Source organism: Microtus oregoni, unplaced genomic scaffold (assembly GCF_018167655.1).
Source record: "Microtus oregoni isolate MIOR12 unplaced genomic scaffold, Mior012 000006F_ref0000085, whole genome shotgun sequence".
NCBI lineage: Eukaryota > Metazoa > Chordata > Mammalia > Rodentia > Cricetidae > Microtus > Microtus oregoni.
Window position 1 is genome coordinate 355,967 of NW_024543065.1, and position 139,034 is coordinate 495,000.

The following is a 139,034-nucleotide window of genomic DNA, read 5'->3' on the forward strand; positions in this document are numbered from 1 at the left end:
CTCACCGGAGAATCCCAAGCATATCAGAAAATTGTGAAGACCAGAGCTGAGCACAGACGAGGACCTCTACTGACTGGAGCAGGATCCCAGTCACTTCTGTAAGTGCTTCCAGAATCGCACATGTGATAAAGTCAATAGTGGCTGAATTCTCCCCAAGAGTTCTGTGCCTATGGTTAAGAAGCTATGTAGTACGTGGAATATAAAATTTCGACAGCTAGCTTCAGCAAAGTTTATATGAGTTTCTATCTTATTAGTCATAAAGACAGAATTTCTATTTTAAAGATAGAAGGATGTTATGTATAAAAGGCATGTGTTTCCTCAATATATAGAAAACGTTGGAAGGTCTAGAAAATACAGCAACCACTTGGGAGCAATATTTTTTTTCTTAACAGGAATAACCATGTCCTCTCAAGTAGAAGTTACTCTCATAAATCAGACTCCATAAAGACAGGATTATTGGAATGCAGTCTCTCTGCCTGCCAGATCTACAGGCCTTTAAAATATCTCAGCACTCAGACCCTGTGCAGAAACTCTAACCCTCTGGTAACTCAAGCCACACCCTGGGCTATGCCTTCCTCACCACCGCTCTGCTCTATGTGCCTCACCTTGCCACATGGCAACCACAACTAATTAGAACGGGGCCAGCCAGCTGGCCCCATCAGTCCCTGGCTGGCCCTGACCCACGAGGTGCCTTGGCACAAAAAGTTGTCAGTTATGGGCAAACTGGGCCTCTTGGGCATCCATTGGGCATCTGTTTTGGTTTGGCTTTAATTAACAAATGATAATAGTGCACATTTATAGGGTACACTATGCTATTTGAATGCATGTGCTGTGTAATTATTAAATCAAGATGATTAGTACTTCAACCACTGCTCATTTCTTTGTGGTAAGGACATTGAAAACATCTTCTCTTCTCATTATTTCCAAGTACTTAATATGTTACAGTTAATTGCAGTCACCCACCTTATAGCTGAAAGGCTAGAAATGACCTTTACCATCTAATGGCCACATCGTACCTGTTGGCCAGTCCTTTCCTCTGGCATTTGAGCTCAGATGTAGAGACTCACACTGTAGGAGACAGCTGTCCACAAGGACTAAGACCCAGTTACTCAAGATAAAGTAGAAGCTGAGTTAGAGAAAAGATAAGAGAAGGAAAAGCTGAACAAAGAGCAAGCCTGAATCTATGAACATGGCAGGGTGGTGTCAACATGGCAGCCCCCGTGAAGTGAAGGGTTACTTGCACACCCATGCTTGTGCTTGGGCCACATCTAGACCCACAGATCAAATCTCCAGGGTACTCAGGTGTTGGAAAGCTACAAAATGAGGGCTGGAGAGATGGCTCAGCCATTAAGAGCACTGACTGTTCTTCCAGAAGACCTGGGTTCAGTTTCCAGCACCCACATGACAGCTCACAACTGTCTGTTAGTCAAGTTCCAGGGAACCTGACACCCTCACATGAAGGCAAAACATCACTGCACCTAAAAGAAAAAAAAAAAAAAACTACAAAATGGCAAGATGGGGGGGGGGAAGCTACAAGAGTCATTCAGATACCCTCTGGCACGGAGTCCTCATCTCAAGCGGCTCCCTTATGGACTGCATAAGGTCTACTGTATCTCTCTCTCTCTCTCTCTCTCTCTCTCCCTCCCTCCCTCCCTCCCCTCTTTCTCTCTCTCTCTCTCTCTCTCTCTCTCTCCCTCCCTCCCTCTCTGGCAGTCCTGGAACTCACTCCAGAGACCAGGCTGGCCTTGAACTCGCTTATCTACCCACCTCTGCCTTCCAAGTAATCTACTGTATTCTGAAATGTCCCGAGTCTACCCTACAACTTAGTCCTTTTACATAGCCAAGTGGATTTCCATTCTCTTTAAATGAAAATGTCAAAAACTAAACAAAAACCAACCGACAAACAAGCCAGCAATTCAAAGGGGAGATATAAGAAAAATACGTTTTAAAGGAAATTTTGTTGAGGCTGCCAGAGATAAAGACTATAAGAGATGAGGGTTTCACACTGAGTCATCTTCCAGAAAAGCAGGTTTGTTTCTGGTTTCTCACCATCAAAGCCTCCTGAGGCGATGGCTTTCTTTGAAGAATTATTTATAACTTTTTTTTTTTAGGGAAAAGGAAACCCCGAGATTGTTTACCTATATATAAATTAAAGATGGCCCATTTCTCTTGACCTTTTCTAGACACAGAGGACAGTGATGAACTCAATAACCCAGGCCATACAGAGAAGCTGGCCTGTTCTGTGCCAGCGTATGCTTTTATGAGTTGTCTGTCAGCTCCAGGGCTTTCCCCACTGTTTTGTCTGGAGCCATGGGCATAGTCCAGACATCAGGGAGACCTGGATGTTAGCGGCTCAATAAAAGCCCTCAAATCAACTGTTTTTTGGTTTTTTAGCTTATTTTTAACTTATGACTCCATGATACCAAGGCATAACGGTTGGATTTCTATGACAGGAACAAAAGGAAATTTGCATATGCAAAAGTCATATGCATCCTTAGTCACTATTCGCATTCACCATGATGACGACGAGCTATAATTAGATTGCCATATAATTTCAATATGTGAGAAGATGCTGTTGTAGAACTTGAAAAAGTTACTGCATAGCGAGCAGTGCTATCAAGTTGTCCCTAGAAGTTCTTTACAATCCACTGTTCATACATAAACCTAGAGTTGGTATAGCTTAAGAATTTTTTTTTTAAATAATGTTCCAGGCTTCCCTTGCAGTGCAGATCTTGAGACTCTTTTTCCTCAGGTTACTAGATTCCTCTGCCTTTTTCTGGAATGACACCACCACATCTAAAATCCTTTGTGTTGGTTAAGTTGGCCAACTTAACACAAACTAGAGTCACCTGAGAAAGAGGGGACTGCCACTGAGGAATCATACCCACCAGACTGGCCAAGTGACCTGTAGGCTTATCTGTGGGGCAGTTTCTTGATTAGTGATTGATGTGGGAAGGCCTAGCCCCACGTGGGGTAGTGCCATCTCTGGGCAGGTGCTCCTGGGCTGTACAGCAAAGAAAGTCAAGCATATTACTAGGATAATTAACTGGAACCCAGTTTGTGGCCAAGAAAGAGAGATTTCACTGTAAATTTGGCAAAAAATAAATGCAATAAATAATTATGAATGATCCAACGAAGAGTCATACCTACAGTTGTTACAAAAGAAATGACCACCTGGAACCTAAAGGGAAATTCAGAAAACTGCATTGTGGGTATCAGTGTGGATAAGAATGCTGGTCAGCCAACTTATCACAGTAGCCATGAGGAGTCTGAGCTGCAGTCCTGTCCCAGCAGTGAACTGCTTTAGAATTTAACTTTTCTTAAACATGGGCTTAGAAGATGTTTCTCCTTTGCCTTTGGGTGTTTATATAATTCTTTGCTGGTCCAGATCCTTCACCATCATGAACTTAATCACCTAGACCAGGGTACCTGCTGTCACCATCACGACACAGAAACATCACATTCACCATGGGAAGCCTGTGTTCCAACTTTGTACCCTTCGGAGACAGAGCCGCCACGTGGGTCCCCGCCAGGCTCGCCTCCAGTTTCCAATCCTCCTAGCTCTTCTCCCAGGTGTTGAGCTTTGTAGGCATGGGCCACCATGCCTGGTTTCTGGTCAGTTCCTCTCTGGTTTCTGAGTTTCCAAGGAGACTGTCTCTTCTCAATCACCTCTCCCTTCCATGCTCTTCCTGGCCAGCCTCATGGCTTCCCTTACACAAGATCCTGCCTTGGTAACACACGCCCCTGCTATAGTCATCACTTTGTCCCATCTTTCTTGTCACTTCTCAATGTCCACCCTGCCTACTCTAGGATGTGCACTCTGGACACTGTGGCCTTCACTGACAGAACCCTGCTTAACGGTCTCCATCATCTTCAGCCGTGTGCTGTGGCTGCACCGTGCAATCACAGAGAGCTTCCTTGGTGTGGGATTCCCCTCTGTGTGCTGTGAATACCATTAATGAATAAAGAAACTGCTTTGGACCTATAGCAAGGCAGAACTTAGGTAGGCAGGAAAAACTAGGCTGTATACTGGGAGAAGGAGGACTGAGTCAAAGAGAAGCCATGGAGCCCCCGGAGACAGATGCTGGGAACTTTAGGTGGTAAGCCATTGTCACGTAGTGATTCATGGTGTAGGAGGTTCTCCTATCTGTGTTGCTTTCATTGGTTGAATAAAGAAACTGCCTTGGCCTTTTGATAGGGCAGAATTTAGATAGGTGGAGTAGGCCGAACTGAATGCTGGGAAGAAGGGCAGTGTGGCAGCTGCCATGGTTCTTCTGCCCAAGACAGACACTGGTTAGACTTATGCTGGTAAGCCACAGTCAAGTGGCAATACAATTAATGGAGATGGGTTAAACTAATATGTGAGAGTTAGCCAATAAGGGGCTAGAGATAATGGGCCAGGCAATATTTAAATGAATACAGTGGTTATTTCGGGGGTTAAACTAGCCGGGCAGGACGAAACAAAAGGACCCGCTGTCCTTATTACACATACACAGATTAATATGTAAGAGTTAGCCAATAAGAAGCTAGAGCTAATGGGCCAAGCTGTGATTTAATTAATACAGTTTTTGTGTGATTGTTTCAGGTCTAAGCTAGTTGGGAAACCTACAAACAGCCCTCCTCCAACACTTCCTATTGTTTGAATCTAACAGAAAGGTAAAGAGGTAGTTTTTTGCCTTTTCCCCTGACTCGGGGGCTAAGTTTGCATCCACATCAAAACCATAATTCTTATTTAGTTAACTTTGTGGGTTTTAAGATCTTTTTTTTTTTTCTAAATTAAGGTCATTTTTACTACAGTGACCTGGTTTTGATACAAAATCTCAATTGTAAGAGGTACACTCATACTTAATGACAAAACACAGCTATCACGAATTTAAAGGCAGTTACATGTTTTTATTACATAAACACAGCGTTCCTCATGGCAGCTGATCTTCAATTTGCCTCTTGCTTTGACAGAATGTCAAGTGCCTGTAGAAATTCTCCAAGAATAAATCAAGAAAAACAAAAACTCCTCTCACACCTCCAAAAATGTTTCATTGCCTGCATTTCCCAATCACATTCTTAAGAAAAATAATAGGTTTTGTTTACTTTACAGTGTAATGTTTCAAGGTATAAAAACAGGACTTTTCAATGAGTCCCCCTTGTTTACAAAGTCCTATAAAAATACATAAGGAAGCGTATGTTTGTCTTTTGACTTAATTATTCCAGTTTACCGGAGATACGAAGATACACAAACCACATTAATCTTGCAGCAGTACAATGTCAACATTGTCGTGAACACCCTGCAAAAGCAGTTCTCCTGTGTATGTAACAATCTTTCTTCGCTTTGCGGCTTTCAGAGTTCCCACCAATGCTTCAAAGAGGTTGGCACATCTGTCGTCTTGGAAGAGGACCCCAAATTTCACGCTTAACTTCCCATCAGCATCTAATTGCAGAAACACAACGTTAGTAAACGTGTCTTGCCTCCATGGATAGCAAACTTGGGGCATCTTCGGAAAACATCTACCCAGGGGTAGCCAAGATTAAAATAAAACACGAAGCCTCTATCTACACTCAAGTAGCAGAACAAACATGGTATGCTTTGTAGACAAAGACTGAAGGACAGAAAGAAGCATTTATGAAAGGTGAGTGTGGTCAGTCGTGGTGATGCACACCTTCAATCTCAGCACTCAAAAGGCAGAATCAGGCAGAGCTCTGTGAGTTCAAAGCCAGGTTGGTCTACATATCAAGTGTAAATCCAGCCAGGGCTACATAGTGAGACCCTGTCTCAAAGTTTATATAATATAAATGTGTGTGTGTGTGTGTGTGTGTGTGTGTGTGTGTTCGGAAGGCTGTAGATGAATTTTTCTCAGTTTTGATATTCGAAATTGTTAGTTGGGACTAGAAAGATGGCTCAGCAGTGAAGAACACTGGCTGTGTTCTTTTTGAAGACCCAGGGTTCAATCCCCAGCATCCACATAGCCACTCACAACTATTTGTCACTCCAGTTCCAGAGGATCTGATGCCCTCTCCTGACCTCTATGGACACCAGGCATGAATGTGGTGCATACACATACATGCTGGCAAAACACCCACAAAAATTTACACATTTGATTAAAAAATAAAACTTTTAAAAAATAAATCCTTTTGAAAAATAAAATTCTGGGGGCTGGAGAGATGGCTCAGTGGTTAAGAGCATTGCCTGCTCTTCCAAAGGTGCTGAGTTCAATTCCCAGCAACCACATGGTGGCTCACAACCATCTGTAATGAGATCTGGTGCCCTCTTCTGGCCTGCAGACGTACACGCAGACAAAATATTGTATACATAATAAATAAATAAATATTAAAAAAAAACCACTCACACTTTATGTGCTGTGTTTAAAATTTAAAAAGAAAAAAGAAAAAGAAAATTCTGTTAGCTGCCAGGTTAATAAAGACAAGAAATGGAAGGGAAAGAGCATGTTATAATCATACTCAGTGTCCAGGCTTGGAATGAAGGCCTTAAAACAGGGCATATCTGTCTATTATGACCACTGAATCTCAGTTCTTGTGGGGAGACCCAGACATTTTTTACAGGATTATCTCTCATGGATATCAGTTTATAAGATATTTATTAAAAACTAGATGAAAAGTAGGTCTGCTGTTTAAGAAGCTGTCAACTGTTGTTGGGTTGATGTAAGTAAAGGCACTGGCTAGTCTTGGACAGCCCTCAAGTGTTGGCCTTCTGTTACCACATCCAGCAAATGAAAGTGAAAATGTACTTGACAGGACTGTGCAGAGTTAATGGACTTGGTACCAGTAGAGCCATCTAAAAACTTGCCAGAATAGTAAACCCCAATTTACAATACATGTTTTAAAGGTACCAAATGCAGGAATTTGGGTATAATCCTAGAGTTCTCCTTCCTTCTTGTCCTTCAATTTGACAAATATTCAGGTGACTACACCTTCCTTGTGTCTTTGTAATTCTATCTGCTTATCTCCAATGGCCATGCATTGCTGAGTTGAAGCTCTAACTGTTGTGCACCCAGATAACTTCAAGCTGTAACTGGTTACTCCTCACCAGTCTCCCTCTCCCTGTTTTTGTCCCCAACATACCATTCACATTAATGGGAAATAAAACATATGGAAGACATTTTATAAGATGCAAATCTGATGGATACTATTCTACGTTAAGCTTCCAATGGTCCCCAGCATCTTCAAAATAAAGCGAAGAGCATGGCCTCTCTTTACCTCTCTGTGGCTGAGCATCCAACGCTTGACTGGTCTTCTATAACTTTATGTTTGGATTTAGTCATAATGAACTGTCTGTTCTTGCCCAGGAGACCTGGCTTTTGTAACTGTACCCAGCGCAGCATTCCAGACCCTCTTCTCTACCTAAATGCCTTTATTCAAGAACAGAGTCAACTGTAACCTTCCTTAAGACTTCCTTCACAATTCTCAATCCCTCTAGTTATCTCTTCTTACTAAACTGTGTGGCTATCAAAGCACACACCATCAACTTCAGTAACATTAGGCAGTGTTTACTGAGCACTTGCCATGTTCTTAGAACTGTTGAGTGAACTTTACAGTCATTAAAATGCAGTCGACCCTCATTTCGTGTAAGAAAAGACACCATTGGTTTCACGACGCACCATTATTTTATATCCAATTAAACTGCCAAGTTCAATAAAGCAAAGCAATATGAAGATACATTCTAAGCCAGATAGTGTTGGTGCACACCTTTAATCCCTGCACTCAGGAGGCAGAGTCAGAGGCAAGAAAATCTCTGTGAGTTCAAGGACAGTCTGGTCTACAGTATTAGTTCCAGAACAGTCAAGGCTGTATCCTGTCTCAAAAAGACAAACATAACAACAAAATGCATTCTATTTTAGAGACTTTAAAATGAAAAGCGTCTGGATTAATCAAACATTATTATTAGACAAATAAAGAAACCAAGATACAGAAATGTGATAAGATAGACAAGATCACCCAGCAAGTATAAGAACAAGTATAAGAACAAGTCTGACTGGAGTCCAGCTTCCAACATGCCCTTCTTTTAAAAAAACTTTTAGAAAAGGTCTCATTAATCCTGGGTGGCCATGACCTACCAAGAGCTGGGATTACAGGCAAGTATCATCACAGCTAACTAAGCCCACAACCTCTTCCCAGTACACTTCCAGTCTGTTCATCTTCCAGCTGCCTCAAGAAGACCTTAAGGACCGAAATAAAATCTCTTTTTCAATTCTATAGTCTCTATACTCAAGCCCAAAGTGGGTACTCAAGAATTCTTGTTGGATGAAAGAATTTAAATCTCCAAATAATCATAGTCTCCACTTCATCTTCTCTAACTGGATGAAAAATGAGACTTTAAAGATTCGGACTTTCAAAGAAACAGACAAAAATTTCCTTCATCAGTTTCTAGTAGGAGCACATACTTCATCTGTAGATTAATCAAAATCACTCCAGCCTCAAGTAAAATAACCATCACATGTCAGAAGATGGCATAGTTCCATATCTGCTTTCCAACTCCATCAGTCATCTTTTGCCAACAATGAAGTCAAGGTGTTCTAGTACGTCTGTGACATTTAAAGGATTTTCATGCATATGGATGTTATGCTAATGACCTTGTCTTGTAATTTGTAAAGCTGATCGTTTTGAAATGGAGCTTCAGATCGCCCGAGTAGAACACTGACACTCTTTAGGAGTGCAAAGGTTAGAGTTTTAAGGCCAGCTGAACCTGACCAGCAAACACCAGGTTGTCATGAATAGGAACAGTCTGCAAATTGTTGGGAATACACTCTTACCAATCCAAACTAATTCCAAGTAATGTGACCCTACTGGAGCTGGAGAGACCCAGGAGATGAGGGAGAAGAACACAAATAGGAGTGGCATTAGTGAAAATCAGACAACCCTCTCCAGACATGGGTACAGTGAGGGGTAAGAGAAGAGTAAAGTTAGGAAAAGATTTGGTTTGCCTGAGAACCCAAATATTAATAAATTACACTCTCCAGTGTCTTCTCAGTGTCCTGCACAAGCTTCAGTTCATTCCCATTCCTAGTTCAGCTCATATATCCCCTCCTCAACTCACCTGCCTATGCTTCTACACATCCAAGTACCACCTAGTCTAGGCTTAACCAAGTATGTGCCCCCAACTCTACAGTCATCGCTAATCTATGGCACTGGAACTATCTTGAACTGAATGCCAGCACTTCACAGTCTGGCAAGCCATTTTTTTTTCTGATACTTGCCTCATCAATTTTTAGGTATTTTCATCAATTAAGTAATAAGATGCTTGAAGAAAAAGAACATGCCTATGTCACATGTACTTAAACAGGGCTTGGCACATATGGGAGAGCAGTATCAGTCAGTGATAAGATGATTAAACGCATGTGGCTGTGACCTCAAACACACTTCCATACGTCTCTGTCTTGACATTTCAGTTATGATGTCCAAATAAAATGACTAGAGACGGCTCAAGGAGGAGGAAGCTGGGACTGGCTTCATGGTGGAGCACCTGCTTAGCATGTCTGAGCATGAATTCTATACCGGGTCTGCCAAAGGGGGCTAGGGAGAATATCGCCACCCCAAAATAATCCATGTTCTATTCCGTAGAACTTGGAGAACATTACCTTACAAAGCAAAAGGAATTTTACAAATGTGATTAAGTAGGGGCTCTAAAATGGGACATTATCCTGGATTATCTGGATCCATTAATATGGAATCCTGGGAGTTCTTAAGAATGGGAGAGTAAGGCAGGGTAGTGCAGGGTGAGGACACCCGGCTCCCCACACTGCTGCTGGTGCAGGGGGAGAGAGCCATGAGCCTAGGAATGCAGGTGCTACAGAAGAGTGAAAATAAGGACTACATACAGTCTCCGCAAAACCCTCCAGACATACAGTCTCCGCAAAACCCTCCAGACATACAGTCTCTGCAAAACCCTCCAGAAAGGATTGAAGTCAGCCAGCACCTGGATCTGAGCCTGTAAAGCGCCTGAACTATACAAAATAGGAAATGTGTCCTGGTGTTAAACATCTGGCTAAGTCTGTGATAACTGGCTATAGCAAGAAGAGAAAACAAATGCATGGGGCTGGCGAGATAGCTAAATGGATGAAGTCCTTGCCTGCGCAAGCCTGGGGACTTGAATTCAATTACCAGAACCAACAAGAAAAGGGGGGGCGTTGCACACTGAAGAGGTAAAGACAGAGAGGTTCTGGGGCTCCCTGGCCAGTCAGCTTAGTCTGTTTGGTGAGCCCCATGACCCAATGAGAGACCTTGTCTCAAAAAAAAAATAAAATAAAAATAAAAACAAAACTCAAGAGAAGTCCCAAAAAATAATGCCCGAGATTAATGTTTGGCTTCTACGTGCATATACACAGAGAAAAGGAAGACATCTAACACAAGAGACAGTAGGAAATAACAGCTTAGTGGAAGTTTTGAAAGTGTGTCTATCCTTCTAGATTAAAGGATTTGTAATTCATAAGCAAACAATTCTAAGAAGACTCAAGCTGTACTGACATAGCTTCTTTTGTTTGTTTGTTTGAGATAGGGTTTCATTGTGCTGGCCAGTGTGGCCTTCAATTTGTCATCCTCCTGCCTCCACCTCCCGAGTGCTGAAATGAAAAGAGTATACGTTTGTTTATGAGATACTCTGGAACATTAGTTTTCATTTACATAATAAGTTTATAACTTTGAATTCCATATGCTCATTGTTCTTACATTCAATATGCTCTCCAATCCTGTACATCTCAGATGTAGCAAATATCTCATGCTATAAATACAACCATTTTAATGCTACTTAGGAGAAAGACAACACACACCAATTTTACACATTATCCTCACAACACGCACAATAGCTGCTTGGCCAATGAAGTCAAAGACACCAAAAAAAAAAAATCAGTTGGTTTATTTTACTATTATGTTTGAAATTGTACAAATCCCAAGAATTTATAGAAAAATAAAGAAAATTGTGATGGCTATTCTTGGTTGTCAATTTGACTCCATCTAGAGCTAATTCAAATAAAACTTAAGCAGCTGGGTACACTTGTGAGAGGTTTTTATTCTTAATTAAATCATTTGACGTGGAAAGGCCCACTTCTAATCCAGATCTTTGGAGGATTTGGGAAGATTCACCTTTAATCTGGGCCACACCTTCCGCTGGCAGCCAATACCAATACCAATACCAATATACAAGGCATGGAAGAAGGAAGCTTGCTCTCTTTGCCTGCTTTCTCTCACTGGCAAATCTATTTCCTCACTGACAGCAGAGCCTTATTCTTCGGGATTCTGGCATCTACTGAAGACCAGCTGGGACTGAATAACTACTGGATTCTTGTACCTTCCATTAGTAGACAGCCATTTCTGGGCTACTGGACCACAACCTGTAAGGATTCTAGTAAATCCCCTTTCTATACATATATAGATTTGTTCTATAAGTTCTGTTGCCCTAGAGGGGCCTGACTAATACAATTTAGTGTAATTTCCCTCTAAATCTCTAGTCACTTGTAAATTTATAAAATAAGGCAGAAAACAAAAATTTTAACAGCCAAAAAAAAAAAAAAAAAACCACACAAAAAAAAAAAAACCCTAAAATGCCAGTCTTTAACGCAAACAAAAGAAGCTCAGGGAGTTTTCAATTCAAAAACCACCAAAACATCTCAGCTACTCTCTGCCTCAGAAACCCAACACCCCAACAGCCCCATGTCTCAAACACCCCTTGAAAGCTAAGAGCATCACCGTCTCGGGCTGTGAACCGAGTGTGCACTCTGCCCTAAGTCCTGGGCAGCTGCTCCAGAATGCCTGTGTAGGAGTGCACTCAGAAGAAACACCCTGCGTTAGAATACTTACTTTTAGACCCCAGACGTCGAATTTCCTCTACTAGGAGGTTCACCTCATGATCCACATTCATTGCGGACTGGAAGAGAAAAGAAGCCTTTATTACAGCCATTTCTCTATCCCATCAGGCACAGCAACCCAAGGGTCCTTCTCCTTCTCATGAAGCTTGTCACTTTTATTGACCACGCCCCCTTTCTACTTGTACGAAGTAATGCATTTGAACATAATGAAGTAATTTCCCTCGACCAATAGACCTTCCCTCTCTGTTGACCCACTCCTGGCTACTAGGGAGAAGATGGCCTCTCTCCTCACCACGGCATTACTCCTTGCACATCTTGTCACAGAGTTCTGCTAAGCACCCAAACTACAAAAGGTAACGGGATCCATGTTTAAGGCAGAGAAAGGCCTTCAACAAAGAGCAACATGGCAAGCATTCTCTCAGCGCTGGGTCCCTTTTTGGAGATGACGGGGTAGATCAAGTGGACAAATGGGAAAAGTAAATGGAAAATTATGGAGAAAAAGGAGAAAGCCCAAGGCACAGCTGGGGCAGGCGCTGAGCTAGGAGACAGAGGGGCCAAGATAAAATACATGTTCCCTGCTCTTCAGGAGCCTAGGGTCTAGCCGTAACCCAGACCCATGCAGGGCCGCCTGAATAGCCTCCGGTCAGTGCAGTGATAACTTCCAGTTCACACACAGGCACCTTGCACCTTTCTCTGGATTCTGCCCATGAAAGCCGACTGCACTGCACAGCTTATAGTGAAGCCCATTTGTTTCCCATCGTGAAGAGTCCAGATTAATAAGAGCTGAGCCCGATAAGTCATGTTAACTCCTCTGTGGCTTGCTGCATCTTCCACAGGCCTCTGATCCAGCCTCCTCCACTGTACGCTTGAGCGCTAAGCTGCAGCTGCAGGAATTTTTCTAGTCCTCAACTATCCCTGGCAATACCGCTGGCCTTCTCTGCACGCTCTCTTCTGCTCAGGTTACTGCCATTCCCCTCCTGAGGCTCATGAATCAGTCCCAGCTTGGATGGAACACCCCCCCAGAAAGCATTCCCTAATCTGAGGAGCGCTCCCCTACTGGGTGTTCCCACCACACTGTACGCCTCTTTTATTTCACTCGGAAGGAATTACTGGTTTGGGGGGGTTTCTAGCTAGAAGGAAAATGCTCTCCACAGGGATCTGACTTAAATAGTCCTTGTTAGCATGCCCAGCACAAACACTGCTTCATGAACTAACAAGAACAATCAAAGGCATGAGGGGAGAGAACACCACCAACGGAGACCAGCAAGTGACCGGGCAGGAGGGACATCCATTCAGTCTTTCCCAAGAGAGGTTCTCCAGGCTGAATAAGGAGCTGAAGGTGGAGCTGTTTCACTGTTTCCTTCCAGGTGATGACCCGACAGAAACAACTTCATCCGGATGGATTATTATGATTCCTGGTAGCTTCTAAAGTAAGAGCATCGCCTCCAACTGGATACCACCTGCTGAGATGATACTGATTGGGACACCAGATTTCCTATCGGCGGATAATTAAAAGTGCCACTACCATCTGCTGTTATTTGCATGAACATTGTAGTTCAAGGGGCCGACACTACAGGAAAATGCAAAATTGTCGATTAAATGCAACTTTCTAAAACTTGTTATTAATAATTATACTATCCAAGCCTGGTATGGTGGTGCATGCCTTTAAGCCCAGTGCGTAGGAGGCAGAGGCAGGTGGATCTCTGTGAGTTCGAGATCGTCTGGTCTACAGAGCAAGTTCCAGGACAGCCAGGGCAGAGAAACTCTGTCAAAAAAAAAAAAAATTGTACTGCTCTCTTAGGGTTTTTTGTGTTGGTGAAAGCATGGCACAGTTTAAAAAGGACATTAAAGAGCTAAAACATCCCCCAGAGGATGTAGAATAAACCTGTCTGTGTCAGCGGTGGCCAGCTGCTATTTGGGGGTGAGTGGGGTCCATACTGTTTCCTACTCTGGCACAAGCAGTCTGAGTTTTGTTTGGATACAACACTTCTGTATTTACTATAAAGTCATGTGTGTGGACAGAGCAGTCCCCTCTCCGGAAGTGAACCTGAGTCAGTAGGATTGGTCAGAAGCCTCAGGTTCCTCAACTGAGTCAATTCATGTAATTCTTCTAGTTTTAAGCTTTAAAACATTTATTTGGGGGAGGGGCGCATATATGTGGAGGTCCCAGGACAAATACTCTCATTCAGAACAGTCAAGTTCAACCCTAAGATTTTGCTAGACTATTAGTAAATAACTCCCTTTCCACTGGTTCCAGAGTAAATGGTTACCCTATGGGAAGATTTGACTGGGAAATCCAGCAGAAGGAAAATGATTCAGCCTGTTCCTGATCCTGGATATTTTGGTTATAGGAACCAATGACATTTTCCCTGTTTATAATGTGTAGTGTTTTGTATGAATTTCTATTACTTGCATGCTGAAGACTATTGATACAAAAAGCTAGCCTAATGAACTATTATTTAAAAAGCAACCAACCATATTTAAAAAGAATGACATCCTTGTAATGTACTTCTATACATAGTCTTGTTGGGTATTGCTCTATTGGTTAGGATGAACAGCTACAACAGGAAAGCAGATCTGAAGGCTGGAGGAATGGCTCAGTTAGTAAAATACTTGCTTTGCAAGCACGAGGTTCCTGCGTTTGAGCCCCAGAACCTCCATAAAAATGTTGGGTGTGGTATCTGGGGAGACAGATATGGGAGGGGGCACCCAGCTCCACAGCCAAACAGTCTAGCATAATGGTGGACTCCAGGCCACTGAGAGAACCTGTCTCAAAGGAGGTAGGTGGTGGAATCCTTGAGGATAACACCTGAGATTGTCCTCAGACTTCTGAGTGTCCATACTTACATCTGCACCTGAACACTCACGTCCAAGATACACCTGCATGCACACGTACGCAGGTGTGGGGGAGCGACACAAGACAAGATTTGGGAGCCGTATAAAAATTCTCTACCAAACTGTCCTGTTTCTGGAAGTAAGGATTTGTGAGAATGAAAAGAGAAAAAAAAAAGAGCCAACCAGGATTGAAGGGAGATTGAAACATCCCAGGTCAGAGACTTCGGAGTCTCTTGTCCGTGTATTTCTCTCTTCAACATCGTCTCTCTTTTTGGACACCAAGGAGATACTTCGGCTTTATATACCATTTAACAATGAGAAACAAAGAGGAAGGCCCTCTCTTATGTGCAGTATGATAACGCTTACATTAAAATGGGCACTTATCCAGTTTTCAGGAGGGAAGGCAAGGGGCATTTCTTTATAATTAACTACACACCAGACTCCTTCTCTGAGTTAATTTATATAATCCTTTTATTATTTTTTTAAAAAATCTTTTTTTGCATTTATTTATTTTGGGAGGGTGTGAATGTGGAGGTCAGACACAGCTAATGGGCTTCCCATGCGGGTCCCAGGGATCAAACTCTGGTCATAAGGCTCCGCAGCAAGTGCCCATAAGCACTGATCCATCCATTCAGCTACCCTAATTCATAAAATGCTAAGAACACGACAGAGCACTTAGTACTTACCCCGTTTTATTGAGAATGAAACAAACCTCACAATGGTTAGCGCCACAAAGCGCTGTTCCTAACACATCACTTTGTCACTTCTTCCCCTTCCTTCGCTATTATGCAAATGAACCTAATGTAATAGTGTATTCTTATGTAATATCATATACTGAGTACTTATTAAGGCGGATCATTTATAAAGCAAGAAAAGGCTCCCTGTCTGGACCCCTATGAATAGGAAAATAACGGGTTTACTACTGCTAGCATACACAACTTGGCATGTTTTAGTCACTTATTATGGGAGGGACAAAGAAGAAAGCATCCACATTATACAATCTTTGGAAGACCCATGGCAGTCTAAAAGCAGGACAGACCCCTTCGACTGCAGTGAGCGAGATCAAGAACAATGAGAGGTCAGAAGCAGAGCAAGCCTAAAAAAAAAGACCCTGTCTGTGAGAGGCTGGGCCAGAAGAATGGCAGTGGCAGATGTTAGCCGGGCTACTTAACTGTCACAGACTCTAATTGGGCTGTCTGAGTGGGGCTCACAAAGAGTAGGGCTGTGGCGAACGCGGCAAAGCGCCATCAATACAATTTGGAGAGGTATGTCTGAAGCGTCTTCTAGTTATGCATTAAAGCTCCAAAGACAATAGGTCAAGGAAATAAAGCCTACTGGAGTCGCCTCCCCTGGGAATCCGCAGCCAACTTTACAGGAGAGCTGGGCGCTCTTCCAGACCCAATTCCATCTCGAACAGCTGGCGCGGGTCAAAGGCTGACCCGGTACCTTTCTCCCTTTTCGTTGGATGGTGCACACTCCTTATTTGGTCATTCCCTCCTACAAGTTTGAGGGCTTGCCAAATATGGGTCCTCAAAACCTGGGGCCAGCGGGTACCACTCGCTCAACTGGTGGAACAGGGTCGCGGAGTCCCGGACCACAGGAAGGGCTTAGTCCGGAGGCCTTTGTCTCCTCAACTCACCCGTCCAGGGTCCCCCAGAGCACCCAAGGGCGCTGCCCGAGGTCCCCACGAGTCCCGCATCCCCTCACTTACTCGCCCTCCGCACTGCAGAGGACACTGTCCTGATGCCACTTTATTCCTCCGGGACCCCCTCCAGCCCTTTCCCACACAGCTCTTCAGAACCGCACCACAAACCGATGCCAAGTGCAAAACCCACACATTGCACCGCTGCAAACATCGGTTCGGGCTGCTCCTTTCCCGGTCAGCCCCGCCCGACAAAACGTCACGTGAGCCCAATGCGGAAGTGTGCCGGCCGAGTGGGGTGCCCACGAGTGGGGCACTGGGCGGGGGAAGTGTATACCCGGAGGGCCGGTCCAGCCACACCTCAGCACCCCAGCGTTCCCACCCTTAACCCGGTACTCGCCCCCACACACCCCGAGACCGTGGTCCAGCCTTTCCTCCCCGGACTCGCTCACCTCTCTGATTGCTTCCTTCTTCACCGAAGAGCAGCTGCCGCGTGGGTCTGGATTGGGTTCTCTGCTTCCGCACCCTGGGGAGGAACAGGCAGAAGAAGGAAGTGGCCCTGGCGAAAAGAAAGGCTGAGGTGGAAGAGGGAGGGGAGAAGGAGAGGCGTGGGGGGCCAAGTGAGACTAAGTGCTCTCAGGAAAGGGGCCGCCCACTCTCCCGAGACACGCCTAGGAGGAGGCACCCAGAGCAGACGCCAGAGCTGGAGGCAGGCTTCTAGGAATGCGGACCCAAAGTACCACCACCTCTCTCCATCCGACCCCGGCAGGACCCGCAGCCTAATGCATCTAATACTGGGCATTGATCTTCTGCCAGGATATCTTACCCAACAAGAGATAAAGCGCCCCACATGCTGAATACTGTCTCCTAGGAAAACCGTGACTCACATGGGTTCTTCTGTATGCCAAGAGCGTGAGGCTCAAGAAACGACAAAAAAAAAAAAAAAAAAAAAGACTCTGAACTGTCCGATTTGCAAACACTTGAATTCTTCAAGGCCAGTTTGTTCTGCTGAATTGGACAAACGTGGTTCTTGATCTTGGGACAGATCTCTCCATTGTTTTCCACATTCAAGTTCATAATTCAAATTATTCAAATCCTCTTTATTCCCATCATGTGTGTGTAATATACTCGTACTGCCCAGAGTTTTCAAAAAAAGAAAGTCAACCCAAATTGTTTTTTACAGTAGTTTCGATTGTAACTACGAAGAAAATTTCTCTTTCCAACCCCAATTAATAGTCCAAGTCACCAGTGTTTTAGTGGCCTAAGACTTTAATCCCAGAGGCAGGCTGATCTCCGCAAGTTCAAGGCCAGCCTGGTGAGCTCCGGAACAGCTATTTTGAGAGACTATATGGAGCTATGTAGAGCTATGTCTCATAAAGTCAAGTCTTTGCCACCCCACAAACCTGGTCTTGAAGAACAAGGATCTACCAGGTCTCATCAAACAGGAAGTCTGATCATTAGCACCAAAGTCTCCCTTTGAAATCTAATGCGGCGAATATGGATTATGAGCCATGTGGATTGAGGCTGAAAAAGGCCAGGTCCAGAGAGAGGCCCAGAACAGATTTTCATTAAGCAAAAAACGTGACCATGCAGGAACTAGGGAGGGAGGGAGAGAGAGAGAGAGAGAGAGAGAGAGAGAGAGAGAGAGAGAGAGAGCGCTCAGGAAGTGGGTGGAGTCGGGTGAAGGGATTGCGGAGGTGGGGGAGGTGGAAAGACAATCTGAGAGAAGCTGCTACTGCAGAGGGTCCCAAAGATCTTTCTGGGGATGTGGCAGTAGCCTAGTCCCCTGTTAAATGCTGTGTCCGTGCGCTCCCCAAGCTGTGGCCTAGTTGCCCTACAGGGTCGAGGTCTGTCAATGCAGTGTGAGCCTGAATGGGTTGTTGTTCTGTAACTGACCAGCAAACCGGCACATTCTTCTATTTCTCCCATCAGATGAAGATGAAGGTAACTCCAAGATCCCTTGAGGCCCAAATTTGTCCTCTGACAGAAGATGGAAATTTATAGCTCACGTCTTTCAAAGTATACCTAATGCAAAAAAATTATTGTTAAGGCAAAATACCATATTTATCAATTCCCCAAGCAAGTCTGCACTACAGGGCTGCCTACACTGTAGAATCGCTTCTGCTCTAATGAGGCAGTTTCCCCATACTCTGTGAACAAAGGAAAAGTAAAATAGATTATTTTATCTAAGTAAGTAAAAAAAAAAAACCGTTTCTTCAATACTTAATTTACTCTCAGTCGGGCATGGTAGTGTACACGGGAGCCCAACCCTAGGCAGTTGAAGTGAGGAGGATCAGGAATCCAAAATCAATCTCAAACTCAAAGCAAGGGAAGGCCAGTCTTCGCTATATAATATCAAACCTCTAATTAATTAATTAATTAATTAAATGATTTACTCTTTTAAAAATATATACTACTTGTCCGTATGTTCCAGGTTATCTACAGAAGGAATAGTAAATTTCATATTAACCTGCTGAACAAAGAATTTTAATTCAAAAAAGTAGCTTGTGTTTTTTGTTTGTTTTAGACACGTTCTCACCATGTAGCCCTGGCTGACCTGGCACTTGCCATGTAGACCAGGCTAGCCCTGAACTCATGCAGACCGACCTGCTTCTACCTGCAGAGTGCTGGGGCTGAAAAGGTGTGCCACCAACCCCAGCTTTAAAGAAAGTCTGATGAAAGAAATCATGAAAAAAATACTTTCTACATTCAAATCATCCACTTTCAGTTCTCATTCAGACTTTTGCTGTTTTCTTGTAGAAATGTTGTCATGTACAATGTAAACAAATGAACTTTAACCTGGAAAGACAAAGAATGAAGCTTTAGCAAATAATCCAGAAGCATTTATTAATTATCAGTGACAGCTGGCAACAGTGTGCCAATCGGAAAGTTACAAAGTGTATGATGTTGGCTTTTAAAAAAAGCAACTGTACAGTAATAATGTTCATATAAATACTAAGACAAGCTTATTCATTTATTTAATTGCAGAGTACAGATAAACACTATCCAATAGAAATAGAATTGTGATCTATATGTGTAGTATTTTTGTTTATATATACATATATATAAATTTATATTTTTCTATAGTCAAATTGAAAAATAAACATGTAAACTTAACTTCAATAATGGCCTTATTTAACTCAGTCTATTTAAACTACCATCCATTTGGCCTGCCATGGATGGATTCATAGATTTTTTTTTTTAGTGTATAAAGTAATAGGTTTAATTTTGTCATTTTCATACATTGTATTATTGTACTTAGTTCATAATTACCACTACTCTCTTCTACTTTACACTTCCCATGTAGTTCTTCTACTTAAATATACACACACTTACAGATTCCACACGTGGAAGAAAACTGCGACATTTGTCCTTCTGTCCCCCATTATCCGCTCTCATTCTTTTTCATCTGCCTTTGGACTGCTTCCTTTCCCAGCATAGCCCCCTTATATTTTCATGTTGTCCTGGCTAGCTTTTTGTCAACTTGACACAACCTAAAAAATCATCTGAGACGAGGGCACCTCAATTAAGAAAATAATATGGATTGTAGGCAAGCCTGCAGGGTATTTTTTAAATTAGTTATTGATGGGGCCAGACCCAGCCCATTGTGGGTGATGCCGTTCCTGGGTTGATGGTCCTGGGTTCTATTAGAAAGTAGGCTGAGCAAGCCATGAGGAGCAAGCCTAAGCAGCACCCCTCCATGGTCTCTGCATCAGTCCTGTCTCCAGTTTCCTGCCCTGCTTGAGTTCCTATCCTGACTCCCTGTGAAGGTGAACTGTGATGCGGAAGTGTAAGCAGAATAAACCCTTTCCTCCCCAACTTGCTTTTTGGTTATGGTGTTTCAGGGCAGCGGTAGAAATCCTAACTAAGGTGCAAGCCATGTGTGTCTTTTGTCTAGATTTTTGCGTATGAGAAGAGGTGTGCTCATTTTCTTTCTGAGCCTGCCTTATTTTGCTAAACATGCTGGTCTCACGCCCCAGCTATGTCTCTGCAGACAATGTGATTGTATTCTTCATTACAGCCCCATGAAACTCCCTTGTGTCTGCTCCATATTTCCTTTATCCATTCATCTGTTGAGGAGCATCTAAACTGATTCTAAAGCTTGGCCATTGTCAATGGGGCCCAGTGAATGTAAATGACCAAGTGTCTCTGTGGAATGGTGATCTCCATTCCTTTAGGTGGATGCTCAGGCGTGATACTTCTGCTTTTAGCTTTTTGAATAGCCACCACACTATACTTAGACAACAGCTGCACTAGTCAACATTCCCAGCAGCAGTGTATGAGCCACCCCCCACCTCCACCCCCACCTCACCCCATCCCCGCCCCGCCTTACCCTGCCCCAAGCCCTCTCCAGCTTTGTAGCCCTTGTTTCCTTCCAGATAACCCCTTGAATAGAGGGGGGGGGGGAGCTCCATGTAGTTTTGGTTTGCGTTTCCCTGCAGCTAAGGACTTTGAGCTTTTTTTTTTTTTCATATGTATTTTGGTTGTTTTTATTTGCTCTGAGAGCTTTTTGCTCAATTAATTTGCCCATTGATGACTGGATGTTTGGGGCTAGGGCTCTTTATTTTTATTTTTTTGAAGTTCTTTATATGTTTTTAGGTCTTTCTTGATGCCCTGTCAGAAATATCACTGGAAAGATTGTTCTCCTGTTTTGGGATAGGCACTTTACTCTGTCTGCTGTTTCCTTTGCTGGGTGGAAGTTTTCTACTCCCATGCCACCCCGCTTGTCAATTCTTGCTGTTGTTTCCTGAGCTATTATAGTCTGTCTCAAAACGCCCTTGCCTATGCTCATAACCTGAAAGGTTCCTGCCTGTTGTCTTCTGGCAGTTTAGAGTTTGAGGTTTTACAGTAAGATCTTTGATCTACTTTGAGTTGATTTTTTAATAACGTATTTTAACTTTATTTTGTGTGCATTGGTGTGAAGACATCAGATCCCTGGGAACTAGAGTTGCGGACAATTGTGAGCTGCCGTGTGGGCGCTGGGAATTGAACCTGGGTCCTCTCAAAGAGCAGCTAGTGTTCTTAACCACTGAGCTCTCCCCAGACCCTTGAGTTGATTTTAAGCAGAGTAAGAAGCACAGATCTAATTTTACCTTTCTGCATGTGGGAATGTCATTTTCCCGGCACCATTTGTTCAAGCGTCTGTCTTTTTGCCAGCACGTGGTTTTAATGCTGTTTTTACAGCACTGATTTTCTTATGGGTATCCTATTCCATTGGTCTCTTGCTGCTTTGTGTCATGCTGGGCTGTTTGATTGTCTTTTGCTTCACTACGATAAGATTCTCTAGTATAATTTGAAATCATGTACCCAGGCCACTGCTCTTTCTGCTTAGGAATTCTTTGGCTATTCGAGGTCTTTGTGCTTCCATATGCATTTTAGGACTGTTTTTTCTTTCAAGTTATAAGATGAATCTCGTTTTGGTAAAGATTGCATTGAATCTGCAAGTTGCTTCTGGTAATTAGCCACAGGGCTGTCTAGGTTTTTTGTTTGTTTGTTTGTTTGTTTGTTTTGTCAGCTTGACACAACTTAGAGTCATCTGGCAAGAGGGATTCTCTCTCACCAGGTGTGATGGTGCAAGACTAGATCGTAGGAACTGGAATCAGAAATAGTAGCTGTTCAAGGCCATCCTCAACTGCTCAGGAATTTGGAAATCCTCCTGAGTCACATGAGACTCTGTGTCAAACACACACACACACACACAGAGTAAAGAGACTTAGGGTGTATCTCAGTGGCATACACAAGGCCGTGGATTCAAACACCTCCACCCAAACCAAAACCAAACTATACGATACATCTTCATATCCAGCAGTAGGATTACTTTAATAAATAAATAACAGGTATTTGTGGGGCTATAGGGAAGTTGGACGCCTACACATTGCTGATAAGAATATAGAAAGGTACAGCTTTTGTGAAAATAAGCAGTTTAATAAATATACAATTTTGACATTACTATTCCTACATACTTGAGATATTACGAGTATATGCATATGTAAAACCCCGTACATATATAGTCATAACAGCATTACCCATAATAGCCAAAAGTTGGGAGCAATGCGGCCGTGACCACATACCCACAGCATGGTACAACTGATGAAGTAGACTGTTGTTCACATGTAAAAGAATGAGGTTCGTGCTACAGGGTGGGCGAATCTGAAAACATCATGCTCAGTGGGGCGGGGGGAGAAAAGCTAGGAACAAACGGATACACACGTGTAATTCTATTTGTATAAAACTGCAGAAAGGATAAGCCCTCGGGAAAAACAGGTAGGCTTGCTGTTGCTGGCAGATATGGAACTGAGGCGTGACCGACAGCGCCTGTGCACTGGGATCCTGTCTGTGATGATGAAAGATGTCCTGTAGATGGAGCTGAGAGACAAAGAGCAACCTCCACGCTTCAGGATTCCATCACTCTACCTTCCTGACTGCCTTGCCTTCGCTGGCCCTTTTCTGCTCTGAGGTCCTAAACAAAGGAAACTCATAGCTGCAGACATCAGACCCCCGAGCCCTCCCCAACCTGATGTATGTGTCCTGGTTAGTTTCTTGTTATTGTTTTTCAACTTGACACAAACTAGAGTCATCTGGGAAGAGGGAACCACAGTGGAGAAAATGCCTCCATCAGATTGGTCTTTGGGCAAGACTGGGGCCATCTTCCTGATTAATGATCGATGAAGAAAAGTCTAGCCCACTGTAGACTGTTTTACTCCTGGGAAGGTAGGTAGTCTCAGGTGATGTAAGAAATCAGGCTGCACAAGCCATGGGGAGCAAGCCAGTAAGCAATAGTCAGCCATGGCTTCTGCAGTTCATGCCTCCAGGCTCCTTCCTGGAATTCTGGTTCTGATTTCCCATCATAATGGACTGGAAGGGTGAGACCAAGTTGCTTTTGGTCACAGTGTTCATCACAGCAATAGAAAGTAAGCTAGGGTGACACAGAATCTTGCGTCAGCAATACAGAATTTCAGACACAGGAAAAGCGTATGAATCCATGTTAGCTTGTGTTGGAGATGCTCTGTGCCTTCCGGCACCAGACTCCCATGGAATCCAGTAAGAAGTACAGTTTTTAATCATGTAAAACCCCCACTCAAAGTCTTCAGCAGCTCATCTCTATTAAAGAATGTGCAAAGTTTCCACTGTGCCTTTTCAAACCTTCTGCAGCTTGGCCCCCACTCCTGTCCAGATTCTTCACCCTCCAGTGCCATCTGTGAGAGCCACAGATCTGTCACAGTGAAGAGCACATTCTGTCCTTGAGTCTGGCTCAGAATCTAGTGTCGGGGTGGGGTGGAGGTCACTTTCATTCTGTAAATGTTTATTGAAAGCTTTCTTGCCTTTGCTCAGATTGTTCCCTCTGCCTCAAGAGTCCTTGCCTCCCACTAGGTCTTCGCCAACTGAAATCCAAAACTAGCTTCGTGCCAGCTCTGGTGTTGAGCTCCCTGTGTCTCTGTGAAGCAGAAGAGACCCAGACACTCAGGCTGCCTCCAGGCTTGATAATAAGTGTTCTTGGAAAAGTTACTAGGACTGAAAGAAAATCTAAATAAACTCTAACTTTGCTTACATTTTGCTGACTTTTAAGATCACTGATTTTGGCAGTCAGGCAGCTGAGTGATACAGGATTAGTCTACCACTAGCTTTCTGGTAAATAGCACCACTCGCGTGTGGGGAAGTTGATAACGTTTGTCTGGATTACTTTTTTTTTTTTTAAGGTCATGCTTATCAAAACTGCCAATGCTTCACCTGAGCCCATGGAAGTATCTGATGGGTCACTGGACAACAGGCGTGAAAAACACTGCCCATTCAATCTAACCTAGTTAGTGGGCTCCGAGCCAGCGAGAACCTTGTCTCATAAAAGGGTGGATGGTATCTGAGGAATGGCACAGAGGTTATCTTTTGGTTTCCACATCCACTGCCACACACCACACATACACACATGTATACAATATGAACACATACACATATATTCACACAGACACACAAAATGTAATTTACACTAGAGCAGAAGAAACATAAAGGAATAAGAAATGCCCTCATCCAACATGCCTCCCTCTGTCTCTTAACTCACTGCCCTCCTTCCTCCTCCCTCCGATGAGGTCTCCTGAGTCCCTCTCCCCCGCACCACCTCTCCTAGCCCTCTGTCTATTCTCAAGGCCTGACTGAGTACAGGAGCTGCCAGCTCCCTCCTCTGTTGTACAGAGGAGCTTAGCTTCCTGGTCCGAAATCCAAGCATCCTTAATATGCTCCGCTGAGAAGGGGAACCTAAAGCCAGAAGACAGTGCTGGCGCACACCTATAATCCCAGCACTCAGGCGGCAGAGGCAGGCAGATCTCTGAGTTCGAGGACAGCCTGGTCTATATAGTGAGTTCCAGAACAGCCAGGGCTACTCAGAAAAATACTGCCTCAAAACCAAAAACAAAACAAACAAACAAAACAAAGACAAAAAGGGGGTGGGTGGGGAACTGGTTGAACTTGAAACATTTCTTTTTTTTTCTTTGTCTCTCTCCACCACCTAGACCATCAGTCCAGTAGTTATGGCAACTTCTCTTCTCAGGGATATGAACCATGATGATACTCTCAAGGACAGAGGTCCATACCACACCATCTGGTTTGTATTTTGATTCTTTGAAACACAAACTCCCCCGTAGTCTATGCCAACCAGGAAGTCAGGATCCTTCTGCCTCTGATCTGTGAGTGGTTGGTTTATAGGCATTTTCCACCATGCCTGGCCTATTTGTTGTTTAAAACAACACTAACTAACTTTGTGTTAGAGACTGTATCATAACAATTTCTACTTAGTAGACTACAAAGGTTTGAGAGTAGACACGATCTCAATATTCTTTGCGAAGTTTGGCACCATGCTTGGCTGAGAATGAGCACTCAAAAACTGCTTAGTTAAACAGATCAAAGATTGGCTAGCTAACCTCTTGAACTACCTCCTTCAGGCTACTTAAAATTAAAAATTAGATGTATAATTGTCATTTTACACAGAATATATTTTTAAATTTTCACTAAAATTAAACAAGCTTCCTTTTTAAAAATTTTTCAAATTATATTTATTTGTGTGTTTCGTGCACATACATGAGCCTATGCCACAGTCCACATGTGAAGACCAAAGGGTACTTGGCAGAAGTTAGTCCTTTCCTCCGCTAAGTGGGTCCCCAGGGATTGGCAGGAAGTGCCTTGACCTGCTGCTGGGTCATCTTGTCAGTGGTAAAATTCCTGCTGAGTCATCTTATCAGTAGACAATTTAAATAGACTTCCATTAAGTCCCAGAGAATCACACAGAGGTCTACATTAATTATAAACTACAGAAGAAAAAAAATATTTAAATTTTTGGTATACAAGGGGCATAGTGGTGCATGCCTTTAAATCCAGTACTTGAGAAACAGAAACAGGTGAATCCCCGTGAGTTCAAGGCCAGCCTGGTCTAAAAAGTGAGTTCCAAAACAGTCAGAACTTCACAGTAAGAATCTGTCTCAAAAACAAAGAAACAAACAAACAACAACAACAATTTGTATGTGTGATGGCTATTCTTAGTTGCCAACTTTATTACATATGAAATTAACTAAAATCCAAGTGTAAGTGGAGACTTCGCTTTAGTTTCCTGGCCGTCCAGACCCAAATAATCACACAGAGACTATATTAATTACAACACTGTTTGGCCAATGGCTCAGGCATATTCCTATCTAGCTTTTACATCTTAAATTAACTCATTTATAGTAATTTATGTATCACCACCATGAGGCTGTGGCTTACTGGTAATGTTCTGGCATCTTTCTCCTTCAGCAGCTTTGACTCTGTCTACTCTCTCTCTGTTGTCTAGATTTCCTGCCTGACTTTACTCTGCTAAGCCATTGACCAAAACAATTGTATTCATCAACCAATAAAAACAACACAAAAACAGAAAGACAGACCACATCTCCCAAGTGTGTTTTTTTTTCTTTATTAAATCATTTGAAGTGGGAAGACACACTTTTAATCCAGATCTTTTGGGGTGGAAAGATCCACCTTTAATCTGGGCCATACCTTCTGGTAGCAGCCTATATAAAGGGCATGGAAGAAGGAAGCTTTTGCTCTTTGCTGTCCCTTCACTGGCATCAGAGCCTCCTTCTTTGGGATTCTGGTATATATTAAAAACCAGCTGAGACATCCAATCTTGTGGACTGAGCTACTAGATTCTTGGACCTTCCATGGGTAGATAACTATTGACTGAGGTTTCTGTCCCGCCTGGCCCTGCAGCCATTAAGTCCCAAAGAATCACACAGAGGTCTACATTAATTATAAACAAATTGGCCTATTAGCTCAGGCTTCTTATTAACTCTTATAATTTATATTAGCCCATAATACTTATCTGTGTTAGCCACGTGGCTTGGTACATTTTTCAGCGAGGCAGTCACATCTTGCTTGCTCTGTGTCTGACTCCCTCTGTGTCTGGGTGATGACTGCAGACTGAAACTTCCCTCTTCCCAGAATTCTCATTGCCCCACCTCTACTTCCTGTCTGGCTACTGGCCAATCAGCATTTACTTAAAATATAAGTGACAAGGTACAGACCATTGTCCCACAGATTGTTGGGATAGCCTTTAAGCCATTCTAATAAATCCCCCCATATTCATATGAGTGTTCATATATTAATGATAATGTGAATATATTAATATATATATATGAATATATAAGTTCTGTTTCTCTAGAGCCATGGTTGTCAATCTTCCTAATGCTGTGACCCTTAATAAAGTTTCTCAGGTTGTGGTGACCCCAACCATAAAATCATTTTCATTGCTATTTCACAGCTGTAATTTTGCTAATATAATAAATCATAATATAAATATCTGATATGCAGGATATTGGATATGTGACCCCTGTGAAAGGGTCATTAGACCCCCAAAGAGGTCCATGACACACAGATTAAGAACCGCTACTCTAAAGAACCCTAATACAGTATGACTGAGCATTTACAATTCTTTATACTATTAAATGTTGTATTTAACTTCCACTGTCCTTTTATTGTAAGATTAACATCTAATGTCATTGCCCTTGCTGCCTCTACAATATATTTAATTGAAATAACCTACTTAAATATGTAAAAATTAATTGAATGTATTTTAAGGGGCTAAAGTGGCGAGTACTTACAGTGATGAAAATTTCATTACTATAATCATTTACAATGTGACATGAATGTTAAGTACTAATTGTATGTAAAATTCTTCAAGAGACTTGCTATTGAACTCTCAGTTATTAAAAAGTGTCATAATACATACATGTCAATGCTTTCTGAAGGAACTTCTCCACTCCTCTTGAGAGAACCTTTGGGGAAAAAAACCAGCAAAATTACAGATTGATGTTTTCTTAAAAAAGATTTTTAAGAATCTATCCATGACAATAAATACAGTCTTTGAAGTCGTTTTCTCCTCTATAATTAAAGACTGAAAACACAAAAGTATGTGAGGGAATCCAAAGCCAGGAGGCTGCACAGGCATTTCAAGGCCAGCTTCAGATAAACAGCCTGAACATGTTTTTCTCTCTTAGCCTTAGCAATGTTGATTAAAATTGTCCAAGCCATAAGAATTCCAGACTGTTTTTTTCCAGTCATAATTCCAGCCTCTTTCTGGTTTTTATTGTTTGTTTGTTTGGTTTGGTCCAGTTTTTCAAGATAGGATTTTTCTGTGTAGCCCTACCTGTCCTGGAACTCACTCTGTAGACTCACAGGGCTCCACCTGCCTCTGCATCTTGAGTGATGGGATTAATGGCTTGTGCTGTTTCTTTTCTGATTTTTAAAGAAGGTGTCACTCAGCTCAGGTTGTCCTGAAACTTTGCTATATGGCCCGGAATGGCTTGGAATTCCCTGGAATTCCCAATCCTCCTGTTGCAACCTCTACTGACCTGAGATTACATAAGGTCCATTCACTGGTTTCTTAAGAAGATGGTTTCATTGCCAAACTTTCCCTAAGATAGTTTACTCTCTTCCTTGAGGGCTAAGAAGTCAATTGAATTTAACAGGTTTAGCATAGCAATTTCTTAAGCGGTGCTAGAGATTGTATCCAGGGTCCTTGCAAGTATGAGGCAAGCACCTTACACTGAACTGCATTTCTGCAGTTTTTTGCAATTTTTGTTTTAGGACAGAAATTACTCAGTGTCCTAGGTGGGCCTTGAACTTGCTGTGTAGCGCAGGGTAGTCTTGAACTGTTCGTCCTCCTACCCCAACCTTCTGAAGAGCTGGATTTATAAGCATGTGCTTCCATTTCTAGCCTCGCTGAAAGATTTAACTTTAAAACAAAGTATCCTACTATATTGTACACAAGTTGATGTTTTTACAGCGCAAACATCCCCATCGTTCTAGATAGGTTTCTCTTTTGAGAAGTCAGGTGGCTTCAGGACGCTCCTTCATCTACAAATAAGGTTCATGTTAACCATTCCTACAGAAGATTGTCTCCAAAACCTCGGTATCAGTATACATTCAGAAATACAACTGTAAACTGGGCAAGAAGATGGAGCACATCTGTAATCCTAGCATTTGGGAGGTGGGGGCAGGAGGATCAGGAGTTCAAGGTCAGGCTAAGCCAGCAGTGAGTTTTCAGCCAGCCAGGGCCACAAAGGACCCTGTCTAAAAAGAGTTGTTTTTTTTTTTTTTTAAAAAAAAAGTAAGAAAAAAAGCAATTCAACTATAAGAAAAATTTGATGAGTTGTTCACATAAGCACATCTGTAATTTACTGACAGTATTGCTGCATGTGTAAAATCAGGCTGGCTTCACAAAAGTAGATTTGGTAATCACAGAGCTCAAGACAAAACAATGTGCAATTTTCCTTGCAGTGATCTAATTGCTGTCACATAAATAGAGCTCAAAACTTAGGATGGCAGTGAAAGAAGATGAATGGGTTGTTGGAATAGTGCTAAGATTTGATGCTACTACTAGGTCATTTCAAATAATTTTATTTACCAGTCATAATTATAGTCATAAAACTAGTATTTATTAAGCAAATATTTACTGGTTCCCTACTTATGAACTCCACAGGCTACCTTTTGCTCTAGTAGGATTTATGTCTAGGATACAGAGTTATTCCCTCTGCTGGGGAAATTTCTATTAGGTAGAGCTAGACCGTAGCAGGTCAACATCATAGTTAGTGTCAGCTGTCAATTGGACACAATGGGAGAAGAATTTCTCAGTTGTGGAATTGCCTCCATCAGACTGCCCTCTAGTCACCCGTGGGGGGACATTTTCTTGGTTGTGAACTGATGCAGAAGAGCCGAGTCCACTGTGTGTGGTGCCACTGCTGGACAGGTGGACCAGGCCGAATAAGAAGCAGAACCAAGCAAATAGTAAGTTGCATTTCTCCATGGTCTCCGCCTCAGCTCCTTCCTTGAGTTTCTGCCTTGGCTTTGCTCAATGATGGACTGTCACCTATAAGCAAAAGGAAACCCCTTCTTCCCCAAGAGGCTTTGGTCAGTGTTTTATCACAACCAAAGAGAACAAACAAGGACGGTTTCTGGGATGGTTTGAATGAAGTGTTCCTCATAAGTATGAAGGATTTGAATACTTGGTCACCAGTTGCTAGCCCTGTTGGGGAGGCTTAGAAGGGGTGGCCCTCCTAAAGGAAGTGTGCCACTAGGGGGTGGGCTTTGGGGGTTTCAAAAGTCATGTGCTGCTTCCTGTGTGTGGACTCTGCTTCCTCTCAGGTGCTGCTCCAGTCACCTGCCACTGCTACCTCCGCTCTGCCACCATGGCCTTAACCCTCCAGAACTGGAAGCCCAGAGCAAACTCTTCCTTTTATAAATTGCATTGATCACCACAGCCACAGAAAAGGAACTAATACGGTCCCTTGCAAGATCCCCCTTTTCAATCCTTTAAGGTGGTTTTTGGAAGCCTCATTTTGTCTAACAATTGTCTTTCTCTAAAAGCAGTAGGCTTCTGATCGCCAGCTAGCTCCAGGCTTAGTCTTCAACCAGTTAAGGGCAGTTTAATGGTTGATTTTAATTGACACAATCTAGAACCACCAAGAAGAGGATAATAATGATGGACTACAGGTCAACTCAGGATGAGGTTGTGTGTCTGTTTTAATATATTAACGGATGTGGGAAGACCCACTCTAAGAGTAGGAGGCACAATTCCCCAGGCAGGAGGCTCAAGACTGTATAAAGATGGAGAGAGCCAGCTGAAGGTTAGCAAGTATGCAATGCTCATTCCCTCTTTGCTCTTGACCTTGGAGGTACCTAGCTACTTCAGGTTCAAGCCTGTTTGATCTTCCTACTGTGATGGCCTGAGATCTGGAACTGTAAGCCAAATAAACCCTTTTCCCAAGATGCTTCTGCCAGAGTTCTTTATCATAGCAACAGGAATGAACTGAGACTGGCAGAGAGGGTTTACATGCATGCGTGGTAAGCAAACATCACCGTGGCAAGACTGGGGGTAAGACAGGCATTATACTAAGAGTACTAGTGCACTGTGATTCAAAGTACCTATTTGCATTTCCACAGGCAGGGCTGGGATTCGGCAACATCAGGAAGTCCATTATGTGAGGACATAAGTATATTTATTATCTTGTGATAACTGCTATTTTCAGTTACTATTAGTCAGCTTTTTGGTAATTATAAACATATGTTTAAGTATATTATTTATTTAGACATACGTTTATGATTAATGACATTTAGCTAATTACATTTTTATTGACAGCATTGCTATATATTTCTAACCAGTTTTATTTTGGAGCCATAATTTTCTTATAGGCCATTCAAAATGACATAAAATGAAACACCTCAAATCTGCTGAAAAGCAGCATTTAATTCATTATTTGCTTCCCTGGGGAAGCTATATTCCAATGGGATAACTGTACTACTGAAATAACATTAACATTCTGAGTGTAATAGCTCACAGTGCTAGCTTATGATTCTTAGAATATTCTTCTGAGATAAGTAAGTTATGTATACCTGTTCCTGTTTTAAACTAAATTAAATCTTTCAAGTTTGAAGGTTAGTGTAGGGCATTTTGTCGCTGTTTGGTTATTTTGTTTTGTTTCATTTTGTTTTATTCTTTCCAAAATGTTGTTTACAAGAAGTTCTTTTGTAACTGACAACATGGGTTCAGTGAAGTTGCTGCCCTTGCCCAACACTGGTAGAAACATTAAATCTCATTATTAGGTCCCCCAAAAGCAGTGGCTAGAACCCCGGCTTTACCACTTAGTGTGCATCCTTGGGCTCAGTTTCTGCAAGTCTTGAATGCCTCAGCTCATAAGTAAAGGAAGAATAACAAAACCTTCTGTACAGACTAATTGCAAGGCTTAAATGCACTTAGTCTTTCAAAGCAATATTCAGTGGACCGTAACCATTATTATTCTGCACTCTGTGGCTAAATGACAGAGCTGTGTGTCCAGGCTTGATGGAGGAAGGTCATTGGTTAAAAAATAAGAAACTTCTTGGCCCTCATAGGTTAAAACATAGGTGGGTGGAGTAAACAGAACAGAATGCTGGGAGGAAGAGGAAGTGAGGTAAGACGCCTCAGACAGACTCTCTGGAGCAGACGCGCATGAAGCTCTGACCCAGGATGTACGTAGGCTAGAATCTCCCTGAGTAAGCACATCTTGGGGTGCTACACACATTATTAGAAATGGGCAAGTCCAGGTGCGAGAGTTAGCCGAGAAGAGTTTAGATATAATGGGCCAAGCAGTGTTTAAAAGAATACAATTTGTGTGTTGTTATTTCGGGTAAAGCTAGCTGGTGGCAGGAGCTGGGTGGCAGAATGCAACCCACAGCTCCTTCAACACAGGCCTTGGGAGTCATTCCATCTGATGTGAAGCCAGGCCAGCACTTCTGAAACTGGTGATAGTATGGATGTGTTGCAAGCAGTGCCCAAGATAAGAAAGTAGGTGCAGTGTCCCTTGCATTTTGTAGGGATCCAGGAGGATATATATGTTGTTCCAGGAACTTCTGGTTTTGCTGTATCATAATTAATCTCTAAGCTGCTTTTGTGTGGGTATATACAGATACGTTCTCTGGGCTTTCTTTCTACTAGTTGATGAGACATCCCAGGAGCTGTAACAGGGACTCTTCTAATCCATATTAGGTGTGTTAAGACAACAGGTAAGGGAGGGTGTGCCTTACACCCACGCTTCTGACCTCTCATTTTTCCCTGCCAACAGTGGTTACTCAGAGACTGTTTACTACCTTCAGAGGAGAGCACACCAATTACTTACCCTCTGAAATTTCCAGAAAACTAGTATGGTTTGGTAAAGTAATTTGCATGGTAACCTAAAGAGACTTGACAGGTAAACCCCACACTAGACTTAACTGGTTCATAGGCAGTAAAACGGATGACACAGACTTTGTCTGGAAGCTCAGAGACAAGTCCAACTCTTTCTCTTGCCTTTGGGGAGGGAAGGGAGAAGGCAGCTTAATCAGGGTACTACCCACAGGGCAGGAGTCAGGCTAGAGAGTCACATAGAGCAGGAGATCCTGAGGCTGCAGGAGCAGGACAAGTAATCAGGCAGGATGGCCAAGCCTCATAGGATAAAAAGTGTAGAACAATAGGTTTGGAGGTCTAACACTGAGATAAAAAACAAAACAAAACAAACAAAAAAACCAAAGAGAGAGCTGGGTAGTGGCAAGTCTTTAATCTCAGCACTCTGGAGGCAGAGGCAGGTGGATCTCTGTGAGTTTGAGGCTTACCTGCTCTACAAAAGTTAGTTCCGGGAGAAAAACCCTGTCTCAAAAAAAAAAAAAAATTAAAAAAAAAAGCAGAATGCAACTCGGTAGAAGAGTGGCAAATAGACAAAACAGCAATTGCACTTCTGCAGCTTACTAGACTATGTAATGCCTTCCGTGGGAACTGAAGAGATGCTGGTGGCCTCAAATGTGTGGTAAGCACAGATAAAAGGATTTGGGGAAAGGCAGGTAACAGGGAGGTCAGCAAGGATCTCAGCCCAGGCAGGTTTGAAGCTAACTTCTTTGGCTCAGTTCCTTGCTGCAAATGCCTTCCCTCTACTCTATGCTGAGAGCCATGTCCCTTTTTCTTGGATGTCCCTTTCTCTCGGAGGTACGGACATTCTAGATCACTAAAGTCTGTGAAGGTGCACACCTTGGTAGTCAGATGGGGAATCAGTTATGGTATAAATGGTTTCAGAGGACGATATCTTACTTGGCATATACATCATAATAAAAAAAAAACCAGCGGCTCCTCCCATTAAGAGTGATACATGATTTTCCTCTAATTAAATCTAGGTTGGTCTTCATGACTCACCTAATAGATGGAATGTGACAAGATGATGCTGTGGCCTGCCCGCATCTTTTAGGAACTTGTCCTTTAGATAACTTTCTCTTAAAATCCCACCAACTCAGCCGTAAGAAGCCCCCAGGGCTTGGACAGGTATGAGGCACTCCAGCTGAGCTCCTGGATCACACCCAGTGATAGTTGGCGCCACTCACAGGAGCAAGCTATCCTGTTCACCCACATGAGCCTTGGGGTGACCACACAGAAGAGACACTGCAAAAGATAACTGCCAAGACAGGTTCTTCTCAAACCTCCGACCCAAAGAAGCATGCTTTATGCTGGGGGATTTGGAGGCAATTTGTCATACAGCAATAGCTAACCAAGTTCCCTCTTTAAGAAATCACCTTCCTGAACTCCCACACAGGCCAATAAAACTCACAAATGAAAAGATTGGTAGAGCAAAAAGGCTGGTATTTGGAGGTCAGTCTGCTAGTCCTTTGATGATGCCAGTCAGCTTGATGTTCTCAAAAGCCAGACTGGACCAGCCAACTCTGGGTCACCTCACCAGAAGCTTGGGAATCAGGTTACACCGGTCCTTGTGCCCTGGAGCCAGAGGCAGTACAGGGACTCTTGCCTGCGGATTTGAGGCCCCCTCACCTTCATACCTTGGAAATCGTGTGAACTGATTTCTGCTCACTGTTCCCATGTGGTCCCAGGAAGAACAAGGAAGAGAAGAAGAAACACGAAAGGCTGAGACTATAATGCAAGAAACTGAATTACTTTAATAATTACACTTTAACAGAAAGCTCCGGAGACGTGGCTGATCAAAAGAAGTTGAGCTCCTATGCTACAACTGAGAAAATAATATTCGGAGGAAAAGCTTGAAACTACATGTGGTATTAAAATATTTGATTCTGGGCTGGCTCAGTAGCTGAAAGAAATTGTATCCAAGCCTGATGAGTTCAATCCCCTGAACCCTCATAGTAGGACAGAACGAACTCTAATTCCAAACACCTGCTGTGGCTGCATCTACCTATATACCTCTCTCTTCCTCTCCTCCCCAACACAAAGTATCAAAAATAGAAATTAATTACATAGATGATAGGAAATAAACATTTGATTCCACTATATTATGCAAATATACCAAAACAACAAGAGCAATAATAATATTTAAATAGTAGGTGGTTTTAATGACTAAATGCTTCCTGGATAGAATACTAGTTCCCAATTTACTAGCTATGGTCCAGTTTTAATTAATCGAAGGATTTATAGAATAGCAATAACTTAGTGGCATGGAAGAAATAGATATTATAGGTGATAATGCATACTGTAAACAATTACTTATGTTTTGATAATGGATCTCCTCCCTGGTTGTTTGAATTATTTTAACAAAAAGCAAGTTGAAGAATCCCTGTTACAATTGGTGTTTGTCTTTGATAAAGCTTCTATATAAACACCATTTATGCATAACAACCTGTGGCGTACATCAGTTCATTCTAACTCTTGGACCGATTGCAGTATCTCCTTTCATGATGAAACATAGTGAGGCTGAGGGAGGTTAAAATCACATTAGACTGCTTGGTTAAAAACTCCCAGAATTGAGTTTCAAATCCAGATGGCTGTGACTTCAGGGTAAGACTGCTGTGTTTTCATTTCAACTCGCTGCTTTCCGTCGCTACAGCCACAAAGATGTACACTCCCTTTAATTTCCATATATTTAATCTCTAACCTTGCACAGAAACAAACCCTAAGCATCCCCAGATATGGCAATCCTGACAGGAGCAAAGCCTGACATAGGAATAAACCAGTTCCATGAAACGACCCTTAAGTACATCAAAAGTACTTTTCCTCTCTAGGACAGAGAAATTATCTTTTCTCCATGTCAAAAATTCAGACTCACCCCAAAACGCACTACACTAAGAATATTTAGAAAAGAAATGAAAGGAAAAACTGCCTTGTATGGACTAGGCAACCAATAGATATATGTCTGTTTGTCTTTTATTTTAAAGATTAAAAAAATGGTTAATCTCACAAGAATTGTTTCCACAAAGTTGATTTATTTTACTGTGCTAATAGCTATGTAAAGGTTTCCACGCCTTGGTTCCTGATGAGCACAATGCAAATATGAGACCCTAAATTTACCTGATGGTTTCAGCCTCACAGGCTTACAGCTGCAATAGTCATTTCATGACTGTTTCCTACTTGAGTAAATAAATTGAAAATAAATCCAATTGGCAGTATAAGGCCACCTCGTGTCTTCTGGTGGATAAAGGTTTTTATTATCATCCTAATTATATTGTTTATATGGATGATGTCAAAAGAAGGAACGAATTATTTATATTAAGTTTAAAAACAGAATTTACACTTACAATCTATAGTTAATCAAATAGGACACACTACAAAAGAGATTAGAAAGAAGTAAACATACATTAAATAAATGAATGCATTATGTATTATGATATTCTGTTACCTGTTACTACATCTTGTAATATATAATGCATCTATTTATTCAGTCTGATTATGTAATACAGAATGATATGTACATGTATAAGTTCATACAGATATAATGGATTTTTTTATTTGATGTTATATGCCTAACATATTTTGTGTATGCTAACCAAATCCTGCCAAGAATATTTACTGCAATGCTAATTGGTGTCTGTAAATTGCAGGATTCCAGACAACTTGATTTTTCCTTATTTATGTCTGAATTATTTTGAATTTTCGTAAGTAAGTATATTTTTTTAAAAAATAACATATTTTTCAAAAATAAAAGCCAGGTATTCATATAACAACCAGTCAACTATATCCTATTTCAAACTTTACATCAAACAGAAACTATACAATGAATATGTAATGTACCCGGTGCACGGATACCATGTTATTTTTCCAAACTCCTACTCTCTCTCCGTAAACCCGTGACTAAATTACCTGCAACTTATTGAGATAAGACTGGGCCCTGCCCTAAGACATTCCATATTGTGAGAAACTGTAAATTCCAACTTACTGAGATAAGGCTGGGCCCTGCCCTAAGGTACTCCACCGTGTGCGAAACTGTGATTTTTTTCAGACTGCGTCTTGGCTCGAGAGGCTCTGTTTTCCAAGCAGTCTGTGACTCTGCTTTGAGGACACAGGATGACACCACAATTGGTGAACATGTGGTCACACCATCTGCCTGGGACCCCTCCTGGGGCACAGATGATAAATGACTCTTCCCTATAAATTCATCAGGGCAATTTGGGGCTGTAGATGCACACAAACCTGTTATAGGGGGTGGGTAAAACAGGACCAAGAACTACTTCTCAGACACCCTGGACAGAGGAAGAGATGTACCCCCCTCAGCTGCAGCGCTAAAACTGTGGACACCTAATGAAATAGTTCTGGTTTGTGGCCTCAATAGCATGTCGAATGGGCAATGAGGAACGGAGCCTGAGGACACCAGAGGTAGAGTGCTTAGCCAGAGTCCTTCCAAGCATCAAAGACTGTGTGCCTTTAAAGAATAACAGAACAGGCGTGAACGAGATGGCTTAGCCCATAAAAGTGCTTGCCACCGCCTGACAGCCTGGAACCTACAGGATGGAAAGAGAACTGACCCTTACACAGTGTCCTTCGGCCTCCATAGGCACTACCGTAGAACAGTTTCTTTAGAGATAGAACCCTTCCACCTAAAACAAACAAACAAGAACAAAACAACAACAAAAAGGAACCTTCCGTCTTGGAGGGATGTTAGAAGGCTGTGTGTGTGTGTGTGTGTGTGTGTGTGTGTGTGTGTGTGTGTGTGAAGGGCCCAAGGAGCTGACTGCCGCAGGGCCTTTAGCTTGGCGTCTGCTGTTGCCGCTAGCTGTCTATCCTGTTTACCCTTCTGGGCACGTCATCCCCTGTCTCCTCACTGTCCAGCCCTGACTCTGCCCTTTCACCTGAGCAGCTGGGCTCAGCTCTGCTGCTTTGGCTGTCAAACCTGTAACCCTGCATAAAGTCTGACGCAGCAGCAGCAGCAGCAGCTTCTCCAGCAGAGCCAGGTACATTAATTTGTTTATGTAATATTCAGCCCTGCAATGCTGTCATAATGATTACAGTAACGAGTCTAAGTGGCTGGGAGCAGGAACTCAACTAGTAAAAGCGCAAAGGAGTGTTGAGGTAGTGTAAGTCAGGTTCCCGGGAAACAAGTCCTGAGACAGCCATCTTGGAAATGGAAAGTTCCCAGAATGTCAGGAACAACAGCCATGAGGAAGTCGAGAAAGCAGAGAACTGGGCAGGGAGGGAGGTGTGAGGTGGAAGCTGCAGATGTCTCCATCCATCCTGAGATCTCTGGAGCTCAGATGCCACTTTGAAATTCCTAAACACCATGATTCTAGTGGCGCACACCTTGAAGCCCACCACCTGGGAGGCAGGGGCAGGTAGATTCTGAATTTGAAGCTAGCGTGGTCTACAGAGCAAGTTCTAGTCCAACCAGCGCTACATAGAGACACCCTGCATCAATCAATCAATCAATCAATCAATCCCAACATCTCACAAAATTTCAGGGAATGTTAGGCTCCTAAACCTTCGGAGTGATTATAGAAAGTCAGCTCTCTTTGGGTTTGTAATTTAGGCAACTTTCTTCTCTCATGGGCAATTTCTGGAGAATTCCTGGACAATTCAACCCTGAGCTAAGCTTTGTCCTCCCGGAGGACACTCCCATGGCAATGCCTACTGTCCCATCACTGCTAGGGCTGAGGGCCATAGGATCTTATCCCAGCAGTCACAAACATGCATGCTTATGTCAATCAGACCCTCTTGTGTCATACGTTTATTTGATATGGAGGCAACTCATCAAGATTCATTAATCTCCTCTCTTTCTCTCTCCTTCTTTTCTTACTAGCTTTCAGTTCTTCCCCCTCTTCTTCTTTCTCCTCCTCCTGAATTCTTCCTCTTCCTTTTTTTTTTTTTTTGTCATAATGTCTCTTTATACAGTCCTAGGCCGCCGATCATTTTACTTCATCTCCCAACTGTTGGGACTACTGCCATGTGCCACAATGCCTGACTAGTGGTACCCATCCCAATCTCTCCTCCTCTCTTACCCTCAGCCAGTGCTGAGGATAAAACCTGAAGCATCTTGCACTGCAGGCAAGGGCTCCCCCACCGAGCTACACAGTCTCTCATGATTCTGAATGGCTTTGTTTCCTGGAAAACTTGATGGAAGGGAAGGTAGTGGAAGGAACATTTTTCTGACAACAGCACAGCTTATCTCAAGGTCATTTCTGTGACTCACTGTCTCTTGTCCAGGCAGCTTGTGTCTCACTGTGGATTTCCCATGGCCTCAACCCACACCTCTGCTGCTCCAAGTTGCTAACATCTCAGGGCAGCCCCGAGTCTCATCTCCAGGTGATCTGTTTTACCCTGTCCTTCTAGATTATGGTAGTCACATCTGTCCTGTTATTGCTACAGGTGAACATGGGCGGGGCTTGGCAGTTCATACCTCTAATCCCTGCACTAGGCAGGGTGGTGGTGAGGTGATGGGGGTGGGGAAGGGAGATGGGGTGGGGAGGGGGTAGGTAGAGCATGAGGTGCATAACAGCAAGAACCTCTTTCAACGAACAGACAAAATAACTTAACAGGGGTATTAAAGACAGTATTACCCACTGAAAGTTGTTGGGGGACAGTAAAGCCGACTCTATTCAGGACTACCATGATGGCTACAGGAGATTTCTGTAAAAAAATTCTACAGAGGAGGAGAGAGACTAGACCCAACTAGCTCATGGGTGAGCATGAACTGGCAGGAGTGTGGTAGGGTTAGTATATGGGAGAGTTACTTAGGAAACAGTAGGCTCAGTGGGGATCTCAGGGCTAAATCAATCCACCATGCTTCTTGTTGAAAACAGTGGGGGGAGCTTAGGTGTCACCTGAAAGATAGTGGAGGAAAAAGAACTATCATAGATGCAAGGTGCCCAGATACTGTAGGCAAGGGGGGGTTCTTGCTAAGTTGACTTAGCAGAGCTCTTTGCAAAGATTAGGCTTTCTATGAGAATGCATAGCATAGATGGGACTAGAGGACATTTTAGAAGATGGATCGAGTTTGACCAAGCAAGATGTCATTATCAGGGCACTCACGGAAACCCCAATAGATTGCTTGGTGGTGAAACCCATTGCTTCCTGCTTAGCTGTGAAAAGCTAGTGCTATTTCCTCCTGGTGAATAAGTTCATTTCCCCTGCAGAATGTCGATTCCTTTGTTCTCTGCTCATCTGTTAGCACTAGGAAGCCTAGGTGACTGCACAGCATTTATAGCTGGAAATTCAGTGGGACTAACAATACACTCCCCTGCCAGGCGATGGTGGCGCACGCCTTTAATCCCAGCACTCGGGAGGCAGAGGCAGGCGGATCTCTGTGAGTTCGAGGCCAGCCTGGTCTACGAGAGCTAGTTCCAGGACAGGAACCAAGAAGCTACGGAGAAACCCTGTCTCGAAAAAAATCAAAAAAAAAAAAAACAAAACAAAACAATACACTCCCCTTTTTCAAACACAGCCTCCCATTGCTGTAGCTGAGGACAAGAAGCGGGATGGCAGAGCTAAAGTGAGGACCAATCTTCCAAGCATTTGGTTGTGTGCAGCGGGGGAGGGGAATTGTTGTCACGGTAACATATCTGGTCATCAACTTAGGGTATATCCTGTCTTCTGCAACGTGGAGACCATTTTGTGCAAAATATCACGTGCAAGTAGATGCATGTCTGTCCCTTCAAAGGCTATCCTCTTACTCTCCCAAGACAATAGCTTCTGAGAGATGTGGCTTCTGAGCCGTCCAGCAGAACAAGTCTCTTGTTCTGAAGTGAGGTTATCCAGGATACCAGCCCTCACATAGTGATGCTGCTGACACTCAGGGCAAGAAAGCAAATGTCCACATATAACGGGTTTGACCTTAGTAAGATGAATCACTTCCGTTACCCCAATGCCTGGCAGATGCTCTATTAGCAGGAACTCACCCCAAGTTTCTGCGATTGTCAGGATAGAGATTTGGACTTGTGAAATGAAAACACACGATATGGGGCCTATCACAGTCACGGTAGCTAGGTAGTTCCTTAAGACCGCGCACCACACCCTGGTTGCTGGTTGGAATGCTGTCTTAGATCACCTGACTGGGTCACTTTGTTGGCCTGATCGTCTTGTGCCTTACTCACAGGGGGGGGTGTTTCCTGGTAAGTATTCACACTAGCAATCCTTCCCGTAGGCTTCACAGGTGCTTTTCACAGCCTTCTCCTTCCAAGTCCCCAGCCTCCACAACAGACCAAGGTCATTGCCCGCAGGGCAGGTTTAATGTTTGTTATCATCTTGAATCTACTTTCACACAAAGCAAAAGACCAGGTACCGGGTACCCAAACTCTCCCCAGGCGTGTTCCAGTCTTCAAGTGTCCTTAAGGCTGCCCTTTCTATGGATTTCACTCAAAATTGATTCTTGTTTCAATTTGAATGTAATAGGTTTCCCCCACTATACCGAAACCTATAGGTAGGGAGGAAGTGGGTTTCAGAGAGGTGATAACCTTGAGGGTGAGAGGTAGCCTCACTTACAGTCAGAATCACCTCTGCTGAGCTCAGCCGCTAAGATGCGAGTAAGCCACGCTGTGAGCTTTCCTGCTGCCGCTGGTGCCCACCACGTGCACCTCCCTACCATGATGGACCAGATCACCTGAACAGGGCCCAAATGAACCAGTCTCCTCTTAAGACGTTTCTGCTGGGGCCTTGGTCACAGGACTGTGAAGTTTATTAGTACAGTTCTGTTCTGCGAAGGATATTCCTAAATGAGTAAAGATACAAGCCGTGCGGGGCAGTGGTGGCGCACGCATGCCTTTAATCCCAGCGCTGTGGAGGCAGAGGCAGATCACTGATTGGAGGCCAGCATGATCTACATAGTGAGTTCCAGGACAGCCAGGACTACACAGAGAAAACCCTGTTTCGAAAAACAAACCAACAAAAAGATTGTATACTACTCTTGCAGAGGACCAGAGTTCAGTTCCCAGCTCCTACACCTGGCAACTTGTAACTGTAATTGCAGCTCAGGGGATCTGATTCCTTCTCTGGCCTTCAGATAGGCACCGGCACTCAGTTGTACACACATACACATAAACAAACAAGCTAACAAATAAAACAGTTCAACATAAAAGTGGAAACTTTTTAAACATTGGCTTTTGCCAAAGGCAAAATAGATACTCTGGTGCTGAGCAAATATGTGAGAATTTGCATAGGGTCAGGTCTGAACCAGAGTGCGGCACCACGATTCACCCATAAGACTCACTCCAGAAGTATTCGTGAGGATGTTAGAAAAATACCGCAATTTCATATACATTTCTAGTGGGAACACAAAACAACATTACTGTTTCTGAACAATAGGAAATTCTTTGTAAGAGTATACAACCCAACATAGATATTTCATAAAAAAAAGAATATCAGAAAAAAATGATTAGTGATTTCCAGTTTTAAAAGAGTCTAAATATTTTTCTAGCAGTAACCAACTGTTTGATCTTACTCCAAAACCAGCATTTTAAAATCTGTCTGGACATAATATAGACCATCTGTTTAAAATAGCTCTCTGATGATGTCACTAAAAATTGATATGCCTAGAAATGCCCGAGAAAGAAATTAGACTGGACTTCAAAGGGCTTGCATGGTAAATTGTATAGCCCGTACTTCTTTCCCTTCATACTTGAAATATCATGGACGTGAAGGATACAGAGAAAAGCCCCCACTTAGTTCTGAAACTGCTAAGCTGCCCATCACCCAGCCCACTGGGGATTCATGGGGTGGTGGCTGGGGGGGGTGGGGGCAGGGAACAGTTTCTCCTGATGACAATTTCCTCATACTCCTGAGTTTCCCTTCTTACTCCATCACCGTGTACCTTGTAGTTGGTTTTTTGGGGAGGGGCTGGCACCCAGCTCCCAAATAAATACATGGAGACTTATTCTTACCTGTGAATGCCTGGCCTTAGCTTGGCTCATTTCTATCTAGCTTCTCTAACTAAAATTATCCCGTTTCTCTTGAACCACACTTTTCCTCTGGACTTTTTACCTTTCTTTATTCTATATATCTTTCTTTCCCTCTTACTCCGCGGCTGGTTATGTGGTTGGACGGTTGGCCCTTGGTGTCCTTCTCTCCTCTTTTTCTTGCTCCTCCCTCTTCTCTGGAGCCCACTTTTCTTCTTCTTTTTATCTCTCTGCCTGCCTGTTTCTCTCTCCTGCCTAGCTATTGGCTGTTTGGCTCTTTATTAGACCAATCAGATGTTTTAGACAGGCAAATTAGACAAATTTCAGAGTTAAACAAATGCAACATAGAATAATGCAACACATCTTTGCATCATTGAAGCAAATGTTCCACAGCATAAACAAATGTAACTCATCTGAAACTAACTTTCCACAACAGTACCTTACAGAGCAGTGTTGTCCAAGGTACTCAAGAAAGGGGTCTGTGGGCCAAAGGCAGTGGCTGTTGGCAAAGTGAAGCTTTCAGACACTTCTTATTAAAAAGTGGGAGTGAACTTTGTTGCTTCTCTTCAGAATTCATGGTATTAGTGGTTGTTTTTACTTTTAGTTTTATTTTTAAATTACATATATGTGTGTATACATGTTTGTTCAGGTTTCTGTGTGGGCTAGAGGTGTTAGATCAGATGGAGCTGAAGTTACAGGTGGTTGTGACTTGCCCAACAAGGGTGCTAGAACTCAAACTCATGTCCTCTACAAGAGTGGTCTGTGACATTAACTGCTGAACTGTCTCTCCAGCTTTATTAGAAACTTCCTAAAGATAGGGCCTTTCTATACAACTTAGACTGGCCTTAAACTTACGATCTTCATGCCTCAGCCTCTCCACTGTTGGGACAGTGTGCACGCACCACAATGCCTGGTCTGGGGTTGGTATTTCTTTGCCATCATTTGGGCCTAGGCTGTCACTGAGAAGTCTCCTACTTAAAGGCCTGTTCCATTAGGAAAGTGTTACAGGACTGTAGAGTCACAGAAAAAGAACTTCACACCCTAGGAAACCCGTGCTGTAGTTAACCTAGTATTAGTATCCACTAATAGATAATAGGAAGGACCGTGTAGGGAGGAAGCAGAAGTCTGCAAGGTCAGATCATAAGGTTCTAGACTCTGTGATTCCCGAAGACAAGAATCCTTGCTGCTTGTTCTACAATGGGACAATATGATCAAAGTATAGGTTTCTGTCTGTGTATTTTTTGAGACAGGGTCTCATCGTTGTAGGGAGGCTGCTAGTTAGTTCCCAACTGCTCAGTCCCAAAATCACTGCTTGGCCCATTAGCTCTACTTTCTTATTGACTAACTGTAACATGAGGGCCTGCTTGTTGTCTAGGTTTTTGTCCTGCCTGGTTCACGCAGTTGTTATGGTCCCAAATAAAAATCACACAGAGGTCTATATAAGTTATAAACTGATTGGCCCATTAACTCAGGCTTTGTATTAGCTCTTATAACTTATATTAGCCCATTATTCTAGTATATGTTAGCCACATGGCTCAGTACCTTTTTCAATGGGGCAGATCACATCCTGCTTCTTCAGTGTCCGGATAGGACTCAGGAGGAATGTGCTTCCTCCTTTCCAGAATTCTCCTGTTCTCATTGCTCCATGTCTACTTCCTGTCTGGTTGTCCCACCCACACTTCTTGCCTGGCTACTGACCAATCAGCATTTATTTAAAACATAATTGACAGATACAGAATTGTTCCACACCAACTAACTCTTACATATTAATTTATCCCATCTCCATTAATCTGTCTATTGCCTCGTGCCTGTGGCTTACCAGCTAAAGTTCTGGCATCTGTCTCTGACGGAGCTATATGACTTCCCCCTAACTCTGCCTTCTTCCTCTCAGCATTCAGTTTAGTTTTACCGCCTAGGTAAGTTCTGCCCTGCTATGGGTCCAAAGCAGTTTCTTTATTCATAAATGGGACTCCCACATCATCTCATTATGTAAACCAGGCTGGGATTGAACTCACAATTCTTCTTTTACCTGGGATTACATGTTTGTACCACCATGCCTGGATTTCAAATTATAATGAGTCAAAGTATAATTTTGACTCATTTATTTTTATTTTATATGTATGAGTGCTTTGACTGCATGCATGTATATGCACCATGTATGTGCAGTGTCCACAGAAGCCAGAAGGGGGCATCAGATCCCAGGGACTAGACTAACAGATGTGGGAAGACGTGTGCTGGGAATGGAACTTGGGTCCTCTGCAAGAGCTGCGAATGGTCTTCTTAACTGCTGAGCCATCTCTCCAGTCTGTCAAAGTATAATTCTGCATACACTAACTATGTTGGATCTTAGAGACTTGGAAGTTATAGGCTTCTTTGAGGAATGGCAGGGGAGAGTAAAACGACAGATTCTAACCTGAGGAGGACATTTCAGAACCTAGCACGTGTGTAGGAAGCAACCTCGCTATTACTTTAGATTGTGAGACAGGCATGGAGCTGGAGGTGCACAGATTAAGGATAGGAGATTAGAGAACGGACAGTTCACCACGTCAGTGCTGAGCTTCCTTTGATCATTCATGATTGAGGTACTGGCCGCGGGAGGGTGGTGAGGAAGAAACACTTTCTAGCGAATTCAAACCTCGTGACTTAGGGGACTTTAGGTACCGATTTTAGAGTTGAGTAGATTTCAAATCCTAGATCCAGATATTTAGTATCAATGCAAGTTACACGTTATGGAAACCATTTCTTTTTGTCTCAATTTCCTAATTTTTTTAGAAGAGAAAAATATTTGTAAAGCTTATTTTATGGAGTTGTTGTCATTATTGTGGTAATCAGTATAAGAGTTTAGGAAAATGGCCACAAGAGTACTCAGTAATTATTAACTGTTAGTACACACAGAGATTCACACTTGAATGTCAGGTAGAAAATGCAATAAAGACAAAGAATTCAGGTAAGAGGAGCACGTGCAGCAGAAGAGCTGTAAGCCAGGTGTTAGAGGAACAGCTCCCCAAGAAGGTGACCTTGGAACAGGAGACTAAACCAGGGATGAACCTGTGGGAAGACTTTCAGACAGCAACAAAGGCCCAGGGCATCAAAGAGCTGCTAGGCCTTGGGGAGGTGGCAGGGAAAAAAGGCCAAGGAATCAATCCCCCGTCATGGAACCTATATTTTAAAAATTATACAATAATAATGGCATTATATGAAGTGTAGAGTAATATGAAAATATCAACATGAAGTTGCATCTATAAAGACTGTGAACAGCTTCATGGGAGTTTGACTTTGCCTTCAAACGAGGCATGGCAGGATCTGGTAGCACAGAGCTCCCCTTTCAGGATTCTGGGCTGTTTGTGTGAGACAGGGTCTCAGCTCGATTTTAGTTCTCTCCACAGCTGAAGGTGACCTTGAATTTCTGATCGTTGTGTCTCTACAGTGCTTTAACAACTGAGTTACATCCCCAGCCCGGTATGTCCTTTGAATTTTGTTTTGTTTTTGGAGACAGTGTTTCTCTGTGTAACAGCTCTAGCTGTCCTGGAACTAGCTCTGTCGACCAGGCTGGCCTCATACTCACAGAGATCCCTTTGCCTCTGCCTCCCGAGTGCTGGGATTAAAGGCGTGCGCCACCACTGCCCAGGCATCTCCTTTGGATCTTACAATCATGTCCACTTAATGGGCTATTTGTAGGGTCAGCACTCCGGGGAACATGTGTAACAGAGACTAGAAACCAAACCTGAAAAGTCCTCTGTGTAATCTTTCTTGGCCCGTTTCTGAAATACTTCATATTTAATCCTAACAAGATAGACGGCTGGCTGGTGGTGGGATTCTATCACCAGAGAAGCAAAATGCAGGGGATCAAGAGTTCAAGTCCAGCCTGACTTCACAGAGCTTCCGAAAAACAGCTTTAAAATATTAGAGAGAAATTGCCGGGCGGTGGTGGCGCACGCCTTTAATCCCAGCACTTGGAAGGCAGAGGCAGGCGGATCTCTATGAGTTCGAGACCAGCCTGGTCTACTACAAGAGCTAGTTCCAGGACAGGCTCCAAAACCACGGAGAAACCCTGTCTCAAACCTCCCCCCCCCCAAAAAAAATATTAGAGAGAGTTTATGCACCCCTTTCTAGGACAGGCGCAGAGTGAGGCAATGCAACCCCATCACTTTCACAGAGGAAGCAATTTTGAGGCCCTGGGGTCGGCTGAAGGCCTACACAGGTTTCCAGAGTCGATGACATATACATCGACAATATCCGGCTCCTGGTGACCAAAACTTTGACCGTTTTCCTTTCTAGTTTGCAAACTTGGTTTTACAGAGGCCACGGCTTGGGGCTAGAGTGGGGGTTCAGGCTGATGAGTGTCAGCGGTCCACATCTGAGCAAGGTTTCCAGCTCCAGTGCATAGCAAGGCGATGCATTCTCTTCGGCAGGTACAATCGGGTAGGAAGGGCTGGCTGCCAGGAGCTGCCACCCGCGAGCCCGCAGCAACCCTATCTGAGTCCTCCCGCAGTGAGCCAGCCGGGTCCCCAGGTTGTCCCCTTAGCTACGGGTCCTCGCGGAGGGCGCGCGGACTCCCCTGGCCGCGCCGCGGGGCTCCGGCCAGCAGGGGGCGCTGCGTCCCGCTCTCCCGGGAGCGGCCAAGCCAGCCCGGTGGGTGTTTCTCTCTCTCTCCCTCTCCCTCTCGCGCTCTCTCCTCCCGGCCTCACATCCGGGTCTGGAGCGCGGCCGCCGCTGTCAGTGCCGGGCCCGGGGCGCAGTCAATGGCGGCCGAGGGAGGCGGAGCGGCGGCCACGCGCAGCCCCGAGCTCCCGAAACTTTAGACTTCCGAAGCCCCACAAGTTCGCGGGCGGGGTGTGGGGGGGGCGTGGGCGGAAGGGGAAGCCGAGGCGGGAAGCCCGAGGGACGCGGCCGAGCCGAGCCCCGCGGCCGCCGCCTCCTTACCCACGCCGAGCCCGCTACCGCGCGCCGCCGAGCGCCGCCCGCCGCCCCAGGGCCACGCGAGCTCGCGGCCCCCCGCGAGGAGGCCGTGCCCGCGCGCACGAGTCCCCCGCCGGCCGCCCCGAGTTGCGGGGCCGGCGCCCCGGTGGTGCATGCGGGGCGGGGCGGTCGCCGGGCCGAGGCGAAGATGGAAGGCTTGACGCTGAGCGACGCCGAGCAGAAATACTACTCGGATCTCTTCTCCTACTGCGACATCGAGAGCACCAAGAAGGTGGTGGTCAACGGGCGGGTGCTCGAGCTGTTCCGGGCCGCGCAGCTGCCCAACGACGTGGTCCTCCAGGTACCGCCGCCGTGTCCCTCCCCCCCCCCCCCCCACCTCCGGGTCTGTCGCGCGGGCCTCGGGCAGCGGGCGCGGGCGACGCTTCCAGAAGGGCAGGTTCCCCCGGGGGCTCCCCCGCCGCGGGCCGAGGCCGCAGGTGCGGGTGCGCGGGGACTCCTGGAGGGGGAGGGGTCGCTCAGCCGGGATGGGGGGCGGGGGTCTGCGGGGTCTGAGCCTGCATCCCCCCCCCCCCCCCCTCGGTCAGCCTGTGCACTGGGAGAGAGCGCGACTTCCCAGGGAGGCTCTCGGGTGAAATGAGTGTGAATCCTAGCTCCTAGTAATGTATACCCGTCTGCACACAGCTTTTCGGATCCTGCACAATAGTAAAGTTACGAGTATAGGCAGGCAGAATGCCATTTGGGTTCTTGAGTGAGCCGAACAGACTCGATGAAGTGAGGGTTTTTTGTTTGTTTGTTTGCTTTTTTGTTTTGTTTGTTAAACTTAAGGTATCCAAGAAGCAGGTTGGTTTGGTTTTTGTTTTTAAGGAAGCTATGTTCTTAGGGAGACTAAGAAATTTGAACTTCTGGCTAATACTTTGCCTGTAGATGGAAAAAGAACTTTTTCGTAGGATGGGTCACCGATGTATGGGTGGACAGTATCTTCCAGTGGGCACTCGGGAACGGTTGGTGGATCTTGTGGATTTGGTTTGGAATATATTGAGCAGCTGGAATCGAAATATGTAGTCCTGCCCTGCAGCAGAAAGCACGGATGTTTAACCTTGTCATCTGGTTTTACGGGAAACTTCGTAGAAGTTCATATCTGATATTTGTGATGAGCGTTAACGCTGCTGCTAAATGATTCATAGCTGGTAGTAGTTAAGAGCCTATTTAAAGTGCCTGTCAGGAGCCGTTTTCAGTTCTCATCCTAATATTGATCCAAGCCAGTTCTCTGAATCTCCAGACACATGGGCATAAGGTAGCAGAAGCAGAATATTGGGCCAGAGGTTTTATTTTATTTTTAATGTTTTGAGGCAGCTTCTTGCCCTGTAGTTCAGGCTTGCCTTGAACTCAGAGCCGTGCTGCTCCTTCAACTGCTGGGTTTTCAGGTGTGGGCTGGGCCAGGAGTCTCCAGGCTTTGATTGTAGTCTCTTGTTAAGAAGCCTGAGTCTGGGCGAGCACTTTGCCTCTTCAGCCTTGAGTTCTTGTAGGCCCATGGTAGAGCGAAAGTCACTTTTCTTCTAACAAAAATCCCGTGCTATATAAAGTTTATGTGCACATCCCTCATGTAAAAGTTGTGCCTAGGGAATGAGTTCTCTCCTTTTTTTAAAATTTTGTTTTACCTTTTAAAACTTGGGGGTGTGGTGATCCATGCTGCTGAAAAGGGCCGCATGATGATTAGGCTTTAGCAGCTAGGTAGATTCTGTTGCGGATTCATTATTTTTGTTTTTCTGGCCCTTTCGCGATGTGGAGCCAGTGTTAGCCCGGGATCACACAAAACAGAGCTTGTAGTTTGCTTATGGGTTAATGGTGGTAATGTGGGGCTAGTGTCTGATGGACTTGGGACAGAATTTACCAGGTTCGGTCAAAACATGCTCATTCATGATTCTGCTCTTTTTGTGGAAACAAAACACACTTTCAAGGGCTTAAAATGAAGGAGAAGCTGCCCGAAATATATTTGGGGTGATATCTGGGGCATGGGGTTGAGCATGGAGTTGATAGAACCTGACTTTTGTCATTTTGTTGGTGCACAAAGCTTTTGGCTGTTTAAATGTACTGTTTAGGGCGTACAAGTTAGCATCCACTAACCTCCAGCAGAGCTATGTTCAGCTAAGTCCAACTTGTTTTTATGTTTTTATGTTTTACTCAATTGTATTAGCATTTGAAAATAAATTTCTATTGCCTTTGTGCATAGACAGCTTAAATAGCTTAAATATTTGAGATTCAGTTACAAGTTGGAAACTGTTGGAATTCCCTGAAGCCAGACTCTCACAGTAATATGTTTAGGTTGATTTTCCCTGTTCAGAATATCTGAGATACTCCTAAATTCAAAGCTTTGAGGGCCAAAGTAGCACAGGTTTGAAAATCACATACCATGAACTTTTGTGTGCAGAATTATCATTTTTTAAATTTACTCTCAAACTGTAAAAATGGTGTATATGAGACATAAATGAGCTCTCTTTAAACTTGGATCCCACCCGCAAGATATCTCATTGTGTATATACAAACAGTCCAGAACCTGGAGGGAAAAGAAAGAACTCAGAACACTTTAGTCTCAAGCATCACTGATAAGGGATACCTAACCTAAACTGAATAGCAATCTGGAATACTTAGAATTTGGCCTAAGACCTAGAAATGTGAGACAGAAGGGAATGTGGCCGAGTTTCTGTCTCTGAAAGGAGTTTTGAGATTTTCTGAAAACAGCCCTGCCTTGCTTTCTAGTGAGAAGTGTTTGGGACAAAACAAACAGGCAGTTCTGTACCCTTTTTTGCTGAGCAAGTTCTGCGGGGAACTAGGAGACACAGGTGCTCTGGGTCTAAAAGGCAGGGCCGCTCATGTGTGAAGAAGAGGACGCCTGGGAGAGGTTCTTTGTGTTCACAAGCACAAAGGAGGCGGAAATAGGGCACAGTTCAGATGGACTTCCAAGCAAGGGGCAAAATATAACCGAAGGCAGATCACAGTGAGGCCTTCAAGGACTAGGAGATTGTAAGATTTGGAGATGATGAAGAAAGAGGTCATGTCACTAAAGACGGAAGGCAGGAGACTTGATACATACTTCAGTAGGCAGTGGAGAGGCCTTGGAAAGTTTTGGCTTTGAATAGCTGAGGTGTTAGAGGGTAGGGAAGGAGGCTCTTGCCGAGACCTGTGGTATAGGTGCTGGGTAGTAGACATGCAGACCAGAGTGACAGCAGTGGAATGGAAAATCAGGGTGCGGTGTATTTCTGAAGGGTAGCCTTACTTTACTGTGTGAAGCACCTTGTCAGACAACATTTAATCGCGTCCAGATGGTCAAGGCTGGATGGGGAGCTTTGAACTCGCTGTGAAGGGTGTTGGAAAGAAAAGCTTCACAGAAGCAGTGTTCTAGGAAGCAGTTGTCTCTGATACAGCAGAGGAAAGCAGCTGGAGTCTGGTTATCTTGGGGGCTGATTTTGTATCAGAGATAGGAAATGGTGAGGAACTGGGCCAGCAACAGTCAAAGCGTGGGGTCAGGAGGCTGGTGACAAGGTTCCATGGGGGATGGCATTTGATGCCAAGCCTCATGACCTGAGTTTGTTCTCCAGGACCCACATGGTGGAAAGGGAAAATACTGACACCCATAAGTTGTTCTCTGACTTCCCAAGATCAGTTATGGCGTATGCTTCAGACTCTCCAGAAAATATTTTTAAAGTAATGAAATAATTAAAAACAGCAACAACAACAACAACAACAAAAAACCCAAAACCCATAGAGTGAGAGAGGACAGTGTATGAGGGAGTAGTTTTTGTTCCCTCTGGCTATTTGTTAATGTCTAAAGATATTTTGGATTGCTATAAAATGGGGGAGGGAATGATTTTACTGACATGTAGTGGGTAAAAGCCGGAGATACTACTTAATAGCCCAGAGCACATGGGACAACCTGTATAACAGGAATTATCTTCTTCAAAATGTCAGTATTGCACAGATTTGAGACCTGACTTGGACTCTGGCAATGGGACAGGAAATGAGGCTGGAGTTACAGGGGTTCTGAAGGCTAACTTGATAAGTGAAGACTCTTTGGCATAGTTTGGATAAGAGAGATGGTGGCAAGGATTCCTCACTCTTGGGCGTCACTCAATTAGAAAAGGTCAGGAGGAGTGCCGAGGGACTGCCTTGTGATCACGGGGCATTTTAGGATGTGCTAACCTGCAATGAGTAGAAACAGGTATTTTATTCATGATGCCTGTTGGTTCTGTTCACATGTTCGGGCCTCTTTCTCACCTCTGTTGATGGCAGGGAGCAGACCTTGATTGATCCAGTGTTTTTCAACATTTGTTAATAAAAGTCATCCGGAGAAATGAGGGTAGAGAACAAAGAACAGAGGGCCCAGAGCTGAAGGAGGCAGGAGCTGCATTACTCAGTGCCCAGTGGGCTCCTTTTACCAATGCAGGAACTCACTTGATCCTTGCCACAGCCCTGTGAAGTGGGTATCATTCTTATTAACTAGGAACTTGATAGGCAGAGAAGTTAAAGAACTTGTTTACAAATAGTGAGTGTCCTCCCCTTCTCATTGTCCCTTGCCACCTTGAAGCTGCTTCTTCACTGTTCATGTGATATGAGACCAGGTGAGGAATGACGTTAAATCACGCAGACTTTGATTTGTGCCTACTTCTTCATGCAGGGTAAAGATTTCAGATTGCTTTTGAGTTGTATGTAGACATTTTCTTTTGCATAGTAAAGAGTTTAATTTATAATGATATCTTGAAACAGTCACTTCAGAGAGAGATGGATTCTTGTTGCTTTCTGGGTACAGACAGACACCGTTTTATATTATTACAATGTCAGACATCTTAAAGTATATCATTACACTCGTTAGCATCTATTTATTTTTTTTAAATATCAGTTTATTTATTTTTATGTGCAAAAGTGTTTTGTCAGCATGTGTGACTGCACTGTGAGAATCGTCGCGCCTATAGAGGTGAGAAGAGGGTCTCAGATTCCCTGGAACTGGAGTTAGAGGCTATTGTGAGCCACACTATGCAGATGCTGAGAATTGATCCCTGGTCCTCTGGAAGAACAGCCAGTGCTCTTAACCGCCAGCTGATCTCTCCAGCACCCAAGTGTTTGTTTCTTGAGACAGGGTCTCCCTATATAGCTGGAGCTGGCTGGAACTGCAGAGTAAAACCTATTTAGGGGTTCAGGTTTGTGATGTTTTGTCCCAGCGCAAGAATCACAGATCTGACCTGTAGGATTTAATCATCAGTTTTGCTGTCTACTGACAATTTTCAGTGTTATAACTTTAAAATTAACTTCTCAAGAAACAATTTATTTTTTAAAGAATAGGAAAAGTGTATTATTTATCACATTATTCAGTCTGTCTTCTTAGCTTTCATGTTTAAAAAAAATCTTTTTCTGGGAAATGTGAAACTTACACAGACTTTGCATGTGTGATCTCTTGATAAACGCTTTGGGTGCTAACTGCCTTTTTATTGAAGTTCGCCAGCCAGAAGGCTGAAACACTTTAGATCAGTTGTGTTGAGCAATAGCTTGGTAGAATATTTGAGTAAGATAATAAATTTAATGAAAGAAAAGCAACAACAATGAGGTGTAAACCAGGTTCTATCTTGTTAGCTTGAGCTAGTTACAGATCTGTTCACTAGCGAGCCGTCTGAAGTGCATTGGATATTAGAAACTTAACTCTCAAGTTGTGGGATTTTTGTTTTGTAATTTCTAAATCACTAGACTATTTGTCAAGAATAAAAAGTACACTTGCATTAATTAGACATTTTTCACTCACTACTTATGAAAGAGGTCACACTGAAATCTTCATACAGTGCCACGCTTACTTTTGGAACTCATATCATGCTACTTGGAGCCTTACCTTCCTTCTTGCCCCGATTTTAGTGTTTTGGGAACTTACTGCAAGCATTATGACACAGTAGAAAAGAACAGGGCCTTGGTATGGGAGCACTAAACAGAAGCTGGCTTCAGCCAGTCTTGTGACCTTGCGGATCGCGGATCACTTCATCCGGATCACCACTCGTGAAGTGGCTGGGTTGGGTTTTCTAGATTCTAATTCAAAAAACTGTCTTTGTGCTCTGGGCCTGTTCCGTCCAGCCACACCCTTAAGAAAATGGGAGCGAGCACTGCTCTGCTGTTGTTGCACGTCAGCTGCTCCTGTGCACTCTGAATGCTCTGTTGACTAACAGAAGCAGCAGCTGAGGGGAAGATTGTATTGATTCTTCAAGGTGTCTGACCAGTGGGACTTCAGAATGAGAGTTGAACTGGCTGCTAGTCTTTATCCTTTCTGATGTTTTGTTTTCTGCAACCTTTCACCTGTGTGGTGTCTTGATTGGGAAGGTTTAGGAGGTGTGGCATTTTTAGAGGGAGGTGTGCCGCTGGGGATGAGCTTTGAGAGTGCAGAAGACTCACCGCATTCCCAGTGTGCTCTCTCTGCCGCCTCCTTGTGGATTACGTGTGAGCTCTCACTGCCCCTGCTGCCATGCCCTTGCTCTGCTGGCGTGGGCTCTAACCCTCTGAAGCTGTTACCCCAATCGAATGCTTTCTTTCTTAAGAGCTTTTGGTCATGGTTTTTATCACAGCAATGGAAAAGTAACCAAGACACTGGGATAGATACATCTTCTTTCAGTTCTTCCTGTTTACAAGCTGTAGAAGAGATTAGGCTGGCGGGTGCTAATTACCTGCCATATTTCTCTTTTTGTGCTGATGGTTTTTGTTGTTGTTTTGTTTTTGCTTGTTTCTTTTCGAGACAGGGTTTCTTTGTGTAACTCTGGCTGTCCTAGAACTTGTTCTGTAAACAGGCTGGCCTCTAACTCAGAGATCCTGCCTCTGCCTCCTGAGTGCACAACTACCCAGCCCAGATTTATTTATTTATTTATTTATTTATTTATTTATTTATTTATTTTTTTGAAAAGACACACTGGTAAAAGGTTTGGGTTGTTTTTTTTTAATTTTTAAAAATTTATTATGTATACAATATTCTGTCTGTCTGTATGCCTGCAGGCCAGAAGAGGGCACCAGACCTCATTACAGATGGTTGTGATCCATCATGTGGTTGTTGGGAATTGAACTCAGGACCTTTGGAAGAGCAGGCAGTGCTCTTAACTGCTGAGCCATCTCTCCAGCCCTTTTGTTTTGTTTTGTTTTTTTGTTTGTCAAGACAGGGTTTCTCTGTGTAGCTTTGGAGATAGTTCTGGAACTCACTCTGTAGACCAGGCTGGCCTCAAACTCACAGAGATCCTCCTGCCTCTGCCTTTGGAGTGCTGAGATTAAAGATGGGTGCCACTGCTGCCCTGCCCACATTTCTTTAAGATTGGTAAATTACAGGACTTGGACTTTAAAAAAATACATCTCTTTTCTGTTTTGTTTCAAGAATTTTACTTAATTTGAGGTCTGCTGTTTAAAGGCCGAAGTCAGATTTTGTTAGTAAGTGTTATTTTTTGAGTTGTTTAGTCCTTTGGGAGTCTGGTGAACACACTGGACATCTGCTTAGAAAACACGGTTTTGCAACATTTTGCATTTAACTTGATGTTGCTGGCCTGTTATAGCCTAGGAAGATCATTTGACCTGAGATTAACAAAGTCTTATGGTAGAATAACATGGTCTTGAAATGCTGAAGGGACATCTTTTACAAATCAGTTTTCTACACTACTCCCTGTGGTGGTCACTGTCTACCTCCAGGGATTGTACATGGTGGTGAAGGATCAGCTGTTGTCTCTGCCTTGTGCCTTGTGTCTGGTAATGTTGAAAAGAACTGTGTGATACTGGAGGACCACTGATAGGAAGATAGTGAGACATCTCAGAGGAGGTATGGACAGCCATGCTAGGGATGGGGTGAGCGAGACAGTGTATCAAGAGAACTGTGAAGGGCCTGGGGCTGTGAAGAGATAATGTGTCAGATGAGAAGCTGGGGATTAGTGGACCAGAGAGGAGGAAGGAAGGACCACTTACTGTAGGGAGTTGGGATCTTATAGGAATCTATAAATTTTTATTCATGGGAATAGCATCTGAATTGTATTTTTTAAGACTACTCATAATAACTGGGGAGGTGAGCAGCTTGGCCAGTGGATAGGAAGTAGTTCATGGTGACTTAGATTAGAGCAAGACAGCCCGCTAGAGAGGAGTGGACTTTTAAATGAGATTGTTTAGTTTAAAGTAGGAAGCTACAGAAATATATATGGAGAGTGAGAGAGAAGAAAGAACATAAGAATGTTGTTGGAGTTGTCAGTATTGGATGGTTGGGAGAGAAGTGGATCCTAGGGGGTACTGTTTTGGTAAAGTAGTAATGAAGAATTCTCCTTTGTTCATTTTAAATTTATGGAAGCCTGTGTGTCACTTATGAACTTTATCACGGAAGACCTACAAATTTAAGATATTTATCTCTGAGGGGAAGATAAGTTGAAGATTTTTACTTTGTTGGCAAATTAAAAGCGGTAACTAATGAAATTATTGAAGAAAAAACTTAGAAAAAGAAAAAAATGTCTGACAGTTGAGTCTCAAGAAGCAATGAACATTTCTAAGTTGGGAAGTAGAGGTTGTAGGGTGGAGGCTAAGGACGGCAGAATGGGTGAAGAGAGATGGAGGACAGAGGGCATGTCATGGTGGAGATGCCAGGACAGTCATCAAGGGTTCCAAGGAGGTGAGAGCCAGCTGCCCCGAGATTTCATTTGGCTGAGAGGCAGGGAAATGTGAACAGAAATGAAGCCATTGGATTGCTTTAGAAACCTAGATGCCATTGGTAAGTCTTTATAGCCTTGTTTCATGGACTAGTTGCAATAAATGCCAGATTTGAATGACCTGAGAAGTAAATGGCAGGCAAAGGACTAGAGATGGAGCATATAGGGAGTGTCTGAAAAGTAAAGGACTAGAGATGGAGCATATAGGGAGTGTCTGAAAAGTAATGTGCCCGTGAGAGTGACAGACCCAGGTCAGGGGCAGCTGAATAAAGTGTGTGTGTGTGTGTGTGTGTGTGTGTGTGTGTGTGTGAATGGGATTGTAAAGTAATGTGTAATTTCAGTTGTCAGGATTAGGACTGCTGAGGGGAAGAAGAAAGAGATGTCCTCCAGAAAGCAGGAATGGTCTGGATCCTGTCCACAGTCTTCTGGAGGGGTCATTGCTTCAGTTTGAACACGGGGAGGCCAGTAGGAAGGTCCATAGATTGGTGAGGCAGTGTTCCAGCCCAGTGGCTCTGCTCTCTGCTGTAATCTGAGGCCAGATTAGCAGGCTAGTAACAGGAAGTCAGCATACAATAGTAGGAAACACATTTGCAGTAACATCAAAAAGATCTCAAGTCTTAGGGTTCGGCTTAATCAACGAAGCACTAAATTTTTTACACCGAAGTGTAAGATATTGCTCAGAATATAAAGATTTAAATAAGCAGAATATGTATCTAGGTCAGAAGGCTGAATTTTTAAAACTTTTTTTTTTTTACTTATTCTTTGTGTCTTTCATATCATGGATCTCCACCTATTCATTTTCCTGTCCCTTCGTATCTGCCCTCTGCCCTAGCAATGTCCCTCCAAAATAAAATAAAATAAAATTTAAGAGAGAAAAAAAAGAAAAGAAAAACAATCTCATTATGAAAGCTGCAATGTGACATGCAGTAAACCCATTTATCCATACATCTTTACCTGCAAGTGTTCATTGCAGAGTCATTGGTCTGGGCCTCTGGTTTCTGCTACACTATTGCTGCTGGACCCTTACTGGGATTCCTCTTGGTTATCCTGCTGTTGCCCTGCGTTGTGGAAATCCTGCAGCTTTGGGTCTGCGGAACCAGTTCTTTCACATGCTCCAGCAGATCCCAGATGGGGTGGGCCAACACTTAGCTGTGGTTCTAGGTCTGGGTTGGTCAGCCTGTCAACTCTCCCGTGTCCTTAACCACGAGGGTGAGCTCTCCTGCATCGCCCTGGCTAGTTCACCCCGGAAGGTTGCATATTAATACTGAGACTTTAGCAAAGTCCCTGCAGATTTTTCATTAGCCAGTCCCAAAGATTTGGAAGAAGAAGCAGAACAAATGGAGACTTGGCTCTTTCCATTCTAAACATTGACTGCTCTGCTCTGCTAATCAGGGCAGAATGATTGGCCTAAGGTCAAATACAGAGGTCAGTGATCAGACCTGAGAAATCAGAAATAACTCTTTACACTTATGGTTAGTTTATTTTGGGGAATGTGCCAGGATAGTTCACTGATAGTATTCTCATCAGATGGTTACTTAGGAAAAAAATTTACTTAAACATTTTTGTTTATAAATCACACAATATACAGAAATTATCTCAAAATTATGTGCTTAATTATGAAGTCTAAATCCATGAAATTTCTAGATGATTTCATAGAAGAAAATCTTCTGCAACCTTGAGTTAGCCTGAGTTTTTAGATATAACACTGAGAGCATATGTACCATGAAAGAAAAGAACTTATAAATTGAATTTTATCCAAATATATTAAATATTAACACTTAATATTATAGAGAATACTTAAGAAATATAAAGAATACAGATTTGGGAGAGATATTTGCATACTATAAACATGATAAAGGTCTTTCATCTAGAGTACATCATTAATAGTTAGGGAACGACACATTCAATCAGTGTTAGACTGTCACTAGACAGGCTATAGTTAGAGACTATATTCTTAGTATTGGTTTTGTGGAGAGATGGAATATTCTCACACTGCTCTTGGGAACATAAGTGGCACAAAACTGTTTTGGAAGACACTGGGCGTTTCTTTAAAAGGTGAACATAAATTTACCTAGGAATAAGTAGCTCTACTCTTATGTATCTACCCAAGAGAAATGAGAAAATGTTCCAAGAATTCTTTGTTGGAACATTTAAAATACACCATTCATGGTAGCAAGCCTGAAAAAGAGTCCAAATACTCAAAAGTTAGTAACTGACAAATAAAATGTTATATCCCTAAAGTGAAATTGTTCTGCCATTGTAAGAACAGGTTTCTAATATATGCTACAACAAAAAATGTTAGAAACATACTGAATGAAAGAAGCCAGACATAAAGAAGTACCTGTTGTGTTGCATTATGTGAAATAGTTGAAAATTATCTATAGAAAAAATGTCTGTGGGAAAGATCCGTAATAACAGTATTGGTGGTTTCCTAATGGTAGGGCAGAAGCAGCAGCCTGGAGGGAATCATTCTGGGATAAGGGCAGTCCTAAGCTTGGGTGATGTCATGGTACACAGTACTGTAAGTCTGCTTTAAACTCGGTAAATTGTATTATGCTGTAAAAATTGTGCTTCACAGTGCTAGTTTGGTTTTGTTTTTTTATCATGAATTTACCATTTTGGAAGTGTTGTATAAAGGACTGTACTGTATATATAATTTTATATATCAAACCGAAGCATAATTTAACGTAAAGTGGCATTTGGTGAGGGACTTGGGTTTTGAAGATAGACTTTCTATGTAGCTTGTCTCATGAAGAGTTACTAGAACTGGCTATGCTTCCTTGCTACTTTTTGCTAATGTAGCCTAGACTGGCCCCACATATGCTATGTAGCTGAGGATCGCCTTGAATTCCTGGTCCTCCTACCTCCATCTTTCAATTGTTGGGATAACAGGCATGTGGGACCATGTCTGGCACACAATGTTGAAGTACTTATGGTGTGACAGGGACTGTTCTGTATACTCTGTATATATAAGTTTTCCCCCTCTAAACTCAAGGGATCCTCCTGTTTCGGCCTCTGGAGTACCAGGTTCATGCATGTGCCATTGTACCTAGTTATCTTACTCTGTGTATGCACTCATTTGTTAGACCTAGAAGGGGCCGAAAATGATGACTTAGAAAGAATCTAACCAGTGTCTATCTTTGGTCTTTGAGTGGTATATTCTAACTTTTCTGTTGCTGTACTAAAACATCACAACCAAGGTAACTTTTATAGAAAGTTTAGTTGGGGCTTAGGACTCCAGAAGGTGAGAATCCACGATGGCAGGAGCCTGGGGCAGAGCTTGTATCTTGGACCACAGATGGGAAGTAGAGAGGGACTAACTCAAAATACCATGAGTCTTTTGAAACCTCAAAGCCCATCTCAGTGACATACTTCCTCCAGCAAGGCCCTCCCTGCTAATCATTCCTAAACAACCACCAACTGGGAACCAAGTGCCCAAGACTTAGTGGGAGCATCTCATTCAAACCAGCTCATATTTACTGCACTAATATATTCTTAATTGGAGTACCGTATTTTTTATGGGAAATTAGAGAAATTTAATGTCCCCAAATCCTGAATTTGAAATAGTTGTGTCTGACAAATTATAATCTTAATGTAATAGTAATATCTGCTCCTTGGGGACTGGAAAACTAGTCTGTCACTACTATGAGTCGTTGTAGACAGCTAGCTGCTGCTGTTATCTAGGTGGGTTGATCTGACATATCCATTTAATTCTCCTTGAGCTTTTGTAAGCAGCGAGATCTGAGGTCCAGGCGGCACAGTTCTACTCCTTTGTGTAAAATAAGTTGTAAAGAGGGCTGATCTAATAGTGACTGTTGTTTCTTTTGTGCCTATGAGTTAAGCAAAAAATAGACGTGGATGTAGAGATATTAGTAGCCATGAACAGGGAACTTATGGCCTATTTTTTTTAAATATTTATTTATTATGTATACAATATTCTGTCTGTGTGTATGCTTGCAGGCCAGAAGAGGGCACCAGACCTCATTACAGATGGTTGTGAGCCACCATGTGGTTGCTGGGAACTGAACTCAGGACCTTTGGAAGAGCAGGCAATGCTCTTAACCTCTGAGCCATCTCTCCAGCCCCACTTATTGCCTATTTTATGTTGAGTTTGTGACTTGGGGTCACGGGCTTGGTGTTTTGAGTACATATTGCCATGCTACATTATTAGTAATTTACTTAGAGTGAGTGTTTCTCCTAGAGTACTGCATTATATTCCAGAGGACAACATTTGTGACTTTCCATGTCAACAAGCTTTGAGTTTAGTTAAAATAGCATAGACTTTGGAATGTGACAGCTTCAGATTTAAATCTCTGCTTGCTGCTTATTAACTTCTTACCCTGATCTGATAACTTAACCTGCTGAGACTATTTCCTTTTAATCCCAGTTCAGAACGATTGGTAATGAACGCTAGTGGAAGTGTGTGTAAGCTGTGAGCATGGGGCCTGGTTCTTAGAATGTGATCAAAAAGTTTCATTTGCTCTGCTCTGTGAGAAAACTTGGAATTTGCAGTATCTTGGCTTTGATAACAGAACAATTGCTCCTTGTTCTCAAACTGGTGCCACAGCTTTGGTTGTGTGTGTTTTGTGTGCGCGTGGTGCTGCTGCTCCGGTCGTGCTGATAATCCCTTTGCTTCCCCTTACCTGTGCGGCTAGGTTGAGGGTTTGTTTCTCCAAAAGTGTGCACAAATAAAGACCAGAGACACCAATAAAGGATGGTTCTGAGGTGGTGAGCTCACTGAGCAGGCGGAACTGTGATGCTGCTAACCGAGGGGATGCGAAGGAACTGCTTTTGTTTGTGTGTAGATCTCATGGTGAAGTCTAGACATGCAGAGAGAGACACCATGTTCGTCCCATCTAGGCAGCAAGTTAGGTGGACATTTGAAAGCATGGCGGTATCAGTTGGGTGACTTAGCATGGGCAGTAGTTTCTGAGGAATGCAGGCTTAATGTTAGAGATGTCTGTTAGGTCTCAAACCCAGGACAAACAGCTAACCGAGGCATCCGGGTTCACTTTGCTGTGTTAATGGACAGCTCAGTTAGCTGTTTGTCCTGGCTTCAAGACCTAATAATAATGTCCTTCTGCCTTTAGCATCAACGAAGGTAGAGGGCTAGTGTGCACACTGGGGCATAATAGGTGCTTAATAATGCTTGTTGAGTTAATGAATGGTGTAATTATAGGATTTTTTTTTCCTGAAATGGTTTTATGTTATAGCATGAAGCTCGATGTATACTAGGCTGGCTTCCTCCCAAGTGCTGGGGTTAGGGTGAAGATACGGAGAATGGGAATTCTATAGTCTTTGAAGAGGTGGAGCGGCAAAACCCTAAGCATGACTAACCCCCAAGGACTTGTCCACAGGCTTTCAGGATCTCCCAGTTCTTGAGGATCACTGGAAGCATACAATTTTTTTTTTAGAAACCACGTGGGACTAGCAGTACCTGGAGACTGACTCTAAGGGTTAATGGGTTCAGTGAGAACATTTCTCTACAGGAATATGTTGATGCCAGGTGACAGGCCTGGCTCTTCCAGGTTCAAGGACCACTCTTCAACTAAATGCAGCTACTATGTGTCCAGGCCCTTCGGGGCATTTGCCAATAGCTAAGATATATGGTTAATGCTTATTTTCTCACATATTTATTGTCTTTGCCCTCAACCACATGTTTCTAATACTCATCTGAATACCCAAATAAAATTTATTTGACATTTACAAAGCATTTTGATGGTGTCATTGGTAATTGGTAGCATATTCCTGTGTGCTGTTGGGAGTCCTGTGAGAATCTAAAAGTTATAACAGGCCCTTTCTGCCTTAACTTGTTTGGGCATGGCTTGGGAACATTAAAGATAGGTCTTAAAATAGTTCCTTTTGCTGTGTCTATTTAGATCCCACTGATTATTGTCAGTAATTTGCTAAATAAATTAATGATTTTCCTAAGGGACTTAATTTTAAAACCAAGACACTTAATATTCTATTAGATTTTCGAAGAACATAATTTTATCAGTTGAAGCGAAACTAATCATCTGCTCAATAAGTGTAAAGTATATGTTTTTAAATCCTTATTATTTGTATGTATGTGAGTTTGGCTGTGCATGTGCCACAGGGCATATAGACGTTAGAGAATAACTTTGGGAGTGCTTCTTTCCTTCCATTCAGTTGAGGTAGGGTATCTTTTGTTTCTGCAGCCGTGCTGTGGTACTTCAGAATAGTTAGGAGCTGCTGCTGCCCATGTTGTTGTAGGCATGCTGGGATTAACCTGCCGATTCTGATCAAACCCGTCACCCCTGACCCCCAAAGGCTCAGCTTATCTTCCACAATTGAGGTGTATATGGGGAATAAACCTTACTGACCTTCAAATTTTTCCTTTACGTTCATGTGTGTGTGTGCGCACACATGCAGGGCAAATGTGGTTGTTGTTGTTGTTTTTTTTTTTTTTTCGAGACAGGGTTTCTCTGGAGCCTGTCCTGGAACTAGCTCTTGTAGACCAGGCTGGTCTCGAATTCACAAGAGATCCACCTGCCTCTGCCTCCCGAGTGCTGGGATTACAAATGTTTTTATATGCAGATGTGTGGAGGTCAGAGGAAAACTTGTGGTAGTCTGTTTCCTTCCACCATGTCTGTCCTGTGGATCAGGCTCAGAATATCAGGTTTGAAGGCAAATGCTTTTACCTGCTGAGCCATCTTGCTAGCCTCTGTTTGCATTTTTTGAGGGCCTGCTTAGCAGTGCCTTCCATAACATGATTTTTATATCCTTAATAAATAGATGCCAGTTTATGCCATAAGTATGAAAAAGGTCAGCCAGAATGCATTTGTTAGCAAAAGAAAGTAGAGGAGAAGGGGCCTGAGGCAGCTAACTCGCTGTCTGAGGCTTCTGAAGGAACAAGTAGAAACTAGAAAAGGCTGTTGCATGCCACACAACTCAGTATCAGATGCCTTAGAGGTAGAAGAATGAAAGATACGTCTGCCAGTTTGTATATTGCTCCTTTAAAAATGTTTTCTAATTTAAATTTGGACTGGTTCCTATTGGCACTTTGAAGGGGAATGTGCCAGATGAAGGGGAACATGCAAGATGAAATAATCGCACACTAGCTCCAAATAGGGCATAATAAGGGGTTCTTTATTTAAAGGGGAACTCATAGATCACAACGGGGAGCAGGAATGGCATCCAGCATCCAGATAGTTTGGGGGATTGCACAAGTGGGTCTGCATCTTTTTGGTACCCAAGGCCACACCCAACCTGGTCCAGCCTCTCAAAGGCCGTTGGCTGAAGGAGGTTCGCCATCACCTCTCCCTTTTGTCGAAATAATAGTTCCAAACCCAATACAAAACTATATATAATAAGAATAGATAATCAAGTACAAAAATTAGAATTATATAAACAATATTAAGCATAAACAATATTAAGCAAGAAACATATGCTAAATGTTTTAATAATTATTCTATCCTAAGGAGTCTAAGTCCTGTATTAGAAATAGCTTGGCTAAGTCATAAGAGGAAAGTAACTACAACTATCTAGTCTTCAACTCCATTGAAGACCTGAGAAGGGAGATAATATTACTTGAGTAAGCAGAAAGTGCAATCAAGCAGCTTCCAAAATGTGTAGTAAATGACAGAGACAACTGGCTATCTGGGCAATCACCCAGAGTCTCATTTGTAACGTTGGAGCAACCAACTTTGGCTAAGACCTAGAGTAACTGACAGATATTTTCAGAAGCAGGAAAAATTGTAAAACTGTCTTACCCTGTCTTGGCAAGATTTGGCAGTCTTTTTTCTTGTATCCTGCTTGTCCCGACAACCGTGCATTTTTCAGTGGTCAAGGAATGGGCAGTTCCTTTCCCAAAGACCAGTTTTGCCAAGAAGAAAACAAGCTCCAAGTGGGGTGTCTTTAGTGCTCAACCAGGAGCACTTGTGTCTCACGAAACAGAACCCTTAGTTATTTAAATGCCATGTTTTACAGTTCTTTGAAGTGGTTGAAGATTACCTATCTATGCAGAATACAATCTCCATGTATCTAAAGAGCCTGATTAGTCTAACCATAAGTGTGACCAACATGGATGACTATTGACCTGCAATTCTTAATACCTATATAGCTCAAAGACTAAGACCATCATATTAGAATATTAAACAATCTTTAAATAACAGTGCGGCAAATAAGGACAATGGCCTAAAAATGTAAACAATGTGTAAGTATCTTGATCAGAGGTAGAAATGTATAATGCAATGTGATAAATATATTCTAAAATTGTATCAGTATACAAAATGTCTTTTTTTTATTTTTTTTTAAATTTATTTATTTATTAAGGATTTCTGCCTCGTCCCCACAACCGGTTCCCATTTCCCTCCCCCTCCCCCGATCAAGTCCCCCTCCCTCATCTGCTCGAAGAGCAATCAGGGTTCCCTGACCTGTGGGAAGCCCAAGGACTGCCCACCTCTATCCAGGTCTTGTAAGGTGAGCATTCAAACTGCCTAGGCTCCCACAAAGCCAGTACGTGCAGTAGGATCAAACACCCACTGCAATTGTTCTTGAATTCTCAGTATTCCTCATTGTCCGCTATGTTCAGCTAGTCCGGATTTATCCCATGCTTTTTCAGGCCTAGGCCAGCTGGCCTTGGTGAGATCCCAATAGAACATCCCCATTGTCTTAGTGTGTGGGTGCACCCCTCGTGGTCCTGAGTTCCTTGCTCGTGCTCCGTCTCCTTCTGCTCCTGATTTGGACCTTGAGATTTCTGTCCGGTGCTCCCGTGTGGGTCTCTGTATACAAAATGTCTTAAACAGAGGTAGAAACATGCATGCATATAATCTGACAAAATAACTTTGAATAGATTTACAAATATTGTAAATAGAAATAGGAGCATATTCAATCACAAATATCATTTGAATTTGTATAAATATACAGGAATCTATACCAATGAAAATTGCCTATAAATAATAGTTCACAAGTATTCCCTATATTACTCACTATTATTATTAGTGAGAGTAAGCTCACTCTAATCTACCTATTATCCCATTCAACTTCCTTTTTTTAAAAAAGTGAGATCCCTGAGCCTACAAAACTTTGCCCCAAACCCCAACCCTATACAGTTATAATCAACCCCTAATTGATGTCCCTAATCCTGAGGACAGACTTTGTTGGGAGAAGAGCCATTGTCTTCTAGAATGTAGTCATGTTAGTTAGGTTTTCTAGATGTACAGAGATATATTTCAGATGGATAGTTATTCTTCAAACTTTTCAAAAACTAACAGAACATGCCATTTAAAATGCTTTAAGAACTTAGGACTTTTCATGACAACTAGACACATCTGTTCCTGGCAGCACCAGTCTACTTCAAGAGGATGATGGGCATCAAAGAGGCTCCCTATAGAGTTTGCTAGCCATTTGGGCAAGAAACTGCTCTTGTCTGGACTCCTTGATGCTGTGCTGTGAACTGGACATGCAGGACTCACAGAAAAATGACTGCTGAACTTAACCTAAAGGTGAGACTGTTCTTCAGGGTTCCTGCTTCATGAAAGAGTCTGCTAGACTTTCTACAGAACACAGAAGAAAGTGACTGACAAACTGCCAATATAGACGGAACTGTCTTTGAAATTTCCTGCTTCATGAAAAAGTCTGCTGGATACTATGGGCCTGTAGGCTAAATATGGGCACCCCAATGTTACAGAAGAACTTGGGTGACTGTTCAGACAGCGAGATGTCTCTGTCAATTCTAGAGTTTTGGAAGTTGCTTACAATGCTCTTCCTGTTTATGTAGGTAGTATTTTATCCTTCTGGAGTCTTTGATGGAGTTGAAGAATAGGTAGTTGTAATTATAGTTTTCCTTAGTTATGACAAAAGATAAAGTAGATATAAATATTGTAACTGTAATTCCTTCTTGATACCTGTTTTGTTATATGTAATTTTACTATGTTAAAGTTAAAAACCTTCATTTTTGTTAAGACAGAGAAGGGGAGGTGATGTGGGATTCCCCTCCTGTATGCTGTGAATACCATTGGTTAATAAAGAAGCTGCTTTGGGCCTATTGCAGTGCAGAATAGGGCAAGGCAGGAGTTCCAAGTAGATAGAGGAGGAGAAGTAGGTGGAGTCAGTGAGACACCATGTAGTTGCCAGAGGAGAAAGACCAAGCTGCACACCAGTACCAGCAAACCACGAGCCTCATGGTAAAATATAAAATAATAGAAATGCCTTAATATAAAAGAGTTTGCCAGGAATATACCTAAGCTAATAGGCCAAGCAGTGTTCTTTATGTTTTCTTTTTTACACTGATGGGGGAGTCTTCTGTTTTGTGTTAATTTCATTGGTTAAATAAAGAGACTGCCTTGGTCCTTTAATAGGACAGAAAATTAGATAGGCGGAGTAGACAGAACAGAATGCTGGGAGAAAGAAGCCGAGTCAGTCAGTCACCATGATTCTCCCACCCCGACACAGACGCAGGTTAGGATCTTACCGGTAAGCTACCACCTTGTGGTGGTACACAGATTGTTAGAAATGGATTAATCGAGATGTGAGAGCTAGCCAGTAAGAGGCTAGAGCTAATGGGCCAAGCAGTGTTTAAAAGAATACAGTTTCCGCATAATTATTTCGGGTAAAGCTAGTCATGCCGAGCCAGGCGGCGGGAAGCAGCCCGCCGCTCACCCTACAACACTACACTTTTAGTATCTTCGTTCCTTAACAGTATATTGTTAGGTCCTAACTAAACTCTTCTACCACCCTAAAAATTCCAAATGACAGTGATTGATCGGCTCTACCACCCTAAAAATTCCAAATGACAGTGATTGATCGGCTCTTGAACTATATGGAGCCCCTGAGAGCAGACAGTGTAAGTCTTTCAACTAGACCCAACATACTTGCTGATAATGGAGAAGCTGGTAAGATGCCTTGAGCCAGGCAGTGTGAATACATTACAGTATCAGGATTGTTCTTGTGGTTTTGTTTGTTTGTTTTTGGTATCATGGCTAGGCTGGAAATAAAGTTCAGTGGTAGAATGGTGTTCAGAGCCCTAGGTTCATCTCTAGCAGAAGCTAGGGACACAGAGAAGGGGATGTAATGACCCACTAAAGTAATTATGCTAACATGAATATTTCTGTGTAGATGTGTAGTATAATTCAGGAGTAGGTTAGTGGCTTTCCATTTAGTTAGTTCTTATAGTGTGAGATCAGAATTCTTGTACATGGTGAGAGCAGTCTTTGAAGTGGTATTGTGGGCGTGCCCTAGGTGACTAATCAGCTTTGTGAGCACACAAACTCAGGGCTAAAGCATTGCTGCTTCAAGCCTGTTTGCCCACTTACAGTGTGCTGACAGCTCACCCCCACATGTCCAGCTCAATCCTGATTTTTCTCCTAACGTGGACTTTCAACTCAGCAAGTCTGTGATCTGTTTCTCACATAGCTTGTGTTTTTTATCACTTGCTTTTATCAGGCTGTTTTCCTCGTCTGTAGCACCCTCTTTCCTCCTCAAGATGCTCCTCTTCCTTTTTATGAATTGTCTTCTCTTTGGTAGGCTTTGGAGACCCTGAGTTGAACAACATTATGGTTACGCGGAACCTGTGCTCCCTCCTACGCATGTGTGTTTGTATCTTAGTTAGGGTTTCTATTGCTTTGATGAAACACCATGACCAAATTTCGGGAGGAAAGGGTTTGTTTTACTCACAGTTCCAGATAACAAATCACCTTCAAAAGAAGTGAGGGCAGTAACGTGGAGGCAGGAGATGATGTAGAGGCCGCGGGCGGAGGCGGAGGTGGGGGTCTCGGGGTGCTGCTGCTTACTCGCTTGTTCCCCTTGACTTGCTCAGCCACTTTCTTATACAGCCCAGAACCTTTAATCCAGGGATGGCACCATCCATAGTGGACTGGGCCCTCTCCTATTGATCACTAAAAAAGAAAATGCCCTACAGGCTGCCTCTTAACTGAGACTCCTTCCTCTCAGATGAGTCTAGCATGTGTCAAATTGACATAAAACTAGCAGTACAGTTTGGCACCATTTGGAGTTTAAAATTCAGATTTTAAACTCCCCCCTCCCCCCTCCTTCATTCCTCTTTCTCCCTTCCTTGCTCACTCATCTATCATTCTTTCCTCCCCACCCTCCCTTCCTCCTGCTTTAACCTTTTAAGTACTAGGATTGCAGGCTTGCACATATCTAAAATTCAGATTCTTTCATGATCCTGTGGTAGCAGAAATGCATGGTAGATGTTTAGAAAACACAGAACTTTGGGGCCACTCAGTTGCTTTGGCCTGCTTGCGGTCCACTCATAGACGTGAGTGGGATGAGGGAGTGAGCACAGGCCTCTTCAAGCAGGGAAGTAGAAAGAGTGGGCGGTGGAGCTGCACTTGGCTGGCCTGCTGCCTAGCCCTGTGGGTGCTTCTTCCCTACCCCATCAGCATTCTGGGCATGAGGAGGGAGAGGCAGTGAGAACAGGAACAAATGGCCCGAGTCTGAGCTCTGACTTCGCTGCTGCTTTACCAGTTCACCAGTTCACCAGTTCCCCTTCTGCCTCTGAGGACTTTCTTTTAAGTGTACCAGCAGACTGAGAAATTTTAAGAAAAACAAAGCTAGGAATTTATTGCAATTACAGGGATTAGCTGAGGCAGAATCTGGGTATCCCAGTGTTGCAGCGTGTACGTTTGTTCATAAAATACAATAGAAATCACAACGTGGATAGTTTCTGGGTACCTGGGTGCTAGTAGAGCTACAAATGCACTTACAGCTGAGGGTGCCTTTGCACACAGTGTCACCTCATGCTAGCACTGTTCCTAGCCTAGGCCACTGCAACTCGGGCCATGTCAGAGTTGTTACATAGATCTGCAGGACCAGAAGCTGAAGTTGCTAGTGAGCCTTTTCAGTAGAGAGTCTGCTTCCAGAAAGTTAGGGTGTGGTGACCCAAGGAAGGGAGTTTATGGTTAGGTTTTCTGATGACTGCCCACAGTTTTGAACCGCTAGCGACAGTCATCTTTTACTTCCTTGATCACATTTCCCTCTAAGCCTTAATTTTGGACGGAATCCAAACCTAGTGTTTCTCACTTGTACCTAACAAATGGCAAAGCCATAATTGTCATAGTTACCAGTGGTGTTGTATGGTGGTTATTTTCTGCAGTGTTCCTTTTTGCTTCCGATGTAATTCTCTTGATTTTGCACATCCGTTTATTCTTATTCTCTTTCTTACTGTTAGAGAACAAATGACTCCTGTCTCTCCTTACCCACCACGTACCCCTTCTGTTCTCCGTAGGCATTAGTCATCTCACCTCTCCATTCTCCGTCTTTTCTTTTGAAGATCGTCTTCTAAAAGGTTTATTACTGTCATTTTACCATGTGTATCTGTGTGTATCTGTGTGGCATCATAGGCGAAGATACTGGCAAAGACCGGATGTGTTGGGTCCCTGGGTCTGGAGTTACAGTGTTGTGAGCTGCTAGAGGTGGCTGTTGGGAGCTGAACTTAGGCCCAGGTTTTCTACAAAAATACATGCTCTTAATTGTTTAACAATGCACTATCCAGCCTCTGGAAGCTTAGCTTCTCCTCTTCTTCCTCCTTCTCTTCTTTTTCTTCTCTCTCTTTTTTTTTTTTTTTTTCTCAAGACAAGACTTCTCTGTATAGCCCTGATTGTTTGCCTGACCTGTAACTCTGTAGACCAATCTGGCCTTGATTAAGGTCAGATATGCTTCTGCCTCTGCTTCCTAAGTGGGGATTAAAGGCATGTGCCACCATACCTGTTTTAAAGATATTCTTAAAGTTCACTTTTATCCTACTTAACCAAATCCAGACACCTTTTCTTACATCTGTTTTTGTCTTACCACCTCCCTTGCAGTTGACACTGAATGACATCTTGGTGGTTATTATGTCTTTCATCCTGTTGTTAAAGGACTCTGTGTTTAGTGTCCTCATTGTCTCCGTGCTCTTTCTCCTTTTCAGAGTTAGCTTTGATTCCTTCCTTCTGTTCCCCCTACAAGGTCCTTGAGAATCTCTTTGAAAGGTCTCAGCTTCTGATTGCTTTTTTGTCATACATATCCCAGCTCTGACCACCCATTGTCACACTGCTGCAGTGGTCCCTTAAGTCTCAATAAACTCTTCTGTAATACTCAAGACTGAGAGAGTGAATTAGAGGTTACGAGCTGCTCTTCAGACCTGGCCATGAAGACTAGCCTGGCCGTTAGCACTCTGGCTGGCTGGCTCTAGTTGTCTGCCTTGCCTCCACGACAGCCCTCACCCTGGTCTGCTGGCATTCCCCATTTGGACTGTCTTTGGTGTTTTCAGCTCACCAAAAATCTGGTCTTTTTTGAAGGTCAAGATAAGATTGCTTTAAAATAGTGTTTTTTACCCCAGTATCGTATACCTCTATTTAGTTCTTAAAATAGCAAGTACTTACTGTGGAACAGATGTTGAGCTAAGTGACATAACTGTAACTTTAAATTTTAGAGGTAGATATTTCCATTTTTCTGCTGAGAAGCCTGGAACTCAGGAGAGGCTACATGTTCAACATGAACTGGGATCGAATCCAGCTCTCTGGTGTCGTAGTTACACTCAGAACTGTGGACTCTGTGATACATAGTTACAGCCGTATATTGTGGCATATCTTTGAGGCTTGTATATTGTTTGCAGTAGGTAAGGTGTTTCTTGAACTTTTTGTCTGCCTCCCAGTACCCAGAATATTTGGAATATTTATGCAAGTACTAAAGAGACAGTTCTGTTGAGGTGTTCCTGTAGTGCAACTGATTACTGTAATAACTGTTAGGACAGTCTCTAAGATGTTGGGAATACAGTGCTTTAGACCTGACTGTGTACTGGAGCCAGAAGGGAGGCAGCAGAGCCAGCTTATGTTTTGTTTCCCAAGTGTGGGATGTGTACCCAGGGAGATAAGAGAGCACAGGCCCAAGGCTTCCCCTTCTTATTCCTCACACCACAGTATTAGAGGACTAATACAGCAGCTTTCAGATGCTGGGCTCCTCACTGAAGACCAGGAGCATCTTGATATGGCTATAAGCACACTTACCAGACAGTGGCATTGGCTGAAGTTAAGTCCCAGCTGTGTGTCATTGACTTTGTTACTGTTATTTGCTACATATTTCCATTGAGACTTGTTTTCCATTTGTATTGTGACATAAAATTTCTTTCTTGATTTGAAGAACAGAGATATTGTGAGCTACCCATAGCCTAAAATTATAGTGATGCCATTATACAAACTCCAAAGAAGAACACTAACAAATCCCTATCTCTCGAGGGGACTGAGATTGAATCCACCCTGAAGCTATGTGTACTATACCAGTTTCCAATTGAATGAAATACTAACTTTTCTTGGTAACACACACACACACACCATTAATAATTCTTTAAGGATCATGGATTTATATTAGTTGTATCATTATAATTCTTACTATTTGTTTCTCAGGTTTTATCTATTTCTAAGGACAAGTGATGTATTTTATTCTGTGAGTTAATCATGTTTCTGGTGGGTCAGTTATGAAACAAGTGTATTAAACCAGGCTGTTCATTGCCGATTCTTCCAGTATAACAAAATTGATCATCTTCATTTGGAGGAAAACTGATCCTAAAACAAAATAAAAACTTAGAAAATGGGAAGTTTTTCAGTAAAAATGCAAAAAGTGATAAGGCTTAGAAAATCCTGGTATTTACACTTGAGTTTCACAGAAGGTATTTGGTGTCCCATGTTCAAGACAGGGCTTAGAAAATCACCTCAGTTATTTTCATATGAATCCTCACAGTTAAGTTAACTTCTTCATTTTATTTACATCTGACACTTAGGCAGAAACAGTGTTTTCTGTTGGTGGTAGTGATTATTTTTCTGAAGCAGATTTTTAAAGATGAAATATTTTCAGAGTGTGGTTTTTGATGTAATCATAGATTTTGTGTGAAGTTTGCATTCAGAAAACATTTGTTCTAGATCAGATCTTAGTAATGAAGCCTATGGACTTCCATCTGAGTTCTGGTCCTGCATGTCCGTGAATAATTCCAGAAGCTTAGTTGTTCTCCAGTGAGCGGCTCCTGCCTAGAGAGTGGCTGAGTTAACTGGATCAGTCATTGTGTCGCTGAGCTTGAAACAGTCTGCATTCTGTAGCATGGTTCATGGCCATCCATGTCCTAAAATAGCCTGTAGCACAGGTTGTCAGTGTGTTACCCTAACGCTGAGTTGAGTAGCTTTTCCTTTATTTCCGGTAAGTACATTTTCCAATCTGTGTTTGCTGCTGGCCACTGGTAATGAATATAGACCAGAAATCTCACTGGGGCTGACTGCTGTTTGAACTGATTCTGCTTGTTTGCTTGGCAGCGCCATTCTGTTCTGTGTGTTTGTAAAAGATCATGGGCTCCTGGTCTCCCCTCAAGGAGCAATAGTGACGTGTACTGTGAACAGTGCAGACCTCAGCTCGCCCCTTACGTTGACTGGCTCACTTGACTTCTCAGTGCCTGACTCCCATCTGTGAAACAGCCACAGCAGTCCTTATCTGGGTGGGCTGTTCTCAAGATGAAATACGCTACAATGTGCTTAGAATGATGCCTGACCCAGTGTCGAAACATTTTACTCTATAGTTTAAAGTTTTTGGTAAAGAAATTTTGTGGTTCTCTGTAGGTAGATTTCCATGTAAATCAGGTTTGAAAACTAACAAGTCTTTCTGAAAAATACTGCTTTTTAACTAAAACATAAGTAATATTTTGCCTTTTTGTGTTGCAGTATGCACTGTTGGTTCCGTGGATGATTTGTCTTTGGAGGTTTGGAAGAGCAGGTGTAGGTCTGCTGTGTGTATTCTGCCTTGGCTTACTTCTCTTGTCCCCTGGCATAACTGAATGCATTGCCCTCCTTTTCACTCTTATAAATGTGCAAGTTTGGATATAAAATTTCTGGTTCCCCCAAGTACAGGTTACTATTAGCTTTATTTTACTGCACTGTTTTTCATAAACGATAGCATAGCAACTGCTTTTTCAAGCTCAGGTTTTAATTATTTTTATTTTTGTGTTTTTTTCCCTCCTGTTACCATGTATTTTACATTTTATGTTTTTAAGGCTTCATGGTAGGGTCTGGGGGGACTGCTTCCTAATGTAGCTAATATAAAAATATGTTAATTGGGAATATGAGACTTGGATTGAACTGCCAGTAAACTTGAAAGATAATCTCAGTTTTTTTACATTATAGTCCTATTCTGAGGCTATCACAGATGTTTTTTTTAATATTTATTTATTTATTATGTATACAATATTCTGTCTGTGTGTATGCCTGCAGGCCAGAAGAGGGTACCAGACCCCTCTACAGATGGTTCTGAGCCACCATGTGGTTGCTGGGAATTGAACTCAGGACCTTTGGAAGAGGAGGCAATGTTCTTAACCTCTGAGCCATCTCTCCAGCCCTCACAGATGTTTTAATTGTTTAGATAACCTTGTGAATGTGGTATAAACTATAACGAATAAACTACTTGTTGGTCTGTATGTGCCACTCTTAACAGGGTAGAATGCTCATGAGCGCTTGCCTAGAGCAAGTAGAATTTATAACTGAAAAACGTCAGGGATCACAAAAGGGAGTCGTTAATTACCCATGCTGTCCATAAACTTTAATGTTTAATAGGTTGGTTTAGTCCAGTTCCAGTTGACTGATTCAGCCAACACATGCATTATGGTTCCTTTCCTTAGAGGATAGACTAACACCTGCCTTCCAGACAGTAAGGTGCTCCTAGGTCCCATAGCAGTGTGCAGTGCTGAGGTCTTTCCCAGAGTTCTGTCCTAATACTGGTAGGAAATAAAGCTGTAATGTATTTGAACACTCTCAGATGAAAAGTTATACAAGACACTTGTGGTTTTTAATTTTATTTAATTTTTATACAAAAATAATTACATCTTTGCCGTGTCCTTCTCCCATCAACCCCTCTTAAATCTCCCTACACCCACCCCCTCAAATTCTTAGCCTCTTGTTCATTAATTAAACACTTGTGGCTTTTGTTGTCATTGAGAGATAAATGCTGTCTCATTTCTACACAGTTGCTTTATGAAAAGAAGTCTACACTCACTTAGTACGTCTGGTATTGTTCATCTCAATTGTTTCCTTATTTTCAAGTTGACAAGTGAATATTGTGTCTATGTTGTTTCACAATTTATATGTTGAGTAATGGCTAGATTGTTTTAACTGGTATACATATTTACTTACACTTGTATATGTTTTCTCGTTTGTGTATTTTTATTGTCTGACATATAGCAAGAAATGTCTGATATGTTATTAGTCAAGCTTTAGTAAATTTTCTGACACACTTTACACTTTTTTGGGGGGGGTTGAGTTGGTCTGTAAAATAATATAGGTATCCTCTATCAATATCACAACATATAGGCTGTTTTACCTCAGGATATACTTAGGGATACATGGAGAACTAATCCTTGATGAAGGAGGCGTGTAGTTAAAAAGTAAAATGAAGTTGTATAGAAAGATGGGGAGCAAGCAAGCATTCCCCAAGAGAATGCCTACTTATGTTCATTTGTATGAAGAGAAACTCAGCAGGAGAAGTGACAGAAGCAATGTGGTTTGGAAGTCAAAGATCACTTGAATTGTGTCAGCAAAGCAATAAGTCAATTAAGGATTTCGGATAAGAGATACAGTAAAAGTGAGCTGAGATTTGCTCTAGTACAATTGGCAAGTATTTCAGAAGGGTTGGCCCAGCTGTGTTTGCACTAGACTAGATTTTAGGAGAGATTTGGTCATGATGTTGGTCACGGGGTAGTGGGAGTTACTTAGGAGTGCAAGCATGATCCTGAGGTCAGTACATGGTGTGGGTTATGTGCTTATTTCCTGGACTCTGCTAAGTTTAAAGGTTTTTTTTTCTTTTAAAGTAATTCTTTATTGATTCTGTGGGAATTTCACATCATGCACCCCAGTCCATCTTTTCTCAGTCCTTCCACGTCTGCCCCTCACCCCCATAGCATCCCCCCAAGAAAATTTTCAAAATATTAATTAAATACAAAACCAACAAAAAAATTTAATTTACTCCTCCATCTTTCCTGACTCTCCAACACCTCTTTATTCACCTTAGTGGCACTGGGAACTGCAGTGTGTCACCCAGTATACACCTTTGTTCAATCAGGTTTACTTGTAAATGTTCATTTTAGTGAGTTGTTGATCTGGTTCAAGGCTTCTGGCTGAAAGTCCCCCCACCCCACACCACCTTTTAAGATTTACTTCTAGCTATAGTTTTGTGTGTGTGTGTGTGTGTGTGTGTGTGTGTGTGTGTGTGTCTGTCTGTCTGTCTGTCATGTGTATAGGAGGGCATCTGCTCCCATGGAGCTGGAGGTGTGTGTGTGTGTGTGTGTGTGTGTGTGTCTGTGAGTGTATGTCATGTGTGTAGGAGGGCATCTGCTCCCATGGAGCTGGATTTAAAGGTGCTTGTGAACTAAACTCAGGTCCTCTGAAAGAGTAGCCAGTGTTCTTAACTATTGATTTATCTCTCTTGGGCCTGTGCTAGTTAAAATAAATTTAAAAAATAAACCCAAAATATTAGGGATTGGTGTGTCTTTAAAGCTAAACCTACTGCTACAGTAGGGAGGAAGGCGCTTAAGAATGAATGGGTCTTGGTTTTTCCCCTTTCTACTGCTCCCTTTATTTATTTTCCCTCTGTAGTAATGTACTGCAGTGCTGAAGAGCATACATGGAAGTGTTCACAAACTGTCATGGTGGTGCACATCTTTAATCCCAGCACACAGGAAGCAGGCAGGTGGAGCCCTGTGAGTTCAAGGCCAGCCTCTGTCCAGCAGATCACTTGTAATTCAGACCACTTTGGAAAGAGCACACAATGCTTGTTTTCATAAAATGCTTAACTTGTAATGAATTTAATATATATTATGGGTGTGATCCATAGTACATATAACCATTGCATGGAAAGTGCCAGAGCTTGCTTTACTTTCCAGTGTCACCAAACCACAGTGTCTTTACCACAGCAGTGGAGTGAGGGAGGTCAGAGCGAAGTAGTGTGGGGGTAGGGGTTCATATAATTATAGGAAGTTTAGACTGAAGTGCAGGAGGAGGCCACTTGTTGGTTCCCGCTGCTCTCGGCTTGTTCGTCCCAACTGCCCAGAACCGAAATAATCACACAGAAACTGTATTATTTAAATCACTGCTTGGCCTATTAGCTCTAGCTTCTTATTGACTAACACTTACATCTTAACCCATCTCCATTAATCTGTGTATCCCCACGTGGCTGTGGCTTACCAGGAAAAGTTCTCAGTGTTTGTCTCTGGCAGGGGCTACATGGGTTTTCTTTGACTCCACCCTCTTTCTCCCAGCATTCAGCTTAGTTTTCCTTACCTAAGTTCTGTCCTGCTATAGATCCAAAGCAGCTTTTTTATTCATTAATGGTAATTACAACATACAGAGAGGAATCCCACACATGGAAGAGGTTGGAGCTCTAATAGAAAGAACGAAAGATTATAGACTATTCATTTGGTTGTAGCTGGATGGGCAGATTGTTACAGGATGTTGGATAGTATGGTCACTTGGATGTCTTCCTTTGAGAAATATCTGTCAAAGTCTTTTACCAACTTTTAGTTAGATTGATTTTGCCCATGAAGGTTTTAGAAGTCTCATATGTTCTAGATGTCTACAAACATGCTCCTATCCTGAGAGTCGGCTCTTCACTGTTGATTGTGCATTTGTTGTACAGAAGCCCCTTAGTTTAACATGGTCTCGTTTGTCAGTTTGTGCTATTGTTCCCTCTGTTGTGGGTGCCCTCCAAAATACTTGCCCCTTCTAATGTCATCAAGTATTTTCACATTTTATTCTAATAGTTTCACCATTTCTGTTCTTACATTGAATTCATTTGGGGGTTGTTTTTGTTTGTTGGTTTTTGAAAATGAGCATCATAAGGTCTGGTTTTTGGCAAAGGTGTGGAGGAAAGAGACTTTCTTACTGTTTGTGCAAATTTAAGTTAGTGCATGATGGAGAACAGGACGGCTATGTATGCTAGCACAAGCCTGTAGCCTAGCAGTCAGGCTGAGTCATTGCTGCAAGCTTGAGGCCAGACTGGCTTGGACAGTGAGATGAAAGTCATTTGAGATGTATAGCAAAATCCCATCTCAAAAAGGGGCGTGGAGGGCTGGTGAGTAAAGTATTTGCTGTGCAATCATGAAGACCTAAGTTTGACCTTCAGGGGAAATCTGGGTGTGCTGGGGAGACGGGGGACAAACTCCTGGGCCCCCTGATTGGTCAGCCTAATCCACTTGGTTAGCTGCAGGCTGGTAAGAGTTCCAGTGAGTGAGGAATGACTCCTGAGGTTGACCTTTGCCTCCCCCGCCCCATACACACAAGATCAGTTCCACACATACAGATATATATCCAGAACATTGTAGTATTTCAGCGAGACCTCTGTACCCTCATGTTTATTAAAGATTATTCTTAATAGTTAGGAAATGGAAACAGTGGAAGCATCCATCAAATAACAGTGAAATCTTCAAGATAGGGTTTCTCTGTGTAGCCTTGGCTGTCTTGGAACTCACTTTACAGACTAGGCTGGCCTCGAACTCACTGAGATCCACCTGTCTCTTCCTCCCAAGTGCTGGGATTAAAGGCGTGAGCCACCACTACCCAGCCTAGTAATGGATTTTTTAAAAGTAGCACATATATGAAATAGAATACTCTTCAGCCATTTAAAAGAATGATATCATCGTGCAAGCATGAGAGCAGAAGGGCTAGAAGAAAGGTTTATATCTGATTTATGCTTTATCCTTGGTTGGGCCTCTGGCCTTAGGCAATGATTATCATATGAGTTCCACTCTGGTGTATTTTCTACCTTACTGTATGTTGTGGGTGTTTTGCTTGCCTGCGTGTATATCTGTGCATCATGAGCATTCCCAGTGTTCAGGAAGGCTAGAAGAGGGCGTGAGTCCTCCGGAACTGGAGTTACAGGCAAGTTGTAAGCCACCATGTGAGTTCTGGGAGACAAACTTGGGATCACTGGGGAGCAGTCAGAGCTCTTCATTGCTGAGCCATATCTCCAGAGCCACTACCGCATCATTTTAAAGGACAGGATAGAAACTCGAGACTGTTCACACTCACCTAGCGTGTGTGCTCAAGGCATGCTGGTCCCTCCCATTCTTGTGTTTGTATACACAGGCAGAAAACACCGCTCAGATACTTTGCTCAGGGAAAAATTTGAGGAATTATTATTAAAGATCTATTCTTGTTTTGTGTAGTTTTAAAACTAAACCTCATGGCATGCAATGTACAAGGTTATGACTAGAGACTGCTGACAGAGCAGAAAAATGAAGACTTGGAAACAAGGGAGACATCTCCAGTCCATACAGAGACAAAGCAAAGAGACTCTTAGTAGTGTATTCCCTGTGAGAGAAGAACATGCCACTCTTTCTTAAAGACCTGTAATATATGGTTATTATATCACAGTGGACTGTTACATTGCCTAAGCCACAAGTTCACAATACTTAAAAGATAATAGAAATATATTTCAAAAGGTTTCACATCAAAAATTATAGTAAAATCCAACTGGGGATATAGCTTGGTGATAAAGTATGTGTTTAATGTGCACAAAGCCCTGAGTTCATTGCCTGAATACACATAATTATAATAAACCATGTTTCTTAGCGAGTAAAGCCATGAGCTCTCAGGAAAATGCAGTTTTCAAGACTGAGTCTCTGAAATACCCACTGTGAAGTTCACAGTGGCTAGGGTTGTAAGTGAGAAGCGATGATCCTGAGGACAGATAGTATCCTTGAATGTCCACTGCAATCAAATGAGGCAATGTATTATCTTCCGTAGTTCACATTTCACACACTGATGCACGTAATGTCACATAACTTGCTCGAGTACTGTGTAAGGGATGAAAGTGATCTTCTGTCTCCACCTTCAAATGAGCAAAGTCAATTTTATTTACCTTTTGCCACCCCGACATTGTGACGTTCGGGTGAACAATATGGAACAGAGCTTTTATAAGAGAGAAGCCAATGTAGATGTCTTAGGAGTGATGCTTTACTTTTCTTTATACACTTAACTTGTTTGGTGTTCGAGTGTGCATGTGCACATGCCAAAGCCTGTGGAGACCAGAGCATAACTTGTGGAAGTCCTTGGGACCAATGCAGATCATCAGGCTTCGTTTACACTGATTAGTCTGTGTTAATGGCTCTTTTTTGAAGCCAACACTGACTTCTCTCTCTTCTCTCAGACCACACAACCAGTATTCTTATAGTCAATCAAAACTTTTAACACTAGTATTCAATTGTTACGCGTGTGTGTTTAATTTTAAATTGTATCTAGGGTGGTATTTCCACTTCAGTTAGCCTAATCTAGATAATCCCTCAAAGGCAGACCCAGTGGCTTGTCTCTCAGTGATTCTAGAGAGCTTAGTACATTGACACTCAACATCACCATCACAGAGACCTATGTACTGATGTAAAGGCCCTTGGAGTTATGCATGATAAAGCCACACACTGTGACCATGTGTGTGTAAAACATGTTATTTATATGTGTATTTATGTACATATAATAAAAACTGGGAGAATATATGACAGGAATGGTCAGTTCTGATGAAACTTTGAATGTTTGAGTTTTTATTTATTTTCCTGTGATCATGCAAATTTTACAGTGTTAAAAAAAATAAAACTTAAAAGTTTAGCTATCAGTGGTACACCAATACCCACTGCCTGCCCTTGGGTTTCCCAAGAGAGCTTGATAACTAATGGAAGGGATCTGAGAGTGTATATCCTAAGAGGCATTCCAAGTGTTCCTTGTGGTCGTGTAACCAGACACTGGAGGAATAGTGAACTGCCCACAAATTTGTGTAATTAGTATTTGGTTAAAATTACTCTAGAGAAGAAATTTTAAGAATGAGATTACCTTGAATGATGCTGAATTTACTAAATAGAAAAAATTGGAAGTCATAATTGATTCTGTAGGAAATGATCAAATAGCCTAAAAATAAAAACCTCACTTATTTAAAGTAACACAGAAGCAGCTGGGGCACATGTGAATTTGTCTGCATTTATAGGTGAACTCTTTACCTCTTCATGGCACACCTGATACTGACTAGTTTGAAATAGCGCAGAGCATAAAGAGCAAGTCTTGCTATGTTAGTTATAAAGGTGGAATATACACCCCTGAAAAACCCAAATATTGCATTTTTTAAAGTTTAAGATTGTGATTATAATTTTATAAATATTATTTGGAAAGTTAATATATCACAAATAAAGGGAACTCATTCTAAGAATCTAGGTATAGTTCCATATTAAGAAATCTGATAATGTATAATAGATGAGAGAAGAAACACAATCTTTTAATTTTCTGCCCCAAATACACATGGTACGATTATTATTTATAGATTAAAAAAATAGGACCCCCCCAAAAAAAACAAAGAACCTCCTAAGAGTGGAACTAGTTGAGTAGCATAAACTGCTGTGGCAGGATGTTTGCCAGAACCTCAGGGAAGAGCAATAGCAGCAGTGGTCACGTTCAGTTTTGGAACAAGGCTATATAAATAGTATATTGATTTTCAAATTACTCTAAAGATTATTTAGGAAAACAAATGTCAATATCAAACAAACAAAACCCAGAGGAGTTGGCTAAGCCTATGATATTCTTGTCTTCTCAAGCTAAAATACTCAGTGTAGGGCCAGCATGTGTATGTAGTCCAGAGTACATGCGGCTTGGCTTTTCAAGTTACTGCAGAAATGATAGTTTTTTAATAAATAGGTAGTTCTATAAAGGAGGATTGAGTGACTTGCTTTTCATTTAAAAAACAAATTCTAGTTTAGACAGACTTAAAATTTCAGTATGATAATCCCCAAAGCTGTAAAGCAGAAGAAATGATAAACTGTATGGAAATGATAATATTCTGTGACCAGAAGAGCTTTTCTTTAAACTGGGCAACAGCGTATGTGATGTGTAGTGAGTGGCGTTTGTCTGAGTCTTCAGCTTCATTCACTGATACTCTATCTCCTCTCCCGACCACACCCTCATCTCTCCTCCATAATTAGCCTGTCATTCTGTTCCTGTTGGACTCTCAGTAGTTTTAATGAGATATAATTGGTGCTAAGTAAATAATCATCGAATGAGTTAATTCCACAACAGTTTGGAGATCAATAACTGTACTATAAAACTTACTGAGATAATAATGAAGACTGCTCTGTTGGAAATTAGGAAAGGATAAATTAGGAAGTTCATAGGAAGCTAACAGTTGTAATCTTTAATAAGTAGAAATTAGACTGAGCCGTGGTGGTGCACGCCTTTAATCCCAGCACTTGGGAGGCAGAGGCAGGCGGATCTCTGAGTTTGAGGCCAGCCTGGTCAATAGAGCTAGTTTTAGGACAACTAGGGCTGTTAGAGAAACCCTGTCTCAAAAAACCACAAGAGAGTGGGGTGTGTGTGTGTGTGTGTGTGTAGAAAACGAGAACAGAAGTGGGACTTGGAGCTTTTTAAAAATAAATATTTTTATTGAGAATTTCATACAGTGTATTTTGGTCTTTCACTGCAAACTCTTTAATTTCTTCCAAATTCACCCCCCCCCCATTATAACCTATCATATACAATTTGTGTTTCCATTTACTTCTGAATGGGGGCCATCCAGTGGTGCATGATCAACCTAATACGAACCCTTAAAACTGTCTCCCTCATTCAGAAGCCATCAGCTCTCCTCAGGTCCTCAGTTAGGAATGGGGTTCATGGAGCCCCCCTTACTCCATGTTAGGATGTTGACTGCTTTGGTCTTGTTCCGCCAGCCACAGCTGTTGTGGTTTGCTGAGGGCGGTGGTCCTGTCATTTCTAGAAGACTGACCCCAGTCTTCTGTGACCTCTGGCTCATACTGCCCCTCTTCTGTCGTGGGGTTTTGATATAGATGTCCTGTATCCCCTTATTCTCCACCTTTTGACTTGTTGTGACTGTCACTGCACTGAGAAACTCGAGGTCTGAGCGCTGCATTAATCTACAGGTAGAAAGTATGAATTTGGAGGGCATTTTAATACTATGAACATTTAACAAAATAATAATAGATTCATTCCTAGGGCCTGTGAGCTCCCAACCATGGGTTCTTGCCCAGATTTACAGTACCAGGCATGTGTTTTCTCCTGTGGAGTAGGCCTTGATCAGCAAGCGGTTGGTTACCCCATAATATATAACGTTCATGACGTTGCAGCTGTGGTCATTTCTTGCCACTGTGGTCATTACTACAACTCACAGGATTCACACCTGGGTAAGACTGTTGACGGGTTTCCCCACCACCACCCTGCATAGCATCTTCTAGCACTGTGAGAGCTAGCCAACAAGAAGGAAGCTTTCTGTCAGCACTGACTTGATCTTTATTTGCCCTGTGACCATTGTATGGGGGGGGGGTGTCTTCAGCAGTAGGGCTCACCATCAAGTTCTGGGGCAACCAGAAGCAATAGCCTGTATTGTTTTTGTTTTTTTTTGTTTTTTTTTTTTGTGTGTGTGTGGGGGGGTCCTCTGGGATACGTCTTACCACCAACTACAGGAGAGGTAATCAACACACGGCAATGAGCTTTTTATTTGCTTCTAGAACAAATACGATCCCCTTGGTAGGGTTATTCCAGTTAAACTCTCTCATATGGATTAATAATCATATATATTGTGTGTGAGTGAGAGAGAAAGAGAGATAAAAATAGTAGTTGTCTGAAGGTCTTTTTCAGATATACTTAGCATTAGTTATATCCCTTTCTGCCCTTCCCTTCCAGTCCTTTCCCTATATAAACATAAACCTACCTCCCCATTACTCCTTTCTGTTCCAGTCCCAGTGTTCTGCTGTCCCCCTCCCTTAAGATCCTGGCTTTCTTGAACTCTCTTCTGATAGCCCTTGGTATCAGACTGTGATCATGACTATGATCTTTTTAGGTCTTTCTTTTATCTGATATTAACTGGAATATTTTAAATGATTTGCTTTATAAACAGAACGACCTAAGATGTGTAATGATTTCCAAAGAGGCCTTCGATGGTCAGAAACGGAGTGAATTAGGACAACAATCACACTACAAGTGTAGTTTTCCTTTGTTAATTCTGCATTTTTCTTCAGTTTTCTAGTGGTTTCATCTGCTGCTCTAAATTTCCTTTGCACATTTTACATTTCCTCAGGAGTGCATGCCCCTTAGTGGCAGAACTAAGAATTTTTCCCCAGTATTAATGACTCACCAAACATAACTTTTTCTCCCTTTCATTTCATGTAAACAAATAGTTATTACTGTGATCTTTCTTACCCATTAATGATTTTTTGTTGTTTTGGTTTTCGTTTTCTGAGACAGGGTTTCTCTGTGCAAGAGCCCTAGCTATCCTGGAACTTGGTTTGTAGATCAGGTTATATTAAAAGTTCTCTCTCTCTCTCTCTCTCTCTCTCTCTCTCTCTCTTTTTTTTTTACAGTTCTGTAAACTTCAGACTTAATAGCACAATGTCTCTACATCTTACTTCTTTTGAATGTTCCAAGTATCAGAAAATGGTTAGACACAAAGGAGTTCGTACTAGTGGGGAAGGTGGGGAAGATACTTGTGCTTGTTTTAAGATGAGTTCATTTGGTCTGCATGCTAGACCCACTTCATCTTCTTGAGCCATGATTTCATCTCATAATGTGAAATTTCTTTACCTGTAGTTGAATAATAGCTGCACCCATCAACTCAGATCTTTGGCCACTTTCATGTTTTAAAGAAAAGTAGTGTGGTCCTATTAAATACAATTAAGAAAATCAGAAAAAAGAAAATTAACTTTTTTAATTTTATTGATTTCTATTGAGCTCTACATTTTTTTCTGCTCCCCTCCCTGCCTCTCGCCTTCCCATCAACACTCTCCCATGGTCCCATGCTCCCATGCTCCCAATTTACTCAGGAGATCTTGTCTTTTTCTAATTCCCATGTAGATTAGATCCATGTATGTCTCTCTTAGAGTCCTCATTGTTGACTAGGTTCTCTGGGATTATGATTTGTAGGCTGTTTTCCTTTGCTTTATGTTTAAAAACCACTTATGAGTGAATACATATGATAATTGTCTTTCTGGGTCTGGGTTACCTCACTCAAAATAATGTTTTCTAACTCTATCCATTTGCCTGCAAATTTCAAAATGTCATTATTTTTTCTGCTGTGTAGTACTCCATTGTGTAAATATACCACATTTTTCTTATCCATTCTTTGGTCAAAGGGCATTTAGGTTGTTTCCAGGTTCTGGCTATGACAAACAAAGCTGCTATGAACATAGTTAAGCACATGTCTTTGTGGCACAATTGAACATCCTTTAGATATATACCCAAAAGTGGTATTGCTGGGTCTTGAGGAAGGTTGTGTCCTAATTTTCTGAGAAATTGCCACACTGACATCCAAAGGGGCTGTACCAGCTTGCATTCCCACCAGCAATGCAGGAGTGTTCCCTTTACCCCACAACCTCTCCAGCGTAAGTTGTCATCAGTGTTTTTGATCTTGGCTATTCTTACAGGTATAAGATGGAATCTCAGAGTTTTTTTTATTTGCATTTCTCTGATGACTAAGGATGTTGAACATTTCCTTGGGTGTCTTTCAGCCATTTTAGATTCCTCTGTTGAGAGTTCTCTGTTTAGGTCTGTACGCCATTTTTTTTATTGGATTATGTGTTCTTTTGATGACAAATTTCTTGAGTTCTTTATATATTTTGGAGATCAGACTCTGTCTTATGTGGGGTTGGTGAAGATCATTTCCCATCCTGTAGAGATGGCTCAGCCATTAAAGGCTAGGGTCACAACCAAAAATGTAAGAAAATTAACTCTTTTTTTTTTTAAATATTTTTTTATTTATTATGTATACAATATTCTGTCTGTGTTTATGTCTACAGGACAGAAGAGGGCACCAGACGTCATTACAGATGGTTGTGAGCCACCATGTGGTTGCTGGGAATTGAACTCAGGACCTTTGGAAGAGCAGGCAATGCTCTTAACCACTGAGCCATCTCTCCAGCCCCAAGAAAATTAACTCTTAATCTCAACTAACAGACTAGTTGACAGTCTTTGGCAATTGACAAGTTGTCAAATTCATTCTTAGGTAGTTAGACCATGTAGCAGGGCTTTCCCTTGCGTGTATCTTTAGCATTGCCCTTCATGTTAGGTCCGTTATGACTGTAACTTTAAATGACCACATACTAGCCTATTTTGTATTAATTATGGTAAAAGTGTAGGTGGTGTACTGTTTCTTTCTTTTTTTTTTTTTAACACAACTCTGAAGGATAAATAGTTATTTTCCTTTGGTACTTTAAGATAGGAACTCATGTAGCCTAGGCTGACCTGAAATTCACTGAACGGCTCAGTAGGACCTTTAACTCTTGGTTCTCTTGCCCACACCTTTCAAGTGCTGGGACTACAGGCTTGCAGTGCCCACATCCAGCTCTGGGGAAACAATAATTATAATAAAATTGTGAACAATTTTATTTATAAAACCAATGCCTATTGTTTTTAAACATGAACATGAAACTTGAAGGAACTGGTGGTTACTTGAGATAGTAAAATATTTTAGATCCTTAGAAGCAAGTGGAATAATTATTTATTGTTGGATGAAGAATCTTTGCCATAAATCTTAATGTTAATACTGTATTCTTTTGTAGATCATGGAGCTTTGTGGTGCAACAAGACTTGGTTACTTTGGAAGAAGTCAGTTCTACATCGCTTTGAAACTTGTAGCTGTTGCCCAGTCTGGTTTCCCATTAAGAGTGGAAAGTATAAACACAGGTAAATGTGACATACTTGAAGTACAAAAGTGAAGATAGTCTTCTAATTACAAATGAAGCCAAAGTCAATGTACTTTGAGTTTTTTAGTATTATAATGGCCCTTGTGACTTTGAAGTGTCATGACCTAATTGTCACTTGTTGATATGTGAGAACATTAGAAAAACATATCTATCATATATGTGTTACGCTGAAGAATATGCTTAACCTCCTAATGAATGCTATGCTTTTTAAGTTTTAATTTTATTTGTGTGTATGAATGTTTGACCTGCGTGTATGTCCATACACGTGTGTGCCTGGTGCCTGTGGAGGTCGAAAGAGGGAATTGGATCCTCTACAATTGGAGTTAAGGACAGTTGTAAGCCACCATGTGGGTGCTAAGAATTGAACCAGGGTCTTCTGCAAGAGTAACAAATACTCTTAACTGCCAAGCAATCTCCAGCCTCCTCCATCTTCCAGCCTCCTTTACAATATGTATTTGATGACAATGGTAAAATGACTGTTTGTTTAGAACATTAAAACTCACCTAGAAAGAATTTAGGCAAATACTTTTATAAAAGTAAATGATAGTGACCTCTATATGGAGCTTCTTTATTTTATTCTTTTCTATTGTGGTTTTTAGTATGTATGTATGGGGTGGGGGTGAGTATAGGGTCTTATCCATGCTAGTCAAGTGTTTTCTCAGTGGGCAATGACCCTAGTCCTCATTTTATTTTGAGACAAGTTCTCAACCAAGTTTCCCAGGCTGGCCTTGATTTTATTCTGTAACTTAGGCTGGCCTTAAGTTTGCTACTCTCCTGTCTCAATGTCCTAAGTAGCTAGAATTATAGGACTAAGTCACTCAGACCAGCTTTTTATCTTATATTTGCTGGTGTTTTGTTTGGGAAGATGTTCCATTTTAATCTTAGAACAAGCACTGGTTAGAGTTGGCAAGATGGCTTATTCGCAAGTAAAGTGTTGACTTCCTATTTGAAGCCATTGTGCCCATGTGGTAGAAGAAGAGAATGGACTTCACGAAGTGTCCTTTGACCTCCCCACATGTATATCATGGTGCTCGTGCACATGTATTCACATGAGTGCTCATACACGCATGGGAGTGAATAAGAGAACAAATCTACAAAAACACCCTTTCTAGTTAATAGAGACAATATTAAAGTATTAGTAAACTTGATGTGGGAGTGTCATATATCAATCTGTTGCTTTCGTTGGTTAAATAATAAAGAAACTGTTTGGCCTGATAGGTTAGAACATAGGTGGGTGGAGTAAACAGAACAGAATGCTGGGAGGAAAAGGAAGTGAGGCAGATGCCATGCCTCTCCTCTCTGGGGCAGACACAATGAAGCTCCGGCCCAAGATGGATGTAGGCTAGAATCCTTCTCGGTAAGCTACTGCCTCATGGCACTACACAGATTATTAGAAATGGGTTGGTCGAGATGTGAGAGTTAGCCAGTAAGAGGCTAGAGCTAATGGGCCAAGCAGTGTTTAAATGAATACAGTTTGTGTGTTGTTATTTTGGGTAAAGCTAGCCGGTGGCCGGGAGCCAGGCGGTGGGAAGCGGCCCGCAGCTCCTACAACATAACCTGAAACTTCATTTGCTCACCTTACAATGTTTGCCTCAGATAATTCATTTTTTCTTTTATTAGAGACTTATTGATATAAAAGAAAATACACATTCTATAAAGAGAGGTGCCTAAATGTAGTTTCATACTTTTCATGAGAAAGGGGAAATGAGAAAGTATGAATTTCTACAATATTCAGATATTTCAGTCTTCCTGTGTAGCCTGGGCCAGCCTCAAACTCAGGCCCTGGAATACCTGTACGCTAAGATTACAGGTGCTTGGCCACAGGCCTAATAAAATGGATACTGTGTGAAGTATTAGCTTAGTCTCCTGTCACCTGGAAGTTCTCACTGTAGTCCATCCTCTGGCTTGTCACCCACTCTTCTGTTGAAAGCTTAAGTTCTCAGAGAATTTTGGATTCTTTACATCCTTACTAGATAGGCTTAGCAGTTTTATTCCTTTAGGTTGGGGATCTATGGAGAAGCATAGCCATGCCAAGCTTGAAGGACACACATCTTTAATCCTAGCAGAGGCAGGCAGATCTCTGAGGTTTTGAAGCCAGCCTGGTCTGCTTTTAGCAAGTTCCAGCCCACCAAGACTACATAGTAAGACCCTGTCTCAATAAAATGAAATAGAGATGAAGCTAATTTTGTTAAAAAGTACACCTTACTTTGAAAATGATTCTTTGGTTGTATTGCTCTAAATTATGAGTTATGGTTAGCCTGAAACACAGTGTCAGTTTTTTGTCCTCTGTTCAAAATTGATGGAGAGCCCTGGCAGATAAAAGGCAGTGGTGGTGCACACCTTTAATCCTAGTGCTAAGAAGGCAGAGGTAGGAGGATCTCTGAATTTGAGACCAGCCTGATCTGCAGAATGAATTCCAGGACAGCCAGGGCTGCCCATAGAAACCCTGTCTCCACCAGCAAAAAACTGATGGAGAATATTGGCAATAGGAAAGTAATAAGCCAGACTGAAATTGGGTAGATAGAAAACCATGTACTCAGCTGGGCATGCTGGGCACACAAGGAGTTTCCTTCTAAATTAGGCTAGTCTCAGACTTCCTTCAGTCAGGGCTCTGACATCTTACTTAAAACCCCTAGTGCAAGTAGAAGCAGCCTAGGCTATGGTTCTGTGTGATCCTGAGTGACCCTGTCACTATTCAGCAATCTCAGAACCTCAGGTTCTTTGTAAGTAGGAACTTCGCAGGATCCATGCAGTTAACACACACACACACACACACACACACACACACACACACGTAGACATTTACATAGCTCTTGCTTGCCACCCATCAAAGAATATTTTTGTTTTATCATGTCTTTGGTAAGATTCTTCCTAAATTGTCCCAAGAAAGAGAATGGTCTAAATTTAATAGTGATAGTTAATATCTAGTTCACCTCCTATTTCATCTTTTCATATGGGTGTCCTTTCTATTTGAAATAATACAGGTTGAACATACCTAATGGGAAAATCTAAAATTCAAAATATATTAAGCACTAACATTACACTCAAAAGGTTTATACCATCTCTGATTGGGGTTTTTATCAAAACCATACAAATAAGCAGACTTTCCATAAACTCTGAAATGTGAACACCTTTGTTCCCAAGTATTTCAGGTAAGAAGTACTGAACATGTCATCATTTTTGTGGTTAACAGTAAAGGATCTTCCTCTTCCACGATTTGTGGCTTCAAAGAATGAACAAGAATCTCGCCACGCAGCCTCCTACTCTTCGGACTCTGAAAGCCAGGGCTCTTACTCTGGTGTGATTCCTCCTCCTCCTGGCAGGGGACAAGTTAAGAAGGGGCCTGGAAGCCATGATGCGGTTCAGCCTCGTCCATCTGCAGATCAGCAGGTAGGCACACGCTTGGAAATGTGTTCAGCCAGGGTCCTGGGAGGGGGTTACTTACAAACACCTGTTTGTATTTGTTAATTAAAATGTCACCGCAAAATGAAAATTTTTAAAGAACATTTTTCCCTAGGAACCTGCATCTCCAGTAGTTTCACCCCAGCAATCCCCACCAACTTCTCCACACACTTGGAGGAAACATAACCGTCATCCCAGTGGGGGAAATAGTGAGAGACCTCTCACAGGACCTGGGCCATTCTGGTCACCTTTTGGTGACGCACAACCAGGTATTTTGAAATTCTTTAGAAATACTGTTTTTAATTTTGTAAATTAAAGGAAATCAATAGCATTCCTCTAAGAATTATCCCCAAATCATTTTTCCTTATAAATTAAGGTAAATAAAAGCAAAACCAATTATGAAGTTTGTAGGTAGATGCTAACTGCTTTGGAAAGTAGTAGTTACATCTGTGATGCTTAGGCAAAAGATTATGGGTGCCAGGTAGCCTGGTGGTACAATGAATAATTATTTCCTACAATCTTGGGTGTATAGGGATTTTAATATTGACAAGGAAAACACAAAATAACTAAAAAGCTTTAAATGAAACATTTTTAATTGAACAGCAAGGATTCCATTTCTTTACAATAATAGAGAAAGAAGGAGACTATCACAGCGCATACACGATAGTCCATTGTGATGTATGAGTCAACCTGGTAACTTCTTGTCTCTTTAAACACGAGTCAGCGTGGTCCGTTCTCCTTTTAGGCTCTTCTGCTGGTGATGCGGTGTGGTCTGGGCATTCCCCCCCTCCACCTCAAGAAAACTGGGTCAGTTTTGCAGATACTCCACCAACCAGTACTCTTTTAACCATGCATCCTGCTTCTGTCCAGGTGTGACATTTTATTGGAATTGCATTTTTATTTGCTTCATTCTAAAGTCGCTGCAGTCATTGTTTTTATATTTTGCTATTGCAGATTTTACAAATGCAAGTTCACTTTTATTTAAAAAAAAAAAAAGAGAGCTCTGCTCTGTGCTATTTCTTCAAGTCTGTTACCCACAGAGTGTCTCACTAAGTTCTGGCTGGTTTTATTTCTGTTTCTAATTCCCTAGTGAAGTTTTAAAAGATTTCTACATCTGGGAATATATTCGCTTGGCTTTCTTAGCACATTTTTCATAACTTTCTGTTGCTTACATAAATGCTGTCATCCTACATGTTTATATACTCACTGTGCGAAACATATCCAGTAACCTGACCATAACATTATGTGGTTTGCTGATGACTTCTTACCTTTTAAATATCCTCAAAAAAGTAAATTTTACTTTCACGGGAAAGCACCTAGCAATCTTGGTCCTTGTAAGCATTTAGATAGATGCTGTACTGAGGAAACAATGTTTCATTGCAGGACCAGACAACAGTACGAACTGTAGCCTCAGCTACTACTGTCAGTGAGATTCGTAGGCAGTCCAGTAGTTGTGACGACCCCTGGAAAATAACAGACGAACAGAGACAGTATTATGTAAATCAGTTTACAACCATTCAGCCTGATCTGAACGGATTTATTCCAGGTGAGTCGCGGACAACAGTTCTTCTAGGTGGGCCAGGACAAAGTCTCCGTTTCATTATCTCAGACGTTGTTTTGTTGATCCTAGATTTTAATTATTGCTCACATTATTTGTCCAAAAGGACTTTATAGTTACTGGGAAACAAAAACATGACATTTTCACATTATAATGTTACCTTTTCCCTAGTCTAAGACTGTTATCTTCTCTTCTTGCATCTGTGTTCAGAATAACATTAAGTAAAACTTTTAATATTTCAGGATCTGCAGCTAAAGAATTTTTTACAAAATCAAAACTTCCTATTCTTGAACTTTCTCATATTTGGTAAGTGTAATCTATTAGTTCATGTGGGTTTCCAAAGAATTTGTAGTGCCTTAAAACTAGGACTAGACCGCCTTAGGTACTGGTGGGGAACTCAGTGTGTCTGAGGCCGGTGAGCCTCTCTTTCTAGGAGAGAAATAAACAAGGCTAGTTAAAGACATTCTTGTGACTTAAAACTAAAGCTGTGTTGACTGCCCCCTGATGCTAGTGTACTGCGTGCAGAAAAGGCTGCCTGTCGATTTTTCCTGGTGTTTATGAAGTTTATATCTAGCCAAAAGCAAAGGAATAGTGCTTAGCTCTCGTGTTATACATAGATTAAGACTCTCAAGATAGCCGCCACATAATTGGAATTAGTCCTTAGAACACAAATTATAACTTCAAATTACTTTTAAAAATTGAATAACCAGATAAACATGATTTTACTTTATATCATTATTCTTCCCTGAGAGCAGGCATAGTGGTACAGGCTTTGTAATCATGGCTTTCGAGAGGCAGAGATGGATGGGTTGTGAGTTTAAGGTCAGCTTGAGCTATATAGTGAGACTTTGTCTCAAAAAATAGAGCAATGCATGTGAGTTCAGTGTAGGGGGCAAAGACAGCAGAGCAGAGGCCATATTTTTCTATTAAACTTTAACCAATCTGTTTCCTTAAAGTGTAAAACTATTGAACTTTGATAATAAAAACAGAATTTTAAATAATTTCTTGGAGTTTATTTTATGTACCTCACTTGAACTAAACTCTTACTAAAGTGCATTGGGAGTTAAAGGTAATATTTTGGTGACTTTAATTTTGGAGACCATTTTTCCTCTTGTACTCTGAGAATGCCGAGCATGCAGGCACGTTGACGGGATCATCCTGTGAGCACTCAGATGCCGATTGCTTGGTTCTGTGCTACAGTTTGTTATTTGCTTTCTTACACCTCTTTGCACATATGGGAATTTTTTTAATTTTATTTTTTTACTTCCTTGTGGGAGAAATTTTTGTCTACTTTTTTTTTTTTTTTCAATAAATGAGGGGCTCCAAAGCAAAGTGTGGTGATAACAGGCTTGTCTTCCAGGGAACTCTCAGACTTCGATAAAGATGGCGCCTTGACACTGGATGAGTTTTGTGCTGCTTTTCATCTGGTGGTTGCTAGAAAGAATGGCTATGACTTACCAGAAAAACTCCCTGAAAGCCTGATGCCCAAGCTGATTGATTTGGAAGATTCAGCAGGTGAGAGAGACTGGCAGCCACAGAAAACTGCTTAGTCAGTGGTTCTCACCTTCCTAGTGCTGAGATCCTTAAATAAATACAGCTCCTCATGTTGTGCTGGCCACCAACCATAAAATTATTTTCATTGCTACTTAATAACTATAATTTTGCTACTGTTATGAACTGTAACATGAATAATTTTGGAGATAAGAGTTTTGTCAAGGGTCATGACTCGGGTTAAGAACCACTGGCTTAGATGAACCTAATACTTCATTTTGAAAAGGAAATTAAGGTAGATGTTAAAATGAAGTTTAATAGTGTAAACATTTTTATCAAGAGCACACATTTGGCTAAGCATGGTGGTATACAACCTTAATCCCAGTAGAGGCAGATCTCTTGAGTTTGAGGCCAGCATGGTCTACATATCAAATTCCAGGCTGGCCAGAGATTCATACTGAGACCCTGGTTTTTTTTTTAAAAAAAGAAGTAAATAAAAGTGCACTTTTTGTCAGGCTACAATGGATAGACTGAATTTGGATTATTAGGTATTCAGCTTTCATAGAGGTCCAGAAGGCTGGACATGGTGTGTCACACTTGGATTCCCAGCCTCTGGGAAGCCGTGACGGAAGATTCCTGCAAGTTCACAGCCAGCTTGGGCTCCAGGATTAGACCGTGTCCCAAGGTAAAGTGAGAAAAGTAAACAGAAAAGCTTTCTTTGTACCTATGGAGGATAAGACTAGAGGAGGATCGCGCACTGCCGCTTGCTGTTCACGGTTTCTAACTGCATGGGCGCTGTCTAAAGGAAGGAATGGTGAGCGCTGTGAGCTGTCCTAGTCATTCTGTCTCCCCAGGCTTTCACCGTAATTAATAAACATAATGGGTTATTTTGAAGACTTAAGAAATCTGGGAATTTTGAATTCGATCTTAGATTAATACCAATATGTATTATGATATATATGTAATCATTAACAAATAGCAGAAAAAGTAGATGCCTATTTATTGGTATCTTCAAAAGGAGAGAGACTATAATTGTTGAATATCATTTTCTTCTGAGTGAAGGAAAGACATTGGGCTGTCAAATTCCCAGTGAACCCAATTATAAAGCTGTTGATTGTCTTCAGTGCTCTTGTCCAAGCTCTCTTTCAGGTATGCCGACAAAAGGTCATACTTTAAAGAGGGGAAGTAAAGCAGAATTTAACGCTTTAGTAGCCATGTGTTAACGTAGGGGCATATGTCCATGGTCTGCTTTTCATATCTGTCACACAGAAACAATCATATACACGGTCACTTTCCCCCAGACAGCTGTTCCCTGGGGCAAATTCGAACCCAGTCTTCTCTGATTCCTTAAATATTTTTTGATTTTTTTTTCTTTTTAAATGAATTCTCTGATATTTTGGTTGAGGTTATATTAAATCTGTAAATTGCATTTGGTAGGCTGGTCATTCTCACACTGTTAGTTCTACTGACCCATGAACATGAGGCGTCTTTCCTGTGTTTAGTGTGTTTCTCAATCTTTTTCTTCAGGAAGGAAGTTTTTATTGTAGAGAGAGGGCTTTCCTCTCCTTGGTTAGCTGTATACCCCACAGTATTTTATTGTCTTTGACGCTGTTGTAAATGAGTGTGTGTCCATTCTCTTTCTCAGTGTTTGTTGTTGATGTATAAAAAGACTACTGATATTTTTGTGCTGCTATTTTGCTGAACAAATTTTTCTGGTGTAAGTTTTGGAATCTCTTATGTATGGTATATCATCTGCAGATGAGGATAATTTGATGAGTTATTTTCTTGTTTAGATCCCTTTAATTTCCTTCTCTTTCCTTGTGGCTTCAGCTAGTGCTTCCAGGACTATTGAAAAGGAGAGGGATAGTGGGCAGTCCTTTCTTATTCCTTAATAGGATGGCTTCAAGTTTTTCTCCATTTAAGATAATGTTGGTTCTGGAGTTCTCATATGGAGTCTTTATTAGGTTGAGGTATGTTCTCTTTAGACCTACTTTCTCTGGAACTTCATCATGAAAACATGTTGGATTTTGTCAAAGGCCTTTTCTGCATCTATTGATAATCATGTGATTTTTATCTTAAGTCATTTATATGATTTTCTGTGTTTATTTACTTATATATGTTGGATGAACCCTGCATTTCCACAATAAAGCCAGCATGATTATGGTAGTTAGTCCAGTGACTTATTTTGGCTAGGCAGTTGGAATTTTACATGCTTTTGAGGTTATTTGACACGTCTGTGCCTCTCAAAGCATTTGACTAGAAGCTTCTTGTTGGTTATATGTCAGTGCCTAGCAGATCACAAATTGAATATGTAAGTCAGTGGTCATATTTTTTGAATGACTGTTTCAGAGCAAGTGGATTCCAACTGTATTCTGCTCATATGATGCCGAAAAAAGAGAAAGGGGTGACCGCCACTGTCATTGCTGCGTGCGATAGAAATGGGTGTGTGCTTCTCTGTTGTTCTCGTGTATGGCATAAAGCCCCTGGACTCTTAACTAGGACTTCTTCGTGAATTCTTTTTAAAATCAGGAAGAGAAGGCACTGAACATTTCATGAGTAGTTCACTAAAAGTCCATGTAAATTCAAACTTGAGATTATATTGACCAAATTAAGCATTGTTTCTTTTTGTATTCTTCCAGAATTTTTAACATAATGGCATACAGACCAAGAGATCAGTTTGTACACAAATCCAATCATACAATATATCCCTAGTTTTCCCCTTATAATATCAGACAGACACCTTGGCACTTCATGACATGCAGTGCTAGCTAGCAGATTCTTTTTCATAGAACATACATCCATAATATATGGATGTACTTTTACCAGTTTCCTATTGATGAATTTTTATATTTCTTTTCAGTTTGCATTTAAAGCAACATTACAGTGAGCATACTTAAACATTTATCTTTGTTTTATTTATTTATTTTTTTTTTTTGAGACAGGGTTTCTCTGTAGTTTTGGAACCTGTTCTGTCTGGAACTTGCCCTTGTAGACCAGGCTGGCCTTGAACTCACAAAAATCCTCCTGTCTCTGCTTCCCAAATGCTGGGACTAAAGACATGCACCTCGCCCAGCTTTATCTTTGTTTTGAAAATTCATTATTGAAGTTCCCCCCAGTTGTTTCCACCTACAGCAACTGTGATATTGTTGGGGGCATAGAACTTTCAGAAGAGAGGCAGGTTGACAGTGTTTCACTCTCTTGCTGGAACACTCTGGCATGTAAGAGTAAAAGAACCCCCCTTTTTCTAGAAGGCAGGAGTCTTGAGGCGTGGCATTGTGGATGGGCAGGACACTGTGCATTGAGTATCACAGGGACAGAGTTGAAGGAGATGCTGTTGATTTCCAGAGCTTCTCAGACACTTGAAGGTTTCCAGAACATGAGTCTTTTATTTCTTATGCCATTTGTTGTTCTGTGAATAGCATGGGGAAGAAGCAAGGGGACAGTTTTGCCTGTTTATCCCGCAATAATTTTTTGGTTTCCTCAGACAGCACCTTTCAACTTACTTATCTTAAAACCTTTGAATATTCTCAAAAACTATGGACTTCAAGAGCCTTTATTATGTGAATTAAATAATTACTCAAAAACTATGGACTTCAAGAGCCTTTATTATGTGAATTAAATAATTACTTAATAATAATAATTTATTTTTCCTTTTGTTTCTTCCCCGGGACCCATGTTTTAAAAATACTTGTGACTTCATTTAAAAATAACACCAATAAACTTTTTATATGTTTACATACATATTTTATGAAAATATTTTCCAAAATACGGCATTTATGAAAAAGGTGTCATTGTTGTTCTTCTTACAAATTTCTGTAATAACTAACAGTGGGTGTCAACCAGCTTGTTGGATTGCTTTCTTCATTAAGTCTGTTGGATTTATTATTTATTCAAGGTAACTTTGGAGTCCAAAAGGCTAAACCCCACAAATCAAGTTCAGTTTGCTGCCTGACTCTGAATTAATAGTCTACACACCAAGAAAAATGCTCTGTGTGTGTTTGGTGGTTGTTGTTGTTGTTTCAAATGGTGCCAGGGATCAAGCCTGGTGGTTTACTCATGCTAGCAAGTGCTCTACCACTCAGGGCAGGGCACTCCTAGCCCAGGGTAGTTTTTGTTTTTGTTTGGTTTGATTTGATTTTTAAAGGCAGAGTCTTAGATATTCCAGGCTAGGCTCTAATTGTGTAGTAGAAGATTAATTTTAAACTTCTGGTCCACCTGCCTCCACCTCCTGTCTACTAAGATGTAGGCACGTGCCACCACACCCAGTTGGTTTATGCAGGGCTGAGATATGAGCCCAGAACTTCTAGCAAGATCTCTACAAACTGTTATGGCTCCAAACTCTAGAGTATTTTTATCATTAGAAAATCAGAAGAAGGTGATTTTATTACACATAAAAATTCAATGAAATTCAAATTTAATGCTTATCAATAAAATTGAATTGGGTCATATAGCCAGCCTCTTTTCTTACAAATTGCCTGTGGTAGCCGCTGTAGTATAGTGGCAGAATTGAGTAGTTGCAATAATGGCCTACATTGTTGCAGATGTTTACTGTCTGGCTTATCGGGACAAATAAACAAAGTTTGACAAGTCGCAAAGCACACAGAAAATCTAGTCTTACATTGCAGATGCAGAGACTACTGTGTAATCTTTCCAGGTATTGTGGATAATCTTTGTACCATATTAAATCCAGATGTAGTTGCTTAAAAGTTAGTTGAATTGTGAAAGCTGAAATTCAAATTTTGTTTTGCATCATAACATTACAGACCATTTGCCTTTCTTGTATTTGAGCAAGCCCTTTATGGATACATGATTTTGTATACAATATAACGGTTACTTGTAACAGACCACTTCATTGAGTCACACAGAGCTTTCAGAATTTGGGATAGTCACTGTATCAGAAAACATATTTGTTAATATCACAGCCTTCTTATTAGAGAAGTCGGTAAGTTCTGGGAAGTCCCAAAGCTTACGGACATGTGTGCATAGTTCTCAGAATTGTAGTGTTTGCTTGGAAGTTGATTTTAAAAAACATGCCTGCTTAATCAGGTCTAAAGAGTTATGATTTGTCAGCAGTTCATTCCAAAAAAGGAAGAACGACAGTGTTCTATGAAAATGTCATCCATTCAGCTGTCAACTGCGTCCCATGCGCTTCCCTGGCTCAGTCAGTATACTTTGATGTGCAATAGACATGCTTTGTGTACTCCCCACTTTGCCATGCAGAGTATTAACAGGGTATGGTTTTAGCTCTAAAATTCAATAAAATTAATCCAAACTTCTTCGCTATTAACATTTTCAGTGAGATTTTTACTCATTTACCATTTATTTGTTCATATTAAAATTCACTTGCATGCGAATGAACTTTTTATTAACAGTAACAAATAAACTTAATACCATTTATTTGTTCTTATTAAAATTCACTTGCATGAATGAATACATGCCCATGTAAAAGGAGTGAAGAATACAGTAACTTAACAAGCACACTTTATGCTCCCTCTCTCGCTTTGTGCTAATGAGGAGGCACATTTGCATTTTGTTGCTCTTGCTCTCTTGGGGCCCAGTGTCAACACAGTGCAAATTAATGTTGTTACACAAATAATTCTGAGGTTTAGACCCTTGAAGCATTTGTGGAGTTGTCCAAGAAGGAGCCCATGGCCCATAGTTCTCTAGGAAAATAAGTGCTGATATAATTATTTGGGTAATTAGCTTTCTCATTTTTGACTTCAAGAGGGGCTAGATCCACTGTAGCTTTGTGCTAGGTCAGATGAGTTCTCAGAATCAATCACAGGCAGTAAGTACCCTAAAGTGAGAGTGGGATGCATATGGCCCTGAATTGATGGGAACATGACATTCCAAGAAGAGAGACTTAGAAAGTCGTGCCTGGAGTTGCCCTAAGATGATGTTGATTATAAGAGCCTGACTCTAAATTGGTTCATTTAGAAATTAACCTTCCTGTAGGCAGTACTATTTTTTGATTTTCCCTCCCTTTATTATGAGGTCTTTTTTTTATTTTTTTGAGAATTGCACATAATGTATATTATGTGTCTTGATTGAATCCACCCCCATTTCATCCCCTCCAGTTCCTATCCCCACTTCTCCCTCACAGTTTCAGGTTTATTTAGTGCTACTTGTATGTGCATGCGTGTAGGGCCATCTGCTGGAGCATGGGCAGCCTCTCGGGCTGCATCCCTGAAGAACACTGACCCTTCCTTTCCCAGCAGTCATCAGTTGCCAATAGCTTCTCAGGAGAGTCTCCTCAAGACCCTTCCTAACCGTTCAGCTGGACCATTGCTTTGGTTACTGTCATATGTACAGTCAGCATCTTCCTTCTTAGGCTACTTTTTCTTTATTGTCATCAGGGAGGGTGAAGGGATTCATCATATTTGTTCCCACAAAAACCTAAACTTCCTGCTCACACTTAGAGTTTTGTGCTAGTTTACTAAGACTTTACAGAGTGGTGTCTGATGCTCTCCCACTTGTGCTGGTTCTGGACTGCCCTGACACTGCTCATAGAGCATCTAGGACTGAGAAGATAGAAACAGCACGTGATCTTATAGTGGAGAGTCACAGTTGCTGGGCTGCAAAGTAGAGCCTGAGTGTGGCATATTAAAGGAGACTCTCAGGGTGAGTGAATGGGACATGGGAGAGCCCCTAACAGAATGGAAGAAGGGGAACTTTGAACTGCAACCATCAGTGATTCTGAGAAAATGGAAGGAAACAACACAAAATGCAACCTTAACTCATATTTATTTGCATCTATGTATTAGATACTGCATTGGGCACAGAGTCTGTTTTTTTTTTTTTTTGTTTTGTTTTGTTTTGTTTTTCGAGACAGGGTTTCTCTGTGGTTTTGGAGCCTGTCCTGGAACTAGCTCTTGTAGACCAGGCTGGTCTCGAACTCACAGAGATCCACCTACCTCTGCCTCCCGAGTGCTGGGATTAAAGGCGTGCGCCACCACCGCCCGGCTGGGCATAGAGTCTGAAAGGCTTCTGACTAGAGTGGAAAGTTGAGGACTGTACCTTGCTGGGTTTTATTTTGTAGCTGTCTATTTAGAAATTTAGATGCCAGCATTTGTTAACAAGTGTGTAACATGAACAGAGCCTGCTTGTTGGGGTTTCTGTCCCACCCGGTACCCCACAGCCAGCAAGCCCCAAAGAAAATCACACAGAGATCTCTGTAAGTTATAAAGCTGATTGACCCATTAGCTCAGGCTACTTATTAGCTCTTGTAGCTTATATTAACCCATTATTCCGATCTATTTTTGCCATATGGCTCGGTACCTTTTTCAGCTGGCAGGTCACATCCTGCTTCCTCGGTGGTCTGCACAGGACTCAGGGGAATCAACTTCCTCCTTTCCAGAATTCTCCTGTTCTCATTGCATCATTTCTACTTCCTGTCTGGTTTTCCCACCTATACTTCCTGCCTGGCCAGTCAGCGTTTATTTAAAACATGATTGACAGAATACAGACAATTCTCCCACACCACAAGTGTCTTTCATTTTGATGGAAAAACTCAAGAGCAGTTTCCTTCAATTCTCCCATGGTCAAATGAACAGATGGTAGAATCATATTTCATTATGTAGTCCCTTTTGATAGGGGTTACATTCAAAGCTCTGTAAAACTTAGAAAATTGAGATTTAGTTGTCAATGAAATTCCTTCTGTTTAAAGTATAATTTTAAGAGATACTTTAAGACTTAAATCAAATTCAAAGTAGAATATGGTATCTTAACATGCTTAAAGACTATTTTGAAATTTTAGCATAGATTTTTTTCTCTCACTTGAGTGTAGAAACATCAGTGTGCATATTGAAATAGGAAAAGCCCATTTCACAGGCCCAGCTATAGCTCAGTGATAGGAAGAGCATGTGTCTACACACACAGCCCTGGGTTTGAGCCCAGGCAAAAATTAATTAATTAATAACTAAAATAAATACAAAAATACAAAGCCCTACATTTCACCTGACTTGTCTCACTGGCTCACTGTTGTCTCATAGATAGGTGTCATTTTGGGGTATAGTTTTATGGTAAAAGCAAGGTTTGTAGAGAAGATGTTAGCAAATCAGTAGTTTTCAAAATAATTCCGCTGGAAGATGGAGATGCTCGAAAGCATTTGTGTTGAGGAAAGCTGACTTAATGTTTATTTATATGGGACATCGCAAGCCTTGACTGCAGACACACCCCTGGGGATTAGAGTATCCCAAACTCACCAGAGCAGAACTTGGGATCTTTCATTCTCCTGTCTGAGGTGTGCTGCAGGGTGCACTGTGGAAGCTGACAGGACTTCCCTGCTGTCAGAACAGTCTGCAGCCTTCTGCGTATTTATCTGTCTAACATTGTTTTTTCTGTTTGTTTCTAATTTGACTTTTCATGGAAAGTTAGGAAGCCATGATGTCACATAGACTATAAATAATGTAAGTATTATCTGCTGAAGTATCTGCTTTGGGAAAGGAAAATGAGGAAAATGAGAGTATAAATTACCACTTATACAAAATTATCTGTTGGCTACTCATAAATAATCCAAACTAAAATATGTTGTTGATAAGAATTTTTTGTATCTAAATTGCAGATGTTGGGGACCAGCCGGGTGAGGTAGGTTATTCAGGCTCTCCTGCAGAAGCACCTCCAAGCAAGTCACCATCGATGCCATCGCTGAACCAGACTTGGCCTGAGCTGAATCAGAGCAGTGAGGTTAGCAAAGCTTCCCTTTCTCTGCCTAAAATTAACTTGCTTATGGGAAGAAGCTTCAGACAAGATCAATTCAGCACAGGCTTCCTCCAATACATACATAGCACGGGGTTCCTCCAGTACACACAGCACAGGGTTCCTCCAGTACACACAGCACGGGGTTCCTCCAGTATACACAGCACAGGCTTCCTCCAGTATACATACAGCACATGATTCCTCCAGTATACACAGCACAGGCTTCCTCCAGTATACATACAGCACACGATTCCTCTAGTACACACAGCACAGGGTTCTAGTGTGCACACACAGCACAGGGTTCTAGTGTGCACACACAGCACAGGGTTCTAGTGTGCACACACAGCACAGGGTTCTAGTGTGCACACAGTTAGAAGACCTAAAAAGGTGACAGAAAGAGTAGTAATCATGTGGCTTGTGAGTTTTTTGTACTGTGTGCACTGTCATATGGTTTCCACCATCCATCCGCACTAAAGCCTTCTGAATTAGGTAGGGCAGATGCATAAATTGAAAGTCAAAGAGGGAGTGACTTAACCAGATCTTGTGTCTCAGGAGGCTCAAGAGCAAGATTTGGACACAAGTTCTTTGCTCTGTTATCAGCCGCATGTCCACTGAATCTTCACAGTTGTATATGTAGGATAGGTGAGGACACGTTTGCAATCATAGCATTAAAGTGATACAAGAGACAAGTCACTAGTGTAGCTTTCTGCATAAAACAAGTATTTTCTGCAACCCAAACTAAAATTAGTTTTATTTAAATACAAAATGGAGGCCAGGCATGGTGGCATCACCTTTAATCTTAGCACTTGAGAGGCAAAGGCAGGAGGATCAGTGTGAGCTCAAGGCTACCCTGGTCCTACATTGTGAGTTTCAGGACAGCCAGAACCATGTAGAGAGACCCTGTCTCAAAAGAAAATAGTAATAATAATACAAAATGAAGTATTTTTACCCTATTAACTATGGCCAGTGGTATTCAAAACAGAATAGGGGCAAATGCACTGTTTCCCGACGGCTTGGACTTGGGCTGTACAGGAGTAGGAGAGCACTCTCAGCAGTAAGTGGAAGGCCTAGCACCCCACCCTCATACCCCTTGTGGTCCCTCTGAAGAACTGCTGTGCTCTGGCCACCTCCATTTTCAGCCTTTTAAACAACTTTCCTTGTTAACTGAGTTTCCTATCTGTAAGTTGACTTTAGGGAAAGCAAACCTTTGTGCTTTCCCGTCTTTTAAAGTCAGAAAAATATTTTGTTAAAGTCATGCTAGTTAATTTGGGGCTGCTGGGAAATGAGAACTGGCAATTCTGTGTGCCCACAGCTCCTCCATTGCAACACCACCTTCAGTCGGACGTAAACCGTTAGCTACATGTGTGTGAGGAGGGCGGGAGGGAGCCTTGGAGAGCTTGCTAGTAGAGATGCTTATGGGTAGGGTTAGCATTATAAGGCTGCACTTGGACTTTTTGTCATGTTTTTAAAAGCCACATTAAGTTAATGGAGTACTGTCAGGCCATTGTGGACAGTTTGTACAAAAGCGCAACTCTTCCCAAGCATCAGGCTCCAGAGTCCATTCTAAAGGAATCAGATGTGACCACTGATTGAGAGATGGGGATAAAAGTACTTTTCAGTTCTGATTTCAGGTACATGTGCTATCCCTTGCAAAAGGTCCTAACAGGTTTTATTTTATAATACTTTGTAAGAAGATCATAAATGACATAATTTTTGTTGCCCTGCATAAAAGACCAAAAAGCTAGTGAGATAATGATTTAAACTGTTTTGATAATAGTTATTAAATATATAATTGCAATATAATATAATATTTTATCTACTACAAACTTAATATTTCATTGTTTGTCACTGATGAATATAGATAAGGTGCTATAGGAGAAAACACTAACAATAATCCCTAACTTTTTAAAGCACTTTTGATACACTAATCTGTTCAAAAGGCTCTTTTCCTAATTTAACTTCATAGTTCCTCACAACATTCCTATGAGGTAGGTATTTCTAATTTCATGTTAAAGATGGAGAAACTGAAACACAGAGGTTGTGTAACTCAGCCGAGTGTGCACAGCTAGCTGGTAGGCCAGAAGTCAGATGCCCAAGCCTGGTGCTGTCCTTGTCATGGGGCTTAGTTCTGTATGTAAGCTGTTTTTTAATATGTAGACAGTTCACTTCCTTCTAAATCCTTGCAACAACCATTATTGAAGAAGGAATTAATTATATTACCAAATTAGGTAAATGAGTTTCTGATATGAAAGCTCATGATAAAAGTGAGCTATTGTGAGCTTTACTCACAACTTTAAATCAACATTATTTTTCAACTTAAAATAACCTGTAGTAAATGTTGCTAAATGCTTCTTTCTGTTAACCATTTTGTAGGTAATTTTCAGCAGTACTCTCATTTGCTAAAATCTAATTTCTATATGTCTACTCACATTGAATATCACTATTTTAAATAGAAAGTTGAACTTTGAAGCATAAAAGTATATATTCTCACAAATTGAATCATATAAAGGATTCTGGTTAATGAGGTAGTTGTGTCTGTGTGTAAGCATTCATGTGTATATATTGTATATGTGTAAGTAGTTGTTTTCCTCTTTAGAGGACTACTCATCACTTTAAGAATCAAATTCAAATGATAGTTTTGATACAGTTTTGATGTAAAATTCTGTGCTGTTATTAAGATCTCAAATGGAATTTACTGTAATTAATGTTGACTTATCATCCCACCTATTTTAAGAGGTATGATATTTCTTTGTGTACCTCTTTTAGAAAAGTAGTTTTTCCCATGCATCTCCTGTGTATAACACATACTCAGATGCTTGATTTGCTCTCATGGCCGCATTCTGATTTTCCTAGCATGGGGAGGGTGCCTGATTGGCAGTTCTGTCTTGTGATCTGGCATGGCCCTGTTCGTAGTGCTGATCGCAGAGGTTGACTTGCTACAAATTGACAAATAAGCTCAAACGTTATTAATTCCAGAATTCTTTGCATTTTATCTGTGATATCTTATTAAATATCTATGCATACATAAAAGGTATGTGCACGTACATGATGGAATCCTCTTTCAGGGGCCGCACTGGCAAGTCGCGCTGAATGCTCTATTTTATCAGAACGTCAGCTCCTTAGCCTCTTTAAATGAGTGTTTTAACTGGAGTTTAACAGGATTTGAAGTTAAACTTTGTTCTAGACAAGACAACCCCTGTGCATTTCATCTTGGTTGCCATTTTCATCACTTACCTTTGTTTTCTTTATGGTGTTTTGACTCATAATTTTGTAAGAGTTTTAATCTCATCTATAGAGATTGCATTAAAAATTTACCATACATTTGATTATGAAGATAGTCATCTTATGTCAATAAGATGGCCCAGCATAGACACATATGAAGTGATTGTGGGAATTAGAAACTACAGAAGCTTATTAATCTGGGAACGCAGCTTACAGTGCAGCCTCTGAATGACTTTGCTGAGTCTTCTCCAGTGGTCTCTGCGCTTCTCCCCATGCTGACTTATCTCTCCTCTGTCTGTTCAGCAGTGGGAGACATTTAGTGAACGCTCTTCAAGCTCACAAACTCTGACCCAATTTGATTCTAACATTGCACCAGCTGATCCTGTAAGTCAATCACTTAGCTTGCTTGTTTGAAATTAATTTTATTAACCCAATTTCCATCATTATGGTTTTTAGTGATATGCATGATTCAGTGTAGTGCTTAGAGGGAAATTTGGCAGGCCTTTTGATTTTTTTGTGTGCTTAATAGTGAAAGAACACTTTTGCTATTCTTTGTATTTTGGTTAGAGAAAACTTTATGTTTAAAATCTGGTACATGTGTCTGTGAGGAGTATTTTGTGACAGTTGATTTAGTTAGCCATGTTACCATCTGCTAAGTGTATGTTTTATTAAATATACTGCTTGTATCAGTGGAGTAACCTTATGTAAATATTTTATGTGTATGCTTATACGTCATGTAACATGTACTCTATATGTAAATATTTATGCAGTGTCATTTTTTAGTATTCCCAATAACATACCTTTTGTTTAATTGGTGTCTTGAGTTCTGGTAAAGAAAATTGAGTTCAGCGCAACAAAAGCAGATGGATAGAGATCACTCCTATGCCACAGAGCCTCTGTCTTGTCTTCTGTAATTTTCTGTGTTGCTTTTTAAAAAATGCTACAAAGTTCATATTCTGATTTTAAAAATAAATTCTGTCCCTATAGACTTATACCGCTATCTGCCCCTCAGATCCTTGAAATCTTTTAAACTTAGCTGGAAATCATTCTTCTTACTATCGATTCCTTTGTGTGGTCTTTTTCTCTCGTTTCCTTTACGGAGGACACATGCTAATAAGCATACTGATGAAAAGAAGAAAGTAACTAGGGAGGAAGGAGAATGTAAAGGTGGCACTTTCTTTAACGGGCAGAAAAGAAGGGTGCGGAGAGTGACACATGGTGTTCATGTCTCTGCCCTCCTCCGCCGTTGCTGAGGTCTGAGCCAAGAGCCTGGGTCATGCTGGAACTCAGCTCTGTCTTGTAGATGCTTTTGATCAGAGACAGCCAGCGCATGTCCAGCTTAAAGGGTCTTGGTGTTTAGTGTGGTTTTGGGGAAAGTAGGATTTAAAGAAAGTACTGCTTCAGCAGTAAATTAATGAAGTTTCAATGTGTTTTACAATTTTATAGAGGATGCTTTTACAGCTGCTGAAGTAAATCCAAACACAATGTATGAATGGTTTAAAAATGTTAAGGATATAATTTATTGTCTCAGGGGCTAGTTAGTATGTGGATTACTCATGCATTTGCTTCTTTTTCTACTGTGTTTAAACCTTGTCTTTGTTTTTAATTTCTGAAAACTTCATGAGAAATAGAAAACATTGAGATTTTTGCTGCAGCCCCAGTTCTGGTCCCTCGGGACGTGACAGGCTGTAGAACAAGAGTTTACTTTTAAGTCTCTTTCAGCTTTGCTTTTATTACTCCTGTCTTAGTTAATGTGTAGTTTAACTAATGGAAATGTTATATGAACTAGCAATTTAAAAAAACTTGATTAATTTTCTAATACTTAAAAGGTAGGGAGCATAGTTACTGATTGTGTTAGTGGTCTTCCAGACCAGGCAAGGACAGCAGCTGGGCTTTTGCTTACTTATTTGTTTGCTATTGGTTTGATTTTTGAGACAGAGTCTTGTGTAGCCCAAGCTTACCTTGAACTCTACTCCAGACTGGTGGGAAATGTCGAAAAAGAAAGTTGATGTTCTTATATGTTAGAAATAAAGTCCAGATTCATGAGTACCAACTCTGATGATAAAAACAGGGCATGGTGACAGTTCCCAAAGTTCTAGCACTTGGGAGGCTGAGACCCACGATTCTAGGCTACATAGAGAGAGACTCTCTCAAAAAAATCAGGAAAAGACCCAAACTTTTCATATTACTCAGTACTTTTTATCACTATCTATAACTTGGCATAAGACTAAGCAAATAAGACATGGTTTATTGAGATTTTAAACTTGAATTTAGACTTCTGAATTTGGTCAAATACAGGTGATACTATTAAATACTTAACAATCAGCTTCCTATAGTATCTTTGTGTGTTGCGGGGGTCGGGGGACATGATAAATTTAAATCTTGATTCTCCAACCCATTTCCATCCTCATTTTAGGTTCTCTATTAGGAGAAAACTCTACTTTCAGTTAGTTGTGTCCTCTTATATTAGTGTCTGACGCTTCATTTACTACCTTAATGTTGCCATTCTGCAGACTACAGCCTGTAACCACACTCTCCCATGACCCTTTGTGAGGCTTGTATAAATAAACAGGGATTATAGTTAAGTGAATCAGGACATGTTTAGCCGAATCACCATGGGGTAGGGGGAGCAAAAACAAGCTCACACTGCTGTACTAGTTTGAATTTAATATTTTCATTTAATGGGGTGGTTTAAAAACAAAATTTTGATAGTCATTTGCTGAGTAAAGGTCTGTGAAAACTCAGCCTGCTCTACTGACACTTGGCACCTCTTACACGGTGTCACACACCACAGCAGCTTCGCAGTTCTAGTGAAGCTGAAGTTTTCCTGAGCTTCCAGGAGAATGTGCTGCTAGGGTGAATGTAATCACCAAGGACATTCTAGACTGATGGCAAATGAAATGTTCTAGTCTTTGTTCTTGAGTGCTCTAGAGCTGAGCGGGTCAGCATATAAAAAGGCTTAGCTTGATCACCTGGTAGACCAGCATCCTTTCTGTGATATTCTACAGAAATGAAAGGTGCCAGAAACAAGACTTCAGTCTTCAACAAACCAATTTAATTACTGTTAGTTGATGATCATGATAATGCTGATTGTGATAATTATCATGGTATATGGCTGAACAGAACCAGAGGCAGCAGAGAGGATTGGGTAGTTCAACCCAGGGTGTTTGGGGAAGTTTTAGACAAATAAGATACATTAGTTATTGATAATTTTTTTTAAAGCTCAAGAACCCTTTTAATAGCATTTAAGAGGAAAACAACAGGACAAGCAAGTTTTAACTCAGTGTTTCTCAGCCTTTCTAACACTGCAACTCTTTAATGTAGCTCTTGTCGTCGTGACCCCAACCATAAAATCATTTTCATTGCTACTTCATAGCTGTAACTTTACTACTGTTATAAATCATAATATAAATACTTGATATGCACGATATCTCACATGTAACCCCGGTGAAAGGGTTATTCAATCCCAAAGGGGTCACAACCCACAGGTTGAGAACCACTGATGTGATTCTTGGCAACTGTCAGGAAGGTGGGAGATGGAGACGAAGAAGAAAAAAAAATCATGGTTTTAAGCTAAGGTCTAAAAAGCTGGCAGGTTCAGCAGTGGAGGCTGGCAAGCATCTGCCTAGCAGGAGAGGGACAGATTTTGGAGAATTTTCCACCCAGAGTATCAAGGATGCCCAGTAACTGAGAGAAAAAGAGAAAGACGGGAAAAAGAAAAGTGTGCAGGCTGCGTGCTGGAGGTCATGGAATTGCTTCCCTGTGTGTCCTGATTGAGAGTGGGAGTTGGCAGAAGTAGACAGCAGCCTTCGGAGCAGAGCATATCGTGAGCAAGATAAGTTTTGTGTGGTGATAGCATATGGCACACATATGTGTTGGGGGAGGCTAGAGGTTAAAGAATGTAGTTGAATCCAGATGGAGACATCTCAGTAGGCCACACTAAGATCAGCCTCACTTGGTTGTCAACTAGGAGCTAGCACCGAGTGTCAGAATGAGATAGGTAAGGAAGGGCAACTGGGGAAGAAGACTTCGCTAACAGTGTGAAGAAGTCATGGGTCAAACAGCCGATGACACCTCTTAGCACTAGAATGGAAAGTAGGCAGGACTGGATTAGGTAGGAGGTCGTATTTAGGATGGCAGGCATGTAGAAAATATGGAGAGATGAGCTTAATTGTGACAGTATAAAATGTTCTGAATTGTATTAGTTAGGCTCTCAGCTACATAATATAAACGTGCAATTGGAAGTGGCTTTTGGATGATTTGAACAGGTAAAAGAAAGTGCCTGCTGCTGGTTTTCTAATAGTGGTGTGATGGGTTTTGTGGGGTTTACGGTTTTTGATTTGGAGACAATAGATGAGAGCAGAGAGAAAGTATGACCTTTTATAGACAGTCATGCTTCTTCATTGGCATATTAAAGTGAGTGCATTATCTGAGGTTAGGCCTAGTCATCCACGTCAGGTTCATCTGTATTTTGTGATCTTCTTTGGGCTACAGAAGCCACTGGATTAAACCATCAGTAGCCAGTAATTGTGCAAGGACAACATGCTATTGAAATCTGATTGGTTGGTACAGACTTAGCATGCCTTTTGGAAAATTAAGACCAAGTTTTTTTTTATTACGTACTTTGTGTTTAAATAAAAATACGTAATAAAATTAGCTGATAGTTCACATCTTTAATCCTAGCACTTGGGAGTTAAAGGCCAGTCAGAACTACATGAGGAGACTGATTTATTTTTTGTTTTGTTTTGTTTCTTAAAAAGGCAATGAAATTATATTCATTTGAAAGATACAGCAAATTTAATGTTTTATCTCATAGCTTAAGAATATATGAAGATGCTAGATAAAAGGCTTAGTAGTTAAGAGCTCATTCTGCTCTTGTGAAGGTCGGAATTTGGTTCCCAGCATCCAAGTTAAGCCACTCTGAAGGATCTGATGCCTCTGGCCTCAGTGAGCACTAATACACATCCCCACACAGATGTATGAGTCTTAAGTTTCTTTTTTATTTCTGTGGCAAAGCACCATGAGCAAGGTAACTAGTAAAAAAGATTTTAATTGGGCTTACAGTTCTAGGGGTTACAGTCCACGATGGAACAAAGGCACAGCACTAAGTGTTCAAACATATGAGCCTGTGGGGCCATTCTCCTTCAAACCACCACATAAACAATTAAAAATAAAAATAAATCTTTAAAAATGAAACAAAATTATAAAAATATAGTTAAAATGGAAAAAATCACTTTAGAGGGGAATAAATTAACCTAACTTTAGCAATTAAAATATCAAGAATTACAATCATACAATTAAAAATCCATTCAGTGAGTGTATTGAAAATTTTGTGTCCAAGACAACAGTCTGTGCACATTTAAAAGTATCACAGACACAAACTATTTTAATGGTTTAATTATACTAAAAACAAAATACAAAGAATACTAAGTATATTAATCATGTACTGGGAAACATGCTATAAAGTATAGTTTTTAAAACTATCATTTAGACACAAATCAACATAAAAGATACATACACACAGAAACTATAAAGAAGTACAAACATCTCAAATCATCAGAAAATACAACCAACTTCAGTGAGAAGCCACCAACACCTACCAGGTTAGCAAAAACGAAAATTCTGGCAATATAAAAAACTCTTTAAGATGTTATTGATAAAGCCACATTTTTATAATCATAAACACGGCAGTGACTTAAATGTATTATTTTCAATGTTTTTTGAGAATGCAAGAGAAATCAGAACATTCACCTGTATATGATATTAATCTTTTAACTCTAGTTTTAGAGGTACAGGGAAAGATAGTGGTTTGGGTTTATTGGTTATTTACATGAATCCTGGTTAGATTCTCACTATAATAGGAACAGGAAATTACTCTAGATGATTTTGTCCTTGTAATAGCTGCGACAAATTTCTTGTAAACTGTTTAAGTTTAGACAAACAAGAGTAAGCCCACAGCCTGTAAAATAAAAGGCGCATGCTGATGTGTCATTGTCCCTTAAGGGTTTTCTGTTCACTCGGTTTTATCACCATAACAGTGTCCAGCGTAAGCTGAAGGCCAGTGCCCCCTTCCTGCACTCACCCGCTTACCGCACCTATAAGGACAGCATGATGAACACAGGAGGCGCCCCACCCTTGTGCCCTAGCTTTCCCCAGAGGGTCCCACTACACAGCTGGCCTCCTTCCTAGGGCTCCTCTCTGCCTTCCTTCTGGTTCTGAGGTCTTTTCTTGGCCTTTGCTCTTTTCCTTCCTTTCAGAAGTCACTGCTGTCAATTACTTTACTCCTTTGAAGTCGCCTCTCCATAAGCTTAGACATATTTGATGTATTGCAATCGTAAAATCCTGACATGTTAGTGGGGGCAGGGTCCTCATTGTTCCTTTAAAGTAGTATATTCCTTTATGGATAGGAGACATTCATTTAATGTACCTACAATTGCAGTAGGACAGACTTCTAGCTATTCTTGTTTTGTAGATTAAAAAAAGCAAAATTTTCTTAAGCAGTTTAGCAAAAACAATTTTCAGTCTGTCACTTAGCTTTTGAGTTGTCATGAAATATTTTAATTTACCTCAAAGGTTAACGTTTATCTAATCCCATCAAACCTTTGCAGTTTGTTTTTATATATTGTTTTGAACTCTGTTTTTAATAAGCAATTTTCATGAAATCTTTAATCATTCAATTTAAAATTACATTATGAAATCAAATTAGTGAGTATGTAAACTTGAGTTTTTAAATTGAGCTTTTAATTTTTAAAGCTGTCCTGTTTGCATTACTGTGAATGAGAAACGCTGTGCAGGAGCTTTCTGTGCTGTCAGTCTTCAGGGCCCTGTGACTCCTAATGCTGATTCTGTATTTGCTTCACTTGTCTCTAGGACACTGCTATTGTCCATCCAGTTCCCATTCGCATGACTCCGAGCAAAATCCACATGCAGGAGATGGAACTGAAAAGAACGAGCAGTGGTAAGGAAGGCACGGCTCAGCTTGCTGCTAGAACACTAGAAGGAATTAGTCTTCAAAGGGTTGAATTTCTTTCATAAAAGATCTTGTTTTGTTTGTTTTTTTGAGGCAGGGTCTCACTTCATACATAGCCTTGGGTTTCCTGGAACTCTATCTGTAGGCCAGGCTGTCCCTGAACTCACAGAGGGCCATCTGCCTTTGCCTCTGCCTCTAGAGTGCTGGGAGTAAAGACGCACTCCACCACACTAGTGGTTGCTTTTTCTTTTAACTTAGTACTTTTCTTCAATTGTAGATGCCCCCAGAGCTGCACCTGTAAATAAATGTCACTTTTAAAAAGAAATTTTTTTAACCATATAAAGCTTTAAAATGGGGGTTTTTAAGGGGTAATTTTACAGAATAAATAAGGTCATTTGAAGATGAGACACTTCTGATATTCTGGGGTTTTTCTGTGGTTATTGTTTAGATGTATTTTATATGTATGAGTATTTTCCATGTGTGTGTATGCAACTTGTGTGCCTGGTACCTGAAGAGGTCAGAAGAGGCCATTGGATGTCCTGGACCTGGGGTTAGAGATGGTAGTGAACCACCACGTGGTTCTCACTGTGTAACTCAGGCTGACCTCAAGCCCTTGACCTTCCTGCCTCAGCCTCCCAAGTACATCAGGGCCATGTGCAACACCATGCCTGGCTTAGTAAAGGTTTCTTGGAAAATAGATTGTCTGTATAAGTCAGCATTGATACCATTTATAGCCCAGATTTGGGGTGGTTTGCTACCTGTGATATAAGGATACAGTTAACCAAGTAAAAATGCAAAGTTTTCCATAAACAGATTTATATCGGTTTTATTAAAATGATTATGTTGTCTTATGACACTTTTTGCAATATCTAAATGAAGTCTTATATTTTAATGTGATCTCTTATGAATTTTATCAATGCAAATGTCTGTCTCTTGTATTGTTGCCTCTTAATTCTCTGCTAGATCACACTAATCCCACAAGTCCATTACTTGTGAAAACATCTGACCTTTCGGAAGAAAGTAAAATCAATTCATCAGTAAAGTTTCCTTCTGGAAATACTGTAGGTAAGTGAAAGATAGCATCATATCTCACATTTGAGTTCAGTAAATAAATTTAGAGTCTGGGGAGTTGAAGTATTTATCCATTAGCACTATGTTCACTCCATAAAACAGGGGACAGAAGCTCTTCAAAACCTGCTACCCCTGTGTTTGCCTTCATTCTCTGTGTGTCTTGTTAGCTCTTTCCCAGGTGCTCCTTTCCTTGTTTCTCACAAAACATTGGTTATGCATTCCTTCATGCAGCCATGGTAATAGCTTCCAATCTAGGGAGTGGGGATTTAACAGTAAACAGAACAGAGCAAGTCTTCATCCGTATTGAGTTTATAAGGGAGATTGTGCTGGGATGGGCTGACTCTGACATGAAAAGAAAGCTGATTGTATGGGTAGAACTTAAAAGCTGGAAAGGGTATGAGAACGTTGTTTAAATGAGAACAAAGAATGCTTTATTAGAAGATAAGGTTTGACTTAAAATTTGAAGGAGCGGATTGACAGCTCTGTGATTGTGGGAATGATGACTGGAATGCAGGCAGCTGCCAGTGTGCAGCCCTCAGGCAGGAAGCCGGGTCTGTAGAGCAGCAGGCAGTGCCCTGCAGTAGCCAGTGTGCTAAGCAGAGGCAGCAAGGGAGAGGAGTGTAAGAAATTGTAACATTTGCACTCTTTCTAATGGTGTGAGGAGTCACTGGAAAGTTTCCCAGGGAGGAGTGACAGGAGACCTGCCCTTCCTTTTTGAAAGACTCACCCTGCCTGCTCTAGCTCCAGACCAAAAGTAGGCAAGTGCTGAAATAGGAGATAGTTAACGATGGTGACTTGGGCTAGAACGGGAGTGGTACAGGTAGTGAGAAGTGGCCAGATTTGGGACTATACTTTATAATCTCTATAGAAGGGCTTTGCTTACCTGTATGTCAGTAGCAAAATGGCATCACCTGAACTCTTGGCAGATTGTAAGAAAACGAAAGGCATACTATGAATCTAGCTGTGCACGTGATGGGGGCATGAATGGGCTTGTGCTTAGCCTTGGCTCTGTTCTCTGAGTATCTCATGTCTACACAAATGCTTTACATTTGGAAAAAGAAAGTGGAAACCAGAAGCATTCGGGGCCCAAAGCTCTTCATATAAGGGATATTCGATCTTATAGTTAGGATTTTGTATGAGAAGCAATTGTAATATGTGTGTGTGTGTGTGATTTTTATGATTTATTTTGAATATTTCTATCTCATTAGATATTTTATCTAGATTGTAACTTTTTCTATCTACTGTATTCCTATGCATGATGTATTTGATTTTTAAAGTTGGTAACACTGGAATGAACTGTTAGCCTATTTAGCAGCCTTTGAATATCTATGATTTGAAGCAGTGAAACAGTCTATTACTTAGGTTTGTGGTAGAGAGAGTAAAAGGCAAAGAAATGAACATTATTAACTAGGGTGTATCTATTTCTCAGCAGATGGGTACAGTAGTTCAGACTCTTTCCCTTCTGACCCGGAGCAGATTGGAAGCAGTGTAACTCGTCAAAGGTCAGTGTTTGTATCACACTGTGTGGCGATCTCCTCATGCACTTTAATATTTAAAGTTACTTAGGGCTAAGCACAAAGTATGTGCTCTCTGAAATCTGTTTAATACCTATTTGTTTATGTAAAAGACAAATATTTTGGTTCTACTTGTTAAAAATTAAAGGGAACCCTTATTATTAGTATTGTTTTGTTTTTATGTGTTTTATGAATGGTCTAAAAAGGGCTGATAATTTCTTAGCAGTAGACGTTAATGCAACCCTTTGTGTCAGCTATAGAACAGTGAGAGTCTAAGTGATAACCATGTAATAAGTACCCCAGAATATTGTTTTAAACACCCAGGGCATGTCCAAATGGGAGCTACCTACTCACTCTGCAGCCTTACATGCTGCACAGTAATACATGGACTAAGCAAAGGATGATGGTGGAGGTTTATCTGCTCAGACATAGAGGATAGATGGAACTTTTACTTCTCACACTTTGTATATGTTGACTATCCCTCTGCTGCATGCTTGTTGGAGAGAGAGATGAGCATCCCCCCTCCCAAATTTCCAAGGAACTTAGAAAGTCAGAAGACCATTTCCTTTCTTTGATGTAAGGAGTTCTCACATGTTTCTTAGAGTTTTCAGCTATTTTGGAGTTTGTTCTTTTTATTCCTGTATGTGAGCATCTGTTTGTCAGAGCCCTTTCAGACTTTGATCCCAAAGAACAGAATCTCTAGGGCTAGTTGAACTTCACTTTAGTCACCTCTAAAGTGGGGTACCTCTGGTGCACCGCTCAAGCACCTCACAGTGTGGCCAGACTACGTTCCACATTCGAGCTGTTGAAGAGTAACCATGTGGAGGTTCTCTGTTTTGAAAATAGGTTTTCAGGCCAGTGTTGCCTTTAGTTGAATGCAAGAAATCACAAGAGATTCATGGTCTTCTTGATGAAAACAAGTTGATGTAGCTTCTAATTTTTAGCAAGTTTGTTTATGACTTTATAAAAAAGTTGTTCAGCACATTAAGTAATCATTTGTTTCTGACACAGCATAAATAGTGCTGCTCTTATTAGCTCTAATACCTTCATAGGTGCTGCTTGGAAAAGTGTCATTCTAATAAGGTCTGTGGCTGTTCATCCAAGTTTGAATGCTTAAAAAGGATCAAGCTCCAGCATTGACATAACCAGTTATGATGGGTAACTTTTACAGGTCTCATTCAGGAGCATCACCTGATAACACTGCACCACCACCTCCCCCTCCAAGGCCACAGCCCTCTCATTCTAGATCATCATCCCTAGATATGAATCGGACCTTTGCAGTTACCACAGGTAGGGAGGGGCTAGGGGATCATAATATGCATTAATTGGGCTGGAGAGATGGCTCAGAGGTTAAGAGCACTGACTGCTCTTCCAGAGATCCTGAGTTCAATTCCCAGCAACCACATGGTGGTTCACTGCATTCTGTAATGAGATCTGGTGCCCTCTTCTGGCCTGCAGGTATGCATGGAGGCAGAGGCTGGTGGCTCTCTGAGTTTAAGGCCAGCCTGGTCTATAGACCTAATTCCAGGTCAGCCAGGGCTACACAGAGAACATGTGTCCCCCCAAAAAAATAATAAAATAAAAACATCAAATGAAAAATACTTTTTTATAAAGTGGGGAGAATGTTGTTTTACTAGCCACTAAGGTGTTTTGGAGTACAAATAATAATGGTAGAACTTGAGAAATCCCACAGGAAATTTGAAAAGATGTTTTTGCATCTGTGTTAAGGGTGTGTTGTAGGGGACAGCAGAGAGGAACCATGACTCCGGGATTTTAATATTTTTACAACTGGAGGTATCACAACTACATAAACTGAAATAGAGAAGCAAGGGCAGAGATGGTGTTTTAATTGGTGTGATTAAAGGCTGTGGGAGTGAGGGAAAATGTAAATAATCAACAGACTATTGGACCTTTGAGCCAAGAAAATGGAAGTACTGAGAACTGTTTACACGGAGATGGTAGTTTTAAGTTAAAGGGACGTTTTAGAGACTTTCATCTGGAAGCTAAAGAGCAATCAGAAGCCCAGAGGAGAAAGCCAAGAACAGGTTACTGTTAAAGAAATATGCAGGAGCTTGTCAACAGCCCTCATGTAGTGGAGGTGACAAGAAATGAAGTTGGAAGAGAGGCCATGAAGTTGGACCATTAATTAGGTCACGTGTAAGGCTTTTGTTTTGGAATTTGTTTTAAAATGGTCTCATGAGGCTAGCTGGCCTCGTACTCATTGTGTAGCCAAAGTTGACTTTTTGAGCTAGCTTCTCATCGCCTTACCTCTACTTTCCAAGTTCTAGAATTACAGGTATGAGACACCATGTCATCTGGTCAAACCAGAGCTTCAAGCAAGCTAGACATCTACGCTACTGCCGTGCTATAGCCTCAGCCCCTTGGAAAGTTACCAAGTGCTCTTAGAAATGTTTTGTCATGTGGGCACATTCACCTGTTTCTTCTACAGTAACGTAATTCCCTAGTCACTAAAGAGATTGGTATATTCTCACAGGACAGCAACAGACTGGAGTTGTTGCCCACCCTCCTGCAGTGCCTCCAAGACCTCAGCCCTCACAGGTACTTCTCATATGTTCTGTTAAAAATGGCAGTTACTGCCATCCTCGGGATCAGTTTCTGTCTTAGACAATCCATTCTATTTATAATTATCTGTAAGGTCGGCACTTAAGTCAGTGACATTAAGTATTCTTGGAAGCTAAGGATTCCAATAATAATTTGGGTTACTAAGAAATAAATAAAGCTGTCTCTAGCAGAAAACCAGTGGGTTAGGAGATGGAAATAAGTGATGTCCTGGGTCCAGCACTGACTCGTAGACAGAATCCACTGTATCTTCCTGAACATTTGCATCCCTTCTAGGTCAGAACTGGAGTGCTGCTGTAGACATTTTTATAGACTAGCTAGGGGACAGCCTTGGTGGCTCGTAAAGTTAAAAAGCGCATTGAGAGGTCCAAGTGAAATGAAGGAAGGCGGACCCAGAAGATAAAGAGTAAGCACATTCCAAAGAAAAGGAATGGCATCCGCAGAGGCATGGAGATATGTTATATATACATACACGTGTACACACACACACACACACACGTACACATACTGCACGCATATACATATATGGTTAAAGATGTCGACATCTTATTGAGAGAAAGTCAAGTTCAGTACAGGCTGACAGACTGTGCATCTGTATCCAGGACATTCACTAAAAGTGTTACAATATGAAGATCACCACACTGTGACACTGGGGACGCTAATGAAATGCATGCTTCTGTGTTCTAACCCATTGTACAGGCACCTGGTCCCTCAGTGCATCGCCCAGTGGATGCCGATGGTCTAATAACTCACACTAGTACCTCACCTCAGCAGATACCAGAACAACCAAATTTTGCAGATTTCAGCCAATTTGAAGTATTTGCTGCATCAAATGTAACTGAAGAACAAGACAATGAAGCCGAGAAACATCCTGAGGTCTTGCCAGTGAGTTTCTGGAGTTCAGCTCCTTTGTGACGGTCTCTTCCCTTATGCTATAAAGAGGACTCTTGAAAAAGCAGATTAAATTAGCAGAGGCTTGAGTAAAACACCTGCTGCTGACTCTTAGAGGCTATGTATTCCCTAAATCTATGCTTCTCAGCTACTTTATTGGCCTTTAAGATCTGATACTTGCAATATGATTTTTAGTAAGATTGAGGGGTCATGGCCAGGGTTAGGTATGGTGTGACATACACTTACCCCTGGTCCTGGTTAATACCGCTCTGGGAACGTAATGCTAAGCATCTGGTTGTATGAATTGATAAAGAGTTCCATAGAATAAGAAGCTGTTTACCAAGCTACACACTTCAGCAAACACACACACACACAAGCACTCTCAAAAACACCACTGTGCCAAACTTAGCCTTTATATACTGTTCTAGGAGACTGTAGTTTTAGTGGTCAGGAATCTGTGGCATTGTTTGTATGAATCTCAGATTTAAATCATTGAAATGGAAGGAGAAAAGTAGTACTGACATCTCCATTCTGATTGCTCCAACTGTTGCACCTCTAACAGATGGAACAACCCATGTTAATTTGACTGGCATAATCTGAAGATTTCATGGGTCTAAAACACAGGGAAGCTCTTATTGGCAACCCCTTTAGCTCAGCTGGCTCATTAGGGAAATGGACTGTGCTGCAGAAGGTGGTGGTGGACATGGGGGCAGAGGTAGATGTGCCCAGGAGACTGTTGTTCATTTGCTTGGATGGATCTCTCTCTCTCTCTCTCTCTCTCTCTCTCTCTCTCTCTCTCACACACACACACACACACACACACACACACACACACACCAGTCCCAAGAGACTCGCCTCTCAGCAGCAAACATTGTCAGTTTCATGACGTCTCTGCTCTCAGGTCTTGATTTCCAGCTTCAGTGCTAGGGAAAGTCATCTGTCAGTGTTTTCTCGGTGTGGTTCATCCTACCTCAGATTTTCAGTATGAACAGCTCCCAACATCTTACTTTGTTAAACATTCTGTGCTTTGCTATGTGTAATTATGTAGTAATGAGATACTATATCCATCTCTAGGCTGAAAAAGCTTCTGACCCCGCAGGCTCTCTTCGGGTTGCCCAAACAGACGGTAAAATCGAAGAAAAGACAGCTGCTAGTGTTCCTGCCAATGTGGTATGAAAAGTCTTTCTTAATGTGGATGGTTTTGTGTGCATGAGGGGACTACCAAGATGCCTGTGGGAATAAAGTGAGCTGAGCCTGGTGTGGTTGCTGCGCAAGAGGCAAGAGGATCACGAGCTCCAGCCTCAACTGCATGGCGATAAGCACCCGTTCCTGTTTCCCCTTAACTGTTGCCACAGATACATAAATTACATTAAAATGAGACAAGTAACCTCCTTTTTTAACAGCAAGTGGCTTTAAAAAGGCAATTGGTGTTAGCAAAATGCTAATTAAGTCTGAATGTCACTAAGAATGCTCATTTCTCTTGTATTTTAGAGCAAAGGCACAACACCTCTGGCTCCACCACCTAAGCCTGTTCGGAGAAGATTAAAGTCAGAAGATGAGTTACGGCCAGATGTGGATGAGCACACACAGAAGACAGGTGTCTTAGCTGCTGTCCTTGCCTCACAGCCTTCGATTCCCAGGTAATCCAAGCTATTCCTCAGTATATTTAATTACCAACAACTAAGCACAGTGAAAAACACCAGACAGAAAGAAACAGATCTGTTCTTTGGTTATGCAGAAACTCTCACAGCACTTTCTGGGGCCAGTGGAATGGCTATGGGTAAAAGTGCTTTGCACCTGGCAACCTGAGTTCAAAACCAGGACGTACATGGTGGAAGGAGAGAACCAACTTCTACCAGTTGTTCTCTGACCTGCCCACATGTGCCATGCATGAAAAGGTCAGAGGACAACTCCTGGGAGTTGGATCTTCTTCTATGCTGGTTCCATGGAACAGACCAGAATCGTCATGCCTATGTGGCATGTGCCCTTCCCACCTGGGCCATCTTTCTGGCCAGCTTTTATGTTTCTAAGAAAAGAGAAAGAAACAAAGACGCACAGCAGCAACAGTATGGCCCACAAAGACAGAAACGTTCATTGCCTGGCTGTTTATAGAAAGAGTCTATAAGTACTTGGTCCAGGCTGTTTCACTCCATGAATTCAACAGAATAACTATAATAACTAAAGTGATAGCTATGGTCTTGGGCTTCTGTAGCTTACATGTTCTCATTATCATTGGAACAGCAAGTGAAGATCCTTCTCTGCTTGGAAGTCAGTGGCTGTAAACAGAAGTTTCTGTCCCACCAGGCTCCATAGCCATTCAGTCCCAAATAAACATACAGAGGCTTATATTAATTATAAACTGTTTGACATATTGCTCAGGCTTATTATTAACCCATAATTCTTATAACATACATCTTTTATCAGTAAGGCATTCTCATCTTGCTTCCTCTGTGTCTAGCTGACAACTGCATCTCTGCCTTTCATCTTCTCAGAAATTTCCTAGTCTGATCACCATGCCTAAACTTCTACCTGACTACTGGCCAATCAATGTTTTATTAAACTAATAAAGTGACAAATTTTACAGTGTACAAGAGCATTATCCCATAGCAAGTAGGAGTAAAGGATTAAAGACAGGAAAGAAATGAAGAGTGTTTTTGTCCCTGTGTCTTCTCAGATCTGTGGGGAAAGATAAAAAGGCTATCCAAGCATCGATTAGACGCAATAAGGAAACCAACACTGTTCTGGCCAGATTGAATAGTGAATTGCAGCAGCAATTAAAGGTAATGTCATGTCTGAATCTTAGCTTTGGTGAATGTAACACATTGCAGTTTTGGGGAATTGGAACTGATCCAATAACAAGATGTCAGTCTGTGAAACTTTCCCAGAAGAGAAGTGTGTAAACTGTTGATTTTTAATACTAAAAGGAATTTCTTAACACAGTTCTGGTGCACATTGTCTTTTCCTGCATATGTAAGACATCACTAGTCCTAGTATATTGGTAACTTCCATGAAGAAACTTCAAGAAGAAAAGTGGACTTCAATACCTCCGAGAGTACATACATAGCTCTATGTTCCATGTAATGTATAGACAACTGCTCTATTACCAGTTTATTCTTTGATCAGAGACAACTCAGATTCAGTAATAGGAATTTAAACCAGTCTAATGAAGACAGAGTGGGAAACTTTAAACCATCTTGTGTGTGAAAAAAAGAAGGGGCTGGAGAGATGATGGCTCAGCAGTTAAGAACTCTGTTCTTCCAGAGGACCTGAAATTCCCAGCAACCACATGGCAGCTTACAACTGTCTGAAAATCCAGTTCCAGGGGATCTGACACCTTCATACTAATTCACATAAAATAAAGTTAAATAAATCATAAAAAGTTATATATAAAAAAAGATGAATCTTAAAGTACTATTTTATGGGCCAGTGAGGTGGCTCAGCAAGTGAAAGCTGCCAGCCTGCTTACCTGTGTCCGCAGAAGCTGTTCTCCAGCCTGAGCACACGCTGCGGCATACGAGCTCACACGTACACTATTAATAAGTGAAAGCTGCCAGCCTGCTTACCTGTGTCCGCAGAAGCTGTTCTCCAGCCTGAGCACACGCTGCGGCATACGAGCTCACACGTACACTATTAATAAGTGAAAGCTGCCAGCCTGCTTGCCTGTGTCCGCAGAAGCTGTTCTCCAGCCTGAGCACACGCTGCGGCATACGAGCTCACACGTACACTATTAATAAGTGAAAGCTGCCAGCCTGCTTACCTGTGTCCGCAGAAGCTGTTCTCCAGCCTGAGCACACGCTGCGGCATACGAGCTCACACATACACTATTAATAAGTTTTAAGATTCTGAATGAAAAACAAAATCTTTGTGGAATCAAATACCATCATCAGAGGAAAGAATTCATGTTAACAAATTTATATACAGTTAAGGCTTTATTCAGAATTTGTGTAATAATACCCATTCGCTACAATCACTGGCTTTTCTAACAATTAACCTAAAAGCATTTTATTACCTGGTTCTGTCACCGGAAATGGCTTTGAATTGGTAGGCTTGTGTTTTCCTATTATGAATGTACAAATTGCCTTCCAAGGTGAACTAGTTTCAAAAAAGGAATCGCTGTGTCTTTCTCTTGACAAATACAGTTGTTAGCACGAAGCAGAGATAACATTGGATTTCTTTTTACTTTCAACATGACTTGGACTTTGCGTCTTTTTCAGGATGTTCTGGAGGAGAGAATTTCCCTGGAAGTTCAACTGGAACAACTTCGACCGTTCTCTCACCTATAAGCCAATTGCCGTTAACTGTGAACATGCCTGTTTGGAAGCAGTTTTGGGTTCAGAGCCTATTTGGAAACCCAAACATTCAGCTCACTGCTTAATTGAACATTAAATTTTATGATTCTGTTTTGCCCTATATGTTCACCATTGTATTTAAGTATCTTTTATTTTTTAATTTCAACAATAAAAGGGTTAGGAGGACTTTTTCTGGAGGATACATTGTGTTTGTTGGCGTGCCTCTCCCTTCTTATGCCATAACAATACATAGCAGTGATACAGGCCCTCATCATCCGTGGGCAAACCACACCATGATTGCATTTGCAGAAATGGGCATCTTATCAAGCCCAAACTCAGAAAACTTTGCAAAGGGAAAACGATATCAACCTGTCAACATCTCCCTATATACAGAATTTTATACAGGGTTTGATTCAGGAGCCTGGTGTGTTTCTCAGAAGCTTTCCTTCCTCACATGCCAACTCAGGGTCAGGGTTCATGTTTTTCTTGACCAATTTCACCCGTGACTTACTATTTGTGTGTGTTTATGTAAGGGTGTAATTCAACAGGAGTGGTGTAAGCTTACGAACTATGAAGACAGGTCTTTCTTCATTGTTCCCTGGAGGTGAAGGGAAAGGATGAAAGCATTACATAAGGAGTGAGAAAGCCATTTCAGAACATTACTGCTCTCTGCAGGACTGAGGTGCTCACTGCTGGCACTTTTACAGGACCAGGGTCCTACACTTCAGCTAGTGAGTGCTTATCTTGCAAGGAAGCTTAACTCACAGAACCCAGTTTGTGAATTTTTGAAGCCAGGCATGGTTGGACGCTTGTAGTCTCAGGCCGGTGAGAGACCCAGGCTTTTAAAAACTAATATGGAAGGCACCTGAAGAGTACCACCCAGGACTGTCCTCTGACATTGCGTGCAGGCACACACAAAAGCTTCACAGACAACAGTTTCAAGTAACGTTTGTAAACTTCAGAGGGTATTCACATGAGAACTGGTTAGTGTAATAATAGGAAAATACAATATTTAAATTCTATATATTTTAGCCAGAATTTTAAACTTCTGAGAATTAGAAATTATAGTTTCAGTAAAATATATTTAAGTACCCTGAGTTCACAATCATATACTGTACAATAGGTTTAATTACCATAATACATTATGAAACAGAAAGTAGCAAAAGTTTTTTTCCATTTTTCTTTATTATTTATTTTTAAGACAGGGTTTCTATCCCTATCTGTCCTGGAACTCTGTAAACTAAGCTGGCCTCAAACTCATAGAGATCCTCCTGCCTCAGCCTCCAAAGTGTTAGAATTAGTCATGCATCAGTCACTATGCCTGGCTACTTCTAGTTTTTGAGATTATGGTATAATTCTATCATTTTCCCCTTTCCTCCTTCTAAACTTCCCCCTGAACCCCTCTTTGCTATCTTTAAATTCATGGCCTCATCTTTCATTAATTGTTATGTGTGTGTATGTATACATATGTGTATATACAATCATATTCCTAAATGCAGTCTTCTCAGTCTGTGTTATTTGTATGCATGTTTTCGGGGCTGACCAGTTGGTACTAGATATCCAATTGTTGTCTTCCCTGGAGAAGATTGTTTCTCCCTCTCTCAGCACCCCGCCGTTGTCTATAGTTCTTGTGTAGGGTTGGGGCCTGATGATCTTTCACCCACCCACGCTGACACTTCTATTGTAGTCATCCTTGTTCGGCTCCTGTTTAGGCAGTCATGTTGGTGAGACTATGGGTGTAGCTTGTGACATTACTGGGAGACACATTCACATAGCAAACTCCCCGATCCTCTGGCTCTTAAAACCCCTGCTTTTGTAACCCCTGCCTTCCACAGTGTTCTCTCAGCCTTAGGTTCTGGGGATGTTTTGTAGATGAGTCCATTGGGACTGGGTTCTATAAATCTGCTATTTGATTGGTTGTGGTTTTCTACAGTGATTCCAGTTGTTGCAAAGAAAGGTTTCCTTATTGAGGGATGACCACACTTGTCTGTGACTAGAAGGGCAAATATTTAGAATATAGCTAGGGATTATGCCGGTTTAGTAAAGTGGTGGTTGTAGATTGTCCTCCAAGATTCATGACGTCACTAGCCCTGATTAGGCTTCCGGTATTGGCCATGGTTTCCTTCTTTTTAAGGTAGTCTTAACTACAATTAGAGAGCTGTTGATACTGCCCAGGTACACATGCCAAAGCTGCACTCTAATGTCATCATGCCATGCTGGTCATTGTATCTCATAGACATCATTGCTAGGGAGACTCTTGGTTGCTTCCCTCCCTTGGAAGCTTATTTGGCACCTTCTGGGTACTTGGAAAGCTAGTCCTTAGGGAGGAGGCCTTCGGGCCCGTTCCAGTGCGGGAGTCTCTGGGTCCTGAGCCTGGAATGCAACAATCTCCATTTTTACAGGTTATTTTAATTTTATGGGTGTGTGTGTATGTGTTGCCTGCAAGTATCTCTGTGCACTGTCCATTCCTGGCACCCGTGGAAGCCAAAGAGATGATCAGTTTCCCCAGAACTGGAGTGAGAGGTTATACTCTGACATGTGGGCTCCAGTGAGCTGGAGCTCTAGTCCCATTCACTAATTTTCACTATTTAAGAATTGGATTCTCCTACCACTGCATTTCTGATAGTATTATTTAAAAAAAAAAATTAGGGTTATTTGGGAGATCTAAGAATTTGGTCTTAAAAAGTAAAAATTACAGAAAGCAAACAAAACCCACTAAATGTTCTGGTATGTTGAAATATCATATTCTAATGCTTTAAAAAGGACTTCACTCACATTTGACATTGCTTTAGAAGGCTGCCAATTATATTTCTCAGACATACCCTTAAAAATCATTAATTGCTTCTTGAAAAGTTGATGTTGATTTGTGAATCACAAACAAGTTCAAGTATTGTTCTAGAATGCTCGTGAAAGAAACATTGTTCATTCTGATTTTTCATTACTCGCTTTTAAAATCTACATAGGTCAAATTGTTTTAAATAGCCCCTGTGAGCAGTGGCTACCAAAAGATATAGTTCAAAATCTTAGACATGTTCTTACACATTCCACAAAACTTAATCACACATCCTAGAAGTTGGAAGAAACCTCACAGGCGGTCCTAGCTCTGTCATCTCCCCACATCCATGACTGTTCCCTGTGTGCTTCTTACTAGATGTTCTGAAGCAGGAAACCTGGCATATGACTTTCCAAAGACCCTCTTGTCTGTTTTGAGTCTAGTTTTACTTTATACTGCTTCTGATTGCCGTTTGGAGTGCAGACAACCAGAGGAACTTGTCGTCTGCCGCCTCAGTAGCACAGATCCATTCACGCATTGGACCTTGAAGAATGAACGCATTCTTGACATCTGTGAAAACATTTGAGATATATTACTTTTCTTCATGTATTGAAAGTATACCACTTATTGATTTTGACTGTATAGTTACATAATTGTCACCATTGTCTGATTCAGGAACATCATTTTTTTTTCCTGCTTAGTTTATTTCACTTAAACATAATATCCTCCATGTTCATCAGGGAGCTCACGTATGGCAAAGTTTTCTTTATGGCCAAGCAGTATTACACTGAAGCTACGCTAATGTTTAATCTTCACAGGCAAAAATCAAAATGTTTTCAGTTCAACTGGCCAGTGGTGGCACACGCCTTTAATTTCGGCACTCAGGAGGCAAAGGTAGGCAGATCTCTGTGAGTTCGAGGCCAGGGTAGTCTACAGAGTAAGTTCCAGGACAACCAAGGCTGTTACATAGAGAAACTCTGTCTCAAAAAAATACAAAACAAAACAAGTAAGTTTAAGACTTGACTATCTAATCTTAAAATTTTTTAAAGCCTACAATCAAGGATTCCAGGTAAGGATAAACGTAGTTTAGAAGATTATCTTCTAAACAGACTTGCAACATTATCAAAAATTCTGTCTTTATAATTGTTTGTCAGTTATTTTAAAGGCCAGATGATAATGTGAAGTCTTTTAATCCCTTGTTTCAATGCCTCTAGAAAGAACTGGTATCAGTAAAAAATCTTCACTGGTGGCTGTAGAGAGGCTAGACCTGGAGTGGCCTTGGTATGAACGACACAGCCAACTACTGTCTTAGCTGAGTGCCCGTGCCCTGGTGTAAGCACAGTTGACAACTGCAGTCTACGGGAGCTGAAGAAAAGGAGCATTTCCAATACTAACCATGCTCGGTTAAAGGTGGAGTGAGACCCGTGAGTCAAGAACTTAAATTGGGCTTTGGTGCCTTCTTTAAGCTGCGGTCCTGTCTACACGCGGGGCAAGTATTGCAGTGAGAAATGTTACCTTCCAGTTGCCTGTCCTAACAGAAATGCAGACTAGAGACGGATCCTGTGCAGCTTGAGAAACAGGCGTTACAGCATGGAGAGTTAACAATAAGCACAACGGGTTAAGTTGTGTTCTTTTATGACCTATTTCTATTGGAGTTTGTGAACTAATGTTTAGTTACTAAGCACACTTTGCAAATGCTGGCTCTTTTTAGAGGAACTAGCTAAATCCAATTAAGGGAAGAAAAGGACAATCAAGTCTGGAATAGCTTCTTCCTTCAAACAGAATAGGAAAAATGATAAGAGGGCTGGGGCAGTAGCTCAGTGGAACAGTCGCTTAGCATGCATGAAGTTCTGGACTCTATCTCCAGGACTGCTAGTAATAATAGGTAGATGATAGGTACAAAGGTGGATGGATGGATGGATGGATGGATGGATGGATGGATGGATACCTGAAATAGTGGCTCAAGCCTGTAGCATCTTCACAGAACCCTCAGAATGATACAGCACTTAACCACCTTGTGACTAAAAGTTGCTTTTCTGTTGTTTGGGTTTGTGTCTGGTAATGGCAACTTTTGTTTCTTCAGAGGGAAGTTAATGAAATCTTAATATTGGTAAGCTGACAAATTGCCCCAGCCTTTCCCTTTCCCTTTGTATAGTTAATGAGTTTGGTGTGAGATAGCTTTTCTCATGAAAGAAAATACATACATTTGGAGTCTGGAATGTCTTCTATGAACATCCTGGGAAGGGCCACTAACGCAATGAACTGGTAGGTTGTTTTGGACGTCCTTTCAAATGGAGTATGAGATGTGGTCCGACGGGTAACAAGCAGTGCATCATTGAAGAGGAAGAGGCTGAGGTCTCGGGTCTGTTCATAGAGCCTGTTAGAGTGGAGAGCTCACAGGTATGCGCCTTGCTCAACAATTGACCATCTTTAAATTGATACTTTCATGATTAAGACCTTATCCCACTACAGACCCTTTGTGTAATTCATGGACTACTTGGTAAAGTGACCCTGCATGTCTAGACATAATGTAGACCACCAAGGTACCTGATAGAGTTATTTGATCCCATCCATTAGTCAAGTATTTCATAATGTGCAAAACATGAACAGTGAGGGCTGGAAAGAGGGCTTGGGTTAAGAGCACTTGTTGCTGTTGCAGAGGACGGGTTCACAGCCATTGTAACTCCAGTTCTAGGGCACCCAATGCCACCTTCTGACCTCCCTGGGCACCGAGCGCACACATGGTGCACATAATGCAGGCACACATAAAAGAGTAAATCTAACTTATTTAAATGAACATCGAATGTTCCCTCCTTTCCTCCTTTATTAGATGAATTCTATCATGACTATTTTTATAACTTGTCAGCTGTGGCGTTCTGTGCCGGATGTATTTGGGTGACCTGAGAACCATATGAGTTTGCTTTGTTTCAGCTCATGTGACACTCATGAGAACTATCAGAGGGTGGTGTGACTGCAGGCATCTCTAAGTAGAAACCTGGGGAAGAACCATTGAACTGGTAGTTCAAATGAACTGCTTATTCCGTTTGGAGAGAAACTGGAAGGGAGGCAGCTCAGTAACTTCACCCCTACGGGAAGTAAAATGTAAATTGTTCTTTATCTTCATTGACATTGCTAATAATGGTTAGCCATAGGCAAACAGCAAAATTTGCTGTGCTTCGGACCTCATCTGTGACCTTCTGATTTTTGCTTTGGAGCCAGATTGCTAGATGGTTCTCTTCATATAATCAAATTCTTTTCATGAGCTGTTATATCTGTGAGGGTTTGCAGTGAGAAGTGATTTGTCAGATATTTTTTGTTGAAAAGTTTTATATTGTGTACAAAATTTAGTGTAGTTCATAATAATTCACTTCGTAACGACTGATGTTATATGTGTGCTGACCTGAGTTAATATGACCAGGATTTTGTCATATTAGACTTTTTGCCTCCAGGGGCCTATGCATTTCTGGCAAGCCCCTGGCGACTCTGGTTCCACAGTTCCAGCCTGGTTTTGAGAAATAAGACATCTGAGTCATTTTAGTTACAACTTTGCCTAAGAGCTGGACCAAAGGCTGCCATCAGAGTTAGGAAATCCAGGTGGAGAACCCTAAGTTCATTTCAGATGCTTGGGTGTACAGTAAATAGAATCACTGTGGTCATCAGCCGCTAGAGTCAGCTCTTGCATCTAAACATTTCCTTCTTCTTTTGATTATGATTTATGCTGCTGTGAATGGGTTGCTTCATATTTACTTACATTTTGAGGGGGAAAAACAGTTTTAGATCAAGTTATTGAGTTTCTCTCAGAATGATGGGGCCGCAGTAGGAAGAAAGGGGAGAGAAAGCCAGAAATGATCAACCACATGCAGGCAAAGGCTGCTTTCACTAGGTAAAGAATTCTACCATGTTTCCCAGGTTTTGCCATATAACTGATAAATATAGAAAAATAATTTTTCTTAAGTTTAGAAAAGAGTCCAAATTTTTACATTTTAAAATGTTAAAAAAATAGCTTTATAATTGGAAGCCCTACAGAACGCTATGAAGAAATAAATGCCATCGATGTTGGTGCTTGCTTCAGAAGTAAATGTTTGGCTTTCCCCTTTGGAATGGACAGCGTTGAGTGGCAGCAGCCATGAGTTCTTGTGTAACTGAACTGGTGAGGCTCTGGCAAAGGAGGAAGCTGCACACTAATTCAGTGTGGCCGCTCAAGGACAGTGGAGGAAAAGACAAATTGCAAGGAACTTTTTCTACACGTGTGTCTGTTTGGCACCTACACACACTTGGCAGAAGCTGTTTCCTAAATTCAACCCCTGGTGCTCTCTATCAGAGTCACCACAGGCTCTATGAGGTCTTCTAAATGAGCAAATCAGGTAATTTCACCTCTAATACTGACGTGATGGAGCAGCCAGAATTTCAGACCATGGCTGCACTCGCACACAGGAGCCCACCAGGCTCTCACACAGCTGAGAAGACTCTCCTGGGGCACAAGGGTGGCAGACCTGGCCATTCTGAAATGCGACCTCAAAGTTCTTAACAAGGTCCTCAGGGGTTCTTTTAGCAGCCTGGGGAAGGGGGAATTCTTACTGACTCCAAGGCCACAGCTTCCCTATCACTTAGGGGAGCCCACCTATAATCCCGGTCCTTGGGAGAGCTAAGGCAGGAGGAGGATATCCACAAATTGGGGGTCAGCCCAGGCCACACAGAGGGCTACAGAATGTGTGCCTCCTCTCGCATCTTTCTACCACCTCAGTAGGACAACTATCTAATTACAATAGACAAAAATACAAAACTCAGACTCTGTTGAAGGGGTCTTGGGGCAGTTAAGAGCACTTACTATTACTATTACAAAGGATCTGAATTTGGTTCCCAGCACCCACATGTAGCCTCCATAACTCCTGGTCCTACAGGATCTGACACCCTCCTCTGGCTTCCATGGACACCAAGCACACAGTGGTACACATGCATACATGCAGGCAAAACAGTCAGAATATTTTTAGGAGTCCTTAAGGCTGGACCTGCTGACAAAACACAGACGTGAGGAACATGGCAGCCTTTCACTATGACAGACAGAGTAAGCACGACCTAAGTAGGGGGCATAAACCTCACACTAAAAATGCCTATTTGTTTTCTTTGGCGGGGGGCTGGTTTTTGGTTTTGTTTTTCTAACTTTCAATAAGATTTGAGCCATGCTGAAAGGCAAAGGTGGAGTGAAGAGGGCAGTCATCAGAACCAGACTGGGATATGGCAGAGATTTTGAAACATTCAAATTGGGAATTTAACCATGGTTAATATGCTAAGAAATCTAATAGGAAAAAAAAAAAGAAAACCAGGTAATAGAGTACTTGAAACCATTTCCATTTTACAAAGGAAATGGTAAAGGTAAGATCAGCTGTCACAAAGAAACCCATTGGTGTCTCTGAGGAGACTGCAGCTGAGTTAGCTGCTGGAAGGTGTGGTGTGTGAGGAGAAATGTCAGTCATACTGAGAAACAGGAACAGGCTGAGGTGGAGAGAAAGGAGACTACATGTAAGGACAATTGACAAAACAAAACATGCATGTAGATAAGGAAGAGAGAAAAGAACAGGAGAAATACTCAAATTTGCTTAAAGGATGGAGAGAGGTCCCAGTGGATGTCTGCTGTTCTTCCAGAGGACCTGAGTTCAATTCACAGCACCCACATCATGGTTCTTTGCTGTCTGTGGTTCCAGCTACAGTGGATCCAACACCCTCTCCAACCTCTGTACACCCAAACTGATGCTTATACCCCACACGGATACAAACAAACCACAGTTCCAGAAAGCTCCAGAAACAGAATATAGCTCCACACATAGGCATAATGACCACTCTATTAGAAATTTGAAGACAGGGGCTGGAGAGATGGTTCAGTGATTAAGAGCACTGACTGTTCTTCCAGAGGACCCAGGTTCAATTCTCAACACCCACAGGGCAGCTCACAACTGTAACTCCAGTTTCGGGGGACCCGACACCTAATGGCATATGTACATAAAATAGAAATAAGTAAATAAAAAGACTCAAAGACAAACTTGACTACAAAGAACAAAAACATCTAGAGGAACAAGGATAAGAACTGCATTTGGCTTCTCTTTGAAACTGACCAAACCAAAAGAGAATGAATGATGTGAAAATAGAGAAAGAAAGAAAACTTCAGCAACCTAAAATTCCATAGCCAGCAATTTTTTCCTTCAAACATAATGGACAATTTCTCAAACCAAAAATAAGGGAACACACTGCCAGTAGTTTACATGAAAAAAATGACGACTGTTCAAGAAACAGTCTATGTAGATGGAGTAACCCAGCCTGGATCAGCTGCCACGCCTCCACCATGCCAGCTTCTTTAGCCAGCTGCTTCCTACTACTGAAGCTCTTACCCATTGCTACCAACCAACAATGCAACAAAAAAAAACAAGAATGCCAAGTCGGTGAGGCAAAAGACACCTGTGGTGATTTGATTTTTCTTTTTTTCTTTTTTTTTTTTTTTTGCTTACATTGTCTTTTTTCAGGGAGGGGTGTGCCACAGAGCATGTGGGGAGGTCAGAGGAAAACTTGCTGAGGTCAGTTCTCTCGTTCCATGTCAGTTCTGGGGCTCAAACTCATGGCCTTTGATTTTCATTGAGGATCTCCCAGGTGGGGATGGAGGTGCAAAGAGTGACCCATCTGCCCCACTGCCCTGGCACATCTAGATGTTTGCTGAATAATCACGGGAATAAAAGAGCCTCCTTTCCATTTGGTTGCTATGTATTGAAAGATTTGTCTTTGTCCTCAATACTGAAAACATTGGCCATTTTCTAAAGCAGTGATCAGGAAACTATAGTCTATCACCTGTTTTGGAAATAAAGTTTTATTGGCACATAGCCCCAGCTGTTTATGAATAGCATACTGTTGTGTTGTCTAGATGTCTCTGTGCTGCAGCAGAAAAGGTCATTGCCATAGACCTCATTTGGCCAGCAAATGCTAAATATTTACTCTTCGGACTTCATGGAAAAACTTGTCCATTCTTGTTCTAAAAGAGCAACAGGAAGTCTAATTTATGGACTTTGGCATCTTTCCAGTGCACTCTGAGCGTTATGCAAATATAGTAAAGTCATTTTCGGTGTTAACTTGAACAGCTAGCTGAAGATAATAAATGATTCTCTCACTTTTCAGCAGGATATTGGTGTGCGCTCCCACAATACTTGGATCTGACCTCATTGGGAAACTGACCGACCTTGAGAAGGTCGACTGTACAGTCCTAGTCTTGGCAGACACTGTTCTTATTCTACCAAGGAGCCAGCTGAGATGCGAACAAGATGATAAGGTGTCCACACCACCGACAGGCACATGCATGTGGCTTTGACTCAGTGCAAAGGTTCTCTTGACTGCACACAAGGTCAGGCCTATACTGAATGCCAGGGGTGAGCAATGAGCGAAACAGTCACTGCCTTGCAGGCATTCAGAGCCTTGGCTAACAGCTGCTCACCTTAAAGGGAAATCCATTTTCTCATCATAGCAGTGAAGTTGAACTACATCTTGGATCCTAATCAGGTATCTGTTTGCTTCTGATAGAGTCTATAAAATAAAGAGCAGGATGTACAATTATTCAAAATCCCACTGGTGCAGAACTGTTCTACACCCCCAGTGTATCTTTTCTTGTGGTGAGACACAGAATAATAGAAATGGGTTAATTTAAGGTGTAAGAGTTAGTTAATAGAAAGCCTGGGCTAATTGGCTAAGCAGTGTTGTAATTAAAATAGTTTCTATGGGGGACTGGAAATGTGGCTCAGAGGTTAAGAGCACTGTCTGCTCTTCCAGAGGTTCTGAGTTCAATTCCCAGTCATCACTTTATGGCTCACAACCATCTTTAATGAGACCTGGTGCCCTCTTCTGGTGTGCAGGCATACATATAGGCAGAACACTGTGTACATGATAGATAAGTAAATAAATACCTTTAAAATTATATATATAGTTTCTGTGTTATTATTTAGGTCTGGGTGGTTGGGAAGTGAACAAGCAGTCTTCATCTACACAGATGTTGACTAGAACTTAGTGTGGTTGTAGAAAAGTCTGTCTTTTCTTATTTTACAAACACAAGCTTCCTTTAGCAAACTAAAGTGACAATGAAAACTATTTGAGTCTGTCAGTTTTTTAAAGCTATTGATATATTAAAGCTATTTATATATCTATATATATGGATATAGATATATACTTTTCCTAATGTCAAAAAACAAAAGTTAGAGAGGAGGTAAAAGGAACTGTCAAGAAAAAGAGGTAAATGAATTAATTAGTAAGATTAAGAAGTAGGCTCATGCATTGCTCTTGCCATGGGGCACAGGCCTTCTCAGTGTGCACAGAAATCCAAAGATGAAGTTCTGTGAGTTCTAAGAATCATCCTTTTGCAGTCCAATCAACCACACTTCTTTCTTTACAAAGATATGAAGATAGAAATTAGAACAAAACTACTCTGTCCTGCTTCTCTAATTTGACCACGTAAAAGTATCTCCAATTAGTTAATACTTTCATCCATCATTTATACCAAGCTCCTGCTGAACATTAGACACCAGAAAACAAGTCAAAGCTCACACACGGTGGGGCTCCCAGTCTGTGAATAGATGAATACAGGGACCCATGATAGGGACTGACCATGGGAAAGAGCTTCCAGCCTGAGACCAAGGGACTTAGATCATGAGATCATGATTACAATGAGTTTATGATTGATCTCATTTAAAAGGGGGTGTGTGTGCCCCCCACAAAGGACAACAGTTGTCCCGCTCTATTGTTCTGCCTTGTTGTCTCAGTAAATCTGGAGCTAAGGTGGCCCCAGCAATTGTCTCCCCCTCAGAGCAGTGAAGTTAGAGGTGTCTGCCTGTGGCCTGCCTGGCTTTGTATGTGAGTCCTGGAGATTTGACGTCTTCATGCCTTTAGAGCAAGAGCTCTTGCCTGCTGAGGTATCTCCACAGCCCCAGCCTAGCTTTTAAAGGACTAATAGCACTTAACCAAGGAAGCAGGAAAGAATGGCAATGTCAGAGAAGAAAGTGTATCTTCAAAGAGCAATGGCAAACAAGGAGCTGTAATACAACCTTGCAGACCCCAACCATGGGATAGGGCACAACTCACATACGCATGTGCAGATAATGCACATAAAATGGATATGTTACATGGAAGCTGCAGTGCTTGGCAGTAACAGCATGCCACAGAATTTAGCTGCCTCGGGATCTGTCTGTCTCCTTTTGCCAGTGACAAGATTATACTCATGAGTGTGAGATGCAGCAAAAACATCAGCGTACGTACGGGGCAGTCTGAGATGGTGGTCTGTACGTGGGTCAGCTGCTCTCTCATTTTGATGTTTTCCTTTATCTAGAATACAAGGTTATATTAGGCAAACAAAGGTCATGACATTTTTATTACTATTTTGTGACACCTGGCAAAGGGCTTGGTTCTTTAATAAAAATACCAATTTTCTGGACCCAGTGTTTTAATAACAAAGGCAAGTAAACAAGGCTCTTCGGAAAAAAAAAATCATTTTAGGGTGTGATGTGCCAACACAGTATATAGGGACTAGTGAGTGCTAGGGTTACCGAGTCTCTAAAGTGACTTGAGATCTTAAAAACAATCAACTTTGGAAGCCAAAAATTTTACATTTTGGCTTTTCTCTTCTTTTGGTTATCTACACAAATCCAAATTTTACATACTTTCCCACTAGAAAAGGTGGCACTGGGGCTGTGACCTGGGTGACAGAGTGCTTGCCTAGTATTCACAGAACCCCCAGTTGGAGTCCAAGCCCTATGTTACCTGGGAGTATTGGGGAATGTCTTCTATCTTAGCACTCCAGAAATGAGGGAGACAGGAGGATTGGAAGTTCAGGGTGCTCCTTGGCTACACATCAAGTCCACGCTAATCTGGAACACATAAGACCCTGTCTAAAACCGAGTGTGCAGGGGCACTGTGGCCGTACAGTTTTCCAAAAGTGTTGTCTCACATTGTTCGGATTGGAATAGATGACTTTCATGTCCAAAGGTGTGAAACAGGACTATGGGTTCATCTTTAAAGGGATGAAAGGTTGATGTAAAGACACCCACAGAAAAGAGGGCCTCTCAGGGTCCTTAAATGAGACTACCACAAAAATACTGAAACATTTGTCCCCACACATGTGTATCAGCGACCCACCTGATCTATGTAGCCTTTATAGTTTTTGATTTGATCAATTGCGGCGGTCAGATCCCCACGGTCTATATGTCCTGCAGGAGTATGGAGTCTCAGAGCATAGAGAAGGTGTATATATTCTTCAAATCTCCGGGATGGGTACAGGAGCAGCTCTGGCAGGCTGGACAGGACATAGGGTAGGGTGCCCTGGTTGCTACTTGGAAGTCACAGGGGGCATGTCCTTGAGTGCCCAGCTGTGCTCTCCCTGGGAACTCACCTGAGCATTTTAGTAGCAATGGTATTATCATGTCTCTTCAAGAAAGCTCTGAATGCTGGTGTCATTTCTCTGCACTGAAAGGTGAGAATTACATTATCAGATCTTTGCTCAGATAGTTCTAAAGCCTTGTGTTCCACCAGCAAGTGGTGATCTACAGAATATCAACGCAAGAAGGCAGCAGCTAGGTATCAATAGTACTATGTGTGTGTTCTAATACATGAACTCTAGTATTGTAATTATACCACACACCTACCCATATCTATTAATTTAATCAATAGAAATAGTGACAGATTTATCGTAAGGTAGGATTGGATTAGAACTAAAATACACTGAGTAGGTGACTTTGTCAAGTTACTTGACTTTCTCATCTGTAAAATAGATAGAAGACCCAGCTCATAGTGAGGGGACAGAATCCCACCCATAAAGGGTCTGCCATGCAATAAATCTTATTAATTCCTGTAAGAGTTTGGCTATTCACCTTTAGTTCTTTGGTGCTATTCACCTTTAATGCTGCTGTCAGTCACGTTTTCCAGAGTGGTATTACAAAAGCATTCCACTATACTTAATGTCCATTTCAAACGTACTCATTTGATCACCACTGGTACACCTATGAAATTATGTCCTTCTATTTGGTATATACATGTCAAAAAGATGTCAATATAGCTAATGTATGAGTTCAAGATTCGCTGATTCCAAGCGCCAAGAATGTTTAAGGAATAAGGCCATTCATACTTGCAAACAACTAAAAGTCTTAAAAGACTTGATGGGCTGGGCGGTGGTGGTGCATGCCTTTAATCCCAGCACTTGGGAGGCAGAGGCAGGCGGATCTCTGTGAGTTCGAGGCCAGCCTGGTCTACAGAGCTAGTTCCAGGACAGGCTCCAAAGCTACAGAGAAACCCTGTCTTGAAAAGCCAAAAAAAAGGACTTGATGCAGAAATAATAATAATAGCTAAATGTAGTCAACATCTGTATGCCCTCACTCTGCTCATGAAGTATGTACCAGTATTTGCCATGGTTGTAAAAGTTTTGCCACCAGTTTGTTTCTGATGACACTCTTTGCTCTAATTCTTGTCCTTGGGTCAAAAGTCATGGTCAAGGTATCCATTGAGTCGACCTTGTGTGTCCCCATCCCTGCCATTGAGTGCACAATCCTGCCCACAATTCTGAGCCCACAATCCTGCTCCAACTTAGTTGTTTAATGTCTTGTCACTGAGCCACTAAGTGACTGGGCTACGTGAAGATTTGGCAGTGTATATGAGGAGGCTCAGTGTATATGCTACAGCTCAGCTATCGGTATTGGTTCCTGAGCACTGATGTGTGTCCGTTACTGTGTTGGCCTCTATGTTAAGGTCCCTGTCGTCAAGAAGCTTGAAGTACATGGGAAGAAACCTGAGAGGGAGTAGCTGAGAAGCACCCTTTCCTATTTACCTCAGTGTAACACAACCACTTACCTTCTCAATGGTTTTCAGAACAACTGGATAGTTGTTGAAGAAATTGGTATATGTGTTCAGCTGCCTTCCAAATTTTATGAATATTTCTCCCACACAGTGGGCTGGGCTCCATTCCTGTAGTCTGTCTCTTAGGTTAGCTAGAAATTCTCTACAACATGAGAAGGTTGTATATTGACATAGAAATCTGTGAGAGGCTCCAAACGTAAGCAACAAATTCATTGCTATAGGCTTTTCTGCCTAGTGTTTTGAGGTGGAACTTGATCTTTACCAGCCGGGTACTTTACCACAAAGAAATCTGGATTTGACAGCATGGGAAAGCTGGGAAGTAAGGGAAGAGGTTGGATGCCCAGAAGCCCATCTTTTACATTAATTTCCTGTCAGAATCCAGCTTCCCACAAGAGAACCACTTCTGAATGTTCTACCCTCAGAGAGCCAGAGCTATGGACATTCTCACAGTTCACTGAGGAGAGTGGTACCTTCAAAAGCTTCAAGGCCTTGGCCTTCAACTTTAACTTGCATACAACCATAGCTTGCATACAGCCCACATACTCTACAGATCCAAGGTGACCCTTCTCAGCCATTCAGGCCATGAAAGCTGAGGAGAGGAGGTTTCATTAGCCTTGTCACTAGGTTGGGCCCAGAGAGGTGCGGGACTCTTCCCCAGGTCTGTAGAGATTGACTAAGACCAGAACTTGGCTCACTTCACCCTACTACATGAAGAAACCTTTGTTCTTCTCAATCTCTTGATACATGTAAGAAACCCACCATGGAAAAGCAGAGTTTCCTAGTCCTATTGAGTCCTTTTCTTCCTGTCCTGTTATTCAGTTAGACATTGCTAACTCATTCCCGTGGACTTCTGTGTGAGCAGTCTATTGGCTACAGAATGTCTAGGCATTGAATTCTTTTTATTGCACATGTTGTGACCTGGACCTGGGGTAGCCCTGGAAGCCATCACTGCTGGTTGTACCTATCAGGTAACATGCAAAGGAGACTCTCTGCTCTTCCAGGTAATGGGATCCCCAAGAAGATAGAGAATGGCTGGGCCATAGTGGGACTTTGGAGACAAAGTGTGCTCTTCCCACTTTCTGGGGAGTACATGTTAATGAATCCATCTTTTGGGTTTACCTGTTGAGATTTAAGATGCGTAGAACATCAGAGAAAATGATGTGTATATTGGCAGCACTCAGAATGGCTCTGTTTGAGGCGAGCGCTGCCCTCAGGGGCCTGGCGTATACGTCCCTCACGATTCCCAGCATCTGCACATACCGTCTCTCGCTCTGCACAAGTTCCTTCACAACTCGGGTTCGTTTCTCTACTGAGTCCATCTGGAGCTTTCTCTCCTGCAGAAAACATCAGGAATTCAGGAGAAATGTAATGGCTGAGGCCCTCAGCAATGGCCCATAGCAAGATGCCGAAAGAGGAGAAAGAGGCAAGATCCAAAAGACAGATCATCTTAGGGGAAGGTGACAATGGTGTAGATCTAGATACAGCCACCCAGCAGCCTGGTGAACTGAGACAGACAGCCTGTGGTGGCCCACCCACTCCTGAGTGTCTTCTGCTCTTTCTTCCTCATCCAATGGGATAGCAGAAGGAACTGTACTGTCTACTTTGCTCTCCCGAGTGCTTGGATTAAAGGTATATGCCACCACTGCCTGGCCTCTATGGCTAACAAGTGTGGCTAGCTTCTCACTCTGATCTTCAGGCAAGCTTTATTTGTTAAAGCACAACAAAATATCACCATGGCCAAAAGCAATTTAAAACAATCCTAGCCAGGTAGGTAGTCTAGGCGTGTGATCTCAGGGCTCAGAAGGCTGTGGCGGTTGCTACCATCAGTATGTGATGATTTTCCATGCTGATTTCTAGTGATCAATCAATCAGTAAGGAGAGTGAGAAACCCTGCCCTAAGGCCAGCGCCTGCCCTGGACCCTCCCTGGGCATGATGGGGCTCTAAAGTTTTCTAGGTCTGAGCTCAAGGCTTGCAGAACTCATACTATTCTCTCTCTGAGAGTCTAACCTTATATAAGTCACATAGGCTTTCTAACTCAGGTGTTCATCTGTAAAACTGGATACTAACATCTTCTTTGAAGTCTTTGGAAAAAGAAATGTAAATAAATGTGAAGCCACGATGAATGTTCCAAAATCATGAATGCATGCTGTGCATGTCGGCAGCTAGGACAGCCTCTGCATGTCTGGCATCCCCTCGCCAGGCTGTCCATCAGCCCAGGGCAGAGCATTTCCCATATATTGACTAGAGTAAGCTTTTGCTGTGAGCCTGTAAGTTGGTGAGCCAATTTAAACCTGCAAACCTTCACGCCCGTGTGTCCTTTTTTTTTTTAATGAAAAAGTCATAAGAGTCACATTCAGATTGGTCTTCTCGCAGATGCCACATCTCCATCCTGTGACTCAAGCTCTGAGTCAATAGCATAGTTACCAGGGGCTGAGAAATCTACCAACTGGGTTTTATTCCAGCTCAATCAAGTAGTTGCTTGGTTGTACCTCTCCTTAAAGAATGTGTCCAAGGAAAACAAAGAACTAACCACGGTTAATAATGGCTCTTCCCTGTCAGCGAGAACACTGATAGGAAACAGGCGGCTTACCAGCTTAAACAGCACCTCCATGTTCAAGTTGCTTTGGTTTAGACTAGACTTTGTGTCCTGAAAATTGTCTTCTATGGCACGTCTTTCCTGAAGATGAAATGGAACTTAGTTACTTGGAGGCGGGTCCTGTAACCCCTGGAAGCGCGGTCAGTATGCTTCCCATCCGAGCCTTGGGAACCATCTGCCCTCAGCTCTCACGATAAGATCCCTAGGCACACTGAATTAGGTACTTGACAAATGTGGTGCCTCTCTTCAACTAAGATTTGTGTTTTTAATAACAGCCCTTAGGGCAGTGGTTCTTAACCTGTGGGTGTCGACCCTTTTGAGGGGTCACATCAGGTATCCTGATTTACATTACGGTTTATAATAGTAGCAAAATTACAGTTATGAAGTAGCAATGAAATAATTTTATGGTTGGTGGTCACCACAAC

At 41.7% G+C, this 139,034-nt stretch overlaps 3 protein-coding genes across 11 annotated transcripts in view; 1 reads left to right on the top strand and 2 right to left on the bottom strand.

The window, feature by feature from the left end:
- Window positions 1–4,879: 4,879 nt before the first annotated feature.
- Abracl (ABRA C-terminal like) lies at window positions 4,880–17,014 on the bottom strand. 3 transcript variants are annotated; one of them, XM_041654127.1, is made up of 4 exons: window positions 16,740–17,014; window positions 13,062–13,270; window positions 11,803–11,869; window positions 4,880–5,425 (listed from the first exon to the last, which is right to left on the bottom strand). In XM_041654127.1, the coding sequence occupies exons 3-4, from the start codon at window positions 11,861–11,863 to the stop codon at window positions 5,241–5,243; spliced, it is 246 nt and encodes an 81-aa protein (XP_041510061.1). In that variant the 5' UTR covers window positions 11,864–11,869; window positions 13,062–13,270; window positions 16,740–17,014; the 3' UTR covers window positions 4,880–5,240. The 3 variants fall into 3 exon arrangements, with proteins under 3 accessions (XP_041510061.1, XP_041510059.1, XP_041510060.1); XM_041654125.1 differs by having other exon boundaries at window positions 13,026–13,270; XM_041654126.1 differs by lacking the exon at window positions 13,062–13,270 and having other exon boundaries at window positions 16,740–16,962.
- A 30,510-nt stretch (window positions 17,015–47,524) lies between these two features.
- Window positions 47,525–121,560, top strand: Reps1 (RALBP1 associated Eps domain containing 1). Of its 6 annotated transcripts, none has more exons than XM_041654640.1 (20): window positions 47,525–47,677; window positions 85,546–85,669; window positions 88,883–89,079; window positions 89,207–89,360; window positions 89,837–89,961; window positions 90,475–90,637; window positions 90,892–90,955; window positions 92,010–92,164; window positions 100,704–100,825; window positions 104,363–104,443; window positions 110,930–111,017; window positions 111,993–112,094; window positions 113,530–113,602; window positions 114,786–114,904; window positions 116,109–116,173; window positions 116,894–117,079; window positions 118,160–118,255; window positions 118,577–118,725; window positions 119,760–119,865; window positions 121,300–121,560. In XM_041654640.1, the coding sequence occupies exons 1-20, from the start codon at window positions 47,525–47,527 to the stop codon at window positions 121,366–121,368; spliced, it is 2,391 nt and encodes a 796-aa protein (XP_041510574.1). In that variant the 3' UTR covers window positions 121,369–121,560. The 6 variants fall into 6 exon arrangements, with proteins under 6 accessions (XP_041510574.1, XP_041510575.1, XP_041510576.1 ...); XM_041654641.1 differs by having other exon boundaries at window positions 113,533–113,602; XM_041654642.1 differs by having other exon boundaries at window positions 104,366–104,443.
- A 2,265-nt stretch (window positions 121,561–123,825) lies between these two features.
- The window catches only part of Ect2l (epithelial cell transforming 2 like), a 61,637-nt gene continuing 46,428 nt past the window's right edge, over window positions 123,826–139,034 (bottom strand). For both annotated transcript variants that reach the window (XM_041654354.1, XM_041654353.1), the window contains 9 exons: window positions 138,604–138,690; window positions 137,132–137,346; window positions 136,007–136,154; window positions 134,556–134,629; window positions 134,303–134,459; window positions 133,427–133,492; window positions 131,619–131,707; window positions 126,352–126,524; window positions 123,826–124,717 (listed from right to left, as the gene is read on the bottom strand). In XM_041654354.1, coding sequence (XP_041510288.1) covers window positions 124,593–124,717; window positions 126,352–126,524; window positions 131,619–131,707; window positions 133,427–133,492; window positions 134,303–134,459; window positions 134,556–134,629; window positions 136,007–136,154; window positions 137,132–137,346; window positions 138,604–138,690 — 1,134 coding nt within the window. In that variant the 3' untranslated portion in view covers window positions 123,826–124,592. The remainder of the gene's footprint in view (window positions 124,718–126,351; window positions 126,525–131,618; window positions 131,708–133,426; window positions 133,493–134,302; window positions 134,460–134,555; window positions 134,630–136,006; window positions 136,155–137,131; window positions 137,347–138,603; window positions 138,691–139,034) is intronic.

Excerpts from the sequence above, each read along its gene's own strand:
- Abracl (XM_041654125.1), bottom strand. Across the intron at positions 5,426-11,802 it reads TCGACGTCTGGGGTCTAAAA|ATGCTGATGGGAAGTTAAGC; the intron begins GTAAGTATTCTA and ends TTCTGCAATTAG.
- Reps1 (XM_041654640.1), top strand. The coding sequence starts at position 47,525 with ATGGAAGGCTTGACGCTGAGCGACGCCGAGCAGAAATACTACTCGGAT. Across the intron at positions 47,678-85,545 it reads CCAACGACGTGGTCCTCCAG|ATCATGGAGCTTTGTGGTGC; the intron begins GTACCGCCGCCG and ends ATTCTTTTGTAG. Across the intron at positions 90,638-90,891 it reads TCTGAACGGATTTATTCCAG|GATCTGCAGCTAAAGAATTT; the intron begins GTGAGTCGCGGA and ends TTAATATTTCAG.